We start from the raw sequence: 144,179 nt of genomic DNA, 5'->3' as shown, positions 1-144,179 counted from the left end.
TCAACAAGAAGCTGAGCGTTATCGGCTGAAAGACGGTCCCGTACGCGAGCTTTTCGATCGAAGTGTGTTTTACTGTGTGCGTTGTGAATACACGAGGAAGAGCAAACGAGCTACCTTGGGCAGCCGACTCTTTCCTCTTCATCGACCGGCTGGAAATCACCACAACCACCTGTGGACAGTGTGTGTCGTAGCGATTTGCAGAAGATCGAGCGGTACCGTCATGAAATACCTCTCGACGATCCCCAGTGCGGTGTTCGATCAGCGCTCGATGTTCACTTTAGGAGCTGCCGATGCGAGGAGCTCCTCTCAGCTGGCGCCGCGCCATCTCGGGGAAGAGCGTTCAGTTGTGATCGACCCAGGGGACTAGGTCGTCGCCGCTGTTGCAGGCCTCCACCGCTGTCGCTATGGCATTGTGGCAAACGTCATAGGGTTCGACGAAGCTTTAACAGGGGCTGAATGGCGGCAAACACACAACTTGAAGTGACTGTACAAGCGTGGGCACCAAACGCGAATGAGCGGCGCACGTGGGATGAGCGCGAGTCATCCCGCGTGTGCTGTCGTTCGAGTTAGCTCTTTCAGGAGCTTCATAATTGCAAATGATTACCCATGTAGTACAGTGTGAGCGGACGTCCTACAAGTAGCTCTAGCTCAATCTAAAACTATTCTCTCAACACAGTTAAAGATTTCTTGTGAGTTTTGTCTTCGTGCATGAGTTTGCGACGGAGTTATCTCGAAGCGCATTATAAGCTCCTTTTGCAGGGGAGGTTTAAGCTGGAGCCTTTGCTCAGGAACCGCGATAATATTTTATGATTAAACTCTAGGTGTTTTTTAGATATGGTTTACCTCGCCGTTGATGCTCTTCGCCCCAGTACTGCGGTTGCCAAGCTGAGTGTCTATCAGAACGAAATGCAAAAAAAAGGTGGAAACCTCTCGTGCACGGCCGTAAGTATAGGAGCATTCCACGAAGACATAATGAATCCGTCTATTCGCTCTATTTAACAATGAAGGTTTTCTTCTATGAGCCATGGTTTGGTGTCGCGAGGGTTATTTGATACACAGCTCTGTGTGGTGTTTCCTGTGTAAGCGTTCGAAAATCCATATAGAGTATCGTGAGATGATGTCTTGATCTGAGGAATCCAAGAGTGGGGGTTAGCGCAAGTCGTAAATATACGCTCGGTATGTTCTGCTCCAATGACGTCCTGAGGGAGATCCGTTGTCTTCCCGTCGTACCGTATAGTGGTTTCGCCTCCTGCGCGCACGCATTGGCGTATATGTGGCAAGTGCATGTGGTCACTGTGCGTGTGCTGCCGGCTTCTGGTAAGTCGGTATACGTCTATGCAAGTATGTTCCCGCTATGCTAAATGCTTCTCTTGAAGTATTAGGAAGAAATTAGAGCTCAACACAGGCGCATACTCTTTGTAGCAAGTCTTCCCAACCTAGAATATGACTAGGTAAGGTTGGCTGACCAGTGTAATGATTTTGGTGAATTTGGAAACTTTCTAACAGACACAAGTTACAAAGCAACGCGTGCGTTCAGTTTCGATGAGACGCCGTAATACAGCCCGGCAGCTGTGGGAACATGCAAAGAATCATCTTCAACTCGCCTAATCCGGTTCACATGGCTTATAAACATAAAACACATGGCTTATATGAACATAAAAGAGCCGATCAAGCTGCTATCATTGGTTCACATGTGGACTTGCAGGATGACAGAGGCCTGGGGTGAGGCTAAATAGTTTTTCGTCGTTTCCATCGCGAGCCGTTCATGTCCCGATCGAACCTCAGAGCAGTTTCGTGCTGTTTAGTGGCCTGTGCTCTTCTTCTGAAATTGCGGTGGCTATTGTGTATATCTCTCTAGCAATCAAGAAGTAATGGGTCGCTGTGGTTATTACACCTTTTGTGCTGTAACTATCGGGCAATTTCACAGCTGGTTTAAAATATTGGCGACCTGCATGCATGCGGCGCCTATGATGTTACTTAACTGGCCGACTAAGGAGGTTTGCAAAGAAAGCGTTTGCGAGAGGGCTGTGCATGCCTTTTGTTTTCTGGGAAAGAAACTGTAGTAAAGCTGAGTGCTGCAGCTTAACACCTTTTTGTTTCTCTATTTACTTTTCCTCCTAATATTGTACTGAGCAGAGTTACCGATGGAAAGGAGGTTAGGGATTCCCAACAAGCTGCTGTGAGCCGATTCGGCACAGCTTCTTGGCAAAGGGTACAATCACCATAGACAGAAAGCAATAAAATTTATACTTCTGCTCTCACAAACAAAAATACACCAGTTATACCTTGTTGCCACTACTCGCCCCTTCCGCTTTTTTTCTTTCATTGAACGACGTCTGCCTTCACATGATTTTACCACGATAGGCTGTTAGCGAATTGCTCTGTGACACTAGCCTGGCAGGCTGTGATTAAATTCGGCAAGCTGCCTGCACAAAAATGGTAACTTTTTTTTTTTCAGGCGTGATTGTTAAGTGAATAGTGCCGACATGACTTCACTTAAAATGAGCCGGGCACAGAAGGCCGCGTATCGAAGATCGCCTCGATACTATGATCGAAGCGAGCTAAGACGCCAGCTCATCTTTAGGGAACAATACCACGAGGCCTCAGAAGCGGAAATGTGCAAGCGCTATCGCTTATATGTCGAAGTTATTTGCAAAGAATCAGTCTAAGGGTGTCCAAGTGTGTGTGTGTTTTTTTTTCTTTTCGTATGAACGAGGGCTTAAAATAGAGCAGCATTGGCTGAGGAAGGATAGGAGCCCAACATAGAACAACAGGTACGCGAGGTAAACAGTGTCATGCTGGGTTGCTTGCTTTCGAACGCGGTATATGCCCAGCGCCATAATGCTCGAGACAATACTCCTGTTTGTGTTTTTGTCGCACTGGTTGACAGTGTTCCTGGAGCATGCCTATTGTAATGATATCGATGTAGCCGTATTCTGGCCAGATGTTGTCAAGAGGCGCAGTTGCAGCCAGAAAGATATGAATTAGTGACGCTTTGACGCTATGCGTTTAGCACGGAGCTGAGAGAAAATAGGGAAGCTATCAAAATAGAACTGCTCAAAATCGCCATACTAAGACTTATTCTTGGCCACGCAGTGGCGTACTACGTTCAAATCATCCATTTGTATTGATAAAGGATATGATTGGGTGCCGCATCAGCGTTGTGTTGCTTGTGTCGGTCAACGAAGCCTATACGTAACATATACCACAGGATATTACTTGTCGACCGTCGAATGCATTCCCGCCTCATTCAGAATTTTGCAATTTCGCCTAACTGCGTTGAGCATCACGAGTTGCAACGCAAAGCAGCGGTGTGTTGGGGCACTGCGTAGGGCAAAACAGACCTTTGCTAGCAAGCGTGGCGTAGCTATTGCATGAAATATCATGCACGGCAAGGCCTCAAGTTGACTGCACGGTACGCCTTGCCGCCTATGAAACGTCACCGTGCTTGCTTCATATTATGCTAAGTGACGAGAACTTCCCGATGAATAGTCTACGTTAAGACAACGCGACGGATCGAGCAGCTGCAGGGAACGGTTTCTAGACAACGAGTTAAGAATGAAAACGCCTCTTCTATGCGCACTAACGGATCCGACAGATGCTGCCGGCCTAATTCCCCCGTGTTATGCTTCGCGGTATTTTATGAACGAGAAATCGCGCTCCGTGGCGGAAACTTAGGCTCAGTTGTACGCACATCTGCGGGAGAGCGTGAATTTCTCTTCAGCAGCTGCTGACGAAAAATTTGAAGGTGCGCGACGTAGTTCGCTATTCAAGAAGGACTTGCGCTGGTACTGTGGGTATTTTTGTCGACAAGTTTTAAAGGAAGAACTTTATAGGAGCTCGATATAAGGAGCTCGATAGCAGCTCGAAAGGGCACGGACACAGGAAGAAACTTTCCCCCGCACCGTGGGATGATGTCCTGCTCCGACGTTAGGCGTGAATCGAGTGTCTCACCAGCTGGCCTCGAGTTGACTATTTGTCGCGCCTCCACGAGGGGATGATGATGCTGTCGCAATTTCAAGAGCGGTAATAAGTTAGTGACGATGCGAAGATAAACTCCCTCGCACTGAGTGTTCCTTTCTAAGAAGCGCCCTCAAGGAGTGAACACTGGGGTATTTGCAATATTTTCCTGATCTAAATTGCGGTTGCCGGCCATAAAAGGCTAGCGTTATTTCATTTACTGGTACTCTGGCAACACTTTCGAGGGATTCGAACAAATTTCGATGAAGATTTCACAGGCACACTTCTGTCTGAGGTAACAGCGGTGCAGGAATACTGTCTTCCTAGATCCCTCTTTCACATTTTGTTGACTACGTATAGTCTCGTATAGTCACTCTAAACAGCGACACAATTAGCCAAACCTGAAGGAAACGGAGCTGGCGCTGCATACAGGCGCCGACCCACCTGTGCTACGCCGACTTCCTTTTGCCGCAGATTTTTCCATTGTGATGGCTGCATGTCGACGGAATGCGAAAACACATTCGTGTCGTAGCGCCGTGGAAAGGCATCCGCTTTTCTCCCCCGCTGATTCATCTGCGCTGCTCGGCATCATTGTTTTCGTCCTCCCCGAAATAGAAGATCCAAGCGCTGGCGTGCTTTTCTGACTGCGACGCGGTAGGCTTGACTGCCTCACAAAAGATTTGAAGAATGCTAAGCGCGTGCCAAACACGGACACTTGCGCGCGTGATAACGGTGAGCGCTCGAGCGGACGCATCTTAAATTCGATCCCTGCACGTACGCCGTAGCGCTTGCGACATGGCCAGCGTGGGCCGCGAAAGTGACGGCAGTAAATAAAGCGTTCGGTGCAATCTTTGAGACGTCGCGTTCTGGGTAAGCGCGGCGGCGTCGTGAGCAGCTTTCGCAAAACCGGCACGCACCGTATCGTTTGTTTGAGGGCTTCACCACATCGCTGTTCGCTTGTTCAGTCGCGCGGCCAGATATTTCTCCTTGTATATAGCGGGACCTGGGAGACGAAGAAAGGTCATTAAATATCAGGTCCAGTGTTAACATCTCAGGTTAATATAAATCTGATATGTTCAGTTATTGCTTTTTAGCATTCTAGCATATGTGGAGAAACTGCATGGTGCGGTAGAATGAGCCATTTCGCCGACGAAATCGAGCGGAGGAGGGGAGGGGAGGGATGCTCGGCTTTAGCCTCCGTGTGTGTGAGCCTGGGTGTACTGCATGATGCTACATTCGTATTTACGAAAGTAAGGCTATCTCCCAATTATCATTGGCTGCGTGCGATGCTCTTGTACGTCAGTTGTCGAAGACAAGCCGGTAAGGGACCCGTAATTGCGTAACCAGTGTGTATACGGATTTGACAAACACTTATTGTTCTGTGTTTAAGTCACTTCCAGTGTGAGCAATTTTGGATGTTTGTTTGTTTGTTTGTTTGTTTGTTTGTTTGTTTTAACACCCAGTGGGAACATCGAAGGTCGAGGCATCACCTGCACCGGTGTCTTACAGCACACAGCGTGGGATGCCTGATCAAATATGCGTCGTTTGCTTCAGTGCTTTTCCAATCGCTGCGCAACACGCTTCGTCTGCATCTGTCTTTCCGATGCCTTTTCAAACGCCGCACCACTGATGCCGGAAGCGCTTTGGGGCTCACTATAATCGCCAGCACCCACGCTTGTTTACAAACGTCAAACTGGTGAATTCAAGGCGCCTCATGCGCGTTGCGTTATAAGAAACATTTCAAGCGTGCGTGCTGCAAACAGATGAGACGAGATGAAAGAAGAATTAACGCGTCAATGGTTCACTTGAATGAGAAGCTGCACTGACATTCGTTCTTTTTTTTTTTTTTTTTTGTAAACTCCTTGATCGTTATTTTAGCATTCTCGCATTACACAAACTTGTGCGAGGAAAGTGAGAACGACTTTATTTGAAGATCAGCCCGTTTCAGCGCCCAGACCTCTTGAACCGGATCGTGAAGTTTTGTTCGTTGCTTCATTTTTTTCAAGACGGAAAGAACCGGCAACCACAGCTTCAGAGTGTAATTGCTGTATTTGATTTAATGACGCGCTTAATATAGCAAGTCAACAAATATGGTTTAAGAGTTTAACCGCGTCATTCCGGGCAGGCGTATTCTCAGGCTCTATCGTTGCCAATGTTTCGTCTTTCTTGTCGGTGTCCACGCACTCTAGCCGCATTATTGGAAACGTTCATGACACGAGCAGTTCGGAAGTTATTAAGGTTGAAGTCTCCTATTTCAGTTCGGAAGAGGTTGATGGCATTAACGTAAGAAAGAAAGGGAATAACGGTCATCAAAATCACCGCTGATAGGCCACCCGCACCGCGCAGTGCCACACGGGCGAGGAGGGACTTTCTCTTCAACTGCATGAGGGAGGTAGGTGAGGGGGGGTGGAGCGGTTTCTCAGGCTCGGGCGGGAAACCGAGGCCCGGGAAGGACCCAGAAGGTTGGAATAAAAAGAACAGCAGCAGCGAATCCATATATCGGTCCCCGGCCCAGAGCGCGCGCGGCAGGCGTTCCATCTTTCGCGATATATATACGCGCGATGCGGATGAAGCCCCCCTCCCCCCTTTTCTCTCTCTCTGCTCACCCCACCCTCACTGCACAGCAGCGTGCGCGCCCAGCAAATATATTGCGCGGGACCCACAGACCTAGCGGGGACTGGATGAACGCGCGTGGTGTGTGCGTCTGAAATGCACTTAGCGCGCGCGTAAAGTTTATGGGTCTCCCTCGACTCGGGACCTCTCCCTCCTCCCCCCCTCCTTCCCAGACACACACACCGGCGGGGATAATGGGGCGCCCTTCGCGTGCTTCCAGAACCACCGGCGGGAGAAAAGGGGTCGGCGTTTTATGGCATCCGCGAAGCCCCGCGATGAATGGCGAATGCGCGCACTCGCCTTTCTTTTACAGAAAGTCCGCTTCTCGTCGTTATGACGGATGTACACCGGGCGCTGATCCGATCCAGCGGTGCCCTTGGTCCGCGTACCGGTGAACAGCCGGCCGTTAATTTATCGCAGCGGCTCCGCTGTGGGAACACCTCTGCGGTAAGAGCAGAAAGTGATGTTCCAGTGAAAACAGTGGCGCATTCGTGAGCGTTGCGGTGGCATCCGTAGACATGTTACCGGAGGGATGGGAATGTTAGGAAGCTTTCAGCTCTTAATTCCTTGGGCTACTCCTTGAATTCAGGGGCGCGCTTCGCAGGGATAACTGTATGGGTGTCAATCTCCGCGATCGTCGTCATCCGCTCAAGTTGGTGTAAGGCAGGTGAGCCTCACGACCGCTGTGCGTAACACTCGCCGTCCATACACCCACACTCCTCCTGCCCAGAGTTACTGACGGGCATTTATTGCTAGGGTCCGCACCAGGTCAATATTTCTTTTTTTTTTTTTTTTAGGTTACCGCTTTTTTCAAGTGTTCGGTCAGGGTGAGTGCGGGTGATGCTTTTAGCATGCTCTAATTATAGGTAACGTCACTACATTTACAGCTCGATCTGGCGGCGAAAAAAAAAAAAAAAAGGAAGGTTGCTACACACGGATGAATACGGTAGCAATAAGCTAAAAAAAAAAAAAGCAGCGATTGCCAGAAACGAAACCTGTGGCGAACGTTGTGAACAAGCCACCCAACGCAATCATTTGCACAGGCACTCTTTATGTGCTGCGCACTAACGATGGATGTTACTGCCAGATTTATTTGGCGCTGAGCTTTTAACGAGGAATTGTTTTTCTTGGACGTTAATGATACCTGTATGACGCTCTAACCTGGTTTAGTTTCAATTTTTTTTTTTTTCATTATCACCCGAGGGCCGATCGATGGTAAAATGGTGTATAAGGTTTTCCTGGACTTGGTGCTCGGCCTATGTGGGATGAATTAGTAGCAAAGTCGCTGTATGGCGCCAACCCATGTAGACCCTTCTCCTCCCTGTTCTATCCTGCCTGGACGGAAAATTTTTCGCCGAGAACACACATTGACCTGAGCGAGAAGTGATCAACGCTAGCTGGTGTGTGAAATGATTAACACAATGATGACGCCACGCCGTGCACAACCATAGAAGAACCGCAGTAGCATATTAATGCCTCGGGGTAAGTCGCGGTGCCCCATGGTGGCGAGCTAGGGCCTCCGGTTCGAATTCGGTTGCCCAAATCGCCTTTCCCTGGAGGGTGTGTAGATAGTGGTTGGACATTAAGGTTTTCATTTTTTTTTTTGTTTAGTATTTGGCGGACTTTTCTAAGACTGCATTTTATGTTTTCCTTCATTTCCGATTAATATTGCTTTGTGCAAATGAATTACCGCATTATTTTTTCGGTGGCATAATGCGCAATTACTGTGCGATAAAATGTAACATACACTTAGTGTGGTCTTTTTTTATCACACAGAGAATTCGATGAACAAGTGAGTAATTAACACATAGGTGGTGGTGTTTAGCGGGCGCAGCTTGTAGAATAAAAAGCTATCGCAGTTATGCAGAAAGCAACGGAAGTGAAATGAATGAAACCCTGCGACCAAAGCTTAAGTGAAAGTTGACTGTCTAAAGGTCGGCTGTCATGCTATCTATCCAGTTGCTCCGCAGGTGTATCGAGAAGACGGAGCATCACAGCTTCACCGTGTTGATTGCAGCGATGCAACTGCCACTTAACTACTACGGTAACATGCAAGATTTCGTGTCAGAGTTGGTACATGCGTTGGAAAAACCTGCTTAACGAAGTTACTTCCCTTGACGAGTGATAACAACGAACCGTTCTACGATGATAGACGAGGTTGGAGACGAGGTTGAGCTTCCCAGTTTGCAGAGGCGTGCGAAGCAATACAACGCTGCCACGCCCGTATACCTTCGTCTTGTGTAATTAAATTTTCTCCTTCGACTCTAATGAGGAGGCTTGTGTACTTTGTTTAGTTTTTTCGTTCCACTGAGACGGGTGGGGAGAGAAGGGGAAGGAGGGCTGAGAGCTTAATTTTTATTTAATTCATAGCTAACTGCGGTGGACATGTCATGGTCACCAGACATGACAGTAATTGAATTACAGTATTGAAATTACTGTAATTTAATTACCTTTTTTGGTAATTTGTAATGTAATTAATTACGTTTTTCGTTTGGTAATTTAGTAATGTAATTAATTACTTTGGGTAGTAATTTCGCAGCAAAAGTAATTAATTCCTTTCGAAATTACTTTTACTGAAGTGCGTCTGGTCTGTTCCGGTTTTTGCTCTGGTCTTGTTTTTGTAATGACAAGTGCTATACGAAAGAGGGAAGGAATAGCTCTCTGGGACGGAATTTGGCGGAAAGACGAAAGAATGTGCGTGCTTCGCGTCTGGAGAACAAGTTGTCTTTTTTACTAGGTTTACTTAGTTTTTGCAGGGATGAAAACTAGAAAGTAATTTTGAAATAATTGAATTACTCAGTAAAAGTAATTGTAATGTAATTTCATTCCTTTTTGGGAGAAGTAATGAGTAGCGTAACTTAATTACTTTTCTGCAATTTTCACCAAAGTAATTAGTAATGTAATTTAATTTCTTTTCAAAAGTAATTTTGCCATGTATGATGGTCACTGACCTTTTTCAGTTACATGCGAATTTAGGAAATTACGTTCGGCGCAATTTTATCGTTCTTTTTTTTCTTTTTCGGCTTAAAGAGACCGTACCTCCGAGCCGGTAGCTTTGTGCACATGTGTAACATATAAACCGTATGAGCTCGGTAAAGAAGCGTTATAAAAATGCACAGTGCACACAGCCTCCAATAGCCTCGTAGCAACGGCGTAGCGACAAAGAAGGCTTCCGCATCGCGTCCAACAGTGTCCTTCCGACGGCTGCCGCTGGTAGCCATGGGTCTAGAAGCAAATGCTTAATGCATCCTGCTTCACCGGACGTCTTCGAGGTGTTACGGGTCAACACGCCGCCTTTGCAAGTTACGCCTAGATAGAAGAAAAGCAAGAGAGAGCGCGTGTGCGGCTACTTGGCTTCCGCCACTGTCTTACGCTTCAGCCAATTTCGCTCCTGTGGTCCCTACGGGACGACATGCGTATTGGTATGCAACATCTGCACACTGCCGCTAATTGAATGCCAGCTTTTTGCATTGGTAATTGCTCCCGACCCCAAAGGGTCGACGGCTAAAGGTCCACCAACTGCGTACAGTGACGCGGGCCGAATATGCGTGCCAACCGCTTGCATACATTTCTAGGTTAGATCCCGCACGAGGTGCTGCCAAACCGCTCGCGCTCCGTTTAGCTGACGGACCGTTATTACCCACGACCGGGGGAGGGGAGCGGGGGGGGGGGGGGGGGGGGGTTGTGTCTCCCAGCATCGCCGCCGAGTGGAATGGGCGCTCGCTCTGCACTCCATGCATGCAGTTACCGCGTGGGTTTTCTTTCGCTGGACGATGCTTGCCGTCTTCACGTCACGTGCGTGTGTTGAAAACATTTGGCCATTTTCCGCCACCGCGAACTGTCCTGACGGCTTCCGCTGTAAGCGTGCTTTCACGCAGTGCTCTGTGGAGGACTCGTTCTCAAAACTCTCCGAAATGTGGGCACCCCGTTGAGGGGACCACTTCCGCACTCGCTCGCCGGGCCAGAAGCAAAGAGTCTTTTCGGCTCGGCGCTGAATAAGTTTCCGGGGCTGATTCCGGCCTCCCGCGACGAGTGTTTTCTTAAAAGACGCCCCAGCAAGGAGAGACGCTCCAGCGAGTAAAGTGAAAGGCCGCTGCCCGCATGCGAGATGAGGGGAAAAAAGTAAAAGCGAGACGGGGGCGTTAAACGGGCGCCGGTGGAAGGAGCGACGCGCTTAGCGTTTTCCTCGGCGTAAAACGCGGTCGTCACGGTGCGGCCGCCTCCGCGGGACGCGATCCGAGCGGCGTCCTCTATCAGGCGCCTGTCAGCCGGAGCTCCGAATCGCGCGCGAAAATGGGGCGCGCTGGGAGGGCCAGCCTGTGTCGCGCGACTCGGTGGCAGGGACGCGGTGACTCCTGCGGAGACCTGCCTATTTGCATGCAGATCGAGCGAGACACATGAATAGACATGTGTCTTCCCACTGGCGGAGGTGCGATGCAATTACGCGAGCGCCACGGCCGCAGCCAGGGCGCGGTATGCAGGCCCGGCGGGACGCCTGATCGATGGCGTCGAGAAAGGCGCGAGAGGGGAGGGCACCGCTTGACCCTCGCTCCTCCCCCGACGCGATCAATCACGAAAAATTGCTGCTGGTAAGTGGAGAGTCCCAGTTTTTAATGTCAAGGTCTTATTTATTTGGACCCCTCCGACGCCTCCGCTGTTTCTGGTACCCCTTTATAGGGCCCCGTTGGGTCCTAGAGCGCCGCTGCTAAAGAACGCTGTCCGCTGCCGCACCGTCCGCCCGACAAAGACGGGAAAAAAGAAAGTCCGCGCAGTCCGTTGACGAAGGTTGGTATATGCCGGTGGCCGACCACCCGCCCTTTGTCATCCCTGCTTTCATTAACGACTGACGACGCCTATTCCATATCCGTCCGCAGTGTGCGCGGTGATGATTTCATCAGGGCGAAAGCCTTTAATGCCTCATTGTTGTCAGCAGGAGCTGTCAAGCAGAGGCTGTCGGCAGAGGCTGTCACACTTTCGAGGCAGATAGTTAAAATTAAATTAATAAACCTCGTCTCCACCGGGAATCGAACCTCCATACCTTGGATCCCCAGTAGAGCGCTTTACCAACTGCGCCACGCCCCGGATCGTGAAACGTTCGTCATAATTCCCTTTGTCTGCCGTGAGGATAGCGGGATTCCACGAGTGACAGATATTGCGCCTTTAATTTTCTGCACGCGAATTATAGAACGCCGGTGAACTTTGATGGATTCAATGGAATGCTGGTTGTGTTTTACAAGGGGCACGCCATGTACAGTCACGACTGGTCGTGACGTCACCAGGCGATTTATGTATAGAGGAAGTTGACCCCACCAGGCATTCGATCCAGGCGTCTGTGCGGCGCTTTTCATTTGGCGTTTCCTCTAACGCCGCACCAAACAGCAAACAGAAGCAGACCCAGATGTCAAGGAGGCGTAGTACAGCAGGTACAGCAGCGTTTGAAATTAATTTACAGGATAGAAAAGGCGAAGTATCTGTCACAATTCTCCGCGGACACATCACGCCGTACACGCTTTTTACATGTAGTACATGTACACGCTTTCTGCGCTTCGAGGCAGAAAGGGATATTTCTTTACCAATTCATCGGAAGCGTCTTTTGTTTCCCTACTCTTTTTGTAGTAACGCTGCTAAAGATGCTCGAGTTTTGAGCATAATGTCTGTTCGCGTTACGAACAGGATGCAAAATGGCGTCAATTTGCATTGATTGCGACTGCGAGCTAGTTCCGATTTCTTACTGCGTTGCCTGCCGCTTTATTATTGTTATTTTGTTTTTTATTCCTGAACGTGCACCTGCTTGATCAGCGGCCAGACATTATAAATTGCTCCAGAAAACGCGTAGAGAGTTGGATGCCAGGGGAGTGTTTTTCCATCACCTTGACTCCGATGAGAACAAATGCGTCTAACGCTGACCGACGCCCACTGCGCGGTACGGTGGTGGCCTGTAACTTGTCTGCGCGCACGTCCTTTCCTTCGTCGCGTACACATAGGGCCTGGTCGGGCGCGGCCTCAGCGCGAGTGTGTAGCCTTGTCTGCAGTGCAAAGCAGGAGCGGACGCAGTCGCGTGCGAGGAAGGCCACTCGTTTTTCTTCCCGCCATTTGTGCACAAGATCCTATCGCTCATCATCGTCGAGAAGCCGCAACCGAAGGAAACGTTGAAGCAATATCACTATAGTTTGATTTTGTTCTAGACAGATTTCTGGCAGTTTCCTAGAGCCGGAAAGGAAAATGAATTTCCGATGATTACGGTGTTAGGTAGCGCAAATTTGAGCGCAGCTAAAAAGGTACTAGAACCATAGTGGATCGGAACACGAAGTGTCGTACGGCGGCGTCACCTCTGCTCTGCCGTAGCGTTAGCGGCTGCGGCCGCCGCCGCGCAGAGTGCAACTGAGACATGCTCTCACCCTGCCCCCCCCCCCCCCCCCCTCATTGCATTTCCTGATTGCACTCCTTGCCCTCCTCCTCCGCTTTCCTTCTCATGTTTCCGCTGAACTCTCCTTTTTTGCTTTTCTCACGCGCTCCCTACGCCATTGCAATACTTCCATCCTCTGCTGTGCTCCGGGTTAGCTCTCCTTGATTCTCTGCTGTGTGTCTCGTTCGCTGTGCCAGCTATGCCATCGTCGAGGTCCACAACGATCAACCCAAGAATGGGCGCCTAAGAGCCGCGCTCTGAAATAACCAGTCATGTCCGCGATTGCTGGACAATCGACAACTGCAGGAGTACGTGCGCCCTTCCCTCCTTCAAACCTCCAAGAGCTAAGCATCGCGGAGTTGGATTGACTGACTTCTACTGCGTCTTTCCTTCTCGCGACCTCCGTGACGTAGACTCGGAGTGTATCCGGTGAGTGGAAAACAGTACCTTACAAATCTAAAGCCTCAGCTCCCAGACCGACCTCAACGTCGCTGCTACTGTTATATTTCTTTCGAACCCCACCGACGCTGGCACTTAACACAGCACGTCCGTGCGAGATATTGGCCATAGCGATTGCAGCAGCGAGTCTGGCCTACAATGAAGTGACATCGCTCACTCTTCAGACTCGTTTCCGCCAGAACTTGTTCATTGTGAAGACATCCATTCCTTTCGACTGAACAGTCGGTAAACTTGCGATGATCAACTCTAAAATGCTCCGAGGAACTTGTCATACAGCTGAACCCTACATCTCTGCCCCCCAGATTTCCTGCCGGGTGGTAATACATGGCGTAGAACTGGGATTATCACAGGGCCAGCTGATGAATAACTTGAAATCATTTTATGCAACCGTACTAACAACCCACAGAACACACTCGGCTCCAGCTTGGATTAGATGAGCTTCTGGTCATGTCGGGATTACACTTCACACCGGGCACCTGTAATTACCCATCGTCCGGACTGGATGTCCTTGATTATCGGAAACATATCAAGATATACTGCGACAATCACCATACCCCATATGATAACGTATGTGAACGTATGATATTAGATACTCCAGACGCCAACTCCTGCCGGCAGATACATGCCTTCGCAAACGTCTAAAGACTACATAGCTACTAACGTTACACGTCGACACGTGCCCCCCCATTTTTCATTATTTTATGGCGATGTGGGGCCAAATCACATAATCTATACAGGCGCAGAACTTGTGTTTTGAGTGATGGGAGGTGCTGCTGACCAGCGATAACCCGGAGTACCAACAGGACTGCATCCGACTGGTCCGCACTGCAGCTTAAGCCAGTGGAGCCCCGGAATGAGGACCCCGCCCATAAGTTGAAATAACTCCTTTTTGTGTAATAAAGTTCTTCCTTCCTGCTCTTCTAATCTGACTTGGGCAGAGTAAATTTCTGAGCTCGGATAGGAAACTGTGGACGCAACGGACGCCGGGGTCCATAAATATGAACGATTACGGCACTTCTGCATTGAAGTAAAATAAAGTAAGCCGTTAGGACACTGCTCAAAAGTTCTTGCCCTGAACACCAACTCCCTTGTTCTGAACCCGGACTGGGTATTTTCGTCTGCCCACCTGCAGGGCATTGGACTTGCTCAACAAATTCAATACTTTGCCGCATTTTTCATTGTTTTACTTTCAGGCCATTTAAATGAATACCCAATGTTCTCCTTTTGTTACATTTACTTTACTATTTTCTGCACCCTTAATTTATCTGTCCATTTTTGCTCTCCCGAAACACCTCCCCAAGAAAGAGTAGCATACCATCATAGTTTGAACGCCGAATAAATTCTATCTTTCATTAAAGAACTTCTCCCTCTCTCTCTTTCTTCGTCCAGACGGGAACGAAATTATTAAAGAAAATATGACCATTAGAACTATCAAAAGGAGGAATCAATGTCGTTCGTCACACGTACGACGAGCATATGTCGTACCGTATTCAGAAATGTGGCGCAACAAACACAAACACAAGAGAAGATACACAACACACGCGCACACTACCAACTGTAATAAGAATCTGAAAACACTTCCTGTTCACCACTCCCCTTCTTCTACACTCAGGTACATCTCATCTTCCTCTTCTCATCTTTGCCAAGGGGATATGGCACTTTCTTCCTCGCAGACCATAAACATCGTCCAAACATGGCAGTCACCAATCTCATCTTCCTCTTCTTCTCATCTTCGCTGTGTTAGATGTGCGTCAGTCGAGAAACTATACCAGATGCCCAACTGAATGCATCCAAGGTCTTAAAAAAGATTGTGATCCCTAGCCTATAGTGAGCCCAACTGAAAGGACTGTTGAGAGTCATGTGGCCTGGTTGAGACTGAGAGTATCTTTTTTTATTCTCCACGCTATATTATTTAAATCAGAATTCTTTATTTCTGTCCAGTAAAGAGGCAGGCAGTGGACGCGCAGGAAAAGCTGTCAAAAATAGCTTGACAAAGCCGCAACGCAACGCCTTTTCGCTTGGCAGCGGCTTGACAATAATACTTCTTAAGCAAATAAATTTGAACCCTCTAATAAAAAATATGCAGCAGTATATAATTATTAGAACAATTAACGGACCTTTCATTATTGGCTTGAAGAGCAAAGTGTCATGTAAGAGTTGTAGATAGTTTTGAAAAACATGCTGACTGAAAAGTTTTGCACAAAGCTAGCGTTATGCAAAATAGAACTCGCGCAATAAATAAAAAAAAAAAAAAAAAAAAAAAGCTTCCACATGAAATCAATGCCTCTTTAGCGTCCCGAGATCAAAGAACAAAATCCTATTTTCTCTGGAGCGCTCTCCCGGATGAAGGCTTGTGCGCGCACTGGACGGGAGACGGGAGCGAGCAGCCGGTCACGTACGCGAGAGCTTTCTTTCTTTCTTTCTTTCTTTCTTTCTTTCTTTCTTTCTTTCTTTCTTTCTTTCTTTCTTTCTTTCTTTCTTTCTTTCTTTCTTTCTTTCTTTCTTTCTTTCTTTCTTTCTTTCTTTCTTTCTTTCTTTCTTTTTTTTTTTTTTTTTTTTTTGAGGCCTAATAAATAACGCTACGTAAACCGTACGTCGATGGAAATACCTTAGCTAGTTGTTTCCGCGAGATTACCTAGAACTTTTGTATTGAGAGAGGCTTGCTACTGAAGGCAATAGTTCAAAAGATAGGGAATTAAATTTCCTAATGAATTCACCACGGTAAGCGAAAAATATTGAATATTAGGTTAAGCGGCCCTCAACAGTTCTCAGTGGAGCTCAATGGGCTAGGATAGGACACTCAATATTCTTCAAAAGCTTGGTTGACCTTAGCTATTCTGTGTGTGCAGTCTTTCAGCCATGTGATATGCACTGGAACATAGAATATTTAGGTTGCACTGCGTTGGACAGCTGAAATATTAACTATGAATATGTTTTTCTTTGTAGTTTTTGTAGCATGTCGAGCTGAATAAACTACTAAAACAATAACTGCGCTACTTGAGAATTCAGGAGCTTCATTTGCGCTTCAGAATCTTCACTCCCTAGAAGAAACTTCGTGTCACGAATACATTATTCTTTATACTGGTTAACGCCTATCAACACCAACCTTTTTGTGCAAATTTTATGTGTATAAATTGTTGACATCATTGACCCCGAATCTCACGCGACCATGCATTCAGACTGAGGGCTGACTGCATGGTCATTCAAATTCATTTTTTTATACTCGCACGATTTCGATGTGAAATAAATTACGCGATACTTCTATAAACGCCAAGGAATGAATTATCAGGGCTTCCGTCGGTTGGGCGAAAAGCGCCATGCGGATACATTCCCATTGCAAAGCCACGCAAAAGCAAGATGTCGAACCAGATTTTTTTTCAGGTTCGGGTTCGGTTTCGGCTGCGGAGAAAAATTTCGTTCCGGTTCGAAGCGATTCGACCCTGCCCGAACCGGTACAAAGGAGTTTAGAAAAAAAAAATACAGAAAAAAAACTTCAGATGTATTTTTTACTCCCCTCTTTAAATACTGAGTTTTCTTTCTTTTTTTTATTTATTTATTTATTGAACCTTACAGGCCCCGAAGGGCATTGTGTAAGGGGGGTTACAATATCAAGGTTAATGGCTGTAAACAAGGAGCAGACACTAGGTATTACATAATTTCAAACATAAAAGAATTCCCAACGTAATTATACATGGTCGCTACAGAATAGAGTACATACAGATGCATATAAAAATATGAGAGAAAACATTTAGAAAGAAAGGCAACATGATAATAGTATAACATAGGTCAATTGAACTAGCAATACAAACTTAACACTTTCTCACGGAATGAAGCAGGACTATTTATCGATGCAATTGAATCAGGAAGATCATTCCAGAGTGAAATGGCGCGAGGAAGTGCAGATGAGTTGAAAGCTTTCGTACGGCCAAAGATGCGAGAAAAACTAAGATGATTGTGCAAGCGTCTAGACGTGCGCAGTGGATTGCTTAGTGGCAGCGGCGAAGGCCTATCCGTATACACATACTTGTGTAACAAGCACAGAAGCGAAACTTGGCGGCGATTTTCTAGAGGCGGGAGAACATGTTCTTTTTTCATTTCAGACACACTAGATTGGCGGATATAGTTGTTGGAAATAAATCTGGCAGCTCTGTTTTGTATCGATTCTAATTTTATGTTCAGATAGTTCTGGTGTGGTGACCATATCGAAGACGCAAATTCAAGCTGGGAGCGTACATAGGTTATGTAAGCTAATTTTCGGACATGAGCGGGCGCTTTTTTAAGGTTACGGCGGAGATAACCAAGAGAGCGAGATGCTTTAGCACAGATGGAAGTGATATGTTCGTTCCAGGATAGGTTCGGTGTTAAAAGAATGCCCAGGTACTTGTACGACGATGTCTCAGACAGAGGCACATTATTTAAGAAGTAACAGAACTTGGATTGAGAACGTTTACGGCTGAAAGTCATTATTTTACATTTGGAGGGGTTAAGCGTCATGAGCCAGCTTTCACACCACCTAGCAATATTATTAAGATCCTGCTGAAGAAGGTGATGGTCATTAGTCGATTTTATTTCTCGGTAAATTATACAATCATCAGCAAACATACGGACAGTGGACGATGTATTAGTTGGGAGATCATTAATATAAATAAGGAAGAACAAAGGACCGAGAACGCTGCCTTGAGGAACACCCGAAGTAACAGAAGAAGATGACGAGGAGTAATTATTAACGAAGGTAAACTGTTCGCGAAGAAAAAGAAAGTTTCGAAGCCATGATAAAGTGAGGGAATCAAGACGAAGTGCTGACAATTTGGAGATTAGACGACAATGGGCTACTCGGTCAAATGCCTTCGAAAAATCAAGAAATATGCAGTCTGTTTGTTCATTTTTATCCATATTAAAATTAAGATCAGTTGTTAGCTCGAGCAGCTGAGTGTCACACGAATAACCTTTTCTAAAGCCGTGCTGATTAGGAAAGAAAAAGTTATTAGACTCAAGATGACGGCGGACGTTAGAAGAAACAATGTGCTCGAGTAGTTTACAGCATATGCATGTGAGCGAAATGGGCCTGTAACTGTCAGGAGAACTTCTATCACCGCTTTTAAAAACTGGAATTATTTTTGCCATTTTCCACTCAGCAGGGAGTTGACCTGTCTGTAATGATTGCTGGAATATACGGCACAATATTTCGCTGCAAATGGGCTTTAAATTCTTCAGTACCTTCGAGTTGATATTGTCAACGCCAGACGAAGTAGAAAGGTTCAGATTGTCGATTAGAAGAGATATGCCTTCAACTGTTATAGTAATGGGTTCCATATACGGCCAGTCGAATTCGGGGACAAATGGTAAGCTGGAATGATCTTCCTTCGTGAAGACAGATGAAAAGAATTTGTTGAACTCAGACGGGCATTCTTCATCAGAAACAGGCACGTGAGCGTCCCTACGTAAAGAAATGCGATTGCCATCCCTCTGTGGCGCAATCACCTGCCAGAACTTTTTAGGCGTGGATTTTAGCAAAGCGGGGAGATCGCAAGAAAAGTATTTAACTTTCGAGTCACGTATGGCAGCACAGTATGATTTGACACACTCCTTGTAATTCTTCCAATCGGACTGATTACAGGTAGACGAAGCTTTCATGTATAATCGTTTCTTTTTATTTCTAAGCCTTCTGAGGGATTTGTTAAACCAAGGATTAGACTTATCGTTGTTCACACGCACTAACGGGACGTATAAGTCGACCAACTCGCAGATCTTTTCCCTGAAAAGAACCCAGTTTTCGTGTACCGTTCTAGAAGGAAAGTGTGGCAGGAATGTGTGGCGAAAAAAGATGTCAAAATCCGCGTTCATTAGCGAAAAATTGGCTTTATTGTAGTCTCGTATATTTTTACTTTCGCGACCAGAGTACCTATGATTGATTCTGATTGGTAACTGCATTAACTTGTGATCACTAAAGTCATCAAAAAATGCAATATCGCCTATGGTATCAGGAACGCTGCTTAGAATTAGGTCAAGAGTATTCGGGCCACGTGTCGGATGGCTAACAATTTGGGATAGGTTAAAGTCCAAAGTCAAATTTAGAAAGTCTCGAGATGTGGTGTTAGCGGTAGTTAAATTAGGCCAATCAATATCTGGAAAGTTAAAGTCACCAAAAAGGTATATGTGGTCGCATGGATATTGCAAGCTAGCTGCATCAATACTTTGGCGTAGATTGTCAACAAAGCAGTGACTTTGGTCCGGTGGTCGGTAACAGGCACCAATAAGTACCTTAGTCGAAGACGAGACGAAGGCTGTCCAGACAATTTCGAGTGGTGAAACTGTGTCGACTACAAATGATCTGAGTGTTTTTTTAATGGCTATCAAAACGCCTCCGCATTTCCTTTCTGAGCGGTCATGACGATAAATACAGTATGCATTTATGTCTGGTAGAACTTCACTGCTGTTTATATCGGGGTGCAGCCAGGTTTCTGTTAATATAAGAATATCAGTATTGTTATCATCAATGAAAGAACATATCTGATCGCGCTTGGGAAGCAAGCTGCGAATATTAGCGAAAGTTACTGATAAACACGGTACCGACTGACTTTTTGCGGCGAATGTAAGTGTATGAGGACCTGATTTCCGAGCTAGCTAGCTGCAAGAGATGACGGAATCTGTTTCACTGTCGTAAATGTAGGTCTTGTCGCCCATGCGCATTTTGTCTACAGACAACCTGAACTTCTTATCCTTTGCTTTGGCATGCTGTATCAATTTTTTTCGTGCCACCCGGGTGGCAGCAGAAAAATCCTCGCCGATAGAAAATCCTGAGTTCTTTAATTTGCGAGCAGCAGCTAAGATTGTTTGCTTGTCCTTAAAAAAAGCGAATTTCGCGATTATTGGTCGTTGCTTGTCGGAAGCAAACTTGCCTATACGGTGGGTGCGCTCAAATTGCGATCCAGTAATTGTGATATCCAGGTGCTCTGAGCAAAAGTCGATTAATTTTTGTTCGGAGGCTGGCCAGTCTTCTTTAGCATCGTCGCTGATGCCGAAGAACAGCAAGTTCGAACGCCTAGATCGATCCTCGGCGTTATCGCATCTAGAATGAATGGAATGCAGCTCTTTCGTGATATCAGACATCACATTATTAGAAGAAACACTGGTTGAAACACTGCTGGGAGAAGCAATAGCGGTTTCAAGGGCAGATACCCTATCCATTAGAAGTTTGATTTCATTGTCAGTGGCTATTTGTTTTTCTTTAACGCCCCTCAGTTCGCCTAGTATCTCCGCCTGCCCTGCTTCAAGTCTTTTCACTGCATCAAGAACAGATGTAAGAGTGTTGTCGTCAGGGCCCGGGTTCTCTTCAATATCGCCACACAGAAGCAGTAAGAATTCAAGCAAACAAGCGCGAAATTGTGTCAGCAACAATAAGTATCTTCTAGTCATATCATACAGTTCTATTGGGTACGACACCGCTACGAAACAGTAGTTACTGCTTTTAGTACAGGTGCAATGATTCAAGTAACTAACCTGGAAAAGTAGGAAGGGTGAGTGCCCCATTCTGGCAGCGGTGTCGTACCCAAACGAGGCCGGTGCAGGTGGGCGTTTATATGCCGCGCCGAGTAATCCGATAGTGGCTGCTGACGTTGAATGCCGGTGTTGCCAGATGAAGGTTTCGTTGAAGGCCAGGCTTGACCATGTGATGCATGGCTTGGACGAGCACAAGGTGTGCTCCTCGAGGAAAGTGGGTCTAGTAAGTCGTTCTTCAGCAAGCCAGGCGAACGCGCTACACAGTAGCGCGACCTGGAAAAGTAGGAAGGGTGAGTGCCCCATTCTGGCAGCGGTGCCCCATTCTGGCAGCGGTGGCAGCGGTTCCAGTATATAATAAAAGCTGAATATTCATATAGTAGTCCGTCTATTGTTTTGTGACGGGTTCCACTTGGTTGTACAGACCTCAGCAAAATATTTATTATGAGTGACTGATGATTAGACCAGAATGGGGGAAAATAATAATTATTTTCATTGGCACATAGCTAACTAAAGCTGTCACGCACCGAAAGGTAAAAGAAAATAATGTTTCCTGCTGCGCTTTTCAAGCACACAAAATTTCACATGAATTTTAGTTGAGCAAAACCTCAACTAATGTATAACAATGTTTCTTCCGGCTCCCACTAAAGAACTTTGAAATCAGATCAAGGTGGAACTCAGCACACACCCCAAGACTAGCGATGTATATACCATATATGTGTGACTATATATCGTACAGCACGCGAACCCCTTGTATTTCGCGTTTTTATGGAGGTGAAACGCAAAGGCACCTGTGTATAGAAGAAGGGCAGACACCATCCCGCCTCTAACTGTCGCCGGCTGTCCACATGATTGTCAATGCAAACATGGCGTCCAGTCTCTTCCGCGCGCCGTCCCAAACCACTTGTTCCTCCTCGTTTCGTTTGCAGATGCGTGCGGATCGGTAACACCGTGTGTTGCGGCCAGAGAGGCGCCGACAAAAGTCCCTTTCTCCACGTATTGGGGTTGGAGTCATTATCGTATATGCCGAAGAACCGGATTAATTCCAGAACCACTTTGAGGCTTGACTGATATGTTCAGACACATAATTTACACCAAGCATGACATGACATTATGGCTGTTCGAAAATATTTTATTTTGTGCTCTGTAAATGTTGCCAACTTTTTTTTGCCATTATAGAAATACCGAAGGAAGATGACATTGTCGAGGGTTGATGAATTCATCCGGGTTCGATGACAAGGCAATATATACTTTAGTCGAGAAAATGCTCTATCGACGCTGATTGTGTAGATGGCGCAACAAATTGCGGCCCAAGGCGACATTCCCACCATCAGCGTCGGCTTATACTGAAGTCTCGGTCAACCAAATTAAATCTGTTGGCTTCGCATCGCCTACGGCTGCTATGCACGTGCCATGTGACTCACTGCGACGCCGTCAAACGGTACGAAAATAAAAAGATTTGCGTGAGATTTTTTTGACAGATGTCATTTCGTTTTTGAGTTGTACATGCTTATTTATTTAACTCAACTTACGAATTATCTGCTATTATTTCACTGCCCAGGAAGGCTCCCGAATGGGGAAGCTTTCTCCATGAGCGGTGCAATTGCGTAGTGCAGCGGCCATCGGAGTTCGGGATGAAACGACAGTCCGACACCAGAGAGTGGTAGTAATCATGTGGCATTATATTTTCTGTTTTTTTTTTTTTTTGTTTTTTTTTTTGCCATCTTTTTGCAAGGGATGATTTTTCAATATGATTGTCATATGGCTAAGAAGCATGTTCAATTAGGCAAGTTGGTAGACGTTCATAATTGTAAAACAGCGCCAACAACGGTAGACAAGAGCGAGAAAGACACGGGACGAGCGCTCGTCCCGTGTCTTTCTTGTTCTTGTCTACCGTTGTTCGCGCTGTTTTACAATTATGGTTGTCATGTTTCCGGTGTGCAGTGGCTCTTTGGAAATAAGCGAGAAGAGCGCTTTAGAAGCAGCGATAAAAGATAAAATAATGATGCTAAGTTGCCTGCAAAAGTGAGTCAACCGTACCATGAACCGATTCGGAATGGTTCCTTCGATTTGTTTCGGTTAGAGTTCGGTACCGGTTCGACACCCTGCTTGAAAGGTCTCGCCTTTGTGCCAGCCTTATCGCGCAGGCCTGTACGTGTCTTAGTAACACCTTCCTTTTTTTCACGCGAAGGAACAAGAAAGGGTAACGTAAAACAACTGCTGTAAAAATAAAATAAAATTAAAGGAAGACTAGACGGTTCAGTCCACTTGTTCTTTGCGTTGCTTTGTCTTCTCTCTCTCTCTCCCTGACCAAAATTTTCGGCCGCTAGGTGCCTCCACGTTACCGAGCGGCATAATTTCAGACAGTCTGCTCTTCGTCCCTGAACAGTTATTCGCCCGAGGCTAAGCTGAAGTCCCTTTGGGCTCAGCCACATTGCGTGAGTTCGTGTGCGCATTTCTCACTTGGGCGGAGATGCAAACAAAGGTAAAAACGAAAAAAAAATAAATAAAACGGACAGGTGAGGCGCGCGAGTCCGCGCGCTGGGTCTCTCACGGGCTTGCGGTTACCGAGCGCTTCGCTCCGTTCTTCCCACGTGCTAAGATGCGCGAGGTCAGTCAGGCGCTGCGTACCCGAAATGCGAGCCTTCTTATCGAAGTCCGCTCGCGAAGGGAGAGGAGAGGAAGGACGCTCCGAACGTCGACACCCGAGGGAAGCGTGATCGATGGAGGAAGTTGCGCCAGCCGTCCGCCGGCGACCGTGTGGGAGCTGGACACGGCTTTGTTTCCTGCGGTGTGTCGGGAGAGGAGATCGCGAATAAGTAAATAGGTGCTGCATTCCCCGCTCTCGACGTCATGCATAGTTTGCAGCTGGGATAGGAAAAGTGATACGCTCGCCTCGTTCGCTGTGGGCAGCAGCGCTGGCCGTTGGGAATAATGTTCATCCTCCAACCATTGGTGATGTCCTTAATTATTCGCTCACTAATTCCCCGCACCATGGTAAAGCTCATGTTCGGGCTCAGAAAATGTTCGGGCGCTCCTCTCACGAGCCCACTCGCTCCAGAGAAGGATCTGTGATAGACTGAGGTCGTCAGTGTTGTCACTGGCCAGCCCATAATAATAATAATCCTTTATTTGCGCCATATGACATGCCTCGGGAGACAGGCAGTAAAAGTTGCCACACAGGACAGCTTGATAGGCCCCCCATATACTTCACAGTAAGGCATGACACATCACTTAAAAAGAAACTGCAGAAAACAAAAAACTGCATACAAATAGGTGCATAAAAGAAACGCAAGTTTTTACACAAGAATGCACAACTAATTTCATTTTGGTCATTTATACGAACATAAGCTGCCTTAAAAAAAAAAAAAAGCAAAGGTTCACTCAAATAGGTTAAAAAACCGCAAACAGGAATGCAATGGTGATGAGTTAGATGTTCATTTTTTTTGAACAACATCCAAAGAAATAAGTAAATATAGAACGAGAAGCACGACAAGGAAAACACACAAACGGCAGTGAGAATTCTTACTCTGTATTAAAATAATGGCGAAGTTCTTTAAATGTATAACCGTCTCAAACTGAACATCTAATCTGTTTATCAATCTGAGAACTTATTTTGCAAAGTTTGCAGACCATATGTTGTACTAAATGTTCCCGCTTTCAAAGGTCTGTGTCGCGTGTCTGGAGTGTAGCAGTATTTTCTTGTAAGTTGGCTAGATTCATCTTTTCATTCTTAAGAACTTACAGAGAACATAATCAAAATACTTGCTAACAGGGAATATGTTGTTTTTCGGGAACAAGTGATATGTATGTGAATTGAGAGGCAGATTTTCCATTACTCTCAAACATCTTTTCTGTAATTTGTGAAGTTTCTGCAAATTTCCATACGTTGTTGTAGCCCAAACTAATGGCGCATTCGGTTGGGGGGACGAGAGCACAGGCGCCGAACAATGCAGAGCAGTACAGGAGCACGCCGAGCGAGGGTGTAACTGTCCTTCCACGGGAACGCTCTCTGCGTGTCGAGAACAACGCGCCACGACCACGTGACCGCACTTCTCTCCCCAGCATTCTCCGCCTCCGCTGTGATGGTGGAGAGGCCAACGCTCCATGAAGGACCGCTTGTTTTGTATGCCTTTGTTCTCACAGCAAGGCGATTTGCCTCCTTTGGCCCTTTCGACGCCAGCAGCGACTCTCTCAAACATGGATACAGCCCCTGAGCAATGCTCTCCGCTCCTGACGGAAATTCGCTTGATTTCGATGAGCTCGCCGAGTGCCGACGCTTTGCAGCCGCCATTTTGAGCGTCGCCAAGTCAAGAAAAAAAAAAGAAACTATGGCACTCATATGACACTTTATGCCATGTGACTTCCTCTATACTCGGTCGCTTTAGACGAGGGAGCAGCCGGGAGTGCACTCGGGTGCTCTCAGCGGAGGAAAAGACCTCCTCTTCTACCATTGGAAGCCAGTGATTCTACTCCTGCTCTTCCACTGCAGGGCGCCCGCTTGTCTGAGAGCACTTTCGAAGTGCTCTCGAGTGCACCTGCTTTCCCACTCGAATTCGCCATAAATGACAATAATTAAGTCAAGAAAAAAAGACAAGGCGTTGTAGATTAACATGAGAACTTTTGGTGGCAGTACGTTACAATTGTGATGTAGTAATCCTATTACCTGAGCCAGCTTGATTACTAAACTGTCTACGTGGGCATCCCATGACATATTATCCGGGAAAATAACCCCTAACATCTTAATAGTGGAAGCAATTTCTAGAGGAATAGTGTTTAAATAGATAGTCTTTTATATAGCTATGCGCTTGTTTTTAATTCGAAAGAAGACGGTTTTTGTTTTATTTGCATTAATTTGTAGGCTATTCTTACTCGTCCACTCAACCAATTTCACTAACAATAAATTTGCAGCATCGACAAGTTCATCGCCAGTGTTACCTGTTAGTAGTATGCTGGTATCACCTGCGTGCATGATAAATATAGCGGTTGTATCAATTTTTACGATATCATTTATATACATGTTAAATAAAAAAGGTCCTAATATACTTCCCTGTGGGACACCAGACAAGATGCGCAATGAGTTAGAGAGGTGGTGGTTTATTACGACGATTTGCCTGCGGTGTTCCAAATAGGAGCGTATGAGAGAAGCCGCTTTTCCACGAAAGCCATAGCGTTGAAGTTTCTTAATTATAATATGATGATTGATGGAATCAAACACTTTAGAGAGATCAATGAATATTCCTAATACAAGCTTACCTCTTTCAATCTGATTTAAGATGTATTCTTTTTGTTCTGGTAAAGCGAGCTGTGTTCCTAAACCTGAACGAAAGCCATATTGAGAATCAGATAACAAGCTATGTTTCTTCTCAAAATTCGTTAATCGCTTTTAAATTACTTTCTCCAAAGGTTTTGAAAATAATTGTAGTATCGATATGGGTCGATAATTTCCTAAATCATTTCGATCTCCTTTTTTTAAATATTGCTGGGACTCGTGCTATCTGCGTCCTTTGGAGAAAGATTCCTGTGCTTAAGCAGAGATTAAAGATATACGTAATACAAGGAGACAAAAGATCTGCCACATATTTAGTGGGTTTTTCTTGAAAGCCATGAATATCATTAGTACTACTGTTATTTAAGCTAAGAATTATGCTAACTATCTCTTCCTCATCTACTGGACGTAAAAATGTAGACCTGGAATTGTATAATATGCCTTAAAAATCGCTGTCTGGTTACTTCCTATGTTGACGAAATATTAATAAAATGCGCCAGCTAGTGCTTTATCCTGAACCTTTATGGCATTTATTTTTAAGCAGCGTATTTGTTCCTCATGGGCATGGTAGTTCAACAATAAATTCAGTCTCTTCCACAACTGAGCCGTGCGCGGAACTGATGAGTTAAAGGAACGCATATAGTAATCTCGCCTTGCCTTTTTTAAATCTTTGTCTGAACGATTTCTAAACGCTTTAGAGGGCTGAAATAGCACTGTGTCTTTGGTCCTTATAAATTCGTTGAATAAGATATTTTTACTACGTGTTCTGTTAGAAAGCTCTATAGTTATCCATGATTTACGTGTTTTCTTTTTTTTTTTTTTTTTGCTTATAAAACTTGAACGCAAAACTAGCTTCGTAACTTGATTTTAACATCTTGCAAAAAGCATCGTGTGCCAAATTTGCGTTTTCAGACCATATACAGGTGCCCAAGAAGTGTCCACGATTTTCTCTCGAAAAATAAAGAGTGCGTTCTGTTATAAGTTGAATTGTTTGGTTTGAAGGTGCATTATTTTATTGTGCATGTCCCGTGAAGCACAAGTAGATCGGAAAATGATCATCCAAACTCGATGCGAAGGCACCAGCTTTAACGGCCTCGTACATCTATTAGGGATGTTGAATTTTCAACGACCTTTGTAGGTGCACTGATAGTATTCCAACGTGCATTCATCTTTAATATAGGATCTAACCGAAGTTATACTGAGTCTTTTTTCATCATATTAATGTTGATATCTCCTCCATGAACTAAGTTCAATTTGCTGTCGTTTACAAAGGCAAGAAAAGTGTCTAGGAAATCCAAGAATACATTTGGCGGACGATAGCAAACAGAAAAAAACAAATGTTATTTAGTTTCAATGACAGAGTTTCATAGTCGCGTGTTACTAATGAGAACTGATTCAGTATTTCACATGGAAACTGATTTTTAACCAAGATACCTATCCCACCACTACGACCAGTCGATCGATGGAGGTAAAACGTGGTGTACAGCGGTAGCCGAAAGATATTCACGTCATCCACACACCAAGTTTCTGCAAGCATAATGACATCAGGTGATTGCTCTGTCTGTTAAAAAAATAGTTCAATATCCTGTTGTTTGTGAGTTAATGACCGGATATTTAGGTGAAAGAATTTGAAACTCTTTGAAAACGCGGTACCGAAGTTGCCGCAAAAAGAAAGTGGTAGTACGTAGGACTGGTTAGATGTGTGTGCCATAGTGACATCGTGTTCATCTATATTTTCTACTGAAGTTTGTCACGGTCAGTAGCGCAGGAAATGACCACTGCGTTCGCACCATCAGCCTCCCGGACCAGCACCTTGTCTTTCGAGTGCCAAACATATTTGCAGTTTTTTGCCTTTGCCCAGAGTTTAGCTTCGCTCAACAATACACGTGTCCTTTTAGTCAGATTTTCCGACATGAAGAAACTATCATTTCTTTCGGACAGCACTTTCCGATGTTGCCACCATTGGTCTCGAACTGATTGCTTGGCGAAGCGACAGATTATCTTATCTGGTTTTGAAGGGAGGCGATGAGCCACTATGTCACTTTCCAAAAGCTGCGGCAGTTTGATTACGGTAGCCGCTTATTTATCTCAACAAGTAGCTTTTCATTCTGTGCTTTTTTGATTCCATGAGATTCGAGGTAAAGTTTTCTGTTACTCCAATCAATATTATCCATTTCATTTTTCAGTGAGGTTATTTCATCATCCTGCCTCTTAATCTTGTCTATCTTGCACTTTAGTTTCTTGACCTCACGTGCATTCCTTTCCAAGCGTGACAATAGCGCATAATATTGATTGACCACTCATATAGCGGATAGGATCTTCAACGCTATCCACTGTTTCTTTCAGTGGCAAAAGGTACTCCAGCTTTTCATTTATGGCTTTCAAAAGTTCTCGAACATCTTGTCCATCTGAAGTACTGGTAGAGTTATCAAGTTGCGTAGTTAGATTTTTGGAACGCCTGCAAGTTTCGCAACGCCACGCACTGCGGTACTGTTCCCCTTTCGACTTAATAGTACTTAAAACCCCTGCACGCTTCCTCGTGTGATACACGGATCTACAGTCACTGCATTCTATAATGGAATCAACTTCCTCAACTTCTGCACCACATACTTCTCAGTGTTTATCAAGAGGCATATAGACATTGGCAAAGGAAATTCACTTTAATAGCAGCAGAGAAAACAGCAGAGAAAAGTATTGACAGATCAGCAACTAACCTGCAATATCAGATAACACTTCTTAAAATGCTGCAAGCGTGACAGGCGATGCCAGCTGTCCTTCCTTTATAGCGCTGTCCGGTGGGGGCACGTGTCCGCTGCCGCTGGTGACGAGGTAGCGACGCTATCTTCCGCAGCACGTAGCACACGAGAACGTCGGTGTTCGGTATAGGGAAGCGTCAGATTGGGTCACAGCTTCATATCTGCAATAGCAGTGAGTGAGTGAGTGAAAAACGTTGATTTCTGATATGGCGATCACATATTGAGGGACGTGGAGTGGTACCCTCAGTCCAGGGTCCCAATAGCCCTTGCAGCTGCTTCAGCCCGGCGAACGAGCAGACGCTGGTCCTCCAGGTCGGGTGCGCGAAGGGCATTCTCCCAGTCCGCCTCACTTGGCTTGAGTATACGAGGGGCCGCTTGAATATCTTGGCAGGCCCAAACAGTGGGGTAGAGGGTTGCTAGAGACCCACAGAGTGGGCACTCAGGACGATAGAGAGTTGGATGGATACGGTGTAGACGAGTGAGGCAGGGGAAAGTCTGAGTTTAGAGCATTCGGAGAGAGACCGCCTCGGTCCGCGAGAGGCGGCGGTGAGGTCGCAGGAAGGCGCAGCATGTCGCGTGGTAGTATTCAAGGATCTCCCGGTACACAGGGAGTACAGGGTTAAACGCTGCCGGAGAAGGGCCCGGCGAACTCGGCGGCGAATCAGCTCGGTAGGCAAGAGCGCGAGCCCAGGCATGTGCCTGTTGATTACCGTCGAGAACGTCGTGTCCAGGGGTCCAGACTAGCGTAGTCGGTGGGGCGGGAGTCGGTGCATGTTGAAGAACGGTAGCGGCGGTGTGGTCTACGACTAAGTTGCGGTATCCACGACAGGCGGAGGCCGAGTCGGTAAAGACTGTCCGGGGTGTGGGTGGGTCTGGGGTAGTGAGAGCCAGAGCGATGGCCAACTCTTCTGCTGACTGAGCGCTGTTAGTACGTAGCGAGACCGCAGTGAGGAGGCGACCCGTGTGGTCCACCACGACCGCTGTGAAGGCAGCTAGCGAGGCATATTTGGCTGCATCCACGTAGATGGCGGACTTGGACGAGCCGTAGCGGCGGCGGAGATAGTCTGCCCGGGCGGTGCGACGAGCAGTGTGGAGAGTGGGTTGCATATGGCGTGGGGAAAACACTTCTTAAAATGGTGTTCTGACCGTGCCGCTGCTGCTGCCATTGTGAACTTTTTTTTTTTTTTTTTTTTAAGGGACGAATAATTTAGGAATTGACTAATGTCTCATGAGAAGCGTGGCTAAAAATTACAGGGTCTCAGAGGTGAACAGCGAAAGCGTAGTACTATTAGTAATAGTAGTAGTAATTTTATTCATTACTACTCATTACTAAGCATTTTAGTCATTTCTAATCAATTGCAGTCGTTGCAAGTCGCGCTGTTAGACATATTAGTCATTACAAATAATTAGTAGTCATATTAGCCATTTCTACTCATTATTAAGCATTTTTAGTAATTTCTAACCGATTGTAGTCGTTACAAGTCGTCGTTAGACATATTGCGTTCGTCGTGCACGAAAGAAATTGGCTGAGTCGTGGTCAACCTTTAGCTAGTACGACATGCTTTTGCGCACCCCCATATCCCTTCTTTCTGCTAATATTAGACGCATCACGCCGAAGAGACTCTCGCATATCACCTTACCTGTATCGTATCAGTTTCATTTAATACCCCTTTACATTTTTTACATATTCTATTATGCCTGAGGCAATAAACAAGGTTATTAAAAAAGAAATATCAGTTCGTGACATGCAAGTTCTCTATGTGTACCCTTCACTGCCACATGCTTTTTCCTTGCCCTCTGTGTACACTTACTCCTTTCCACCTTCGGGTATAAATAACAACGTTGAATAAACCAGCACGTTCACTGTTTTCCTGACAACCTGGCTTTCCATTCTTGTCGCTGCACTCAGGGACGATACATTATACCGAGGCTATATACCGAATGCAACAGTCCTCTTAACTGAAACCTGACTAAACCCATTAATAGCAGAAAGCGAGCGGTCATCTTGTGTCACAAACCCCCGCCTTTACGGTCAACAGAGGCGAGGGATCCCCTTTGCGGTTACCTGTCGTCCCTCTATGAGGTTTGTGAACACAGTTAAATGTTAGGCCGGTCAACTCGTGAAGTACGTGTGTCAGTGCGTGAATGAGGAGTAAGACCAAGAAAGTCACTTTTTGTTTGCAAACCATGGGGTATTTATAGCTAGTAGTCCAAATTACACTGCTTAATTATAGAACAAAAAGAAAAAAAGAAAATGCCACGGCACGATAGTGATAAAAGACAACTCGGTAAAGATGGGAAAACACAATGAACAAAACACTGCGATTATGAAGACTATAAAGATAACAAAGCAAGTATTCCAGATATAATAAGTAGGGGCAAGAGTTACACAGAAAACACAGCATAAAAATACTGAGTCAGATCAAGGTTTATACAAAAACGAAAACAATATTCAATTAACTGACAGTCTGTGGCAAAAAGAGTTCTCACGGCTTTCTTGTTGTTAGATGAAGCGTCGAAGTCGCAGAGTTGATCAGTAGCAGCAGCTGTATGTACAAGAGGAGAAACAATGAGTTGATCGCGGGCTCGGTGAAAAACAAGACGCTTTCCCAAAGCGAGCGGCCGCGAGAGAGGCCCGAAAGACTGCCACGTCACCTGCTGCAATCTACGATCCCGCACCTTCCTCTCCCCTGCCTAGTTAGCCCTTGTTCATGCGGAACTGTTTACGCCGGAATGCACCCTCTGTGGTGCCCCAAAAACAGATTTTTCTCACATTCTTTATTCTTGCTCTGAACATCATCCACCAGCTGAATGAAAACTCACAGACCTCGAGTGATGAGAGGCTGCGGTGTCCAGTTCTGACCCGGCTGCCCAACGGCAGCTGGTGGGCCGGGCTTTGGAAGTCGCCAGGAAGCATCACTTTCCGGCCACGACACGCATCTAAGAGCAATCCCATCACTAGGATGTTACAGCTAAGGCGCATCTTAATAAAGCTTGTCACCACCACCACCTGCTGGAAGACTGAATCTTCCCAGAGCGCACTGCTGCGGTCTGCCTTTTTATACTTTCGGCTGTTAGCGCTGCAGCCCATCGTCAAGGATGCACGCTTGCCGGTCGCTGCCCTGGAGATTAATGTCGAAACCTGCTCGGAGGATCGGGGAGATCTCGTAAGTTCCGCTCTATATGTGAGGCAGCTTGTGACATCTTGTCTGCCTAACTTAGACATTTTTCGTCGCGACCGTATTGATAAGCGTGGTGGCGGGGTACTCATAGCTGCGCGTCAGCAGTTGCAGTGCTTTGCCGTTAAGATCGATCATCGTTAGAAATCTTGCTCGTATCATGCAACGCATCTTGCCCACCAATTATTGCCGGAGTTCGCTATCGCCTGCCAGACGCTGAAGCTTCTTTCGTCATGCACTTTCACAAAGTTCTTCACCATATTACTGCCTCCCATCCTCACGTTCCGACTGTACTACTGGGTGAATTTACCCTTCCCGAAATAAAATGGTGTGGTTTATCACAAACAATTTGCTTAAACACAACACCGAAAGTGACTTCGTAAATTGATGTCTAACGCAAGGGCTATCGCAACTTATATCTGAACAAGCTAGACAGACAACTCATTCGTCCAACATCCTTAATTTTCACCTTACGTCACAGCCTAATCGTCTTACATCGTTAACCCACCCGCCATAGATAAATGATCGCGCATCGAGTAAGACAAGGAAGATGACAGAGGAAAGTACAACGCTATAAATGCAGAACTAGCTATTTCCTGCGACTCGTTCATACCTGGAATTCCCATCGCGATGTTGAATATAACTGGCTTCTGTTTAAGAACAAAGTGCATAGTCTAATACAAACTTACATTCTAATCATCACTGTTGCTGAGCGATCCCAATCACCATCACAATCCCAATCACTGTAGCACTGAACGACTTAATCACAAGAAAAAGCGATAATTCCGGTCTGCTAAGCGCGTAAATACACCGAGCGCATGGAAAAAATATCGCTCCACAGAAAAGAATTTTGAATCCCTTGGCAAGAAAAATTACGGTCTTTTTTCGCATCGACTTTACCTAATATGTTGCGCACTACCCCAGGCTGTTTTAGAAGACTAGCTATTAGCACACAATCCCCCAGAAACTTATCATTACCTAACGACCAAGACATTCCCATCTCTGAAAAAGAAATTCCGAACGTCCTTAACAAGTATATACATCAAAACCCAGAACTGAACTACGCTTTTTTCCCTTCTGCAACCATTCACCCATGCCTGAAATAAATTTTTACGCTAATGGCTTTGCCGTACTAAATAATTCCCTGAAGCTAACTTCATCAGCCTACATCGATTACATTAATTCCAAAATGTTGAAGAGTACCAAACATACAACTAGTGTCATCTTATTGCACATTTTTCAGCAGTGACTCTCACCTGGTGTGGTTTCACAAGACTGGAAAGAGGTTGGAAGGTCATTCCAGTTCCAAAGGACGGTAATCCGTTTTTCCCCAACAACTACCGCTCCATATCACTCGCAAGTGTCTGTTCGAAATTGATGGACCACATAATTGTAAAATTCTATTGTAATCTCGCATTGTAAAATTTCGTACATATGCTAATTTTTTTCCATCCTAATTAGCAAGGGTTCCGCAGGGGGCTTCTCTTGAGCCACTCAGCTAGCCCTCTTTATAAACGATATAAGCTCTAACTTTGACACGAACACCTCAGTCTACGCCTTTGTCTGGTATTCGAAAAAGTATTCGATAAAGTACCCCATAAATGTCTATTTCTAAATCTTTCATCCCTGTCCCTCAACGATCTACCTTTCAATTGGATATGGAACTTTTAAACCAATCGTCATTAGTTTGTGTTCACTAATAATGGCTCCTAATCTTTGTCCCCCGTTGTTTCAGGAGCACCGATAGGTATTGTTCTAGGCCATCTTATATTCTTAATCCATATAAATGACCTTCCTAATAATATTTCCTCAAATAACCGTTTATTTTCAGATTACTGTGTGATCTATCGCCCTATTAACAATTCATAACAGATGTTAATGCGCTTCAGTTTGATCTTGACAATAACATTCAAGCCTGGTGTGACAAATAACTCATGCCCTTCTTAACTTTCATCGAAGATAGATCCCCAGGATCCGGAAATGCACTCTTCTCGGTTTCTACCTCAGCTTCGTTACTACCTAAAAATACATTGTAATTAACTTATCCGCCAACCTTTCATGAACCGATCACGTAACTACACTAACAAATGAAGTTTACCGCGTCCTCGTCTACTTACGCCGCAACCTTCGATTAGCCCCTCTCTCTGTAAAATTATTAACATACTGCACCTTCGTTCGACCTAAGCTCAAATACGCGTGCGCTATTTGGGACCCCTACCAAGATGACCCCATTACCTTACTGGAATCATAACCGCGCGGCGCGTTTTATATTTTCTGACTACTCATACATGTCCAGTGCTACCAAACTCAAAGGCAAAGCTAACCTCCCCAACCTTATTCACCGTCGCAAAGTCGCCCGCATCTCCCTCTTCCCTAAATTCGATCATGAATCCCCTCGTAAATCTGGCATTCTACCAGCATGCCGCATGCCGCCACTCCTCTCGCCTCAGCCATGACAAGACGGTATACTCACCTTCAGCTCGATCATCAGCTCATCTTTCCTCGTTTTTGTACGGACGGCCAGGGACTGGAATCGCCTTCCCGTGTCTGATGTTAAGCATTGCAATCACGTCCACTTCAAACAATTCATCGAAGAACTCTATTGTATTAACTAAAGCCCATCCCTCATGTAAAATGCTTTCACAGGAGCATATGAGTTATTTAAAATAAATAAAATAAACAAATAAATTGGTCACCAGAACACATTAGTAGTCATTACAAGTCATTAGTAGATCATTTTCTTCATTACTACTCGTTACTAAGCATTTTTAGTCATTGCCAATAGCGTTCTGTTGAACGCATCAAAGTTCGTCGGCGTTCTATAATTGGTTTACAGAAAAGGAAAGGCGTAGTACCTGTCACTCGCGGAATCTCGCCGACAAATCTCGCGTACAAATGTTGCCGACGCGAGATTTTCACCACGAGCCTAAGAGGCTTTCGCCTTAATAAGTTTGGTTAGAGGCGGGGTAAATGACTCACTCTCCTAAGTATTTTTCCACAGGAAATGCGATCACCACGTCAGAAGAAAGCTTGTACGCATTGGAAACCGGCGGGTACATGGCGGCATCATGGTTGGAACCTCGTACCTCCCACATCCGAGGCGAACGCTTGCGACTAGTTCATAACAGCGCCAAGGATGACGAAATGCTCTTTCCCTATTCATTCGTTTGCGCTCCTACTGCGCTGTCTGTCTGCCGCTTTTATGCTTCCTCATCCTTCACAATACAAACATATGCATTGCTACGGTACAGAGCAAAACTCAAGAACAAGGCAGAAGGAAAAACAAGTACAATGCGCATTGAAGCAAAAACAAGTTGGCGGTATGCAGGCACCACAGCACTCATAGAATTACCTAGCAAAGTTCTTCAAATTAGGAATAAAACGAGGCGCTACAGCAGGTTGCATGATTGGGGTAGGGATTGACAATGAACAGGAGAAAAACAGAAGAAAATGATTAATGCAGTCCTAGAGAATTTAAATTTAGAACTCCGGTTAAGAAAAAAGAATTAGACTGTCTTCAAATATCGTGTCCACGTTTACTTAGAATGTCTAGTTGAGCAAAGATATTTTGCATTAGTCATTGTTTCTATTTCAAAACAAGCATACTGCATACGTATGGGTACCAACGATGTCACGTTAATATTGTGTGTTTTGTAAATTCCTGCAATGAATGATTGAGGAGATCGTGACTGGCGATAGGGCCTCTGGGTTTACGAGCCGTCAACTCGAGCGTCTGCAATGCTGGACGCGTTTAGCATGACGCAATGCTGCAGATTGTGTACAAACACCGGGAGCCGTGAGAGTGTTACGTAAGCCCATTCCCATCCCCTGTACAAGTTGCTTTGTGTATCAGCCACGATATCAACGAACAGCATCGCTTGTAGCTCTACAAATGTCCTTGAGCTCCGTCTGGTGGCATGTTTCTCTCAGTGTTACGTTGCAGCTTGCTGATCTTCCATGCACCGTTTCACGTTTCATGTGCGCGGCCAAACCGTGCCGCCATTGGAAATGGGACTTCTCCTTCTATTCTTTCTTACGTCGCTTCCTTTCGGGGCCATCTGGCTCTAGAGGGGGAGCATGGAGTGCTGTCGACCGGCAATCGCCCTGACGGATTTAATTAAGAAGCGCACAATAAAGAAGTTAACAACTTCGTTGGGTATGTTTTCAGCGGATGTCATGCAACGTTCGAATACACCCTGACGCACAATGTTCATACCGTGTATGCGAAACGACATTTGCGGCGCCATTCTATAATGACATCGACATGTTATTTGCAGCTAATCACTTGCATCTCCGAACACCGAGCAGGCAAGTTTTATTCCCGCCACTGCTCGCTCCCTTCTTTTAGGTGACTGTCAAATAAGGCACTGGAAGAGAGGGAGCGGGCGGTCGCTGTTGGGCAACAAAACAAAAATAGTTTTCTCTCCCTTTCAGCTTTCCGCCAATTCCCGGCTGCAGGCGACACAATGCCGCCCCATCGACGCGCAGGCAGGCGAACGCGCCAGGAATGAAGAGCGCGCGCCAGCTCGAAGACAATCACACGAGCGGCGGATCCAGAAATGGTGGAGAGGAAATAAGCGACCGACGCAGAAAACTGGGCAAGCAAAAAAAAAACATATTGAAAGGGCGCCCAAACTAGACGACTTGACAGCGGCGCGCACCGAGGGAGCGGGGCTGGGCGAGGCAAGCGGTCCTGATTAGTTCTTTAATATCCGCGTGGGCCACTCCACCTGACAGAGCCTGTCCCGGGTGCGCCTTTGCCGCGCACCCTGGGAGTGCGCGCCGCATGGTCCAAAAGGGCCCGTTAACTGTGCGGCGTCGCGCCGCCAGAAACGCTCGGCCGTCGCTCGGTCTTGACGCTGCCACGCCTGGTTCCGCCGTTTTGTCGCCGGCGTTCCCTGCCTTCGCTCAGTGCAGTCGAGGGCCGTAGGAAGCGGCGCGTCGCTCAGTGTGAGAGCCCCGCTTCGCCGTCACCGGTGTCAGCACGCTTCCGCCATGAGGGAAGACGCGACTCTGCGAATGGCTCCGGAAAGGACGCGGCGTTAAGCGGCGTGACCTCTGGCTCCCTTCGCGATTGCCGCTGCTGTTTGTGTCGTTGCGAGAGGCCTTGGATCGGATTGCACACCGTCGGTGGCTCAACGGGTGCCGATAATGGTCGCCCGGCCCTGATGCCCGTGCATTTGCGTGCGCGCTTACTGTGGCAGCTTAGAGCCGTAATGAATCCTCACCGAAGCTCCTTGGTGAGGGACGAACACGCGTCTGGAGTCCGCCTGGCAGCAATCAAGGGAACCACCGGAGCTGCACTAAATGCTTCCTTCGATCTCATTATCTGGTGGAAGTAAACCGCTCTGGCGGTGGCCAGGGCCAGATTCGTTTAAATTTGCGCCACGCAGCCCAGTGTGCTGCAGTGTCTGTGAAAATGGCTCTGGTCACGTTTGTCCGCAAATACAGAGCAGCTTAACTGCACAGACCTTTGCCTGCAGTTTTTCAAAGATCATCAAGCAATTGTAATTTTCGGACCAAGTCTTATTGACAAGACAATAATGAAGTTTTGGCTCAATCGGAGTCACGAGTAAAATGTGCTCCCTCACTCATGAACCTATAACCTTCTTTTTTCTCTCCTTGAGACAATCCATGCCCACGTGCCGTGATCTGGGAGAGGTGAGCTTGGAGGAACGTTGTGCGACGTCGCGGTGCTCACGGGCACGCTCGATGAATGGGGAATCTTGTACTCCCGTTCAATTCTGCAGGCGGATAATACTATCGGCATATATCTGCTGCAGCGACGGCGGGCGGCGAAAGAAACGCGACACGAAATGCACGGGGTGTCCTCCCACGGCTAAGTAGCCAGAAATTCTTTCCGAAACAGATGTGTCGTTTCAGTGAAGAGATGAACATCACCTACTATTTGTCTTTCGCCGTGAACCATGCGGTGCTTTAGGATGAAGCTACGACAGCATTGAAGGCTCTGCGCTATTGTGCCGATACTTGGGAAGCCCGGTCTGGGTGGCATTCGGTATCAACGAGTGTCAAGTTACACGAGCGTCTGTAAATCGGCAGAAGATAAAATATTCACGAAAGTCGGCCTCAAGTGAGGAAAAAATCATTTTCCAGTTATTGCAATCCACATATTTGAATGGAATGCGACGTTGTTGTATTTGTCTCCCGCTCAGTGTATATGTGAGCGTATTTTAGAGAAACTGAGGTTCAATTAAATCACCTTGGGTGTTTTGTTTGATGTCTGTGATAATCTCAAGAATGAATAAGGTGCATCCACGATAAATATACCTTTTAAAGTCGTAAAACTAATTTACTCGTTATTTTTGAAAAATCGCGCCAATGCAGTTAAATTAGGTAACCATTACTGCTCAGGACATTCAATGACATTATAGTGCTTTGCAAAGAGTAACGAAGTCACTTTTAAACAACTTCTTCTCTTTCATAGCGAATTTTACAAGTTTTATAGATTTATTAATCTATAGCAGCGCTGGAGTAAGTGAGCTTCAAAGCTAACGCCTAATATTATGCTCCGCTCTAAGAACGTGTCCTTGAACATGCTTATAATAGCTTCTCTGCTGATACAAGTAAAGGAAATGAGAGGGTTGAGCAGGAATTTTTTTTTTCTTGAAAAAGCATTGGGTATCACTAATAGATCATCAAACCCCCGACTTCGCTCTAAACTGTTCCATATATGCGCCATGTGCTCGCGTCCAGTTGATTTTGAATTCGTTGTCTGCGCGTCAGCTGTGCCTTCCCATTGCCGTATCTAGAGTCGGCGACAGCTGGTGCGGCGGCCTGGCGCGTAGGTGAAGCCTCGAAGAAGAAGCGAGAAATGCTTTCTTATTGTTTGCGCGGTGCTGCGACCACCTCAGCAGCTTCTTTCTGGTCAGGAATGTTCGCACCACGAGAGCGCTCCGTGGCGATGGCCCTTGCCTAACGTAACTATGGGAGCCCCACTGCACGCGATCCTGAATAGTCTTGAATTCCGAATCGCGCCCACTACACCTTCGGTTACCAGACGCAGAACTCCTGCCTACCTTCGTATTACCCCGAGCAACGATCGGACAACAGGGCGCAACGCTGGTTTGCCGCGCGTCTTTGGTGCTTTCGAGGTTGCCTACCCGGCGCACGAGAGAGCAAATATTTTTGTCGGTGCAGATCTCCTTTCGACGTTAATGATAAAAAAAAAAAATATTCCATTGGCGTTGCATTACTAAATTTATTGAAGAATTCATCGAATTACTAAATCCTACCGAACAAAACCGTAATTCATTACATTAAAATTACTAGAAGAATAATTAAATTACTATAATCGAATGGCTGTCGTTGTCACGGTGAAGCATTTCGCTCAGCTAGGATTCCATCACGAAAATGCAGGAGTGCTAGACGGCAGAAAAAAAAATACTGATGCATTTTCGCTTGAATAGAGAAATCCTGCAACCCTACACGCTTGCCATACTGAGATTCCCCCTTGTATATAAAGCGCCCTCCAAACGTCTGACCAAAAACTGGCGTAAATTTCTAACGCCTATCCAAATCCACAATTCTGTAGCTTCTATTCAGATATATTATGATCTATTCTACTGCGATCTAAATCATGTATGCTCACAGTATCTATGCGCGAGCCACTTTATTCGCGACTCTGATCACTGGGAAGCTCTAATCCGCGACCCTGGGACATAGATCAAGCTCATCAAGCTGGCTGAAAGCGTTGCCACTGCCCAAAGGATAGCGGGGAGCGGGTCGCTGCTCTGCATCCGCTGGTAACACACTTTCAGCACCCCAGTGGATGTCCTTCTAAATGTTGCCGAGAGATCGAACACACGGCCACCATGGAGTAGTTTTCCCGCAGTGTGCGATCTCACATTAAAACGCTTTCATAAATGCCAAACTCCGTGTGAGCAGATATTGCAACAATTCTCAACACTCTATGAGAAATACAAAAAATTCACGCCTTTCACCCACCTTTTTTTGATATTGCCATGGTTGCACTCGCTGTTCTCTTCCATTCCCGATATTAGCCGCATTTTACAAAGATGGTTCCCAGAGTGCAATATGTTGCAAGTGCATTGATACCGCATAATGACAGCCTTGCAATCACCAAGAGCGCTTTGTCCAAATAATTCTGTGTCGCCTCCTCATTGGACACATACGTTTTGCGCACAACTTCCTACTTCTCAAACAAGAAAAATCTACATGTGAAGCTGTGATGCGCTTCTGCGTAGATTTTGCAAGCATATCAGTTTTAATGTCTGCCAGCCTTAATTCTTGTTCGTGTGCGTTTTCTCATATCAAACGTCGCTTGAGTGAGCCGACAGTGTGCTAACCCACACCATCTACCACGAAGACTAGAAAACACTGGGAGAGAGAAGGGCAATTAGGGAAAGCAATGTGTATGATACGCTTCTGAAATTTTAGAAAATGTAGAAACGTAGCAGAACTGTCGTGAATGTGTCGGACGAAGACTACACACAAACATATTACTAGTTTTATTTTCATTTTCGAGCTCTATCCGGCGTAGCGAGAGGATGGTTTGGTTGGTTTGGTCTAGGGCTTGACGTCAAAAAGTGACTCATGCTATGAGAGACACTGTAGTGGAGGACTCCGGAAATTTTGTCCACCTGGGGTTCTTTTAACGCGCACTGACATCGCGCAGCACACGGCCGCCATTCCGTTTTTCCTCCATCGAAACGCGGCCGCCGGTGGTCGGGTTCGAACCCGGGTACTGCGGTACAGTATTCGGGCGTCGTAACCACTGCGCCACTGCTGCCGGGTCGCGAGAGGAGGCAGAGTAGATCAAAATTGTGATACTGCAAAAATACCTGCAGAAACTCTTTGAAGTCAACAGTATGCGCCCTTGAATAATCCACAGTAACCTGAATGTGTAATAGGCGGATAGAGGCAGGTCGTATTGATTCTTACGTATAAGTGAACAGGTTCGGTTTGGTTGCGCGGCTTTTTTTGCTCGGTATTTTGCACAATGCGTCCCTCTTAGAAAAAAGTTAAAATTCCCAATTCCGCCTGTCTCAAGGCTGCGGTGGCAAACCGGACGCCGAAGAGGTGTTTCGAAAGTCCATCGAGAGAGCAAGTGAATGTGCTAAATTTCATCAGATGGAGCAGGCGGCGAGGGTCCTTACCACGTGCTTCACGAAGGTGTAAGAGAATAAATAGTTCATGCGCTTTTGCGCACTCTTTGCCTGGTTGGAGGAATGACGGCCAATTTGTGTAACACCGGACAGCAAAAAAACAAAAAACAATTATATATATATATATATATATATATATATATATATATATATATATCATAAATAAGAACGTTTACGTTAGGAAACAAAGCTATTTATCTCATTAGGCGTAGGACGTCTTCTGCATACTATATCTTCATATCAGCTTGTTGGGGCTTTAGCCCGCTTTCGCATTTTGTACAAAGAGAATAAAACTTCCGAGTTTATTATTATTTGGCCTCCGGCCTCTCAACATTTTAACGCTCGTGAAATTTTGCTGCAATTTTCTGCAAATATATACCAAAAAGAGCAGTAGATTTTTTGCCGGAACGTTTCTGCATCGTTCTCAGTCGTCCGAAGCGGGAACTGCTCTTAGGCCTATGAGATGGTTTTCTTTAAAGTGATGTCCAAGCATGAGCCTAAGAGCTGAATTCGAGGCATTTTCGAGCGACTAAAGAAAAAAAAAAGAAAAAACAAAGCATCACAGTGAATGCTCAAGATCTGTCAAACGTAAGCATATTATCCAGGGATTGCCTATCGACATAATATTTTTATTTATGATATACTACTTCACACGCATTTAATTATCAGTATGGTGAAAATAACAACAATGGGGTATTTTTAGTGTGCAAGGATACATTCAAGAAATATCATATACAGCTTTCAGTACATACATTGTTAAACAGTAGATATTTACACTTTAGTGTAGCTTATTTACTTTCTGCGGTACACATCTGCAGCCTTGGAATGCAAATAATAAATGTAGAAACATCTAGGTATATATGAACTAATATTGAAGGATGGAGACGTTGATGTTCTTGCCATTCACGTAGATCAAGCCGCACTTTCGTTTCTTCCCCTTCCCTCCAACCGGAACTGATGGCGACCTCGAAGTTCCAGGAGTCATTTATTCACATCACACGAGGGGACACAATTAGACCAAAACAACACATATTGTAGGGGTGCGTTTTTTTCAGTCGACCCAGATGGATCCAGGTGGATCAAGATGCTCAGGATGAACTCGCAGCGCAGCATCAGGCGTAGCGAATCACGAAGACAGCGACCAAATTCTTCGTCCTCGGGTGCGCCAGCACGCGATGCATGCCAGTGGATATTGATTGATTGATTGATTAAAACTTTAATTTTCACCGATTTAGGAGGCCTCCTACTCCCCGCTCCTGGCATGCAGGCCTGAGGAACGGGGGCTGGAACCTCCGCGACTAAGGACTGGAGAATATACATTGGTTATTCGGGGCCTCAGCCGCCAGGCGGACGGCTTTTTGCTGGTCAGCGGGGACGTCGCTTCGCAACAGGGTTACCCAGGCTTCTCTACTTTTAATGTTGTCCCTAGCGCCCGGAGACTTAGGACATTCCCAAAGTATATGGTCGATGGTCCCCCTCGCTTCGCAGGCTTTACATTTATCATTTTTTCTCTCATCTATCTGGGTGTGAAACAACCAGACAGGGCTCGGGAAATTTCCGGCTTGTAATCGCCGCCAGGCTATGGCCTCTTTATTATTTAAGCTAGGATCCGGTGGCGGCATTAGACGTCTTCCTAATCTATAATTTTCGATTATTTCTTTATAGGTTTGCAAACGTTTGTCCATCGCCTAGCAGTCGGGCGGCTCCGCGTTTGCCCGGAAGTAGAGATCTCGGGCTAAATCATGGGCCGCCTCGTTGCCGGGGACGGACATGTGTGCTGGTACCCAAATTAGGGTGATTTTGCGATCAATTTTAGCTGCAGCTGTTAGAATTAGGGCGGCTTCTTGCGAGACCCTGCCTTTTCCGATATTCCAGAGAGCAGTTTTACTGTCGCTAAAGATCAATCCAGCCTTCGTTCCGACGCAAGCGAGCGCTATTGCGACCTCTTCAGACGTGTTTATGTTTCTGCTTCGGATGGTGGCGGAGACGACTGGTGCGCCGCTACCATCGACTACCGCGGCGACTGCCGCCCCTGATCGGCCGCTTGCAGCGTCTACGTAGGCAACTTCTTATACTCTGAATTATTTTGATCTTTTAACCAGTGCTTCTGCTCTCTTCTCCCGTCTCTCCTTGTGGTATTCTAGGTGCATGGTGCGGGGGAGAGGACGGACGTCGTCGTCCCGTGCTCGACCTACTCAACATAAGAGATTACGTAGGTCGAGCACGGGACGACAAGGTTGCCCTACCGCCACAATGTCGCGAGAACCTCATTGTCAGTGGATGCAACGACGAAGATTACCACACTACACTTTCCCTTCGGGTAGAGAAGGAACCATCCTGGCGACTTATGGAGTCGAAAGGACAGACGGATCGTAGCCTTAATTCGGTTCACATGAACTGTTTCGCGTCCACGGCGACGCAAGTCCTCAGAGGGCGTAACAGGCTCAACTACGTCTTGACAGGAGATGTCTTTTGAAGGACTCGGTATGGACCGTGATACCGAGCAAGAAGCTTCTTTGAAAGGCCGGTGGTTGTGGTAGGAACCCAGACCAGGGAATTGAGTGCATATGAAGGCGCCTCGCCAGTGTCACGATAGTGTTTTTGTCGCCACTGGTTTTCCTTTATAAGCGAGCGAGCGAGCTGACGGCATTCTTCTGCGTACTGGGCGGCGTCCGAGAGTGGCGTCGATTCAGAAACATCAGGGCGGTAGGGAAAAAGCGCGTCCATTGTGCAGGTTGGCTCGCGTCCGTATAGAAGGAAGAAGGGAGAGAATCCAGTGGTTGTCTGTATCGCAGTGTTGTACGCGTAGGTTACGAAGAGAAGAACCTGGTCCCAGTTGGAATGAGCATCGTTGACGTACATGGCCAGCATGTCACTCAGAGTACGGTTGAAGCGTTCTGTCAGGCCATTCGTCTGAGGGTGGTAAGAAGTAGCGGTGCGATGAATGATGCGACATTCTTTCAGTGGGGCCTCAAGAGCGTCGGACAAGAAAACGCGTCCGCGGTCGCTGAGTAGTTCTTTGGGAGTCCCGTGGCGAAGAATCAGGTTCTTGAGAAGAAATAAAGCGACGTCTCGTGCGGAGGCAGAGGGTAACGGTGATGTTTCAGTGTAGCGAGTAAGATTGTCTACTGCCACGATAATCCACCGGTTTCCAGCGGGAGTAGTAGGAAGATGGCCATGCTAATGCGGTCAAACGGACGAGCAGGACAGGATAACGGCTGCAACGAAACAGGGGTCTTCTAAGGTTTTCGGCGTTGACAAGATTCGCAGGCGAGCACAAAATGTCGTACAAAGCGGTACATTCCACGCCAATAAAATTGCAGACGTAGGCGCGTGTAGGTTTTCAATACGCCACTGTGGGCACACTGTGGGTCAGCATGGAAAGCAGCGTAAATGTCGGCGCGGAGATGACGTGGGATGACTAGAGCCATTTCCGTCCGTCAAGCAAATAATTGCGGCGATAGAGCAGGCCGTCACTAATGGAGAAGTGGTGGGCTTGGCGGACGAATGCTCTGCATGAATGACTGGGAGCAGGACTCCAAAAGTGCACTGATCCACGAGTCATTCCGCTGTTCGGTGGCCATGTCGACATTGACAAGGGTCGACAAATCGCAAGCACAGACGTGGTCAGACGAGGAACCGCTAAGCAATGGCGAGCGGGAAAGAGCGTCCGCGTCCGTATGCTTCAGACCTGATCGATAAATGACATGAATGTCATACTCCTGGAGACGGAGAGCCCAGCGATCAAGGCGGCCGGATGGGTCTTTCAGAAAGACCAGCCAGCTCCAAGCGTCGTGATCGGTCACGGCATATAATGGTCGGCCATACACATAGGAACGATATTTTCCGATGGCCCAAATAATGGCCAAACATTCTCTTTTTGTTACACAATAATTAGGATTCGCTTACGTCAGTGTTCGGCTGGCGTATGCCACCACATACTCGCTGAAACCAGGCTTACGTTGGGTGATGACAGCACCGAGCCCAATACCGCTGGCGTCAGTGTGAATCTCCGTAGGCACAGTCAGATCAAAGTGGCGGAGAATAGGAGGCGAAACCAAAAGGCGCCGTAAAGTGTCGAAGGCTTTATCGCAGGCTGGAGTCCAGGCGGAAAGGTCGGAGCTGCCGGCAAGGAGCTGGGTAAGAGGAGCAATGATAGAGGCGAAGTTCAAGATGAAACGTCGAAAATAGGAGCAGAGGCCGATAAAGCTCCTAAGCTGCTTCAGGGATGTTGGCTTCGGAAACTCTCCAACTGCACGAAGTTTGGTGGGGTAAGGAAGAATGCTGTCCTTAGAAACTACGTGGCCTAAAATTGTGAGTTTTCGGGTGGCAAATTGGCACTTCTTCTAATTCAACTGATGCTCAGCGTCGGCGAGACACGCAAGGACATGTTTCAGGCGGAGAAGGGGAGAAAAAAGTCGGTAGAAAAAACTACGATGTCATCCAGGTAACAAAGACAGGTCTGCCACTTGAGTCCACGAAGAACAGTGTCCATCAGGCGCTCGAAAGTAGCCGGGGCATTGCAGAGGCCGCAGGGCATAACGTTGAACTCGTGTAAGTCATCCGGTGTTATAAAGGCAGTTTTCGAGCGGTCAGCGTCAGCCATCGGCACCTGCCAGTAGCCAGAGCGTAAATCTAAAAAGGAGAAATACTCGGCTCCCTGTAAACACTCCAAGGCATCGTCGATTCGGGGTAGAGGATAGACGTCTTTGCGCGTGATCTTGTTTAGCCTACGGTAATTGACGCAAAACCGAATGGAACCATCTTTCTTAGTGACCAAAACAACCGGAGAAACCCATGGACTGTTAGATGGCTATATGACGCCTCGGCGAAGCGTATCGTCGACGTTATCAGCAATGACTTGGCGCTCAGAGGCCGACACGTGATAAGGACGCTGGTGCAAAGGTGCGTTTGAACCGGTGTCGCGTGCGTAACGACAGACGTACGACCCACAGCAGTGTGAGGAAGGTCGAAGGAAGACGTGAAGCTCTGTAGGAGGGCAGAGAGTTGATCGCGTTGCTCGAGTGGAAGATCTGCGTCAATAGCCTGTTGAAATACATCGTGTGGTGTCGAAGCGGTTGCTATATCGCAAGAGCTGAGAACATTAACCTCGAACTAGTTAGGCGTGGCAGGAAGAGTATTTACAAGAGCGGGGTCAAGTTCTTCAATACGGCCGAGACACTCGCCGCGTAGCAGGACGGACGGGCAAGAAAATGGATTCGAGACGTACATTGCACACTAATGCCATCTTCGAACTTGAGAACAGCAAATGGAAGCAGGAGGCAGGGATGGCGTGAAGCGGCGTCGGAAGGTGTGAAGACAAAGTAGTAACGATTTCACAGGAGAGTGGAACGAGGGCAGTAGAAAATCGAGGAATGTCTGTGCCATTGGCAAGGAGTTTTGCTGATCGGATTGGCACGTCACACAAGATGATATCACAAAAAGAGAAAAAGGCAACTTCCGCGCGGGCGCAGTCAATACCGGCACGATGAGTGGAAAGGAAATCATAGCCCAGGATGATGCCGTGTGAGCAGTGAGACAGTACAGTAAACTCGATGGTGTATAAAACTTCTTCGATGAGAACACGGGCCGTGCACGCCGCTGTGGGATGAATGCGCTGTGATGAGGCGGTGCGAAGCGAAAAGTCGGAAAGCGCACTGGTCACCTTGCTAAGACGACGGCAAAGAGCTGATGACGGATACTGCAGCGCCCGTGCCGACAAGAGCGAGTATTGCGACGCCGTAGACAAAAACTTGTACTACGTCGGCGGGAGAACACAAACGACTTGAAGAGTTCGAACCAAGCGCAGTTCTTGCCCCAGGAACTGCGACTGTTAGTTCCCTTAACAGCGCTGGTAGAACGTCGGAAAAGCGGGGACGGTGAACGGCGACGAGGGGAAGATGATCGACGGATGGTATACGTTTGATTGTCGCAAGATGCAAAGTCAGAACCGGCCGGAGTTCTCGGCGAGGGCTGCTCGGTATCGTAAGAGTAGTTCCAGAGGTCAGGGCGAGAAAATGGGAGGCGTTGGCGGTAAAGGCGTGCAACATGGCCCGGCAGCCCACAAGAGTAGCAGATAGGCCGGTTCTCCGTGGTAGCCAATTGGGTTTGTAAGGCGTCGACGTACCCTTGGAACAGGGACCTAGAATGCAGGCTCAGCCAAAGGCGGAGGATGGATGGAATGGGCGGCCTGGTAGGAAACAGATGTGGATGTCATTAGCGGCTTGGCCGCAACTTGGGTGTACGTCAATGGGGCTGTTACTTGCGGCAGCACGGGGCTGGGCGCAAGGCCAACGCTCCCGATGGGGCCTCGGGACACATCTAACAACTGTCCCAGGCGTGACCGTGATCTAACAACTGGTAAGCAGCGCTGGGATGTCCCAGGCGTGACCCGGTCAACAAGCAGCTCAACGGCAAGCCGGGAGCAGTGCAACGAGCCCTGTGTGATAACTGCATGGTTGCCTGCAGCGGAACGACTGCGCTGGATTCTTGACTGCGAAGTTTGGTGAGTGCGGGACTTTCTTCTACTGAGTTTTTGCAGGCGTTTGTTAGTGTAGAAAACAGCTGGTAATTTAACTGTGTTTTCGTTGCTGCTGGGTTAATTTTCAGCAAGACAATAGTGGCGGTAGAGAAAGCAGCACTCGGAACTATGGATTTGAGGTCGTTGCTCAAACCGAAATTGATGGAGCTTGCGAAGGAGTTAGGTCTGAATCTCTCAGAGACTCAGAAAACCATAAGTGCTAAGGCTCTTCTTGCGTTGGAAGCTGAAAATGAGCTTTCGGAATGCCTTGAGATCATTGAGGAACGGGAACGTAAAAAAAAGTAAAAGAGGAACTACAACGTAGGGAACGCCAAGAGAAGGAGGAACACGAACGTAACCTTGAACAACGCCAAGAGCGCGAGGAGCGTGAAAGGCGCCAAGAGCACGTAACGAAACTGATTCAGCTGAAGATTTGAGCACATCGAATGAGCGTGGAAAGGTATACAGCTTTGCCATTCAGTGTAACGATTCGACACCGCAAGACGGTCTGCAACCGATACTCATCGCCGAGGATATGGCAGAGTATTTGGCAGGCTTCGAGAGTGTCTGCAGAAGTAAGCGCTTCGAGCGAGATAGTTGGGCACAGATATCGATAGCTCTTCTCCCCGCTGAAGCGTCTGAAGAAATCAAGCGCTTGCTAGGCGAACGCTTGAAAAACTACAATGAACTCTGAGTCATTAAAGGTAAAACATAAGTTGTCGCCTCAATATTTTCGGAAGAGGTATGAGCGCGAAAAAAAAATTACCACGTCGTACCTCGATTTGGCATATCAGTTGGAAGCTGCTGTAAGCGAATGGCTAGACAATGCGGAAGTTTCGGAGCAAATCGAACTTGCACCGGAGAATGAAACACAGCTTGATGAAGCGGCCGAGACGCGACCGCAGCAGCGAGCCGACCGAGCCTCGTATAGAAAAGCATTGGATTACCTTGGTCGAGCCAGTGGCAGCTGAGACGGCGCCGGCTCCGTCGGCGAGAAATCTGCACTGATGCCGTCAAGCAAGGTGAACTGCACGCTAACCCAAACAGCAGTAGGTGATCCAATTCCATCAAATGAGAGTGGGAAACTGGCAGTAACTGTACCGCCTCTCGAGTCAAGAGCAGAAGCTTGTGTAGAGTGTGGCGGAGATGGAAACGAGCTAGGAGAGCTAGGAGATAACAAAATTTCGGTTTCCGAAATCATCTTCATCGTAGAGCAGGGCACGCAGAAAAACGAACTGTCGTTCGTGGAAGCTGCGCAGCCCATGAGTGTTGATCATCGAATGCAGAATCATGACGAGGACCCTGTAGAGAGCCACACTTGTGGAGTTGACAGCGAACCACTAGAGGTGAGTCCGGAACCTTCGTGCCCTGTCGTGCTTACTTGTATTGGCGAAAGCAACAGCCCTCGTGCGAACGCTGACGTGGCGTATATATGGCCTTAGCGCGACCCAAAGCGCCCCAGCTGTCGAAGGAACTCGATCGTACGTCTGAGCGATGCGGCACACCGGCGGACCAGGGTAACCTGAGTGGCGAGCCGCCAGAGGAAATCCCTTGCTTGGGGGCTGGTGTGAGCGGCGGTTGTTCGGACTTGACTGCTGCTGGCCGCGTTGCAGACGCGGAGCCGCACTTTGACCAATTTGACGACGCCGGTGCCATACTCGCTCCGGTTACCGCTAGCTGGGCAGAGCTGGCGCCAAAAAAAAACAAAAGCAGAAAGCGGGCATTCAAGTGCTGCCGCCGAAAAAAGCGGAAATGCTGCCATCGTAAGGTGAGAAAGTTGAAACTATCGCGAAAGGAAAAACTACTATCCCAACGGCAGAAATGCGCCCGTGCTGAGAAAAAGTACGACTGGTGCGCAAAACGTAAGGAGAGTGACAGATCGTTCAGCAAAGCGAGTGATTCGTGCTAGTGTGTTTCTTCGCATAGAAACAGGAGGTTAAGGTTTTCCCGAGAAACGGAGAGCCGAAGCTTCAGTGAAAAGGGGAGTCTCAACGGTAATGCCGATGGCTTAAGTCTGAGCCCCTAACTTGGGAATATAAGCCTGAACGTTGTCCGCTTGTTGGTGTTTTTCTTCCTGACACAGGATTTTGAACATATTGTATTATCTTTGTCCAGTGTTTGAAATTAATGTAATTTTGAAGTGCAATTTTTGAATTTGTGGACGCGTTCCAAGTGCTGCTGAGCTACCTCTTAAGATAGATGGATGTATAGGAGAGAATGAGCCTGGCATAATTTGGTGTAGTTTGTGTCGTGCTTGTTGGCTGACCGGTTGAGTTTTCAGCGTAGTTCTGACGCTTGTGGGTACAACGAAAAACTCCCCGGAAGCCATTTTTCAGAGTACTTTGAGAACCACTGCAGAACGTGCGAAGCAAGCCTTCTGGCTGACTGGGCTCAAGAGGAGGAGTGTCGGACGACCTCGAGTAGCGGCATCATCGCAACAATCCCCCTGGACAGCGGATGCAGTCCCCTGCCCTTTGGGATGTCCCTCCCCCGGTGGGGCAGTCTGTTGCGATTCGCCACCGCCTTCGGCTGTCATGTGCGACAGCCGAAGCGGCCGCAGCGTATAATGCAGTGCACCCAAGAGCATGGTCAAAGCAGCGAGCGTGTCAGCGAGCATTTCGGCCATCTCAGTGCCGTGCAATCGGCCGCCCAACGCTTCCTCCCGCGCGGACATGCTCCGACGTGTTCAATCTACACGTGTCGTCTTGTGTGTGCGTGTGTGTGTGTGCAAACGCTGACCAAGTCCAGCGCTCGAGGGAGAGAGCGTCGCCCTCGCCCGTTAACAGGAGGTTGAGGAAGTTCCTTCGCGCCGCCGTGACTGAGTGACCAAGTCAGCAAAGTTTGCTCTGACATGAATTCTCCCTTTCCATCTGAACTGCCGAGCGTATAAAAAGCAGCGTATGTTTCCGCTGCGAAGGAGACTACGCAGAGACGACGACGCCGAGACACCTGCTTTGTGAGGGTGTCAGTGTTATCTCCGAGACTGCTTCTCTGCCCGTTCCTACGTGATGCTGTATTAAACGTTGATTTTGTTATTCAACATCTCGTCTTTGTCGGGACTGCTGTTGCCAAGGTATCTGTTGCCTTCCGCCGATCCACCGAGCCGCAAGGCCAATGCTACCGATAAGACCTCAAGCCACATCTAACAATTGATGGCAGCGGTGGGGTGTCCCAGGCAGACTGTGGTCTAACACGCCGTATGGTATAGGAGCCAAAAACGGAGCCATAACAGGAACAAGGCGGCCGCTATCTTGTAATTGAGAGACCAAAGATAGCTGGCGGGCGACCTGTTCTCGAACGAAGGCTTTGATTTCTTGAATCAAAGGGCTGTCCTCTGACGGATTAGAACAGCCCAGGGCTAGTGTAGAGATGGTGTCGTCGCTAACGCCGGACCGCTGGGTAGAAGCGCGCTGCTTACGGAGCTCGTCGTAGCTCTGGCAAAGTTCGATCACGTCACTGACGGTGTCAGGATTTTTCGCCCAGAGCATCTGACACGCGCCCTCAGAAATGCCTTTCAGGATGTTTCTGATCTTATCCGCTTCCGACATTAGTGGGCTGACACGTTTGCACAGGTCAACGATGTGTTCTATATAACTGGTGAATATCTCTTCGCCATTCTGAGCGCGTTCACGCAAGCGTTGTTCTGCTCGGAGCTTGCGAACTGCAGGACGGCCGAACACGTCCGCTAAAGTCTTCTGAAATGCAGAACAGCATGGCAGGTCTGCCTCATGGTTGAGAAACCAGAGGTTCGCCACGTCAGTCAGATGCGTTGCTTAGCTCGATAGTGTCGTCCTATCAGTTGTAACTACTGACGCGCTCATACGCCGACAACCAATCGTCGACGTCTTGGTCGGCCGTGCCACTGAAGAGGCATGGATCACGCGTAGAACGCCAGAACACAGGACCGTGGTTGGGATGGGCGGCGATGTCGAGGTGGTCTCGTCCGGCATGGTGGAAGCAGAGGGCAATATGCGGCTTCTTAGTTCCAGGGTGGATGGAACGTACCCAGCAGCACCTGCATCAATTTTAGGGGTTTGTTTATTCAGTAGACCCAGATGAATCCAGCTGCTCAGGATGAACTCGCAGCGGAGCGTCAGGCGTAGCAAATCGCAAAGAAAGCGACCAAAGCAAGGCGCCCGTGTGCTGTGCGATGTCAGTGCACGTTAAAAAACCCCAGGTGGTCGAAATTTCTGGAGCCCTCCACTACGGCGTCTCTCATAGCCTAAGTCGATTTGGGACGTTAAACCCCACAAACCAAACCAACTTCTTCGTTCTGGGATGCGCCAGCACGCGATACATGCCAGTTACTATAACGACAAAGATTACCACACTCCAATATGCGCAGTGCTCTGCCTGCCGCAAGCAGCAGTTTGTCGTACGAAGTTCGCCCGAGTGAAATTGCCGTCCGTAAAGATGCCGTTAAGCGGTCGCTTAAAGCGTAACCTTTCCAAAGCACTCTGAGAAATATTTCTCCAATCACAGTTATACTACCTTCTTTGATCCGGTTTTGTTTTACATCAATATTGAACAAATAAACGGTTCATCAGCGCCTATTGACGTCCTTTACGCACTCCCCTTTTCGTCGTCTGTGACAGGGGACTTGGCTTTGGTGACGCGGAGCTGCCGAACTGTCACAGTTTGCACTACAGAAGCTATTGCGTTCAGGTGTCCGTTCTGAAATAAGGATGCGACCTTTACAAGAGCCCCGTGCACCGTTGTCTAACCTAATTTCAAATCTGCACTCTAGTTCGTAGTGTTTGGTTAAAAAAACTGAAGCGACTGATAAAGGGGAAAGGGGGGGGGGGGGGAGGGGGCTTATGCGGTCTCCACAATAATGCGCAATAATCTGTTTAACTGCCAAAAGAAAACTTAGCTACCAGCATAAGGGTAAAAATCTATCCTCTGCAAGGCGACTCGCTAACCTAACTCATGCCACGTGAGAAACGGACGAAATTTTGTCCTTTTCTCGAGTGACAAGAAAAAAGGATGACTAACTTATTAACAAAACCGGGAAATGTGGTAACAGCACTCCTTCCAATAAAGCCAGCGAGGAGCATCTTGTAAGCTCGAGCTGAAAGGTCATTACGCTAGAACTGCTCAAAGCTAGCAGCGGGCCACGCGTCATTCGCTGTTACGAGGGGGGTAACCGAACTCCAGCAAGCGTCACTGCGCACGGGTGCACGTGAGCTCCAATTCGGAAGAAGCGCTCGGCAGAGTCAACCGCGACAACTCTGAAAAGCGTCGACCCCACAAGCCGACCTCACTGAAAGACGACCTTGCTGAACCTGAAAATCAAGTATGAGGTTGAGGTCCGATTTGCTGACATCACTCACAAAACTTCTAGCTGTCATCGATTTCACCTCAACCTCACTTCACTCCGTGATGTTGAGATCATTTTTAGCTTGAGATACGTTTTGCTTATGATCCGCGCAGCATCACCTGTTTCCTTACAGTTTAATTGTGCCGCTCTTCGAAAAATACGCAACGACTCATCCCAGTCTACAGTTTCTTGATGATTGAATTTTTCTGAGTGACAGCAGTCACTGGTTGAACTGCGATCGTCGACGCATGCTTCTTTTGCATTGGAGTCCTAGAGAGCAGCTGCCGTGCCTCTTAACGGAAGAGATGAGTGAAGGCGCAGCTTCGTCTAATTTGAGTCAGACCATCGTCATAGCCTCACGTGCGCCGAGTGTCAGAGACGGTTGTGCGCGATGAGCAATCCTCCTGGAGGAGCGTTGCAATGTAAATAACTCGAAAGCCGAGTTGCAGATACAAAGCGGGCGAAGCAGGTGCAAAGGCCTTTGCTTAACATCATGTGTCAACTAGCTCGCCCAAAACCTCCGCTTGAGAAGCTGTACACTGGCGTAATAGTCTCAGAGGTGTCCTATTCTCTATACTGCTGATTCCCTTCAAGTTAGGCTTCCTTGACGGTATCTAAGATAATGAGTGAGAACGTTAGTGAGAATTATGCAGTCGGCCGATGCGTAGTGAATTCTTGTTTTTAAATTTTGTCCTGCACCGAGCAGTTAAGTCTGTATGCGAAAAATATAAATAAAAAATAAATACTGGTGGGATTCGTCCATAAGGATAAACAGCCGAAAGCTATAAACGCACTGATGGCAAGTTTGACGGCACATTGATTCTCAATGCGTAAGCCTACAACATTCGGAACAGTTGCTTTCATAAACAACTTTCGGTCGAAAAATTCAATTGCCTAGAATTTCTCGGTATGGGTCTGATGAAACAAGTTAGCTTGGGCTTCCAGATTTTTGTCGGTTCCCTAGAAAACCGAAGACGAGTCCAGTCTTTTCCACTGGTGCTGTCTTCTTCTTCCACCTCTGCTCGAAGGTGCTACATGTTTGCTGCCGCTATCCGCGCACTGCGCGAACCACGCGTTCTCCCCGCTCGCAGACATCTCCTGTGTACGGCTGGAGGAGGAGACAGATACATCGCTATCGGCGTCGGGTCAAGTGCTCCTCGCGCGCTCATTTCCACGAGAGCCCGCGGACGGATCGATTGTTTCTAATTGTCCAGCGCCGTTTATCGCCGCCTGGGAACACGCTGATAAGCGGCTCTCGTCCGTGCACGACGCGCACGCCCTGACGTGCGTGGCACGCGTGCACAGCTGCATATCGGCGGCTCGCGAGCCTGCCCCCGCGTTCCAGTAGCGCGAGAAGACGTGCGACTCGAAAGATAACCTGCGACTCGGATATGGTAAGCGTGTGTTCCGGTTCCAGTGAAATAGGTAGCGAGGTTTTGGCCCCCGCTCTCTGCTTCGGACCCCAAGAAGACCCGCAGCTCGACGACAATGAAGACCAGCCAACATCAGCTGGATCGCGCAGCCTGGTCGTGCATCGGCGACCACGCCTCAGCCTAGGCTACTGCAGGTAATGGGGCTCTCCGAGTGCCAACGATTTTTTTTTTTTTTTAAAGCCTTCCTTCTCCCAGAGGACAAATCCTCACGCATGCATAAACCGGTGCCTCCTTCACGCACTGTAGTTTTGTACGCCTGGCCAAGTTAAAGTCATCGGAAGGCGTTGTGGAAAGAAGCGGTGTTATTATGGCGTCCTCGGTACAACAACTCTCCAAGTGTTGCTGTACTGAGGACGGCGCTATCGTGTCAAGATAGGATCCCGAGTGCACGATTCCAAATGCGGCAACCGTGCCAACAATTGCGAGCGTTCTCGTACGGGACGAAAGGAGGTGCAACACGCAATAACGCAATCTCCAATAACATGCGGAGCAACGTAAACAACCTTCTCCGCAGCGCTGCAGATTTCCTCAAAACTATTTCTATCTGAAATTCACACGGAAACACGAATTCAAGGTCATGGGGGCGATAAACCTGAATGTAAATGCCGGTCGGCTTTTAAATGTCTTGTTCGGTTCATAGGGAGAATAAATTATATTTGAAGGCTTAGTGATCGTGTCGCTCATACCTTTAAGTAATTAAGAGTTTAGTTTTTACGCGAGAGAAAACCTGCATTGTAGTTGTGCAGCAAAAAAAAAAAAAAAAAGAAAAAAAAAGAAAGTAAAGAGTGCAACCTAAAAACCCGTACGGGTGTGTGAAGTGTGTGCAGTACATACCACCACCAGGCTATTTAAATGCGCGTACAGTCTTGTTCGCCGGCGAGTGCTAAACAAGCTACCGGTTTATGTGATCCCTTTTTGTTGCGGATATTCTTCTCGTATTCTATACAATGCTAGTTATATTCGTGCCTTCTTACGGCGAATTAACGAGTTGTCTGTCATTGCAATAAAGGTAGAGCCGACGCTTTTAAATAGGAAAAAAAAAGGGGGGAAAAAAAAGTGGATCCCAGTACATTTACGAGTCTTTACGATTATCTTTCCTTTTTTTTCCCCCTTTTTATTTCATATCTGCGATTATCGCATCCAGCTTATTGCGGTAATCGCATGCCCTGATGGCTAGCAGTGTCAGCATATCTGCATTTCTTATCTGTAAAAAAAAAAAAAAAAAAAAAAAAAGCGAACTCAATTGCACTGCACGTGCAGGCTTTCATTGATATCATTGCATTTCTCTATTTCTTTTGCCCGGCAGCGTGTTCGTTTTATTAGCGTTATGGGACGCGGGAAGCCTACACATGAAAAAAAGAAAAAAAGATTCAGTGGCCGGTCTTTCCAGAAGTAGGCAACTTGGTCAAGGACTGATCAGTAAAAGTTCCTTTTGAACCTTTCCGTTGAGTGCACTGGGCGAAACGACATGCCTTAGTAAATTCTAGCGTGAGCGGAATACACGCGCTGCAGATAAAATAATTTGCTAGTAAAGCATTACTACTGATTTTTTTTTTTTTTTCTATAACGTTTGCATGTGAGTTAAGAGGCATAAAGAGACCAGGGTGGTATAGCCCTATTGGCGTGAACTTCGGACGTCTTTCACTGATGACCCAGTTGCACGCAGGAAACAAGGGAATAACGTGTCAGCCCCTTGACTGGCTATTCAACAAGTTTATTTTCACCGACGCATTGCCGTACTCAGCCGTCGGAGCACTACGGGCACGCCACGCACGTTTCGCCGTCACCGCGGCATAGCTGGTCGCGATTAGGAGGAATGGCCGAAGCGTCTTTCAGGCAGCGCAGCCTCGCCATGATTGATGAAGCGGTGGGGCGACCATCGTTGGTCGGTGGCAGCTTCGCCAGAGTTCACTCGCCGAGCCTAATGAAACGCCCGGAATAGAACGCACCATCCTGTTGGAGGAGCACAACGCGACCGCGTCCCATTATCGGCTCGGATGGCACGGTGGTTCTGTGAGTTGTCGATGCAGAGCAAAAAAAGAAAAAAAAAAAAGAAAAAATAAATAAATAAATAAATAAATAAATAAATAAATAAATAAAAAGGGAAGAGGGGGGGACTCATATAAACCCTGGCTTTAGTGCTGTAACAGCCGCGTGCTTCGCGCGCTCCCGTGGACAGTGCTTTCCCTCCTCCCAATGCCCCGCTTCGGCGCTCTGGCGGTCGAGCGCAGCCGCCGCGGAGTCGTTAGCGCGCGCAAACGATGGAGGGGTAGCGGGAAACCGGCACTGATTTGACAAATTTGAATAGCAAATTAGGGCGGCGCCGTCTGTGAACGGAGCATTTCTGCCGGCGTCGCCACAGGCCATCCTCAGATCCATGATAGCCGCGACTCTACATTCGCGCTCATTTCTTGTTCACATCGGCGAAATGATATCTCATCGTGGCCCGCGACTGCTGAGCTGATCATTGCTTCATATTGCAAGCATCGCTCACTAGATCGTTTCTCTTTGTATTTTGCCGGGATTTTCACTCGGCTGGGGAGGAACAATCGGAGAGGGGATTATCCTGGCGTGATGTTGGACAATACAGGCGCGAAACGACACGGACATCCTGTTCTCCCTTTTTGTTAATTTATTGAGAAAGAATAGGTGCAGTACCAATTTCGGAGGTTTGCTTTTATTTATAAGGTTTGACGTCCCAAACCGACTCGAGCTGTGGTTTACGCCGTAGTTAAAGGTTGTGGCGAATTTTGACCCCATAGGGTTCTCTGACGCGCGCTGACATCGCTCAGTACAAGGGCGAATTGTGTTTCGCCTCCGTCGGAACGCGGCCGCCGCGGCCAGGATCGAACCCGGGTCCACTGGCACAATAGCAGAGCCCTAACCACTCAGCCATTATGAGGGAGGTATGGTATTTATTGCGCATATATTGTTTCACGGATGTCATTATGAAACCGGAAACAATAGTGGCTGTCTCCTCCAGTGAAATGAAGCGAAACCGAGAAGTCCACTTCGAAGCCAGAGATCGTATCCCGCTGCATATCATACAATTAGTATATACATGTTCCGGAAGATATGGTGTGCTACGTTAATTAGTGCGGCCGTGCTGGTTGGGACGGGTGCGCTGGTTTATTTCTCATATGTGCTCAAGACGCGTACGCCATGTCGGGCGGCTCACAGAAATGTCACAGTGACAGCTTCCTTGCGGCTGCTTTCGATGCCTCCATGATGCCTCCTTGATCATCGGGCACTCTCACGACGAGACGACAGCGAGTGACAGCTTCTCATTGCACACGGCGTTTCGCATCAGTGCCCTTCGTTGCAGTATTGGTACATACTAAGAGGAAATGAGCAACTAGTAAATATTCACTGCTAGTTTAGGCAGCGCTGCAACAAAAACTATAGGGCATACTTAAGCTCCGCCAAAGGGCGTGAAGCGATATCGTTTCCCACACGCGATATTTTTTTTTTCATTTTTTATTTTTACTTAGCATCAGCAAACATTGTCTTTTCATTCTCAACAGCTTGACACTCCGAATGGATTTTGTTTTGTTTTTTTCAATTATTTCAATTAATTAATTTATCAAAATACTCTACATTTTTCTAATTACCATCGTCAAGCATTGGCTTTTCATTCTTAACATTTTGACGTATTTGAGCCCTCCTTTTCCAATTATTTATTTTTTCAATTATTTCAAATAATTAACTACACACTCTAAATTTTCTTAATTACCATCATCAAACATTAACTTATCATTCTGAGCGGTATAGCACCTTTGAAGCCTCCCTTACCAATTTTTAATCCTTCCAAATTCAGTTATTAATTGATTGATCAATCACACTCTAAATTAAAATCATCAAGCATTGGCTTTTCATTTTCAAAGTTTTTACACCTCTGAATACCCCTTTTTCTTTTTTTTATTAATTTCAATTAATCGAGTGATTAATTACGCACACTAATTTTTCTCAATTAGCATCATCTAGCATTGGCTTTTCATTTTGAGCATTTTTACACATTTGAACCCCCTTTTTCATTATTTTCATTTCTTCAATTAGTTCATCAATAACTACAATTATTGCAACAACTCGTCATTACATATACCACGGTGATGGCAGCGGTGACATAGATATGTCATTACTTAGTGTGCGGTAGAAGGAGGGGGTAGAAATGTTATAGAGGATAACGGTCAACTATCTGAGGAGATGAAAGATCTGATTAAGAAACGCCAAAGTATGAAAGCGTCCAACCAAACAGACAGCATATAACAGTAGCAAAGATATTAAAGCTACTCAATAAGCGCAAGGTGGCCGACATAAGGGAGCATGACATGGGGAAATTTTAGCATGTTTTAAAGAACGGTCGCAACCTGAAAGCGATAAAGAGGAAATTAGACATGCAAAAATCAGATCTATGCACTCAGGGACAAGACGGGCAATGTCATTACTAACTTGGACAAAATAATAAAGGTAGCCGAGGGGTTCCGGACCTCTAAGGTAGCCAAAGTAGTCAGGACAAAAATGAGTTTGGCTGTAGTGAGGAGCATGCAGATGTTCTGCCTTTAACGAGGGACGAGGATCAGAATGTCTTAGAAGCTATGAAATGGGGGAAAGCAGTTGGGGAAGATCAGGTAACTACAGATTTTTGAAAGACGGAAGGGATATCATGCTAGAAAAAGTGGCCCCTGTATACGCAATGCCCGGTGACATCGAAGGTACCTCAATCATGGAAGAACGCTAACATTATCTTAATTCACAAGAAAGGGGACGCTGAGGACTTGTAAAATTACAGACCAATCAGCTTACTACCCGTTCCGTACAAGATATTTACTAAGGTAATCGCTAATAGAGTGAGGACAACCTTAGACTGCAATCAAGCAAAGGATCAAGCAGGGTTTCGAAAAGGTTACTCTACTATCGATCATATCCATACCATCAACCAGGTGATAGAAAAATGCTCGGAATATAACCAACCCTTATACATAGCATTCATTGATTACGAAAAAGCATTTGACTCAGTAGGAACCTCGGCGGTCATACAGACATTGCGAAATCAGGGTACTGAAATCAGTACTGAAATATATCTACAGTGGCTGCACAGCAACCATATCTCTGCATAAAGAACTGACAAAATTCCAATTAAGAAAGGTGTTAGGCAAGGAGACACGATCTCCCCAGTGCTATTTACAGCTAGGGTGTATTCAAAGACATAGAATGAGAGCGGTTAGGCGTCAGGGTCGATGGAATCTGCGATACGCTGATGACGTTGCTTTGTTAAGTAACTCAGGGGACCAATTGCAACTAATTATTAACGATCTAAACAGGAGAAGTAGAAAGGCAGGCCTAATGATTAATATGCAGAAGACTAAGGTAATGTTGAACAGCCTGGGAAAGAAACAGCAGCTTAATGTAGGTAGGGAAGCGCTGGATGTGGTAGGCGAATATATCTACTTAGGACAGGTATAGTAACTTCAAGTCAGGGCCACGAAAGGGAAATAACTAGGAGAATAATATTGGGCTGGAGCGCATTTGGCAAGTACTCGCAGGTTAGGACTAGCAGCTTGCCAGTATCCCTCAAGAGGAAAATATATAACAGTTGCATCTTAGTGGTACTTATGAGTCCGAACCTTGGAGGCTAACGAAAAGGGCTGTGCCTAAGTTGAGGATATGCAGAGAGCTATGGAACGGAAATGGTAGGTGCAACGTTAAGAGATAGCAAGCGTGCAGAGTGGGTCAGAGAAATAACTCAAGTTACTGCTCATTCTAGTCGAAATTAGGAAGAATTGTGCAGGACGTGTAAAGCGAAATAACCGGAAGGAAGACAACACGAACGCTACTAGCAACTAATGTTTTATTGCAAACGGAGCAATAATAAGAACAATTGTAAACACCTACGCACACACATAAAAAATACACGCGAAGGTACCTACAACTGCTATGACCCTAAGGCTCTGTTAGGAATATAGGTAAGCGATCTCTTCAGCTAGAGCGAGCTAACCGAAGGTGCGATAATGCAGTCGGCACACCTTATGCTGACTGCGAACGCTTCGATAATTCCACGCATATGATGATCGCGATGGTTCTTGAGAATTTCACACTCTTGGAAGTGACCTGCGCTCGCCCTCTTAGCTACCTCGGCAATGAAGGGTGGGGTTGCTTTAGGAGCGGATGCCCTCAACGACTCGGCGTGCTCCCTCAGGCGTCCACTAAATAACTGACCGTGCGTTTGACTATCACCCTGCTGGCAATCTAGGCATTGAAGCGATTGATAACACCGACCGGTTTGGCCAACGTACAAACGATCACCAGAAAGTGGAATATCATACACTACACCCTCCTGGCATTGTAGGAAGCATGTCTAAGCAAAAAGAAGCGACATGACCACGCAACTAATAATTCATCTTAAAGCAGCGCGAAACACAAGACGAAGAGGGACAGGAAACGACACGAGCGCTTAATCGCCCGTTCCTCTTCGTCATGTGTTTCGCGCTCGTGGACTGGTAATTGAAGATCAAAAGATAAATGCTTCGGGAGAGAGATGTGTAAGCACTCCTGTTCCTTGTGTGATAAAGAACTCTCGTTTCTGAGACAACCATACTGTTAGTACAAGTAATAGCTTGTCTTTGGCGTATAAATATGCTGCATGTGTGAAATAAAATTTGTTTGAAGTTAGCGGGACTCGTGTTGTTTGTTTCTTCATGTGTCCTGTCCTACTCTGCGCTACGAACTAGCTATGATATATAGAGGCGCGCCGTGCGCCTCGGTCGGGGGAAGCGCCATGGACTCGGAGGAAGAGCAACCGAGCATCCGTGCTCGTGCGATTGTCGGTTGGCTGCATCTGACGATACGGAGGACATTGCGTTGCGAGCTGAAAGTTTACGGAGGAGAAGAGAAGGGGCTAACGCCAAAAGAGCGACGGAAACGCTGGAACGTCTTGCGAAGCGCCGCCCATAGCCAAATAAAAAGTTTCTGCTGAATAAAGAGCTTTACCATGTGTAACCATGCCTCAGCTATCGCTTCACACTAGGTTTAACCAAAGCTGAACCACAGCCATTTTTTTTTTTTTTACGAATGTCTCTCCAAAGAAAAAGTAAACCGTAATCCTGAAATCTCTGTTTTAGCAAAAGCACCACGAGACACATACTTCGTTTCACAGGTGGTTTGCGGCACAAGGAAAGGTAAGGGCGGTCCGGGACAAATCAACGTGGCGCGCATTACATGAATGTGCTCACATGAGGACAGAAACACATTCATGTATGCGCGCCGCCCTGAATGGCCCATATCGCCCTTACCGTAGCGGTTCGAACACTTTGTGAAACGGAGTCTATCCGAGCACATGCATGAGTCCCAATATTCACTCGCACTCGTTTTTGACAGGTAATAAAATTCTTTTCCAGCAAGCATTTTTAGACCTCATGATATTTATTAAAGGATTGCACTGCCACAGTTTTCATCTTTAGTTCCCTCGAGATGCTACCTGACAAGGAGAAGTTACGAAATTGCGTTGTTATAGTCTCCGAGCTGCGTTGACACCTTGCCATGTTCACTAATTTTGTAAACGAATTGCAGAATTAAAATCTGTATTTTTCCCTTTTTGTTTTTGCGTGGTTGCTTTTTTAATCTTTTCTACATTCTCCGCAACGTCGCTCTGTCTTTGCCGGAATAACACTACTAGCTATAAACAAATAAAAGTCGAGGAGAGGGAAGCCTGCGTGGTACTCTGAGATGTATGAAAGTAGAAACAGAGTTGCGGAGGGTAAATTAGATTAGGAGAAGGCAGGAAAGATTGCGGTAGCCTGGAAACCAAAAGCTCGCTCAACGCGCGGTTGTCCGTCGCGCTCAAGAGGCTTTTGCAAGGGGGCTTCCGCAAAAATACGCGAGGAAAGTGTGAAGACCCCAGCGTTGCTCGATATGGCCAGATTTTTTTTATAACACTTGCTGGATTTAAATAATCAGTTAAAGGGACAGTCTACTGAACTTTTCAGCAATATATATACATTTTTGTTGCTTCATTGGACACCTACCCAGCGTGGAGTGTGAAACACAGCATAACCAGTTAAAGCTTAATTTTTAAATATAACAGTCTCGTTTTCTCTCTGGTAGTCCGTGTCGGCAAATACTGACGTTATGGACACGACTTGTAGCTAGTATAGTAACTCCATGCAGCTCTACTGACACAGCAACTGCCACGTCGCTCAAGTTACGTGCAGAGGGTGTATTTAACCAAGATGCACAGATTTTGTTAAAATTTTATTTAAGAGTGCCAAGTCGGCTTCAAATAAGATTAAATTATAAATAAACTTAATAAACCTGGTGACATCTACTGCAGATGCCAACAATCGTTTTTTTTTTCTTTTTTTCTACAGCGGCGCTGCTGATAGCAGTGCCGAGCAGCGCCGCTACAAGTATATAGTGGCGTCCTTCGTTGTATGGTTTTCTGTTCCGAAGGCATTTTAAAAGTGAATCAAGCAAGAATAAGGAATAAAAATAGCTGTAATTTATTGAAAAAGAAAGCAGCAGGCTGGCTCAAGTTGATATGAACACAAATACCTGTCTGCATGACGGTGTGGCACAGTCATAAATGTAATGTATTCACTTCAGACGATCCAAACAAATGAAGCGTTAGTGGCAACGAAAGGATACAGTATGGCGCCACCATCTGTAAAAACCCGACTTTTGTTGTTGTTGTTGTTGTTGTTGTTGTTGTTGTTGTTGTTGTTGTTGTTGTTGTTGTTGTCGAAATTACTTATGGCACATACCCACAGAGGGGGATCGGCCAAGAATTGGGTAGCAAAGAATTTTTTTTTTTAAGTACACTTGCATAAGAAAAAAAAATTGATTTGAGGGGTAGAGGAAAGGAAATAAAACGGGAAATAAGTGAAATACAAAATGAAAAGTGGTAACACTCACGGGTGATTGACACTGTAATTGTAGAACAAGTGATGTTTAAATCCAGATAAATCTAAAATATTGTCACGCTTCTTCCTCCTCTTCTGCCACACCATCACAACGGCCCATATGTGGTTGTCAAATGCATTAGTGATTTAACTTATGCAATAGCCCGCTTGACAGCATCGGGTCGCCGGTCTGCCAAAACCGAACTATGTCATGTTGCCCGCTTGAAGCCGTGTCAGCCTCGCACGACTCACGAACACGCCCAGAGGGCTTCGTCTGAGTAGGGGGGAAATGTCACGCTACTGACGACGATGAAGGGTTGTGATGGTGTGGCAGAAGAGGAGGAAGAAGCGTTGGTTTCTGGGCGCTAGTAGGCTTCATCTTGTTCCGCTACATCAGCACTGTAAATAAACACCCCTTCTTATTACATTGTAACAATATAAATTCCTGGTTAAACCACTAGTTCTTTCCTCCATACTGCCACCAAGTGTAAGATATGCCACTAAGGGGTAGGTAATGATAGTGATGAGAAAGAGGGAGGGTCTCTCTCTCTCTCTCTAGACACAAAGAGAGGATCTCTCTCTAGAGAGAGACAGTGAGGCTCTTTTCCTCTACCTCTCATCCTCTTCCTCTTTCCATCTCCTCTCTCCCTCTGCCCCTACCCCACTCTCCCTCCTCTCGACTCCACCTCCCTCTCCCTATGAGAAAGAGAATAGAGAGACTCTCTTCTATAGAGAGAAATACTCTCTGGCTCTCTGCTCTCTCCCTCTCTAGAAAGAGAGTAGTAAGAAAGGGAAATAATCTGTCTTTCCCTCTCCCTCTCTCTGAGCCTCCCTGACTCTCTCTTTCCCGCTCTCGCTCTCTTTCGCTCGAGGAATCAGGGGCGTTCCAAGGATCACACAGGGCGGCCAAATTAATTTCGCCTTGCGCTGCACTCGTCTCCGGCCGTAGACTGTAAATGTATTGACCGCTTGCAGCTGAATTTCAATTCAGGATCACAATTTTGGTGGAAAAATGCGTCGAAAAGTAGCGATCCAAAAATATTAAAATTTGTAATATTGACCAGTGTGTTAGATGTGGAAGACGAAAGAACATATGCAGTAGGTATATAGAACGTTCCAGTGTAGTCCCGTTCTTGATGCGATCGTTCAGCCGCTGCAATACTTATCTGCGCGTTTGCGCTATTGCATCCTGTACTGATAGTAACAACTGTTACAATTTTTTTACACTCGCCTCCGGCAGTAGACTGTCTCTCTAAAATATATTGACCACTTGCAGCTGAATTTTAATTCAGAAACACAATATTTGGATAAAAATGTGACGAAAAGTGGCGACCCAAGAATATTAAAATTTTTAATATTGACCAGTGTGTTAGATGTAGAAGAAAGAACATATGCAGTAGGCATATAGGATGTTGAAGTGTAGGCCGGTTCTTGGTGCGCTCTTTCAGCCGCTGCAGTACTTCTCTGCACTTTTGCGCTTTTGTATTTTGTACTTCTAAGTAACAGCATGTTACAATATTTAAACATGTAACGATGAGCTGAGATTAAATATCGATATTCTGCTCGAGCACTCATGTTGGAGAATTTTGAATGCACCTATAAGAGGGTTTATTCGAACCGATAGCAGTGTTTATTCTATAGGTGGTATGCACTGGCCCACAGCCGCCACGGCGCTGCGGGGCTACGACACCGCTCGCCATTTTGGCGGTGCACGTACCCAGCATCAGCGCATTGCTGGTGCGGGTCTCGTGGTTGTTGCGCTTTGTAACTCGTGGTGCGCACTGCCGGCCACGGTCACACAGGTGGCGTTTGGACAGCAAAACGTTTGGATTACTGCGCGTTGCAGCTAGTTGGGAAAAACGATTCATGATGGTGTTCTGCACAGACGACCTAGTGCATTCTGCTGGTGCGAGTATCGGGTCTCGTGGTCGCAGTGCTTTTTATGCGGATCGTGTGGCAGCAAAAAGTGTGCTGCCTTGTCAATAGCACTGCGCCTGACCTGCGGAAGTGATGAAACAGGAGCGAGTACTCGAAAGGTCTGTCCAGCGTTGAACGCGGCGACAGATACGTGGCAAAGGTCAGGAAATGGGGTGCCGACGACCCTTGTTGCACTGACCAACAACGAGTTGACCGACGATGTGGAAATCAACCACGTGTGGATGCAGGTCACATATACTACTATTTTGTCCGCAGCACTAGCTTTTTCACCAGAGAGAAGTTAAGATGAAAAAAAAAAAAAAACATAATTCTTTGCACTAGCACAATCACATTGCGAGTGGTCTGATTAAGCAGCGAAAGGTTAAATTGCTGCACGATGGTAACGTCGTTGTGATCGGACAGGTTTTTTCCAACCACGTATTTCGAGCCACTCCTGAGGATGCGTTAAATTTCGCCACGCTTCTGCTTTATGTGTTTTTTCAGGTGCACCATTCGCAGTAATTTCGCGAAAGACCGCTGCTTCCATCGAGCCAGTCCTGAGCATGCGTTAAATTTCGCCATTTTCTGCTCTATGTGTTTTCAGGTGCGCCATTCGCAATAATTTCGTGAAAGATCGATGCTTCCATCCATTGCTCCTTATTAAGGCTGATGGCCAAGTTGTCCACGGCCACTGTACGCCGAAGGCTGTTTTATGGGAGGCACGCTCTATCATTGGAGCGGTCTTTTTTTTTTTTTTTTTCACTTAGAGACGGTGGTAAACCGACCCCGCAAACGGTCCGGGGTCGGTAATCACAGACCTTACGCGTGCCCGTTCTCGACATCGTGTGTATACCTAAAAAAGAAATCAACCCTGTGTCGTCGGATTCCACAAATCAGCGGTTCGATTGCTTCCTTCTCCCTCCCTCTTCATCCCATATATCCGTGTAAAATTTTGATTCGCACCTGTCATTTGCAGCCTCCCCAAAAAGCGCCGTCGTCTTGTAGTCAAACTCGGCGCCCAGTCGGGTGCCCCTCGCCCATGTAGTATCCAGATCGTCAATTAAAGTTCGAAGCACCATGCATAGGACCAAATGCATTCGTCAGAGCTTCAAAATGGAAGGCCTTCGATTTTGCCTCTCTCCTGACACTTCGCTCAACTGTTATGAAATGCGCACCACACACGCGGTAGTGGGTCACCGAGTCGTTCGGGTCCTCTCTACGAATTCGTTTCAGCCATGCAGCTCACCGCTTTACCGAAAACGCTATAGTCTTCGAGCACCCTCACTGCCTTGGCTTTTATATCGAGAACCCCACATGGCGGCAAATTTTCATCGTTGCATCCGTTTCGTGACCGGTTCGTGCAGCCGTAAACTGCTCAGAACACCATCATGAACCATTGTTTCCTAACTGGCTGCAACGCGCATCAGTTTAAACATTTTGTCGTCCAAACGCCACCGCGGGGCCGTGGCCAGCAGCACACACCGAGTCGCAAACGATGTGCTGCAACCATGAGGCCCGCACCAGCACGAGACACAACATTCTCATCAGCAATGCACTAGGTCGTCTGCTACGTGCACCGCTCAAATGGCGGGCGACGTCGGTGCACCGCGACGCCGCGGCGCGGCTGTGCGCCAGTGCATACCACTTAGAATGTCATTTCATCTCTGATATATACAGGGTGTTTGCCGTAACTTGAAACGATTATTTAAAATAAGCGGAGCACTGCAGCGGAGCACCAACGACATATTGTTGAGTGACATGTATTAGCCCTGACTGTTTTTTTATGTTCCATGATTTAGTTAACTAAGATGAATTATGCAAAATATTTAATATTCAGTTCAGGGCCAAGCCATCTCCATTAATTTCGAAAGGGGGTTCAGAAACAATCGACACTTTGTTTTCTAGTAACTTATACAGTGTGGACAAAAAATTTCCGAGAGCACTCTTGAGCGTATACACTGCAGAAATGCGAAAGCCTGGGCGTTACTGCTGCATAGGGAGCATCACGTTTGCTCTTATTATCAATATCAACTCATTATCATCGCTACTATCATCCTTGTCATTATCACTAATTCCAGCGTCATTGTTATCGCTGCTATCATCCTCACTGTAGACAAGCAGAAGTAGGACATGCTTTTCAGGATCCCAAGCGTAGTTGGTTAAAGCGCTCGGTTGGGGATCCGAGGGATCGAGGTTCGATTCCCGGTGGAGACAGGATTTTTATTTTTCTGATGAGGTCATCATGAGATAGTTTGATTGGCATCTACAGTGTGACTGGACGGACGCCGACAGTATGTGCCATTAAAAGTTTTCGCTTTAAAATTTTGGTGACGGCAGACCGCCGTTCTAAAGCGGCGGCCGATATACTAGGTGGCGCAGTGCGTGCATCGAGATTAGAGTCACTGAATCGAGATTGCGCTGGGCGATGATAGTTGCATGCGCCTCCTATAAGCCTGCTCTTGCCCTCCTGATCAGCCATCCGATAGCGATAGCAGCGCGCGATCACGAGGGGCCTTTATATCGCATCTTTTGAAGCGAAAGCGTCACTACGGCAGGTAAATCGAGCCGTCGGGTATGCACGGTTTTCACCTTTAGGAAGATGTCGAGGTCAAACTTCTGTGTTAAGACCTGGTGGTCGCCATGTAATTGGGGCATAGGCACGTAGGCCACCAAATGGCCCGTGACCACTGCCAAGGTCAAAGTCACGAGACTTAGAGGTCAAACTTTTGTGTTAAGCCTAGTGGTCGCCATGTGACTATGGTGCATAGTCACGAAGGCCACCAAGTGGCCCATAACCTAGGTCAAGGTCACGGGATTTAAAGGTCAAACTTCTGCTGGTCGCCATGTGACTTTTGGGCATAGTCACGTAGCCCACAAAATGGTCCATGACCTCTGCCAAGGTCAAGGTCAGAAGATTTAGAAGTCAAACTTCTGTGTTAAGCCTGGTGGTGGCCATATGACTTTGGGGCATAGTCACGTGACCACTGACGACGTCAAGGTCATGATACTTAGAGGTCAAACTCCTGTGTTAAGCCTGGCGGTCGTCATGTGACTGGGCATAGTCACGTAGGCCACAATAGCCTGTGACCACTGTCAAGGTCACGTGAGGTGACGTCAGTGTGACGTGGAAGTAGAGGGGCGATACGTATATAATTAGGAGCCCCCTGGGTTACAACACTGCGCGAGATGGAGGAGGACGAACACACTGCTACGATAGCGCGTCGGAATGCGAAGGCATGTCGGAGTGAGGCCCTGAAAAGGCGGCATGCCAAGAGATCGATGAAGAAAGGGCTTTACGTTAAGAAAAACGCACAACGTGTTTAATCCAAGCTTGACAATGAGCGTAGCCATGTAGTACATGGAGTTTTCGCTTCCCTCCAGTGTTAACCAAAGTTTAACCACCAGCAAATTTTTATAAAATAGGTGGAGCATGGTCTGTTTCCCTTTTCGTTTGCTAATCATTTCCAACTTCTTGCTTGCGATACAGGCCTCGTTTTTAGAAAGTGCCCGTTAAGATGGGGACTTAGTCTCGACAAAGAAACTTGGTCCGCATACTTTAATTTCGAGCGTTAGCGCGCAACGATCGGAAGCAACAATTCCCATTTGGCGTGCCGAAAACAGAGAAGGAATCCTTAAGCAACGTATTTATTGACACGAAACATATATCTGGTAAAGGAAAACAAACACGTTCTGGGCACCACTAGCAAAAGAACAACTTCTTGTCCAGTGGCTGTACGCCCAGCAGGACGGCCGCGTGGCTTCAGCAGCGCGAGCATAGAAAAAGCGACTACTCAAGCCCAACCGCGAAATAGGCACATTTATATCGACAATAAACTTGTTTATTCATCCTCCTCCCGCAAAACGAGGGACCAGGAAGTGACGCGATACATATAGGACGCGCATGCGCATTCGCCCAGCACAACGTCGACGCGCGCACTGGACCGCTTAGTGCCTGGGAGGCAGCTTTGAAATGGCACTGCGGAATATCGGAAAATTTTGTCCATGACTATCTCCTACATGGTCATTTTTTTTTTCTTCTAGCATTTAAAGACAGCCTGTGAAGTAATTAAAACTATGCTACGGTATGTAGCGCTGCAAGAGCGTTTCGGACAAGGAGGATATAAAAAAACTGCTGGAGTGGAAGTTTAATGGACTAGGGTGAAGCCTGCGGCGGCCATCTTGTGGTGGGCAAGAATTGACCTGCCAAACGATTGGAAGCGCTATTCGCGGGCGTCGCCAGTGTGTTTCAAGTGCTTAAAGCATTTTTAAGTTCTAATGCAATGTTGTGGGCTACCAGCTGAACAAGCCTTAATTAATTGCAAGTCTTAATTAAACATGGTGAATTAATTAACTGCTAATGAACTTTAGACTTTACACATCATCGAGTCATATGTCGTTAGATAGCGTATGTCGAGTATAAGTGCACTGGCTCGACCTAATAACTAATTAATTATGCTAATTAGATAATTGCCTATAACTATTAAAATACATGCACTGACTACAAGTCATATACCGTTGAATAGCTTATGCCGAGTACAAGTGCTCTAGACTAACTGCACGTCTTAATTAATTACCGCTAATTAGTCAATTGTGAATAAACCTGATTTGAATGTTATCCTTTCAAGTCATATATCGTGGTGTAGCTTATATGGAGTACAGTTGTACTAAACTAATATTATTGCAATTAGCATTAATTAATTAGCGCAGTTAGCGGTAAATAAAACGTGCAGCTAGTCTAGTGCTGTTGGACTTGGCATAAGCTATCCAACGATATACGACTTGTAGTTATAGCATGCATTTTAATATCTATTCACTATTATGCAATTAGCAGTAATTAACTAACGCAATTAGCGGTAAATAATTAAAACGTGCAGCTAATCCAGTGCTGTAGGACTTGGCATAAGCTATCCAACGATGTACGACTTGTAGCTATAGCATGCATTTTAATATCTATTCACAATTATGCAATTAGCAGTAATTAACTAGAGCAATTATCGGTAAATAATTAAAACGTGCAGCTAGTCTGGTGCTGTTGGACTTGGCATAAGCTATCCAACGATATATGACTTGTGGCTATAGCATCTATTTTAATATTTATTCACAATTTTGCAATTAGCTGTAATTAATTAGCGCAAAACGCTAGTAATATGCTCAGGAATCATTCATGACGCCATACACCAACATTAATCCAAGCAGCATTGCCATGCAGTAAAGAAATATCCGTAAACGGGCCGCGCGCTTGACTGCGGCTGCGGCGGCTGCTGCCTGTATGTTTTGCCCCTCCCAAGATGGCGGTGCGTTGGCGACACTTTTTGGACGTCACCTCCACTCCAGAAGTTTTTATATATCCTCTTTGGGCTTTGGGTTAGGATCACGAAGCGTGCACGATTGCGTCCGAAAAGAGCGGCTGACGCCACTGTCAGCGCAGCCTCGAAAGTGCGCCAGTATATTTTGTCGCAGCATGGGAAGTGCGACTGGGTGGGCGATAGTTTATGACAAAGTCTCCTATATTATCCATGCCTGGTTATGGGCACCGATACCGAAGGTTTTGCGCTAACGCTTGCCGCTATCGCCTAGAGCTACCGCGCGAGCGCCAGTACGGATACGCAGATCAACCTGAGAGCGGCAGATGGCGACACATTCCCGTCAAATGCCGGCTGACTCTGTGCGAAGGGGCTGCTAGCGCGTGCGCCGGTTACGGCGCGCGGTAGCGGTAAGGGTAGCGGCGGTAGCGCTAACCTAAACGTCTTCTCCCGCGCTGCGGCGAGATAGTAGCCGCCGGTAGTGTCAGCACTGGTCAGCACGTTGTTTAGGGGGGGCTATACTTTCTTTCAATTCTTCCTGCGTTCCTATGGAGAAACAGCATGAGCGCGGAAATTTTGCAGCCTCTGCCAGCAATAAAACGCTTCAATATTGGAATATGCTTCTTTTATTTAATTACTTAATTATAAGCAAGCAGGAATTTTCATGCCGCTAATTGCAGTGGATATTAAGTGATCTCAGTTAATTTCCTAACACAGAGGCATGCGTCGTCTGCTTCAAAAGCAACGGAGACGGCACCGCAGAGAACACACGAGGTAGGTTGCCTCGTCTGACAAAGAGCTGTTTAGCACCTTCCTGTCACCAACAACAATCCCTGGTTGCATACTCAGCAACTCAACTGACAGGGGTATGGTGATGTGGAGGAGCGACTTGCACATTCCTTTCGACTGCAACTGCACATCAGTACCTTGATCCACTGTCTTGAATATTTTGCGCATTTGGCTACGGCAAGCAGATCATAATTATGCGCTCACCGCGAAGAAGTGCTTTTTACTCTGCTGCAGCAGCGGCTACGCGCCATGCAAAGACGGTATTGTTCTCCAGCACACCTGATGAAGGAATTAGCGCAGGACTATAAAGGGACGTGCCTCCAGCCTAAAAAGATTCGATCAATACTCGCGAACATAATATATGTATTGAAATTAGGTGCTTGTACCAAGCGCAACCCTAGAAAAAGTCGCTCCAGTACTAGTACTGCTCCTTGTGGCCGCACCGTGCGTAGTAATAAGCGCCTCACGGCGCTCTCGGATCGCCTCGCCCACCGCGCCTTAGGCAGCTCGAGTGGGTAGGTGGGCAGCCTAGCATCGAGGCTCCCTAGGGCAGCCTAGGGAGCCTCAATGCAAACGCCCTTTTTTCAGGCTGGTGCCAGCTCCAAAAAGAGCGGCGCGAGTGGCCGCCAGATTTGGTGAGCCAGCCACACTGTGCGGGCAGCGGGCGGGTAGCGGCCGCTAAATTTAGCGGGCCGCAATTCCGCGCGTGCGCATTGTCAGCCTCACTATTACCTTATCCGGTTATGGTCCCCTATGCTAAATCTTCTTTCCTCACCCCCAGGGTGACAGTGCTCCCCCTTTTATTCTCGCGTTAAGAATGCCCGAAAACCTGGGCCGGCTTGCACGATAAAGTCCGAGCTAAGTCCAGACTTAAGTGGTGTCTTTAGAAAGACCAAGCTTATTTAAGACGGCTCGTGTTCCGAACGTCGAACGCTTCGGGTTCATGTTCACTAGAGTGGCTTCCCAGAACGGCCTCAGCAACCACTTAGGGCATTTTCCTCGTAACACAATCTTAAGCCGCAAAAAGCAATGGCACGGATTTTACACAACGCAAAATTGACGGAATGTGTACATCTTACAGCAGGGACAGTGCCAGCGCATCCCTGTATTTCCCTAATTTCTCTACTTAGACACCTGGCGTTCTTGTGTCTTAACCAAGACAGCACTAGAGTCGTAACCATACAAGCGACTTATTCAAGTCAGGACTGAAGCCCAGTCTTGACTCCAGTCTTAAGCGGCCATGCTAGTGGCCTATTCTTTAGACTCCAGTTAAGTCTGGACTTAGCTAAGATAGTCTTAAGATTGTTTTGTGCAAGCGGGCCCTGTTCTCTCCAAATGGCCTGTGCGACGGGAACTGCATCCGAAGCTGCATGGACTGTGTTAGATGCATGCGCTGCATTTAACTATTATCCCTGAGTCAGGTTCTGTCGCTATTGTGCATAATTCCTACCTCGCAGGGAAGCTGACATGCGAGACATCAGAGTCAACCACTTCGCGTCGGGCGACAGAACTAGGTGTCCGCCGCGATGAATGAATTAGTGATAGGCTTCAATGAGGCGCACGCATCAAATTGTACTAATCGCAAGTGTATATCGCCACGAAGAACAAAACGCAGCTCATGAAGCCAGGGTCTTGTAGATGCAAGCGCCTCAGTGCAGGAATCGGCTTCATCGCGACGAACATCTAGTTTATGGCGCGCGTCGCGATGCGGCGCTCGCCGCCCGGTCATGGAGACAGCAATCTTGAACAGCTACACGGAGCATGACCGGGCGGGGAAAATATAGGAGGCTGTGTGTATTTTTTTGTTCACTTATTTCGCTCTAGTATTTTTTTCGTCCACTAAAGTTAATTAATTAGTGAAAACTAATTAGCTATTTTGTAGTTATTGGGCGAGAGAGAAAACGTGTAAATGCAAAAGTTGTAGATCTTGAAAAACGGATAGCTACGTTGTTTCCATCACGCTACGGCTTACGCCGCCCTACTTATAGGCCTTCAAAAAAATGCTGTCACGTGACCAGCTGTTATTTTAAATAATTCGCCAAGTGCATACAGCCAGCTTCATCGTAGAGAGTCCGGCCCAGAAAAGCCGATTTTTTAAATCTCGGGTGCGACTCGAGGCTTTAAAATGACAGAACATATGAATTTAGGCCTGAATTGTTTTTCGGCGCAGTTGAAAGATTTATGCCTAAACTTCTCGATTTCATAATGGTTTTGGTAGAAACGCTGTAGAAAATTTTTACTGAGAATTTTTCGATCAGTGCATGCGTTCGTTTTTATGTAGTCCGATGCTGGAAACCGTGAGCAGCGACCGCGATGACGACTGGTGGTCGACAAAAAATACGTACCGAAAATAAATATAAATTTCACTTACAAGGAAGTAATTCGGCATTTGTTTGCTTAGAGTAACGTCCTTTTCAGTTTCACACTTAAGGCTGTTACGGCACAATCACGTACGCCTCGTCGATGAAAGTCTGACTGGGTACTATCATCGCTTCATTCGCGGAATTCCAAACACTGTGGTGCCATCTAGTGGCAAAACCTGAAAGCATGCCTCTCTCGGTGCGAAAGGAGGGGTGGTTTTTATTTAAGGAAGCAGTGGAGAGAACGCAAAATATAATGAATTATGACAAGTACTCCTAGAAGAAAAAAGCAGTGTGTACTTGCGAAATTCAGCGATATTTTGCTCACATGTAGTCACGTGGGGTACTACACCGAAAGTAATAGGTTTTCTCCGCTAGATAGCACCTCAGTTGTTTTTATGTAATCTTCAATGGGGAAATTAAAATTGCAAAGCCTCTTTTCTTTGATATTGTAGTGTTCGATATGTACTATATGAGGCAATGTCTTTTCATCTCCACCATAGTATCATGACATATTTTGGACACTCGTCTGTCCCTTTAAAGTGACGCCACAGTCACGAGGAAGTTTTTGCACCAGGTGTCGTTTTCAGCTGGTAAAAATATCACTTTTCGTAAACGCTAGTTTGATAGAAGCAACGTAGCTACCTGTTTTTCGAGAAGATCTGCAACTTTTGCATTGACACTTTTTCTCTCAGCCAATAATTACAAAAAATAGCTAATTAGTGTTCACTAATTGACTGATTTTAGCGAAGAAAAAAATACAAGAGGTTAGCATCGGCGACTCTGAACAGCTCTGAATTGGTTTCACTCTGCTAGAGCTAACCATATATTTAAAAATCTTGGTCCAAGTTAGCTGGGACACCCTATTTATGGTACTTGCGGCTACATCGGAGCGCCCATATGTTGCTTTCGAGTTGATCAGTGTGCATTTTTCAGTGTTTTCACAGGCTTTGGCAGGCAAAATTACCAAAGTCCTTGAAATGACCCATCACTTTTTGTGCCTATTGCGTGCCTTCGTGGCGGACCATACAGAGGTATATTCATCGCTATGCCACCGCCCTTCGCTCCTCCTGTGTAGGGGTGCTGCGCGCCGCTGCAGAGTCGTGTCCTGTTTGCAGTAACGGAAACGCCCCATACAGTAGTACTATTAGACTTCGGTACTGTAGCTGCTACTTCTCTGTCCTCAGGGCTTTTGTTTGTCGCGTTGCGCGCGTGCCATTCGTTTCGTGAGATACGCTGAGATACGATCCGGTGCATTCTCTACCCTTATATGGCCATCTTCTACTGTCCGCGTACAGGTATGCGTGCTCAAGACAACGGTGGCAACTCTAGCCAGTAAGATCGATGTCTTGCCTGATTCAAGGCAGCTTCCTTCAGAGTGTCAGCTGTCTCGCGCCACGCGGTGCGCTCTTCGTGTTTCAGAAAACAATCGGGATTCAAGAGACACCAGGATGTGTATCCGAAACTCTCTTGGAATGCGAAGCATCTACCTAGTAGATATGATCAAATGCTGCTGCCTGTACAGATGTTATTTGGCCTGAAGGCGTTTTCGCTACTTTAAAATATGAAACTTGAAAAATGTCATTGAGGCAATAATGATAAGTTTAAAAGCGGTGATGCTCCGTAGAGGTCCATTAGCATTGGGGATTGAGGGATACTTCCTAGCTGGCGTATAAAGAACCACGAAATTCACGAAATTAAATTTGAAAGCCTCACTCTCTCGCTTTCCTTTACACAAAAATGCTGTTTAATCCGCACTGCACTTAGATAAACCCTCCTGCACGAATCCATGCGTGTTCTAAATTCTGATCCCATGCATGTGCAAGGAACTGCACAAAGGCTGTCACTAAAGAAACGTTTGGTGCGTTTTCGTTACGCCACCTGCAAGTACTCACCATAGAGCCCTTGCCCGTTAGCGGATTCTCGGTGAAAGCATTATTCTTTCACTATACATTGCTCCATGAGTTCCATGGTAGGTTAACCCTTTGCCAAAAGTTTAGATCACAGAGGGTCTACTTTTGAGCTATACTATGTGGCTCGTAATGCATTTCCAGGTTTCCAAACTTGCTGAAGGCAAGAGTTTTCGTCCTACCCTCTTCAATGGCTAGGACATGCTCGATTGTTAAAGAAGTCATAATATACGGCATAAAAGCAAACCCTCTGGGCTCAACTTTTGATAAAGGCTGTATGTCTCGAGGATGTGTAGGCTATATGTCTTACTGACGGAGCGCGAATGAAATTTAGGATGCTTCTTCATTTCTTTCGGGACAACTGTTTATTAGCAATTAAGCTGATGGTTAAGGTCGGTTAAGTCCATCTTTCTTCTTCCGTCTTCCTCGTCCGGGTTGCTGGTCATGGAGGAAGGAAAGAACTTAGTAGAGGCCCTGACGCCATTTTTTTTTGAAGCCGGAGCGGCCGCGCCGCGACCGGATGCCGCGACGTCTCTCTTCGTTTACCCTCCGCATTCTCTTTCTCCGCGACGCTCACGTACCTAGGGCCCTTAGCAACGCTGTTGCTAGTGGCCCGAGTTTTCATAGCAACGGCGTCGCCATTGCTAATGGCCCGACTTGGCTAACCCTAAATTTTGACGTCACTTCCGCCACACTTTCTCCAATGCATTGGGAATGGCAAGGGCCGCTCCCATGGAGGAAGGAAAGCTTAGGAGAGGCCCTGACGTCATTGTTTTTGAAGCCGGCGCGGCCGCGCCGCGACCGGACGCTGCAACGTCTCCCCTCCTCCTTTACCCTCTCTCCGCGACGCTCACGTACCTAGGGCCCTTAGCAACGCTGTTGCTAGTGGCCCGAGTTTTCATAGCAACAGCGTCGCCGTTGCTAATGGCCCGACTTGGCTAATTCTAAATTTTGACGTCACTTCCGCCACACTTTCTCCAATGCATGGGGAATGGCAAGGGCCTCTCCTAAGTTGTTTCCTTCCTCCATGGCCTCTCCTAAGTTGTTTCCTTCCTCCATGTTGCTGGTCGACCTTCCTCTCCATGTTGCCAGCAGACTCCTTTTCTCTCGCTGCGATCCCTCGCTGTGCATCGCGCGGTGACGGCCGCTAGCAAATGCAAGCAATGAGGATGCTATGGTGCTGTCACAGGCATGATATTTTAATACGACAGCGTCTATTGCCCATACTTCGTATGACCAAATAGCGTGACCAGCACGTATGACCAGAAAACGTCCTTCCACCTGTCAACTACTCAAATATCGATAATAATGAAATCAATTAATGATAATTAATCACGATAATTAAGTTTTGATTATTTATAGTGATAGTTAGTCATAGTCATAGTTGCCTATAGTCAGTAAAGCCATGGTAGGTCAGTCATGATTAGTAATAATAAGTCTATGACCATGATTATGACTGACCAGCTATTACTATGACCAACCAGAGCTATGATTATAACTATGACTAAGATTATGACTATGACTGCCAATGACTGACAAATCATGACAATAACTATGAGCATCAATGACTGCATCACCATGACTATGGTTAACATGGTTACCAACTATAACTATACTGGCTATGAATAAGCATAACTATAACTACGACTAACCATGGCTATGACTATTAATAACCTTGACTATGAGTGTGACGAACCATGACTGTCATATTCATGGTTACAACGTCTGGCGTCATAACTCAATGTAGATTGCATCACTGCATGTCCAGACATGTCTGAACATGCCTGGAGTTGTCATTGTAACAGCGGTGGCGCCACTTCATGCCTAGGAGAGAAATGCTATTGCATTGCCGCACGTAAGGAGGCTGAAGTGCCCCCCCCCCACGAATTTTTCATCCATGCGGCGAGCCAAGCTGGCACAAAAGTGATTGTACATGAAAATAGCAGCCACTTCCATAACTGGCGAGCTCAGACAAGGACATGCGCGAGGGAGGCTACGAGCGCAACCGTCGACACATAACAAGGAAAATACCTTGCGCGTTTCGAAATGAGGAAAAGCAACGTTTTCAGGGATTCCTTCTTGGCCACCTCGAAAGGGCACCGTGCATTTATAGCATTATAAATTTTATCTCGCTCATTGCGCCTCTTTTGAAGCGAAAGCTTCACTACGCCATGTAAAGCCAAGGTCGCAATGCGAGGCAGAAGTCGCTACTGCGCATGCGCCGTAACCATAGTAACTAGCTGCACCGTTCTACGGGTGTTCCGTAACGTGCCTCGTTCTGCAGCCTCACACTGCGGCTAATGCGCAAATCGTTCATGGGCAACCCAGTAAGGCAAGTGACTCGTGAGGTACGCGGCGCTCGACAAAGAGAGTAGCGGTGGGTAGCGGCATAGTTCAACGATTAGAATTTTCTTCTGCTTTCGGTTGGTGCCAAGTTCAAGTTCATACACTGTCAATAACTAGACAGTAGGTGTAACACTTCTTATTTATGTGTAACTTGTTGCAGCGCGCTGAGAATTCTTGTCCGCTGGCAATCCCAAAATTAAACTTGCTTTTTCTTTTCCGCAGCGACCTTGTAGCCTTTCGGAAATCTTCATTTACAGATAGTTTAGAATCGTTAAGGTTTTGCTTAGAGTATGCTATGGCGTCGCGAAACTTAGATACCGAGAACTTCACGATAAAATGTCTCCACTTGCAAGTCGAAAATGTCCCTAGCTTGTGGGCACAGGCTATGCTAGTCATCACGTAACTCAAGTGTAGGTTCAGAAATTAGTTGAGAATGGCGCACATGTTTTGTTTTGTTTTGTTTTGTTTTGTTTTTTTTTTTTTTTTTTTTCAGATTGAGTCCATGTTTCAGAGGGATTGTCATTAGGAAACCCGTGAAATAATAAGTTTCCTGGCATCTTTTTTTTTTCTGCAATGATTTAACAAGTCCAAGCACCACGGTGTATTGCTTGCCTATTTAATCCTTCGTAGACCTGGCATTCAGTTCAATGTCGCCTTACAGTAACAACAGGCAAACAACGTGAATACATTCAGAGCAGAAGGAAAGCAGAGACGCGAATTAGGAAGCTTGCGTCGTCGCTGTAATTCCATGCCCACTGAAGGGCCACATGACCTGCTAGTCCCTAAAGTGGCGCACAGGTGGTGCATCCGTCGAAGAAGTTCATTTGGTGCCGATTTGAAAAGCTGAACCAGCATCAAAGAAAGGTGCCGATTCCAGATAGAGGGATATACATTGACCGCAGACAAAAACTGCCTGCCCCCACAGACGATTTGCGTTGTTGGTAGCTTGATCTGATGCATCATCAGTGTTAACCCAGTTAACCCAATTTTATGTTCAGCTCTGTTACTTTCCTCTGGTCACAGTAACATCCATAAGAAATTAGTCGTCAATTTAAGTATTTTTGACCTGTGCATGAATTTACGTGCCCCAGTTCACTCGGTCATTTCCTGTGGTGTCGACGAACAGACGGACAAAGGAAGTTCTACTTCATCCATTAAGTGTGTTAAAAAGTTACGCGGACTGCAGTGTAGAAATTACAAATGGCATTTTAATGCGACAGCATTAAGACTCCCTTTCGGCGGAGAACCAGATGACGCCAGCGGCGTGGCGTGTAGGTTAGTTTAGTTTTTGCGGTTCAACGTCCCAAAGTGACTTAGTTTACGAGAGACGCCGTAGTGAAGACCTCCGCAAATTTCGACCACCTGGGGTTCTCTAACGTGCACTCACAGCACACGGGTGCCTTGCTTTTCGCCTCCGTCGAAAAGAAGCCGCCGGGGCCGGGATTAGATATCGCATCCTTGTGTTTCGTTTATTTATTATTGCGAAAGCAATACTACTCTAGGTTCGAGCCTTCAGCGTAGCACGGCCGGTAGCCACGTCTTACCCACGTGACGCTGTGACATCACACACCACGTGACACACGGGCTGGCAGGAGCTGCCAACTTGGGTCTCTCGTTTCACATGGGACAGTTATGTCAGAGGAAGGAAAGAACTGGAAAAAACGGCATTCACATTACCTCTATAGGCCACTAAGGCACGTTCACACGGATTCGTTAAAGTGGGGCTTTATATATGTGGGCTTAGGAAGAAGAAAAAGAGAAGAAGAACGCTCGGTCACCCGCAGTTAATGCTACGAGGTATAGTCGATGCGATTTGTGCAGTTGGGTTGTGCATAAAGCAAGGTGAACACCAGATGCGCTTGCTAATTTGATGATAACTTAAATTTAAAGTTGCTATTCTTGACCTCTAGAAGCAATACTATACTGTTATAAACTGAATGCCCTCAACATCAAAGCTGAGCCCCACCTTTAAATTTTATTGGATGGCAGCATAATTCGACATACCGAATGCCAAAAATGAGCATTTTCACATTGAGTTGGCTTTTGCGCATTGCATAATTTTATAATGACACCGTTTCACCTGGAAATGTTCCCAAAACCATGCATGTTAACGTCTTCTACATCGCAAAATATAGGAACTGCGTCTGCATTTGACGTGTGCAGAACGCGACAGAAGCTATTTTCTGATGGTGCCATACTGGAATGACACCCCAATCAGCTATCAAATACGTATTTTTTAAAACTTTCGTTCATTTCGAACCGCACTGTCGATTAAGAAACTTTAAAAACGGGTCTCGCCGTTCATGTTCCCTGCACCCAGAGTGCGATTATGTCATCGCGCCTCAAATTAAAATAAAACGCTTATTTAATTATCGTCTTTTCATCAAGCCCCGTTCACATATATGATGTCAGTGCTTTGCTAGACCCACTTACACAGATATTGCCTGTATAAAATTCACACCTACCGACAGGCTTATTGTCCTCCTGAAGACTTGACTGCAACGTGGTATTTGCTTTCAATAAAGCTTTTAAAAGCGACGCCTTCGATAACGCTGAGCGGGATCCCGTCAACATCTAGGTGTTCCAGTAGACATTTTGCGAATTCTTTCTACTCGAAGTCAAGTAATAAAACCTTCATAATAGCAATTTCTTCTTCCTTCGGGAATGCCTCCAGGGAAGGCTGGTTTACCCGGATGGGAGTTTACCCGGATAAGCAGTCTGCAATGCGGTCAAAATGAAGCCAAGAATTTCGATCCCTGGGCAAATGACTAGTTAATATAGAGAGGTCACCGCGGAAAATAGTGCAGACAGTCCTAAAATGCTATTAACACATGGTATAAAAAATATACATTACTTCCAGGTGTCGAGTGAAATTGTATTTGCAGTTTCCTCTTCCCTGAAGATCCTTGTCGCAGATGGCGCACTTCAGTATGAGTTTCACTCTTCCAGGTAGCCTAGGTACCTAAAATGGCTTTTCAAATAGAAATTCATCAGCATAGTGCTTCCAATAAGTGCAAAGCACATTATGGAATAACATAGCGCTTCCGCCATGGTTACGCCATCCGCAAAGTTCAACTGGCACGAAGGTCCATCTGCTTCGCGTTCCGCGCGGCGTTCATTGACTCAAACCAGACAAGGCGTCGGCGTGGTGCGCGCTTGCGGCGACGGTGCCGACAAAGGCAGATATTCCCTTACGTCTGAGAAGCGGAATGAGGGTCACCCTGGGAGCACTAGGCTCTGCAGAGTCAGCGGATAGGTCATCTGAGCGGCGGTGGCAGTCACGCGGAAGAAACACACCGGCCGCTTGCCCTTGATGGGCTGGACGACGCGGGGTAGGCAAAAACATCCCTTGTTTCCGAGCTAAAGACTCCACTGGTGGGGCATGTGAGAGCCCTGTTTGCCACGGCGAGGTTTGCCGCATGGAACTAGAGAACCCGTTCGGTCTGGACGGCGCCGCTGCTAGCATCAAAACAAACCGCGACTGCCAGGCGCCAAGAAGCAGAGCTAGCTATGGAACATCATAAGTAGAAGGAAAAGGTCCGAGCTACAAGGTTTTGATTAGAGCCAATGCCGTGACCTTTGCTGCTACTTGAACGTGTTGAAGGGCGTAGTTCTTAAGATACTGAATAGAATGTTAGATACTAGAACAATACCAAAAGAACTGAGAATTGCACTCGCATATGGCTTGTATATGAAAAAGGAAATAAAAGTGACTGCACACACACCAGACCGATAGCTATCACATCTGCACGTGCAAACATTTCAGGTAAACATGTGCATCTGTCACGAAGTGGTATTGTAAAAAAAGTTCCCAAAATAACCCTACACATTGCGGCTACACTAAGGAAGGAAGCACAACTGTGCTTTTGGAATTCTCAGGAAATGTCAACTGCGCTATTGGAAATAATTCCCTTGTACTGCCACCGTTTTCAGACTTGTTAACGCTTCTGATACTTATGGCTAAGAGCTCATGTCGGAAAATTTGAAATAGTTAGATTGTAAACACGAGTTTCATTGGTGCTTTCGGGAGTGTTTTATGGATAGAGCACAGTGTGCTAGAATTGAGAACAAATGCAGCAAATGTAATCCTGCAAAATTCGGACTCCCGTAAGGATTCAGATGACGCTACAATAGCTTCAGACCTACACCTTAACTCTGGACATCTGAGGTTTCTACACAGGTAAATTGTTTCGGCAGACATATTCGAAATGACGCACTGGCTGGCATACAAATCAATATTTTTAATTGCAGCCAATTCAGTATTTTAAATAGAAAAAAAAGCATACCGTATATGCTTCAGGTACCCTTGCCAACAAAGTATCTTAACCGAGTGACTTATCTTATATAGTTCGTATATTAATCCTTGTAATTGTCCTCTGCCAGTCAGTATGTGCTGTCAACAGCCTTTTGACCTGAAACGGAATGAACTGAAACGGAATGAACTAAAATAAGAAAATTCCCGGGCGCGAGTGAGATTTAAACCGAGGCCGACGCAAAGAGAGGTGCGAAGAGATCAATTTCGCTGGCATCTGCCTTAGACTCCTATGTCATTGCTGCATTGCGAACAGCCCTGTTACTTTCATTAACAGCGAAAAGAACAAAGTCTGCTGAAAAGCTTCCAACTCGCTATATGCTTTCTATTCTGTTGAAACATTAAATCATAACCCTGATCCTTTAATTTATAATCAACAAAAACCGCAATTTCTGACTCCAAACGAAGCTGCCGTATGGATTGCTCTTTACATTTCGCGGTCATGTCATGATAATTCACCGCTCCCGCAGTGCTGCTCCGTTCTGCGCTGCGCTGTTTCGTTGTTTTCCGTGTCCTGTTTTCTCACTGTGCTGTTTTGTCCATCTGCTGTTTTGTTGCTGTGTAGTTTTAGCCGGTATGCTGTTCTGGCTCATGCTTGAGGCTTTTATGAAAGCAAAGTTTGAGGCTTTTATTATCTTAGGTGTTTTATGAACTGCGTCGGTATTTCCAGTCTTTATTTCCACTATTCATCGTGCGTGCGAGTGTTTTTCGAATACTGTACGTGACGTGCCTATGTCGTCGGTCGTTCGACCGGGCCGTCGTTTACACTGGTTTTCATTCATGAAACGAGCTTTGGTTTCGATTGGCTGCTTTTGCTACTTTTAAACAGTTCTACTTGATGTTTTCAAAAAACGTTTATTTACGCGCTAACGCTCACGAAATAGTGCTACGTGTCTGGCAAAAAGCCGCGTTAAATTATATGCGGCCTCTGCGCAGAGTAAGAAAGCAGCACGAGACGTTGTTGTCTGACGATGTACACGACATTCAACGTACATTAAATTCATACAGAAGAGTGGTGGCGGGCTGCTGATTTGTTTGAGAGTCTTGGCTACAATTGGCGAATTCCGCAGCGGCGGTCCGGCCGTCGGACCTTACGAGAAAAAAAAAAAAAAAGAAATTGCTGTCATACCACAGCCAACGCTCAAACATTCGCGTTACACACTCGTAACCTACCTGCTGTTTTTATTCTCCTCGTGAGACGCATTGGTTGCATTCAAGGCGCATCATTGAGAGTACGAGACGTGTCTGGAGAGTAACAATACAGTGCGCGCTAAGCGATACGTCAGAAAGCTAATGGATGGGTGGCAACACTCGCACAAACAATTAGCTTTCTGCTTCCTCATATCGGCTGTTCGCAGCGCTCCGTGGCCATGTAGCATACTATCCAGGCTATCGACACATACGAGGTGCGGCATCTGACATGCTTCTTGAGCGCAGTAAGCGAAATTGCGAACAACAAGCGAAATTCACGGATACTTCTGTGCTGCTTACGGTGAATTTGCGGATCGGCCGAGTGTGGCGAAGAGGTAATACGAAGTGTCACGAGGAAGAACGTATGTCGCTGACCAAAAAGAAAGGACGGAGCGAGAAGACGCCTGCTGTCACTGCATGCCTTACTCACAAAACTGAATATGAAAGATACTGCAATACGTGCATGACAACAAACATCACAAATTTATTCTCAGAGCGTCGAAAAATGGGATTTATAAAAGTGAATCTATGCAGACGCCCCCTGAAAAAGAAAAATTACAACTGAAGGGACATCTCATAAGTGGCGTACGCCTGCTTGCTTCAAGACAACGCCAGTGCCCCCATCACGGACGTCACCACCTTGTTTTTGGCAAATTTCAAGAGCGGGGTTTTGGATAACCGCCAATATAGCTTTGGCCTGAAACCCGGCTGATATTGACTTTTTTTTTTTTTTTGTTTCAGGAAGCATCTGGAGGAAAATGTGTCCGCCAATAAAAACGTGTTGACACAAGAAGTTATGACATGATTTACCCTAAGTGAAAGACTTATGTGATCATGGTGTACAAAAGCTGGTTTTTAGATTATACAATTGTTTGAATAATACCGGGAAATATGTTTAAAAATTAACAGTCGTAGTGTGATTCCTTCTTAGGTAACGTTTTGTCAAAAATTCTTCAGAACTGTGCTCGCCTTTGTATCTTGGCATTCAGGATGCGCCTATTACTCCATATCATAATTCGTGCTCTTTGACTTTTGACTTTGTCTTTTATTAGGCGCGGTGAAAAAGGCGCAAAAATGTGCTAATGTTCTGCTAGCTACTTACTACTTATAGGAATGTCTACTGCCGGCTTCAAAGTAGCACCGTTATTACAAAACACCGCTATCAGCTCTTTTCTGAAAACGAAGATTCTTCACGGAGCTTCGTAACAATTTTAGGCAAAGTCGTACAGGTTCTGGTCTGCTGTGAAGGACAGCTGACTGACCTTGATGTTCACTAGATTTCTGGAACTAAATGAAGCAAAGGAGTTTGTTGTCATGCGTGAGGGGCACTGTCATGGTGGGACATAAAAATTCCTCGGAGCTACAAACGCTGCTGTTTCGTGCCTCAGTTGAAATCCTCCGCCTTGTTTTTCTGGAAGACAGCCCATTACCGCCAGTCATCTGTTTCCTCATAACACCTGCAAGTGTGTAATTATGTCATCGCTAAATTTTGAAAATAGATTGACCGAAAATTCTTCTATTTACATTCGTTTAGTGTCACTAGTTGGGATATATTAAGAAACTCTTTGCTTCATGAGAATGGCTCCAATATACCTTCTACGCTTTTTCTGTAAAAGAGAAGTAGTACCTCATAGCGCGACAGCTGTTAGTGCGACACCTAGCTGCTATTGATCACGACGTCCAGGCACGATGTCACGGGACACTCACTGTCACGTGACATCACTGGCGACACTAAGCTGAGTGCATCAGTGTCGCTAAATAGCTAAATGAAAGGACGGCTGGGAGGGGATACCACCTAATTCTTGTCAAAATATCTCTGGTTGGCAGGACGGCGCGCTTCAGTACATGTTGCTCGATATCGCAGCCAGGCACCTCCCCGAAAGATGTCTAAGCTGAAAGTGAGAGACCGAGAGAGGCAGTAATGCCAACCTTTCGTGAAATTGCGTAGAGTCACGTGCACCCCGAGCCAATGAGGTCAGGTGGTCAACGTTCTTGTTGAGGTCGGCATCGTCGCATCGCGGCTAAAGAGCCGCTGTTTGTGGGTGTTCTTGGCACTTTTGAAGACCAATAGCTAAGGAAACACAATTCAGAGCAGTCTTTATTTGTCAAAGCATACAGTCTGGTATATAGAGCTGCAGAGAAGGAGCGGTGTTCACCGGAAGAAGATCCGACCTTACTCCGGCTGACTTAGAAAGACGGGATAGGAAGGAGGGAAGGGGTCATGGAATCTCGGACACTCTCGGTAATGCAAGAGTTTTGAGAGAGAAAAAAAAAAATGAACATCAAAAGCGCTCTGCTTTCTTCGTCCATGGCGATGTGAGATCAGGATCTGGTTTCCGGTCTTTGGCCGGTTGCGCCATCCCACCAATAGCGCGACCATCAGCGGACGCAGTCGCTGAATAAAGCGAAAAGTTATGAATGCGTCTTCCAGTTATTCTTACTTCTTCTTTTGGTTGTTTTAAGTAGTTCACAGTTTCACTTCCTCCGTTACTAAAAGAAGAAAAGAGAATGTTAGGAGGAAATGGGAGAGGCAGCCCAATGTAAGGAGTGAATGGCAGCTCCATCAGTAATGCATGGTTCGCCTACGCATCCCATATAGAGCGCAACACTCCTCGACCAGCTGAAAAGAACCCAAAAGGGTCTCGGCGTGGCCAAGATGGCGCATACTGGCAAGTACTATCGGCGCGCGCGGAGTGGAAAAGAAGCTTGATGCGGCGAAATAGGGAGCCTCCCAATGGATTAACACAACCGATGCATCCGGTCAGCGTCTCTCCTGGCAGTCGACCACGGCATTAGCGCTGTGTGCCTTCTGTTCTTTGGTGCCTTGAAAACGCGCAGAGGCTGATGGTCGCACTTGTCATCTATTTGGTGGCTATGCGCGAGGGGACGCCCTCTACTCTTCTGTCTTAATATTTATTCGTTGTGGACATACAGTGCAGCTTTTAAAGACCTAGTGCAGAAATGAAAATTTCCCTCACGGGTCTTTAAGAGCATTTGCACTGTGCCCCAGATTTACAGCACCGACGACTGCCCAAACAGCCACGTGTAGCTTTCCTCGCTATTCACGCTTGCAGCATCTTTTCCCTTTTTCTGTTATTTCCGAGTACTTGAGTCGGAAACCGTGTTTAATACAAAGGGGATTAGAGCTGTTTGGGAACATACGGCCTTTTCTTTGTACTTCCTACGTTTGCTTCACACGAAAACCAATGTCACACTATTCAGTTCAGTTTAGTCGTTCAGTCGTGTCCGACTCTTCGTGACCCTATGGACCATGTCACGCCACGTTTTCCGGTCTCATGTCATATCTATAAACGGAAAAGCCATTCCCTATGAAAAAAGCCATCGCTTCCTGGGAGTTGTCATCGACAGGAATCTCTCGTGGAGCCCACATCTGAATGACATGAAAAAGAGACTACTTGCCTCGTGGTGTTCGTCTCTCGTCTCTTGTGTCCTCGTCTTTTGCTGCGCTATAGTGTATTGTAATCATGTACCAACAAGCCCAAAAAACCACGCTACTGGACTACTTGCCATTGTCCATGTTCTCTCCTTCCTCGGGGGAAAGTCATGGGGCGCATCAGTGCACTCGATGCTACAACTTTATCGATTATTATTAATGGGGTACATGCGGTACAGCCTTCCGATATTCAACAACATCACAAAAACGAACATTCTGACTCACCAAAGTGTGCCAGCGCAAGCTCTCCGCATCTACCTCGGTTTGCCTAAGTGCACCTCAACGGCAGGCAACTGTTCTTCTAGCCGAGAAACATCCTGTCACTGCCTATGTTGCCGTCGAGACCCTGAGAACACACATTACACACCTCGCACAAGTTCCCAATCACCGCCTGGCAAATCTTCCAGCAACTAGACCATGTACTGCCTTTTCCAAAACCATTGAAGCTCACCACACTTATCTTCCCTCGCAGTTCACCCCTGCTTCAAGACCGTGCACACCCATTTGGAGCCTACATGAACCTCAGATTCACCTATCAATTCCTGCCATAAAGAAGAAAGCTGCGGTACCAATGCTTGCCTTGCAACAAATGACGCTGGATCATCTTCACTCTAAGCACAATCGCCGAATACATGTGTACACGGATGGCTCAGTTACGTCAGCCAGCTCCGCGGCGTCTGTGGTAGTACCGGCAAGGTCCGTCTTGATAAAGCTAAAGACTACACATCTCACCTCTTCGACTGGCTCGGAACTAGCTGCCCTACGGGCTACAGTCGAATGCATCAGCCAGGAGCACCCCAAGAATGGTCAGTTTTCACTGACTCCAAAGCAGCGCTTCAAGGCATGCAAGCGGCACTACGCCAAGGCTCAAATGAACAACTAATTGCAGAGATCCGCACGCTGCACCACTCTGCAATATCCAAAGGCCACGACATCATCTACCAGTGGTTGCCAGGACACTGTGGCATTGCAGGAAATAACCAGGCGGACGACGCTGCCTGTTCTGCCCACAACGACGGACTTCCAGTCCAAATTCTGTTAACAAGAGCCGACGCAGCGAGCGGGCTTCACTGTTTGGCTGTGGAGCTGACACATTCAGCGTGGAACACCGGAGAGTTCTCCAACCGTCTCCTCAAGGCATTGGACCCCGGACTACGCCTGCGTATTCCCCACCACACAACACGTCGTGAAACAACGTTACTGTGCCGCCTATGGCTCGGCGTCGCATTCGAAAACAAATACGCCTTCCTGATCGGGACGGCTGACAGCCCTGCTTATGAACGATGTGGCGTTGATAAAGCGATTGAGCACCTCCTTTGCGATTGCCCTGTTTTTGCAACTGAACGACATACGCTGCGTACTGCATTGGATCGTCTGGACACTCACCCCTTAACGGAAGGGAAGATCTTGGGACCATGGCCACAAACGTCATCTGCGCTCAAAGCCTACAAGGCACTCCTTCGCTTTTTAAGAGAGACTAGCCTGATTGACAGACTGTGACTTTCTCGCCTCCTATCCTCTTCTACCCTCCCCCTTTAATTCCCCCTTCCCCTTCCCCATGTGCAGGGTAGCAAACCGGAATTCATTCTTTCTGGTTAGCATTCCTGCCTTCCGCCCTCCTTTTCTCCTCCTCCTCCTCCTCCTCCTCCTCCTCCTAAATTTGCCGTGTGTGAGGCTAGTCAAAACGTGGACCTCGCTTAACGTTGTAGATGCACGTTCTAAATGTGTCAGGCACTGTTGAGCTTCTTTAAAACTCTAATGCACCTTTTGAGTTCAATGTTAGAACATATGCAACTGCTCATGTTTCCTATTATCTCCTATGCTGCGCCTGTTGCCCAGGAACGAAAGGAGAAGAAGTGGCTTGCGCAGAAAGTGACTGTCTGCGGAATGCGTGGCCAGCAAGCCAGGACCTTTAAAAAAAAAGAATCGTCTTCCGCTGGGAATCGAAATCCTACCATCCGATCACCAGCCGAACGCGCTAACCAACTATGGCGCGCTGGGAACGTGAGGAACGTATACCTTAATTCTCCTGGTTTAGAGTTCCTGCCTTCTCTATGTTAAATGACGATGCAGTTAGTGATAAGATAATGATGATAGTAGCGACGGTAATGACGCTCTATTAAGTGATAATAATAATGACGATATAGCAATGGCACTGACGACGCATTTCGTCGGTAATGATGATAGTAGGGCTAGTGATGATGACGATGATGATGGCAGGGATGAAAATGACGATGTAGTGGAAACAGTTCTGTAAAGTGGTTTTCGTCATTTCCACTCTTAAGAAGACTTAAGTGTAGTCTTGTAATTTTTGCTACAGTCAGAGAGAAAACCATTTGTAAGGCCCTAAGTCTATAGCATCACCGGCATTTAGTTACCTACAGTGTGCCACATAAAATAGCACGACAGCTGGTCTGTAGCTTCAGGAACGTTGTTTTATATAGCCAGGTAAGGAAATTTTGTAGCTATATAGCCCGAATGGTATAGAATTTTCAATGGCTGCACGTATTCTTATGGTACTTTGTAACCCATCGTAAAAGACCAAAGGCATATATAGCTGATTGTAAGATTTTGTAGTACCGTGCAGAGACCATTTTCGCATGGGTAAATAGGAAAGAACTTCCCCCTGCCTGGCGTGACACCGAATTATGAAGCGAGATGTTGAAATAAGTACCGAATTCTCGGAAGAAGATAAAACGAAAGTGCTAAACTAGGATTCATTCCTGGCATTCACTGGGTAACTTGGCAGTGTCGCCGGATGAGCTGCTAGCCAGACGGAGGCTGCATTTGGCCTCATAGCGGAAGCAAAATAGTGTTGTAACACCTGCAGCAGCGATTCAGAGCTATATATCAGAGCGAAACCTCTCGCAGGCGCGGTGGAACGCGACAATCTAGATTGCGCGGGTGAATCTGGCTCAGAAAGTGGGAAAGCGTTCAAGCTGCCGAAAAGGCGCGAACGGCTGAGTGGAGTGCATTAAAGCCAAGAACTTCCTTTAAACGCGATAGCGCTGCAGAGAGTGCGCCCTTCTGACCACTGACGACGCAGATATGCTAATCGAGCGCATTTTTTTACACACCCGTATTCTTGTTTTCTTTCCCTAGGCGGAAGCTAAACAGAGGTTCGCTAAAAACACAAACAAACATTCGACGGCCACATTTCTGCAAGGTCTGCAGCTTTGCTTTCGAGTAAGAAGGTCTTTATCGGGGATAGGATGCTCCAGTGAAGCTCCTTCCACGCTTCACAGAGACTATGCTTGAATGCAACTAAATAGACTTCGATAAAAGAAGGCTACAAGACAGCGTCGGGGGATGGCAAACACGTGAACAATTGCTGGCCAGAATAATATGGACGAGAGTTTAACGCGAGGTCAGCTTCCTTTTTTCTCAGTGCTCTTGACAAAGCCGGTCCACGTTCCCGATGAACCTATAACCCGCCATCGCACGCTCGCTTAATTCTATACACTGAAAAAGCGTGGCAGAGGACCAGGGGCAAGGTGAGTTCCGCATGTGCTATCAGTACGTACTTAAGCAATATAGCTCCGACTGCTTGCGATAGAAGCCTCACATTGTTTTGTGTCAACGAAATTATTGCGTTCGTAGAGCATAACGGCGTCATAACCGCTCTGGTGTCGAGCCACTGACGCTAAAAAGGTTATCTTTTTCAAGTGCTGCTATATACATTCGTTGTGAGATATATGTATGCGGTATATAGAAGCTCTAGATTGATGCTAAGTCTATGGACGCTATAGTTTTCGCGTAACGGTGGCTAATATGTCGGAAGCTGCTATAGGGTAGCTTACGTTGCCGTATGCACTGTGTACGTCGACTAATATCCAGTGTTGTGGGTGTTTAAGCGTCTTGCCGGTGTCTTGCCGGTGTTTCAAAAATATTTTAGCATCACCGATTAATTTTCGGTGGCCATTCAGCCTTCCTGGTCGGAATATTCCGGGCTGAGATACAGCGCATATTAAATTTATGTTGTTGTTGTTGTTGTTTTATAAAAGGGTCCAGAAGCATCGAGTTCTATTTTTCAGTGCACGCGCCCGTGAGCCCTGCCCGTGCTCAGCCCCTTTGAACTCGCTGGGCACAAGTCCTACGCGTCGACATTATCGCTTTTTCGCGGCTGATCGTTTTTCCTTTTCTCTTTCTCTAGATTAAAATGCACGCTCTTCACGAACCTGAATATATCTTGTGCGAAGGAAACGTTTCGTCGGTTAAATATCTGGGTGTACACATAAGGCAGTGATTTGGCATGGAATATTCAGATGACACACATTTGTAAGAAACTCGGAAATGTTGGAAGCTTGTTGTTTAATTTGAAAACTATGATGCCATTTTCTATGAGAAAATTATTCGCCCAGGCTCTGGGGTATAGTATCTTAAGGTGCGGCATGTGTTTTTATTTTATCTGCTCTTTCACGTGGAGAGGCCCAGTTAAAAGGATTTTGAAAAACATCGGTACAAACTTTCTCTACATACCATGGGGAAGATTGTCCAGCAGTGTTTTTATAGCAAAGGGTGTGAATTCTTTTCACAATCTTTTAAAAGAAACTGTAGCACTAAAACGTTTTTGCAGCAGTGCATACAGGCTTGTAAATTTAGTCTTCCAGACGCCGTGTCTCGTGAGAGCCAAATTTAGACACAGCAAGACACAGATCGGTCTTACGTACTGAGAAGCCTTGCGAATCAAGCCAGTGTCCTTACGTGAGACGCAGCTTCATCGCACTGCGCAAAGGGCCCCATGCCAGCGCACTCGCATGGGGAGCAAAATACGAAAACCGAAGCAAGGAGGCAGATGATGCACAACCAAGGAAAGCGACCAGGGTGCACTTCCGCGCAATAGAGGGAATGCTATAGGTGTCCTTACCTCGTCGACCCGTGCCATCACTTGAGTACACAGCGCCGTCTGTGTGCGCGCTTGATTGCAGGCTCATTCAATGGCAGCGCTGAAGGCATCAGACAGTCATCTTATCGGTAGAGCCGAGATAAGCGAGCCAGGCATAAATGGGGCACTCTCGAATAGCGAACACGTTAGAGAAACTGTCGGATTTGTGCAAAAACCCCGCCTAGCCGCAAGAGGAGCTCTGGCAAGCGGAAGAAACCAGTCAGCGATTAACGGTGAGTCCAGCGAATGAAATTCGTGAGCTGCTATAATCACTCACTTCATTTTGCTGTCCAGGTCTGTAATCGAACTCGAAGCACTGCTTGAATGACACTGGCATTATAGCTGTAGTATATTTTTAAAGAGAATGGCCGTTGGGATGAGATTGCAAGTGACGCCGAGTTCATACTTGGAGGCCATGTTCCGTTATATTTGTTTGCGTTCTTGCTAATATGTAGGGCACGGCGCATGTGCCACTAATTAAAAAAAAATCATGCTGCTGAACGATAGCTGAGTTGCTAAACAGTTACCTGCTCGTTCTAATTGCGCGTCAGAGAAACGTGCGTCATAACTTGCAAATGTACAGAATTGTAATACAAATGTTAATTTACATTTACAGTTACATTAGAATGTAATTGTAAATGTACAGAGGGTAGGAGAAGCATAGTCTCATCTCCGAGAGCATTAATAGCTTTATGGGCTTCTTAAGTGCCAGGATATATTGCTTTACGGATCTTGTAGAATAAGCTAGCCACATCTGTAGCTGTATTAGGTGAAAACTCACGTATAGGCTGTTCTTTCCTGCTTTACTGGCCAGCACGGCACAAGATTTTTGTGTGGCTGCCCTTTTAAATAAGGCGGTTGCCGGCATAAAACGGCTCCTCGCCTTTAGACTGACGGAAGTAAACCTGCAGACAAGCCTTATCGTCGAAAAGTTGCCAAGCGGCCTGAGGCATCAATGCATTAACGCTACTGGGGAAGCGGGTGATCCACTCAATCGAGTTTTAATTGCCAGCGTCTCTGCGGAATTCTTTCCACGCAGGAACTCCTGGCGAAGTTGGTTCTTTTGTCTGTGTCGCAAGTACCCTCACTTTCGTATACACTTGAAATCGTCTGTCATGTCCATTGTAGACTGGAGCATGAGGCGGCATGTACAGCGCAGCTGTCCGTATCGATTGTGTATAGAATTCGGCGTCAATGCGGAATGTCTGAGCGCCTTGCCTTGGTATCATCAATGTCTGAAAGTAACCAGCCAACGAGGTCTGTTTCACAGACTTCGCATAGAGAGCCCCTGAACAGCAAGCATACACTGCTAAATGCTGTGATATATACATGGAATGATTTTACGGCTACAAATCGGCGAACAACCTACGGCGGTGGCCTCCCTATGCCAGGCGTTAAAAAATACGTTCGCTGCCACCCATCTAGATTGTACTACTCAGCGGTGCTGACGAGAACACAGAAAGCTTGTTCTTCCGGTCTGGTTGCTTGCGCCCGCCGCCAGCATGGCTACCATAGCAGTCATTTCCGACGAGCTATGCTGTTATTTTGACCCGGAATGGGGAAATTCTGGAAAAGAAATGCTTCATCATGCATGGAATGTTTCTTTTTTTCCAAAGAACACGGCTAATCTCGGATCGAAACGGCTCTTTCCCGTCTGAAGTGAAAGGGGTCGAATGAAACTGCGCCGCTATATATTCGCGGCTGAGCGGGCATCCCAAACTACGCGACCCAGTGCATTCGAGCGCCCAAATTGTGACACTCATCCTACATCAGCACAATGGCGTCGAAATGAGATCTCGCTCAAAGGTATTTGCCATCGCATTTTCTTCCGGGTTGTGATAAAAGTAGCGGCTTTTTCGCTGCTTCACGAATCTCCGTCTGAGCGTCGAGCCGCCGCTCGAAACGCCAAGAGAACTTCGTATCTAACCGGGCTTGAATATTTAGTTTCTTGGCTACTTGTGACAAAGAAGGTACATCCAATGGATCCATCTTTTCACTGAAGTGCGCATAGCCAACCAATGACGGCGACGACCCCGTGCATGTACAGGTTCCGGCGAAGGTAAATTGAAGCTGAAACTCGACAAATTCAGTTTCTCTGAATCCGAAGCGTAATGGTTGGTATTTATTGGTATTTTGTGTAATCCGCGCAATCGCAATGAGGCTGTGTATATCTATTCAAGTATACATGAAATAAAGGCGATATAATTAAAATTATTCGCTAATATAGCCTTCGATTTACGTTCACCAGCCCCTGTACCTTATTCAGCAGCTACATACTCCGTTTCACACACATCGAAGCAGCGCTGTCAAAACTAGCGCTCTTGCTTGCGCGGACTATGTCCGTGGTCACAAATGGCGCATTGCTTTTGGTGAGCGGAAAACACTGAATACTTTAAAGGCAGCACTCAGCCAAGCGGAGTGGAGGCAGAGCTGGCCCACACGGGTCTCTCTGAGCAGCGCAGCCTGCTCACCAAGGCCCGGGAGACAGCCCAGGCCAATGGTATCCCGGACTGAGGAAACCACCCACGCTATTCCGTTAAACAGTTAAAGTTTACTCTCTCTCTCTCTCTCTCTCTCTCTCTCTCTCTCTCTCTCTCTCCAGGCCTTACACAGATATATTTTTCATCAGCTTGGCGAAAAAGCTCGCATTCCTGGTGAAACGATCGTAATCTGTGCATTTGTATCTTGCGGTTGCCGTTTTAGTTGGTCACAGTCGATCCCGTCGTCAACAGTCAATGTAAGCATGAAATGTATTGAAGGAAAGGTGTACCGCGCACAAGGGCGTCTCATTTCTTCTTATAGCTCCCGACTCGGAGCTATAAGCATGACATAGCACTATTCGCCGACGCGCTCGTTGCTGGCCACGTTCACTTCCAGCCCTTGCTTCAACCGCTTTCGGGCCTGACCTGCCCGCTTTTCCCAGGCTGATTTCGTGCTTCATGTCAGTGCGCGCCTATCGTGGATTTTGCGCGGACTATATGCAATCCGCTGATTTAAGGGTCGCGTTCTTTTGCTCAACGGCAATCTGCAGTTTATCGTGCGCGTTTCGGCCTACCTGACAACTGGATCATTGACCACCTCGCAGGCCCTCTTCGTGTTATTTCCCGTAGCCACTGTTCTCTAGCTCTGATTAATACCTACATGGGCGGACGCACTCGTTAGGCTAGTATGGATACTCACCTTCACAGGCATTCACCAGAGTCTGCGTTTCATCTCTTCCGGCACTTGGCTCGACTGTTACCGCGACTGACCCTCCAGCGTCTTTGGCTTTTGCATAGCGTTCCTTTACTCGGTCCTGATGTGCTCATCGCGCGTCCCAGTTAGATAGGCAACTTCCTTTGGTGCCCTTAAACGCAGCAATTCCGCCATTTCAGCCTCCACCAAAGATTCCTGATTGCTGGCTCCTTGACTATACGTCTCTCGCCGTCGCCATCTCTATTAATGGCTGCAGTCTTCCCACCTCCATTTGGTGTTCCGGGTCCACCTCTCTTTCTTTCTCTGTCTTCCCTGATTGAGTTTCCAACATTCGATAAGCTTATCATCATCTGCGCCGCGATATATTTCTAACTTTGATGTGATTTTCTATGAATGTTCCCCACACCTAGTCCTGAATTCTCGCAAAGCAGCACCAAGTCCGGTTTCCTCTATTCGTTCAAATCTATGGTCACCCTGAGAAAAGGCTGCCGTTTTGCCAAAGCTGCCCCTAATAACGGAAGTGTCCCGCCGCGTTGGCTCAATGGTTAGGGCTCTCGACTCCTGGACCCAAGGAATCCGCGGTGGCCGTTTTTAACGGAGGCGGGAAGCAAGGCGCCCGTGTTCTCTCGTAAACGAAACCAGAACCATTTATAAAGTAATGGTCTACCTTCGCTGGGATGCGCTGTATGCGCGTTTGTGACGTTCAACCTTGTAAACCAACCAGAATCATTTAGAAAGTACTGTACTATTTTCTCTGGGATGTACTGTACGCGCTCGTGTGCGTGCGTGTGTGCGAGCGTGTGTGCGAGCGTGTGTGTGTGTGTGTGTGTGTGTGTGTGTGTGTGTGTGTGTGTGTGTGTGTGTGTGTGTGTGTGTGTGTGTGTGTGTGTGTGTGTGTGTGTGTGTGTGTGTGTGTGTGTGTGTGTGTGTGTGTGTGTGTGTGTGTGTGTGTGTGTGTGTGTGTGTGTGTGTGTGTGTGTGTGTGTGTGTGTGTGTGTGTGTGTGTGTGTGTGTGTGTGTGTGTGTGTGTGTGTGTGTGTGTTTGTCCGTACTCGAGAACTGATAGCCGTGCCAACGTTGGAACATAAATTAGGTTGAAAGGCTGTTTTCTCTCGACGAAGGAAATTGCGTCCTAAGTAAGCTCTCGTAACAAATATACCACAACAAAAGAGAGATTCGAAATAAAATATACTTACATAGGCCACATTATATTTCTGTTTCAACAGATCATTGTTTTGAGATCTTGGAATAATGTGCCACAACTATATGTATGCCAGTTGCTTTCTCGTTCGTTTCGTCCGCGAATGAAATCGACTTTCACGCCATCTATAGTGATCTGTAAATGAAGATGTCTTTCTTTTTTTTTTTCCACTCTTTTACCCACTGCTGAGCACCCGAGGGTTGTGCGGGGTAATAAGAAAATAAAAAAAAAATTGCTCTTTTTGGCCAGAATCTTCCCTTTCGCCACTGAAGGTCGTCATAAAGGTGCGCTTTGAAAATCAGCTCATTTGGCCAACGTTCGCTTTTCGAAAAGGTCGTCTCTCTGGAGCAATTTTTCGCCTTGACGTGCTCCATTTCCTTGGTTATACGCATTTTTCGCAATTTTCTTCTGCCTTTGATCTTTGCTGCGACTTTCTCGCAAAAATTGTTTTGGCCGTCTAGCAAACTGAGGTATGCGCGGTGCGTATTAACGATATGCGATAATCAATGATTTTCGATCTGTCATTGTTCGCATTCGCACTGTGAGCTGTCATTTTTCTTCCTTGAGTGTTGTTTTTTAGCCTTGCGAATTTTTCGCTGTGCACTATACTTTCACTCTGTCGTTTTTTTCTTCTTCGTGGCCGCTTAAGCGAGATGCTTCTGCGCAGAAAAAAACTCAGTTGTCAGTCAGCGTTTACCTTGTTCTTCGCAACCTCTGTTTATTATTTTGAGATAACGAAACAACAGAACTTGCTACATACGCGTGGACTTCGATTTTTTGCCAAAAGCTTTTCTCGATCTTCAGTTCAAAAACCAAGGAATCAACTCTATGAAGATATTTAACAAAAACGATGATTACATTTAAAAAACAAATGACACAAGAGTGCTGTACAGGCGCCGCACCTCCTTAACCTATAGCATGCCTCCAATCATTCAAGGCGTTGGAGACTCATTGTTGAAAATAGTCGGCTTAGCACACCAAGATGTGTCCAAAATAACTATGACAGTTAATGGAAAACCAGGCAGGTTAGTAGAACGGCAAAAATTAACTAATTAGGAGGCCCGCGGCTGAGTAACGAACAAAGAGGACGACGAGGGTGAAAACCATGGCGCCGTCCACACCTTAGAGATACGTAGCCCTACTCGGGGGCATGGCGGTTGGTCGTGCTCGCACGCACAAGACCGCTGATGCTATTTCTTTTGGGCGCAAACTGTGCGTATGTATCGGAGCGGCTGCTGTGTCGTGCACGCAGGCGGTGCCACGGCAGCTGCCGACCAGGCAGGCGGCCGCCCAAGAGACGCGGCCCTGGGCGTCGCCAGCGGGATGAGCGGAGTCCGATGGTATCGCCCAGCACCCTGCTCATGGTTCTGGGCGCGGCGGCGGCGGCCGCGGTGGCCGCCACCGTGGACGGCGTGCTGGTGCTTGGTCGCGACGGACGCTGGAGTACCAATGAGCCGGTGTCTGTGGGCGAGAAGACGTCGCTGCTGCTTCTGGGCTCGGGCCTAGCCCGAGAGCCGGTGAGCTTCACTCCACGCGACGCAGAGCGTGGCAGCAACTGCGAGCAGGCAGGAGTGATGCCGCGATCCTCCATGGACGGCAACGGCTCCACCACGGTCGTGCTGCCGTGGCGGGGCCGCTGGTTCTTCTGCCTGCGAGACGGCGACAGCTGGGTTCATCAAGGCCGTGCTGTCAGCTTGAATGCGTAAGTAGGCGTAAACCATAAGTAGAGGGCCACCGTTGGTCCAAGCGCGGCTGCGCAGTGCAGGTGACCCGGACGTAGCCGTGGTGTCGGGCGTACGTGGTGGCGCAGAGTTGGTGTCCACCAGCAAAGACGGATACATGGTGCTGCCCGTGGACGAGGAAGTGTCGCTGCTGCTGCTCGGCACCCACTTTTCAGAGCGCACGCGTGTCACGCTCACCACCCAGAAGGCGACCCGTGGAGTTCTGTGCCGCGAGCATGTACTCATCGAAACCCGAAATCTGCAGCCCCTGCACGACGGCATGGGAGCACGGGTCACCGTCAGGCTGCCCCACGCGGGGTCGTACTACGTGTGCGTGTCGCTTGCCGGCCGGTGGATGCACCAGGGCACCGACCCGCTCGTCACGCTCGAGGGCGAGTCCATGCTAGTCCCCTTCTGGGTTAACCTGCTACTTGTTGGAACGCTGCTAGTCTGGTCGGGCCTCTTCAGCGGGTTGACACTCGGCCTGATGGCGCTTGACAATACCGAGCTAAAAGTCATCGAGTCGTGCGGCACGCCTGAAGAACGCGACTACGCGCGGAAAATTTTGCCACTGCGGCGCCGCGGTAACTATCTCCTCTGCTCGCTGGTGCTGGGTAACGTATGCGTCAACAGCAGCTTCACCATACTGCTGGACGAGATGCTGAGCTCGGGGCCCGTCGCAATTCTCCTGTCCACCCTGGGTATTGTGATGTTGGGAGAGATTATTCCGCAGGCCATTTGCTCCAGATACGGACTTGCCATAGGAGCGCGGACCATCGTGATAACCAAGCTGTTCATGATAATCACTTTTCCTCTCTCGTGGCCTATCTCTAAGCTTCTAGACAGTGTATTGGGAGAAGAAATCGGCAACGTTTTCGACCGTGAAAAACTCACCGAATACCTTCGTATCACAAAAGACTACGCTCAGCTCGAGAACGATGAGCTGAACATTATCTTCGGCGCCCTTGAGTTGACCAAGAAGACTGCTGCCGACATCATGACACGCATCGAGGACGTCTATATGTTGCCTTACGACGCGGTGCTCGACTTCGAGACCATGAGCGAAATCGTCAAACGCGGCTACACCCGCATCCCCGTTTACGACGGCAGTAAGCAGAACATCGTGTCGCTGCTGAACACCAAGGACTTGACGTTCGTGGACCCCAATGACGCCATTCCGCTGGCGACCGTGTGCACCTTCTACAAACATCCGCTCAGCTTCGTGTTTGAAGACGAGACTCTCGACTCCCTGCTGCGCGAATTCAAGAAGGGCCACTCTCACATGGCCTTTGTACGCCAAGTGGTGCTGTGCGAGGACCGTGATCCAGCCTACCTCGTTACGGGCCTTGTGACCTTAGAGGACGTCATAGAGGAGATCATTCAATCCGAGATCATCGACGAGACTGACGTCCTTAGTGAGTTACCTTTAAATATGTTTTTGATGAGTGCATGCATAATCCTAGACAGTCTCCACAGTATACGGCGGAGGTCCACAACCCCTGCTGAAGGCACAACGCACACTAATATGCGATTATATCTTCACAGAGTGATATTATCATTATTATTGTCACTTGAAATATCCTAGCCAAACTTGCTTGATAATAAATCTAGCTTAGTGACAGTTCAGCGTTAGCAATTATCTGCTCTGCGGACCTAGATTTTAGCGACGAAACCATTGTTGAGTATTGCCAATAAGGCTGACCTCCGCGCCCTATTTATTCGCAGTGGATAACCGGCGCAAGCAGCGACGCAAGGACGCCCAGCTGTTGCAGGATTTCAGCGACTTCCTCAAGATCGGTAGCGGCCAGCAGGGGAAAAACATCGTCTCGGCCCAGCTGGCCTTCGCCACCTACCAGTTCCTGAGCACGGCCGTGCGCGCCTTTACGTCGGAATTCGTGACACCTGCCGTGCTGCGCCGCCTCATGGCGCAGAACATCTTCTTCACGCTCAGGCCGTCCTCCGGCAAGAACATCTTCGACGCAGGCAAGCCTTGCGACTTCTTCACCGTCATCCTCGAAGGGCGCGTGCGCGTCACCGTGGGCAAGGAGAGCTTGGTGTTTGAGGCGGGGCCGTTCTCTTATTTCGGCCTGCCCGCACTAGAGAGGGGTACCTTCGTGCCTGACTACACTGTCGCGCCACTCTCGTACGTGGTTTTTATGAAGGTCGGCCACAGCGTGTACCTGGCCGCGCTGCGAGCGTCACGAATGGGCAAGCCGGAAGAACCAGCCGACGCAGCCCAACAAGAGACCATCGTGTATTCCGACGGCGCCAGGCAGATGTCCGTGGCCATGGCAGAGCCCAAAACAGCAGTGTGGTCGGAGCCGGCCAACGCGTGAGCCGAGCACCCTTTATTAGATATCTGCTTCAGCGCTGCTGCTGCTGCTGCTGCTGTTGCTGCTGCTGCTGCTGCTGCTGCTCAGGGGAGTCATCCTCGTTGGCGTAACTCATGTAGCGTATATCCGAAGAGCCACTGCGTAGAAGCAGCGACTGGTTCTCCTGACGACCAGGCGGGTTCTTCAGCACGAACATCACCGGGGAGTACACGAAGCACACTGTGGCCGTCATGTACAGCAGCCTGCGCAGAAGAAAACCGCTCACCGTCGGCTCGCCGGGCCGTGAGACAAAAAGTGATCTTACGCTCGGAATCCCAAGGTCTTCACGACGCTGCTGCTGATGATGGGCCCTGCGAAGGAAAGGGGTTTTAGAACTTCGAGGCATGCGAAACCTGACAGGACATGTGAAACCATCTGTTTCTGTTGTTATGGGTGAACACTAAGCCTTCTGTTTGGTGCGATAGTTCCATGTCAAGGTCCATGTCCCCGCTTTTTCCTGAATGCAAGCTTATGACGTAGAGGCACGTCTCCTTCGCTACAGCAACCACAGACTGGACTTCCCGGCATATAGTACAAAGCGAGTCTCGCAGACGCGGCCGTGTCCTGAAGAACAGCCATCTCGCTTTATACTTGTCCACAAAATTGTCCAACAATATTATCCGCCACCAATGGCTCACCCTGCGACGACGCCCCGAAAGTCGGTAAGATCTACTACTGAACGTGATTACGATATAAATTTTAGCGCGTCGATTTTAAGTTAGACAGCGACAAGTCATGCATTTTACTGCCAAGAAATATTCTAACACCGTCAAAGCTTAGCCATATGAAAAGCGTGCACTTAGCAGAAGTAAAAATTGTCGTCGGAGACGCACACTTTCGAAGACAAATAGCATGAGGGCAGGTTGCATTGAGACCACAGCCACCACCTTTTTCATTTTTCCTACAACTGACGTCGCCGTGTGGTAGAGAAAACGCGAACTGATGCTGATGGTAGACTATATAGCACAAAATATTGGCGTGTTGCAACGCCAAACGCATATAGCAATGCTCAGCATGGGCGCACTCTGGTACGAGCTGCTGTGCCTACGTGCTTCCATGTTGTAAGCAATAGATGAAATACCAGTGATTGCGTAAAGTTGAGTTTGCCTTATGCGCCGCTTCCAAACACGTCTTTCTCCCAATAAATTAGCTTGTCGGCAATGCGCAATATATCCTGTTTTTTTTTTTTTTTACATTTTTATGTTGGTTTGTGTACCTGCCATCTCTTTGCGGGTCCATTTGCCACTTTCCTTTATATTGTTATATTGTAGAAAATAAAGCGATCTCTCTTTATATCTTGCATGCTCTGATGTTACGACGATAACAGTGGGTGGAGAGCCGATTCGCATTTCTTCGTTATGAACCGGCAGTGTATATCGGCACTTCGCACCAAACATGAAGCGTCTATTAGCACAAGTCAAGCACAGATGCCGCAAGACGCCATGCCATGAAAAGAAAAATCGCAACATGTCACCCCATACAACGCGATATAAGCTTAACGTTGCTTGAAATCGCATACTTGACACTAACTGACGTAGTTCTCACTTTAAGGCTATTTTGCTTGCCGAACCGTTCGGTTGAATAAAGTATACACTATAGAGCTTATTCACGTGACTTCAAGCGCACAGCACGCCCAGGTATAGGCAACCAGTGCGCGCAACAAGATGGCGGTCGGATCTCGTCGCGGCCACACCCCCTCCCTAAAACGTGTCAGGGGGAGGGGGAATTCATGCTTTGGGCGGCTTTTTTTTTTTTTTTTTTTTTTGCTACCGCGACCACATCTCAATTTGAGCGCTTAGTTTCAAACTTCGTAGCAGTATGGGAGCTCGTGACGTATGGAGCTGACATGCAGGAGCCTCCCGCCAATTCTTATAGTCAATGGGGTTTATAACGCAGCTGTCCAAACGCAGTACAACTTTACACAGGTAAACGTGCGCTGGCTTCAAAGCCGCAGAAGAAGCGCGCTGCAGTTACACAAATAAGGCATGCGCGCACTTTGTTGCCAGCGCATGCTCGCTCTTCGCGGGATGCGTCAGTCTTAGCGCGCCTCACTGACGCAAGAAGCGACGAGAGGGCTAGCAGATTTGATTGCGTAAATGATCGAAGGGGCTCACAGTCACTGGAAGATGCTTCGCTTAGCCTCGGCTACGCACGCGGGGCTGCTCAGAAAACACTATTGGCTTCCTGCCCTTTTCTGCTCTATTATGGCGTCAAGCTGCCCGAACCAGCAAAGGTGGTGGCTAAGTTTTCATGTGGCATCCATGTTTCGGGATCGGAATGGCAGACTGCCAGAAAATTTGAGATACAAATTGTGGCTTGCTCATTCTGGTTGTGGTCACCATGTTCTCGAACCATGTTACCCGGGCTGCATGGTCTGCTTCTCGGCCGTGTACGGTAGTAAATTCATGCAACATCCGAAGCTTTAAATCTCTGCAAACTAAAGGCGAGCGCCTGTCCTCACTATTTTAAATAGTTGTGATCCTCTGGGAATTCATATTGGCTTTGTAATACAATTGTTTTTTGCGGCGTGTAGCCGGACGAGGACAAAGCACGAATGAACAAGTAGGACACAAAAGCGCTAGACACACTCAGCGCTTGTCTGTCATATTTGTCCCTCCGTGCTTTGTCCTCGTCCGGCTAGCGCTGCGAAAGACGATGAAAAACCAACTAGCCCGACAGCTCGTCCTTTTCAGGTTTATAATACAAGGGAGAAGCAAAACATGCAGCCTGGTTACTTTTGGCAAAGATGGTACCTTCGTAATATGACGCCATAATGGTTGTGAGGGCGCAGCATTGAACGCGTGACAGTATATTGCGCGTAGAGTTCTGCGATCAACGGAATGGAACTGGACTGCTCCACAATGAAAGGGGGCCATGTTTCTTCTATTTGTACGACTTGGTCGTTACTTTTCAGCCATGCGCCCCCAGCAGTTTCTGTAGAAATAAAATGCAGCAGAGAAAGCAGTTCCTGTGGAGCAGAGGCGATGCGTGTGCGCAGTAATAGCAAAACTTATAAACAGTGCTCGCGCATTCGACACTCTGCTGCTATCGGTTTCAATATTAATTAAAGTTCGTAGAATTTGTGCATATAAGTCCTCCGTTTCGACAGAAAGCACCCGTGCAGACTTTCCGGCTGGGAAAATTGTGCGCGGTATTTGCTTCATTTGGCTTTTCCTAGCGGCAGCTGTGTGTTCTGCATTCTGCGAAGTGATGTCGTTTTAGGTGCACTCTTAACACTACGGCTGCTTGCAGCGGCTGCTTCTACACTGCAACCGCCGCGCCTGGCCTTATATGAATGAGCAAGTGATCGTGAGTGGTGGTCGCACGCCATCCTCTGCATATATTACTCCCTACAAACTCCCCCTGGCATCAGCATTTCGCCCCAGCTCTTGCTGAAATTTGTATCTCCAGGAACGTCCGGGGAATTTTTTTCTTACGCCAAGTTGAATACAACCATTTTTTTACAATCGCCAAACCAACATTCTAAAATAGCTTTGTGTGGCTCCTTGCTTCCATATCAGTAGCACGCTCAGTCAGCGTCATCAACATACAACTTATTTCTATAACTGTTCTTCTACTCCTATTCTCTGACGTGATCGTCATAGAGTCTTAACCCGCCCCGGTGGCTCTAGCATTCGGCTTCTGATACCAAAGTCACAGGTTCTAGGGCGCGGCTGCCTCTAGGTGAAACACAAAATTCGCCTGTGTGCTGTGCGAAGTGACACATGTTAAGGTTCTCTAGGTGGTTTAAATTAACCCGAGGGCTTCTACAAAGGCATCTTTCAAAAGCTTTCGCTTCAAGGCATCAAACTGCACAATTTACATTTCTTTTACTACATAGTCTTCCACTCCTACGCCCCCAACTTGCCGGCAAACTGCCCATATTCATTTGCAAAATGAAATATATCTGCTTTTTTTAGCTGTCGATCAAGGCCAAGTGACCACATCCTCAGCAGGCGTGTCCGAATCACAAGGAATCAGGTGCAGCTTTTTGAATCACTGTTGGAGGGCGCTGCCATTCGAAACTTTTTTTTTTTTTTTTTTTTTAACATTTGTGGGGAAAAAGTAGGCCCCAGCATGGTTTTCTATGTGTAATGCTCGTGGCGGTGGGTCGACCGCCTCCACCACCCCTGCCCCTTAAATCTGTCCTTGCGATGAACTGCAGGTAGGGCTATGTTTGCGTCCATGCACACTTAGTCTCCGCGATGCATGTTTCTCCTTCTTAGATGAAACAGCACAATCTAGATTGTTTCCATGCATGGCGCCTGTTGTCCGCGCTGTGAAACTGGCACTTTAGTCAGCGCGGCATACCGTCCGTTTCGTCTAGCACTATACTTAAGACACAGAACTGATAGTACATCTTGTTATTCTACGCACTTGAGTTCATCGCGTTAAATTTCTCAATTCGGACACAGCTAGCACTGAGAAGCATTTTGTGCTCAATATCGACGCTGAAAGTATGGCGTTGAACACCAAACGTGCTGGTGCATACGACGATAGCGTGACATTGTATAGACCCTCACGCAAACACAATGGCGCACTTTTTAAACGCACTGGCATGGTGAGAAACTAGCAAAGCTGCTCAACAACGTTCTCTTCCGCATCGTGCACTCATCGGTGACTGCATTTGTTTCGCTGTCCTCGCTATCGTTGTATCCCGGCGAAAGCGAGTCCGAAGGTTGGCTGACATATAGTTCAATCATTCTGCCTTTGTCTTAACAAATCCAGCCTCTGCGGATGCCTCATTCGCCTGGCTCCTAACATATTTCGATATCCTTAAGCCGCTTCATGGCTTGAGTGTGCTTTGTTCACCGGTACGTAATTGGCGTATTTTCCACCAGGAAAGTTAATTTCCAGTGTATGCCGTTCTGGTGGTCAGTTGACATCAGTGACTGCAGCTTGACCAAAGCAGAACGTCTCGGTTGCAGCAACAAATGAAAAGCAAGAATAGAAAAATAAAAAGCTGGCATGTCTGAGCTCGGTCTGTATAAATACAGTCTGCTTTTTATCAATAACAAGGCGAAAATCTTCAGCAGAAGGACGCAAAAGCAGACAAGAAATGTGGTAATAAAGATGGCCGTCTATAAAGAGAGAATTTTGGCTATACCACACGACACGCATGCGTGCTACCACGGTGTCAATGTGAAAAAAAAAATAAGTAAAATCTATCAACGATCAACATTGTGTGCAGCAAGAGGCCACAACAATAACAGCCCACGTCTTTCCCTTTATTAATGTTTACTCTCTTGATTCTCTGATAAACTGAAGCTGCCAGATTAGCGCATGCAAACATTTACCACCTTCGGCACGCGACGTTGGTAATTGACAGTTTCGCTTCGGCGAAATGACACGCACACAGGTGCGCTGGTATAACGAACTTCGTCAAAGGATCCTGCACAGGCGGACAACTTAATCAGGAGGAGTGCTCTGCGTGCAGAGCTTCTGGGATCCCGATATCCACCACCCAGGTGGTAGTTGGCAGGTGGCATGGCCGAGCACTGATCGGTGGGCGAGTTGTCTGACGTCACGAAACCACATTCCCTCCTCGGGTAGCAGCAATGCAGCTTTGCCCGAACCATCGCTTTAGCCAGAACATGAAACTTTTTCGTGACTATTTTGCATGGTTTTGCGTCAGTGTCTTATGCGCATGCAGTCGATAAACCTCCTTAAACAAGTAACTGGTTAAGAGGGCGATGCCCATGAACAAGCGACGCTTCGCTAACCGATGGCTAGATGGAGTCTCCTTGTCGGAAGAGGCGTGTATAATGCAATAGAGCAACGCCACAAAACAAACTGCACTAACTCAACGCTACTGCCATAGCATATCCCCCAGCTGGGTATTTTGCGAATGTCCTCACTTTTCCTAGTACCACTCCTAATCACCAGCCAGCCAGCTAGCTGTGCCATGAGTGTCAATAATGCTGTTTCGATCTAAGAGCGCCATGACAGAAGTATTTTTTCTTTTCATGGGTTCAAAGACACATCTTCCAGGCATTCCACTCCAGGCCAGTCGAACATAAACCATTTGTATCGCCGGGGGAGGGAGGGGGGGGGGGGGGGTATTTACTGACGCACTGGGGATCTAACCTCCCATATGCAAGGCGTATGCTGATACCATTAGGTCACCGGTGCTGTAAGAATACGGGAGTCATAAGCCAAGCTTTCCATGGTCAAACAGTGACAGAGCTCCTCAAACGCTCCACGTTGTGATAGGCCAAACGTGAATACGCCTATAGCCTTTCCGTCAAGCTATCAAATCTACAAGGCGAGGCACGATATGGGGAATAAACGCCTTGCTCTCCAATGCCAGATTCAACCACAGGGGGCAAAAAGGGCTGAAGTGTATGTCGAAATAAATTCAAGAATTTCATCCATGAGGAAGTAACTCAATGAAACTCCGACGCTGCCGTAAGCGAGCTGTAACTGACTTACGGCCTAGAAGATCAGGTCTGAGCGATTATTTTTGCACTAGAATTTTCAAAATCAGATAAGCTGCTCGCTGCATAACTGCTGCACAGTTTGCTGCAATGTTAAAAACAGCGTGCTTTTCGTTATCACAAAAAGCTGTTTCGGAGTATTCGTTTAAAGGACGTGACTAAAGTACACGATGTTGGCTCCAAAAGCAACATTATGCCGCCAGAGACGCTTGCCGCCATCGTTTGTCAAGTGCGCAAATATTGCCGCCACTTGCACAGAGAAGAGTGAACAATAAGGCAAGCGTATAGTTTTCACAAGTAAGTTAGGCCACACGAAAGGGACGCCGGTCGCACAGACCGACCTTCACGGTAAATTGCTGTGCACTGGTTGCACGTGAATAAAATGAACAGAGACCAATTTCCGTTTTGCGAAACCGGAACGCCTGTGTTGTTCTGGGCCCATGTTCCGACAAGCTTAACAAATCATTCGTTCGCAACTGGACTAAGCCAACTGGCCCGAAACATTTATTCAAGCCCTTTTCGATTTCTTCGATTTTTCAACTTTGTTCTTACGAAGGAACTCAGAAGGAACTTCTTAGACAAAAGGCCGCCCGTTAACACTCCTTGGAAGAGTGCGAAGGTTCCGGTTTCTCCAGCAGGTGGTGTATCCCGGCGGCTAGTATGATGTGTGACCCATAACCCAATTACCTGCGGGAAGGAACTGCGCCTGGTCAAGGGCAGTTACGGTCACATCATATTCTTGCGAGGTAGTCAAAGGACATCACTTTCGCGCACAGTGAATGACAAATGTGAAACCGAAAATGTGATACCTCGCAAGACGGATGATTGAAGGCACACTTGAAGCAATCAGCGGGGGACTAAGGTGCTATCGTAAAGGAGGTATTCAAGTGACGTCACGGACGCCATGTTGGGGTGTAGAGTACAGCTTCAGCTGTACAAGTCGGGGCAGGCGATGTTATAAGGTGATTAAATATGCTTGTAGCATTTGGCCTTGCCACACGCACCACAAAATGGCCGCCACTGTGACGTCTGCGCATACTACCTATGCGTATCTAGAATGGCGACGTTTGTGGAGCACTCATTTGCAGGCGAAGAGCTTGGTCTACTCCTCCCGAGTTTAAGGCGCATGATCTCCTTATCTTGTTCTTGTTCGCATTCAAACCTGGTGGCAAGTAGTTCCGACTGCCACACCCTCTGCTTAATTTTTTTTGTTTCATTGTTAACTTACTAGTGCATTATGTTTGTGTATTGTATTTCTGTTATTGACGATTATCATTTTATTTTCATGCCATCGTCTGTGAGACATTGTATAACTTGTATCAACGTTACTGTCTGCTGCTCTGTTTATGTTTTTGTTTTTTTTTCCCCTTTACGCTTCAATGTTTAATTTCGTGTTTTGTATTTTTGCAAATATTCATATGCTTTTATCTGTATTGTAGTTTCTTGTAATTGTGGTTTATTTGTTTACTTTTTATTGCATGCCTGTATCCCCCCCATGGAATACCCTTGAACTGAGGGCCCTTAGGGGTATATTGTATAAATAAATAACTATATATACTCTCACGTCATCATTTCTCTCTCGTGCAATAAATGCCCTTAGTAAAGAGAAATTTGGTCGTGTAATCTCTAGATAAGCACGCACTACCTATATAGATTTCATTTGCGCTCGCAGATTTAAGATTTATATAATCTCCTCACAAAAACCGTATTTCCAAGCAAAATCATGCTGGAAATGAGTATTTGTAAACTATAACCCTAACGGCTAAAATGAGTATTTGTAAACTATAACCCTAACGGCTAAATCAACTAAAATGTTGTGCTCGCGTCGTTGAATTTGCAGGCGATAGAACAGTTTGTATTTTAATCCTCAAGAAAATAGGAGTCCCCCACAGTTAGTTCCAGGACATTTCTACCTGGGATGTAAAAATGCAGAAGCGTCAGGAACATCGAGTTCTACGCGTGAAAGACACGCGGTTTCTTTTGCTGCAAAGTACAACAATACGAAACACGCGTTCGGAGTTGCAGAGCTTAAACGTGTCGTCCAGCAGCGAAATTTCGTACCTTTGTAATTTCCGTGAAGTCGTGCAAGTTGTGCGCAGCTTTATCATTAGTGCAAGCACCGATATGGTCTCAGGCTTTCGTCCGCGCACCCTTCAAATGCTTTCATTTGGGTGTGATCACCTCACCACGTTTTATGGAAAATCGAAGCAATCCATAATTGCCGACGGTTGATAAAAAGCAAAGGTAAGTCAACGAAAATTAGCCATTTTTATTCCCTAAAGCTTCGTCGCCGAACACTTTTTTTCTGATAAGTCCAGATATTGCTTCGGATCGGGAATACAGCTCCAATGCGCAATACTGGAAGCTCCAAATGATAGAATATAAACAGAACTGAAAGCAAGCTGATTTCATCATTTTGTTTGGGCGTTTCTATCGAGCTTACAGAACACACTGGTTCATGAAATAATAAATTTTGTTCAATTTATTATTTTTGGTGGACGCTACTGGACGAACGCACGTTAAAGTCCTTGTCGGGCTTCTCTTCACTGAAGCGTGTCTGCTTGTGCTTCTTGGTAGCGAATGAACGAAGGCTTCGACGTATCGCAGAGAATGGAGGGGTGCCAATCTAAATCCATCCGGGCACCGATTCTCTGCGCGACTGTATATAGTATGTGTATATAAGCAGATCAATTAAGGGGAAATGAGGGTGCTCGTTATAATACATGAAGGAAAGAAGCCAACAGTCGGCGAGGCCAAGGAAAGCATTGAGGATGGTACTTTATATATTTTTTTAATGCTTACTTGGATATTCACAGAAATTAGTAATGTAATATGTTTAGGGGAAAGAAAATTAAACACAAAGTAGAAGAAAAAACAACGTGCCGACGGTGGGAACCGAACCCACGACCTCCGAATATCGCGTCCGGTGCTCTTCCACTGAGCTACATCGGCCGCTGTCCCCCCTGCTACTTGCTTGGGTATTTACGTTGTCTGTATACGAACCTTGAGAGTGTTCACCAGCGCCACCCTCAACCATAGCGGCGGACGTAGAACGTCCTGTGTTACCGCCAGCGTCACGTAGAACGTGATCAAGAGCGAGGGCGAAAGCTGTGCTAGAACCCTCTTACGCAACCTGTGGCTTTGCTTCATATATATATATATATATATATATATATATATATATATTGTTACGATGAAATAGCAAAGGGGTGTTTATTTACAGTGATATGGCAGTAGGATAAGGTGAAGCCTACTAGCCCCAGGCACCAACGCTTCTTCTTCTTCTTCTGCCTCACCATCACCATCCCTCATCGTCGTCATTAGCGTGACATTTCCCCCCTACTCAGACGAAGCCCTCTGGGCGTGTTCGTGAGTCGTGCGAGGCTGACACGGCTTCAAGCGGGCAACATGACACAGTTCGGTTTTGGCAGACCGGCGACCCGATGCTGTCAGGCGGGCTATCCCATAAGTTAAATCACTAAGGCGTTTGATAACCACATATGGGCCGTCATAATGGGCCAAGAGTTTTTGATGTAGGCCACGGCGCCGAATTGGACGCCATAGCCAGACTAAATCACCTACAGAGTACGTGACCCGCCGGTGACTGGAATCGTATCGCACTTTGGAACGTTCTTGTGAAGCACCAGACCGTAATCGGGCGATTCTCCGAGCTTCTTCGGCGAGACAGAGGGTCTCAGCCAGGCAGGGGTCTTCACGGCTTGTGAAGGGCAGGATAGTATCCAGAGAGTAGCGTGGTGGTCTGGCGTAAAGCAGAAAAAATGGACTGTATCCAGTCGTCTCATGCGTGGCGGTATTAAACGCATACGTGATGAAGGGCAGTATGGTGTCCCAGTTCTTATGCCCTGCGTCCACATACATGGCTAGCATGTTGATAAGCGTTCTGTTGACGCGCTCAGTCAAGCCATTTGTCTGGGGATGGTATGGCGTCGAGTGTCGGAAAGTTACGGCGCATAAACGCATGAGCTCTTCAACAACATCAGCAGTGAATTGTCGGCCCCGGTCAGTGATGACAATTCGTGGCGGCCCGTGTCGTAAGATGACTGAGTGCAGCAAGAAAAGCGACACCTGATGCGCCGTAGCAGATGGAAGAGCGGCGGTTTCACAGTAACGTGTGAGATAGTCCACGCAGATTACAATCCAGCGATTTCCATCCACGGACTTCGGAAACGGACCTACGAGGTCAATGCCTACTTGATCAAACGGTGCTGTCGGGGTCTTCACAGGGTGCAGCAAGCCAGACGGAGTTGCAGTTGGACGTTTGTGGCGTTGACATTGCTTGCAACTGGCAACGTATTGTTCAACCGTCGAGCGCATTCTGGGCCAGTAAAATCTTTCTTGAGCACGGTGGAGTGTTCTAACCGATCCCAAATGCCCAGAAGTTGGATTATCATGCATAACACGCAATACGTCCGTGCACAACGTCTTGGGAACTACGAGTAGGTATCGCTGGCCGACAGGCGAATAACTCTTTTTCCATAGGAGGCCATCATGCACACAAAAACGGCTTGTAGGTACGTTGGCTTGGGCAAAGAGAGGCTGCAGACTGGTATCATTTTGCTGTTCCGTTTTGAAAACATTCGTGTCGGGGAACGCTGGCTCGAGGGTCGATATATAATTGTCGAAATCGTCGCTTTCAGGTCCAGTCGTGGCCATTGGCATCCTAGAAAGACAATCTGCGTCTGCATGACGCCTCCCGCTTTTGTAAACCACGGCAAAGTCATATTCCTGTAACCGGAGGGCCCAGCGTGCGAGGCGACCACATGGGTCTCGAAGGTTCCGCAACCAACAGAGTGAATGATGGTCAGTTACGATAGTAAACGAACGTCCGTACAAATATGAACGGAAACGCTGCACAGCGAAAACTACAGCTAGGCATTCCTGTTCGGTGACTGTGTAGTTTCGCTCCGGCTTGCTCAGGGTACGACTTGCGTACGCGATAACATGCTCTCGTTCATTGTGCCGTTGGACAAGGACTGCACCAAGACCGATTCCACTAGCGTCCGTGTGTACTTCTGTCATTGCAGTAGGATCGAAGTGACGTAAGATGGGTTTCGATATTAAAAGAAACTTCAGTTGACGGAATGACGCGTCGCAGTCTGGTGTCCAGTTAAAAGTAGAGTTTTTGTGGAGAAGGCACGTCAATGGGTAAGCAACGTCAGCAAAGCGATGTATAAAGCGTCTAAAATACGAGCACAACCCTAGAAAACTGCGCAACTCCTTCACTGTCTGCGGGGGTTTAAAAGACTCAACAGCGGCAGTTTTCTGGGGATCCGGCATTACACCATCACCATTGACAAGGTGTCCTAGCACCAGCGCTTGGCGCTCTCCAAAGCGGCACTTTTTGGAGTTCAGAATTAGGGCGGCGTTGTGCAGGCAATTCAAGACACGTACTAGACGGTCATTGTGTTCTTGGAAGGATTTCCCAAATATCACGACATCGTCCAGATAGCAAAGACAAATGTCCCATTTTAAGCCGCGCAAAACTGTGTCCATAAAGCGTTCGAATGTAGCTGGCGCATTACACAGCCCGAATGGCATAACATTAAACTCATAAAGGCCATCTGGCGTTACGAAGGCTGTTTTTTTCTTATCTGCAGGGTCCATTGGAATTTGCCAGTAGCCAGATCTGAGATCAAGACAAGAAAAATAGGACGCACCAGAGAGGCAGTCGAGGGCATCGTCTATGCGAGGAAGAGGATAGACGTCCTTTTTCGTAACAGAATTTAAACGCCGATAATCGACGCAGAATCGCCACGAACCGTCTTTCTTGCGTACAAGAATAACAGGGGCAGCCCAGGGGCTAGATGACTCCTGTATCACCTTTTTCTGTAGCATGTCCTCCACTTGCTCATGAATGACTTTGCGCTCAGATGGGGACACGCGATATGGCTTTTGACGAATGGGACGAGCCGAACCAGTGTCGATGCTATGATGGGTCCGATGTGCAGGGCGAGAGGTTGGTCCATCTGTTTCAGAAAAGTCAAACATAGGCGAAAAAGGTAGAAGAATATCCACAAGAGTACGGCGTTGAGGTGAGCTGAGATCGGCGCTGATCATGCGGGAGATTGAAGTTTCATCAGCAGGCAAAGGTACGATGGCACTCGTAGCATCTGTGACCAAAGCAACGACGTGGGGCGCATCGGGTCCACAAGAGGCAAGCTTCAATCCCGTTGGTAAAACTGCGGGCTCGGACGATGGGTTGATGGTCCATAACGAGGCACTACCATGATGCACGGATATCATACAGTGAGGGATAATTACATTTTTCTTCAGGCATGCTGAGTGAACTGGGTGCACCATGGCCTGGAATGAAACCTTCTCAAGAAGTGGAACGGACACGGGGACGAACATGGCAGACAAGGGTGGAACTACTGTGTCTTCGGTAATACTAAAAACTGTTTCTTCATCACGGCCACTTTCAAAAAGTGTCGGCAGATGCGAGCCATCAAAATGAACCTCTTGACTTCGGCAGTCCACGGTAGCGCCACAAAACTTCAAGAAGTCCATTCCTAAAATGATGTCATGCGTAGAGTGGGGTAAGACTACGAATTCGGCTTGAAAAATTGCACCATCCACAGACACTTGCGCACTACACACACCCAGTGGCCGCAACGCCTCTCCACTCACACCACAAAACGTTGAAGCACGGTCATATTCAAACATCACTTTGCGTCCCAACAAGCGCCTAAACTGATTACTCATCACAGACACAGTCGCACCCGTATCCACCAAAGCTAATGTATACACACCATCAATAAACACACGAATTTTGTTTTTGAGCATTATAGTTGGAGGGATGTTGGCACACAGCACATTTCCAGCGGCCTCACCCCCATTGGTCGCGCTGGTTAGTTTTCCTGCTGATGATGCTGAGGCGACATGGGGCGCCGTCGTGGTGATGGAGAACGACGCGCACGGAAGGCGGGTGGTGGAGTAACACTTCTATCAGATGCAGGGGAGTGGTCGCGGATATTCTGGTTATGAATGTTGCGGTAATACCCACGCTGAGTATTTGATTGTTGAAAAACGGGATTGTATTGCCGATTGTTGGGTACTGTTGGAAGCGCCGGACGGTTATAGCGAGTTGGGAACCTACTGCGGCAGTATCTGGCGATGTGACCTTCGACGCCGCAGCGGTAGCATATCGGCGGAGAAGGTAGAAAATGCTGTTGCGAATAAGAGCAGGGAACAGCTGGGTGCGTCGTAGGTCTATCTGAATGCTCATACTGCTCAGGAATCCTGGTAGATCGAATGGAAGATCTATGGGCACTTGAGGCGACGTCATACCTTGGGGCGTCAGGCACCGACGCATTCCGGTTGGCGAAATTCATGGGAGGATAGTCAATGGAAGCTGCAACTTCAGGAGCTTGTGGGAAAGGCTGAACGGTAATCGCTTGTGGTGGTGAAGCCGGCCGTCTAGATACCCTCTGGACAGAGACCTCAGCAGATTCGTGCAGGGGAAGTGGGTTGAGCCGCAGGAGTTCTTCCCGCACGATTTGCCGGATCGTCGACGGAAGATCTAGTTGGGCGTGGTCATCAAGGCTGGCCACGGTAGGCACGTTGGCCAGCCGCCCAAATTTTGGCACAATACGACGCGTTCTCAGAGCTTGAAAAGCGCGGATGTGTTTAATGACATCGGAGACGGTTTCAAGGCTGTCTTTGGCGATTAAAAAGTTGTATACGTCAGCCGCGATACCCTTCAAAATGTGGCCGACTCTATCTTCTTCGGGCATGTTGGAATTGACACATCTGCACAATCGGAGGATCTCTTCTGTATAAGTGGTACAAGTTTCATCCGGCAACTGAGCTCTTTGGGCAAGGGTCTGCTCAGCCCGTTTTTTGCTCGGTACAGAGTCACCAAAACGCTGTTTGATCTCGGTGGCAAACCGTTCCCAAGTTGTCAAATTGTCCTCGTTATTCTCGAACCATGTCATCGCCGTGTGAGTTAGAAAGAAGACGACATTTGTGAGCATGGTGATAGGGTCCCACCGGTTGTACCGACTAACTCTTTCATAATGAAGTAGCCACTTCTCAACGTCCTCACCTTCCTCTCCTGCAAAAGGTCGTGGTTCCCGGTAAGGCTGGCAGGGAATAGAGCTGGAGGGGGCAGGCCTGTCACCAGCCTGGCTTGCAGCGTCGCGGCCGGCGCGGTTAGAATCGCTGTGGTCCATGATGTTTGGAAGCGGTGGCAGTCCAGCAAGGCGGCTGGACTGCCACCTGGGGCTAGTAGGATAAGGTGAAGCCTACTAGCCCCAGGCACCAACGCTTCTTCTTCTTCTTCTGCCTCACCATCACCATCCCTCATCGTCGTCATTAGCGTGACAATATATATATATATATATATATATATATATATATATATATATATATATATATATATATATATATATATATATATATATATATATATATATATATATATATTAAACAAACAGCGGAGAAATGAACCCTGGAAAGTCGTCGATTATACGAACATAACAACACGGTTCAGTCCGAGAGGAAGGGAAGGGTGACGCGAGTCGGTGCTCCGTGGTCCCCGCCTGCGCTGCACAACGAGCAGCAGTGAACGAGCCCCTTGTTACAGTTCGATTCCGATGCTCCCTCTCTGCCAGTGAGTACGAGTGACGCGTGCGGATTTCCACGGGGGATGTCACGTCCGCGCCCTCGTTCGGCGGCCTCTGCTGCCGACAGCGAAGAAGCGACTGCTTTTCTCGGCAGCTTTGTTTCCGGGCCCCCTGATCTACTCGGGCCAAGCAGGTCGTCACGTTTAACGACGCACGCCATTATGTGGCGTCTTGCCGAGAAGAAAGCGCCGTTCGGCGATGTCTGAATGGAGCGCAGGCCTGCGCGCACGCAGTTAATGTGCGTTAACGGTGCGGGATTATATGTAAAGAAGTGTTAGTATTTGCGTGAAATATCGCGCAGCACACGCTTTCTGGGTCTCATACTCTCCCAAGTGAGCGGCCTTCACCTCCGTCGACATCGTAAAAGCGTCGCGATTGTTATTTTTAATTCTCTTTATTTCGTGATTGTTGCTGCTTTTAGTCGCCGCTCTCGCGAATAAAGCAGGTTGTTTCTAAATCTGGCCACGAGACAAGGGCACAGACGTGGCCACTGCGAATGCATCTCGAAAAGGATGACACTGCGCACAATTTGTGAGCTGCCTACGCAAGAATTGTATATACAGAGCGTGGCAGTAAGGTTTGGAGGGGGTGTATGCGCGTGCAATGCACGCGTCATGTTCGAAATGAATGATCCATATAAAAGGAAGATGTGGAGACGAGATTGCGAGAAGGATATTGCTGCCGAACCCACGCAAAGACGCGTGCTTCGTGCGTATTCCGCCTCGGGCACTAGCAACTTCAAGTAAATAACACTTGGAGCAGACCGCTATGCCAGGCAGCCATAAATATCCGCTACATTCAGATTGTATGACTTAAAATATGCGCAAAATTGAAAAGATGTGCGTTAGGTGAGTTTCCCCCGACATGGGCGAACAGTAACTGGCGCCCAGACAGCCAAGCTCGGAATGAAAAGAGATATAGCCTGCCCAAAAAAGGGGAACGATGATTCGAGTGTTAATTGGGCGCGGGCTAGTGACGCTGTCTGTGTGCATTCCCATGGTGTAAGACGGTTCCTACCCAGTCATGTACTCAGCCATTGTTCTTACAGCCTGCCTTTAACGAGAGTACTGCTTGGCAAAATTTGGTTTCTTTTTTCCCCGAAGCAAGCCTTCATTTCTTCTTGATAATTCGAGTGAGTGAGTGAGTGAGTGAGTGAGTGAGTGAGTGAGTGAGTGAGTGAGTGAGTGAGTGAGTGAGTGAGTGAGTGAGTGAGTGAGTGAGTGAGTGAGTGAGTGAGTGAGTGAGTGAGTGAGTGAGTGAGTGAGTGAGTGAGTGAGTGAGTGAGTGAGTGAGTGAGTGAGTGAGTGAGTGAGTGAGTGAGTGAGTGAGTGAGCGAGCGAGCGAGCGAGCCTGTGAAACTCTGGTATAGTCTCTCTTCTTGGTTAATCTCAACCAGCAAGAATCCATGATGGGATTTAACACATGCTTGTTCACTGAATCAGGCTAAAGGTCTAGTAAATTGTCTGTAATTATGTTATAAAATTTGCCTGAAGCTATCGCTGCAGAATTCGGCATTTTATTTATTTTTTTTTTTTTTTTTTTTTTGCGGAATTCAGTGCGGATGAGCTTTATTTGCCTCGATTTTTTGCCTCAATCTTTAAATTGTGAGACACCCCCGAGATGAAAATTCCAGACTATAAAGATTCTCTTGCAGCAAACATGACACTGCCGGAGATCCAGTATTCTGTGCCATTCTCAATCTTTGGATATTACACAGGATGTTACGCCGCGTGTAATTTTTTCCCCTTACAGGTGATGTTTGTCTCAGTAAACGCGGTCGTCGACAGCTGTCTGCCCTGCATGCTTTTCATTGTATAGTTTCGCCACTCTTGAACTCTTGAGGCGGTAAAAAAAAAAAAAAAGAGAGAAAAACTGTCGCGCGGCAAATGGCAGGATCCCTGAGAGCCTGATGAAAATTTTCAGGACTTTCACACTTACGTCAACCCCTTTCCTCCCGAATTATACACAACTGCGTGGAAGCGCCATTTTACCAGCATTGCAAACGGCGACTAGAAGGGGGGTTCAAGCTGGTGGCAAGAAACGCAGTCTAGTCAGAAGTGTTAGCGACAAGGCCGACGAGTTGAGGCTTAGTGCTCAAGAACCCTAAAGTGGGCACCTCTTGACCGGGTTTCTTAGAAGCGAAAAGGCGATCACAGTCGCCTGCCTGGAAACCTTCCGTGCTAGCCCTCGTGCGTTAAGTGTTTCGAAAAGAATTTGCACAGACCTCCTCTCGCCGGTCCGAGTAGAGGAGTGCGTCTGTCGCAACTCGCTCAGGGTTCTTCGGCGGTTGAGCGCGCACGCGCGGTTCGTGATTTCCGCCAGGGAGACCACCGCCGTCACCGAGAATCACCCAGCCCTCGTTGTGTATTAACTCTATGACCGCAACGCGCTGTGAGCGCGAAGCCATGCCAGGTGAGCAGAACACTCCTCTCACCTCCTTGCATGTGTTTCCCCATTCGTGGTTTTTATTTTACACCCGTACGTGAGCGGGACGTTCGCTCGCTACGCCGGTTGTATTGAGTGCTGTTCTCTTGCCGTGTGCTCGAGCACAATAAGCCCTGTTCGAGTACGTAACTCAGTGTTTGTCGCCTCTGGCCCGAACCCGCCGCAGTGGCTACTTCTCGTACCGCGGGTTGGGTTCACAGCTCTGTCTGCTCGGGCTAGCACGCCAGGGCTAGAAGGCGACTTTAGTGTCGCCTTGCGACTTGCGAGAATAACCCCCATAATATTATTCAACCCCCCCCCCCCCCCCCCATTAATATACAAACCGAATCTAAATCCAAGCACATGCCAATCCGCGAATCACACAAGCACAACAAAGGGCAGAACTAGCTAGGGACCATAGCGGAACAGAAAGTCACTAATGTTTAGACAGCCACTATAGCAACTCACTGGCTGATAACAGTGCCGACACCTTGCACTAAGTCACAGGTGTGAAATCAGCAGTCGAGAACTTGTATTGTCGCGCGAAACATTGACTACAGTGTAGAATGACGCAACAGCTGCTTAAAAATATTCGGTCACTGTAGTACACCTGTTCTACTGCCGACTTTCAATGTTTTCATCTTTTCATTTTTTTTTTTCCAGCAAGCAAATTCATTGAGCAATACTTCCGTGATATAATAATGCTGTTTGCGTGAAGTCCCAGTTAAACGGACTACAGATCACGACATAAAGCTAACCTATAGTATATACATATTAGGTTTCAAGGATTTCAAGTATGCAGACTACATCAGAAACCTTCATTCCCAATTGACTGTCGTCTCTTATGAGATGCATCACAGGTCTTTCTTACGCCTCCTTTTGTTCCTATATATATATATATATATATATATATATATATATATATATTCCGTGAAATTAACAACCATAATAACGATCATATCTCGCAAAACATGCTGATTAATGAAAATAAGCTTCCCCAAATGCAAATGTAAAGCATTAGGATATCTCACGCGCTTCGACCCATCGCACTAGTTATCTTGACGACATGGCACTAGAATAGGTGACATCATACCGATACCTAGGTGTTCACATAACAAGCGGTATAACATGGTCTTTTCATCTTAGTTAACAATGCCAACCGCTTCTTTGGTCACCTTCGACGTAATTAACAAACAGGTTACATTACTAATTTCTGTGCTTATCCAAGTAAACATTAAAAAAAGACATAAAGTACCATCCCCAACGCTTTCCTTGGCCTCGCCGACTGTTGGCTTCTTTCTTTCTCTATAAATCGTTAGTTCATACTGTTAGAATATGCTGCGTCTATTTGGGATCCCAGCACGAATCAGAACCCTCCAATTTATCATCATCATCATCGTCGTCGTCAGCCTGACTATACCCACTGCAGGGCGAAGGCCTCTCCCATATTTCTCCACTTAACCCGGTTCTGTGCTAGTTGCATCCACTTGACCCCTGCGAACTTCTTATTCTCATCCGCCTACCTAACTTTCTGCCGCCCTCTGCTACGCTTTCCTTCCATTGGAATACAGTTTGTTACCCTCAGCGACCATCGGTTATCCTCTCTTCGCACTACATGTCCTGCCCATGTCCATTTCTTCTTCTTAATTTCCACTAGAATGTCGGTAAGTTGAGTTATTTCTCTGACCCACTGTGCACGCTTCCTATATCTTAATGTTACCCCTACCAATGTTACCCCTACCATGTTTCAGCCCCATAGGTGAGTACAGGCAAGATGCAACTGTTGTATACTTTCCTCTTGAGTGATACCGGTAAGCTGCTATCATAATCTGCGAGTGCTTGCCAAATGCGCTCCATCCCAATCTTATTCTTCTTGATATTTCCTTTTCATGGTCCGGATCTGCGGTTACTACCTATCCTAAGTAGACATATTCGCCTACTACTTCGAGTGCTTCGCTACATAACGTAAACTGCTGTTCCTTCCCGAGGCTGTTGAACATTACCTTAATCTTCTGCATATTGATTTTCAAGCCTACCTTTCTACTTTTCCTGTGTAGGTCACCAATCATTATTTGCAGTTCATCTCCTGAGTTACCTAGCAAGGCAATGTCATCAGCAAATCGCAGATTACTGAGGTATTCTCCATCTACCCTTATCCCTAACTCCTCCCATTCCAAGTCTCTGAATACTTCCTCTAATTAATTCAAAATAATAAATAAATGCGTTCAAAATCTTTTTCCCAACATTTCTTGGCATGGCCCCAAGGAAGGCTTGCAATTCAGCCCTGCGACGAAAGTATGTTGTGAGAAGTTGAACGCTTTAATTTATCTCTCCTCGAAGCGCATTTGTATTTGCGTTGTTTAATTATCTAATAAAACGCTCATCCTCGCTCGTGTAATGTTTTTTTCAAGGCTTGCTATGATGCGCGTGAATTCCGGCAATGCTTCCAAGCAGAAAAGCAGTGGACGTACGGCACTGCCGCTGCAAGCCGCCCAAGCGTCGTAAAACATTGTAACAAAAGCTTTTTGTTCGCTCCAATGCAGTACACGAACAAGGCGGCGAGACGGAAGCGACAATGGCTGCTTCCTGCATTGTGAAATAATGCAAGAAAACATGTGCTCTTGGCGCCCACGAAATAAACTATAGATATTTTTAATTCCCTTTTTCGTCGACATACAGCGCTTATCTAGATTTTTTTTATATGTTCAGACAGCGAGATCTAAAGTTGTTCACGAAATTGTGACCCAGTTTTATTGTCGAGTAGTTACAAAAGTGACAACGTGCGCTAAACGTTTACCCTTAAGTTGAAAGCGGGAAAGAAAATAACTTTTCATGCAAAATACCTAGCTTCACGCACACCTCGATAGGCCGAAGTTTCTGAACTACTACATATTGCCTAATATTATGGAGACCAGCAAGAAAAAAGAAGTCATGCCAGAAAACATTAGAAACATTATATCATCGGAAAGTATTCTTATTGTCGTTTTCAGGCTGTACCAAAAGAAAATAGTATATTACTACTCCGATAAATGATAACATGTCAAATACAATTCGCGGCTTTCTTCATAGTTCGTGTCATATGGTTTAAACTCGCTCCATCTAGAACAAGTTTTCGTATGTGGCTTAGTATAATATATTACTGCAACGGCCGATATTGCTAGCGTACTTTTTTATAAACGCGCCTTTATTTTTCCCTGCACCTATAAAGCGAAGAGTGATCCTTGCAGACTCAATATGTATGGAGTGCACTAAATTTATCTATAAATGCTTTTGCGCCAGAAAAAGAAATTTTTGAGGAAAATTGAACCCTGAGAAAAAGAATTGGCACTCTTATGCCACTTATATCAAGCAACAATTTTTTGAAAATAAAGAACCATAAAATAAGGCGTAAACAAGAGTTTCCCAAGAATACGTAGCATTGGTATCTTACAAAAAGGAGATTAATTATATTCATTACAAAAAGATGTGGGGACGACCAGTCTACATCTCCGAGCCATCTCATGAAAAGGCTCTTCCGACTTTAAAGAGAAAATCGGCGTGTAAAAGAGAAAAAAAAAATGTATAATATTGCTTTTCTTTTCACGATTCGTTTCCTCTGTTTTGTATACTGTTTAAAGTGTACTACGAGGAGGTTGTTTCTTTTTGACAAAGTGTATTATAAACACCACTCCTGATTAATGCTTTCCGTTAAAGCCAGCAGTCCTTTGCACAAAAACAAAAAAAAAAAAACGAATCTAGCAACACAGTTTCAGCGCAGCGCGATCTGCTGCCTTGATTGGCTGCTTCGGAAACCGAGCTGCGCCCGCGTAAGTACACACATGCACGGGCTCATCTGCATACACACGCATGGCTACCTGTGGAAGCGGTTCACATTGGTAGAGCGCATTAAGCTCGAGCTACAATTTTAAAATACGGGTGAAACCACATTACCTCGCAACTACTGGATTGGATGCGGCGGCACGAAAGGCGTTGCCAGCGCATCCTGTGGAACCACGCGATCGGAAGTTTCGATATCAGCGTCACGACCGTAAAGCTTCGAGTGCGCCGGGATTGGTCCTCCTATGCATGAGGGAAGCTACAATGCAAAATTGAAGTTGCATGTCAAATATCCACTTGAGAACGGGCACCGGCAGGTGGACAGGTCGAAGGGAGAGAGAAAACTATACCCTTGCACAAATCCACAACAGCGCTGGGAGTCTATGAAGGCAACACAAACGGGTAGGCCGCGAGAAAAATTGGCACGCTTGTGAGAGGGCCGCACGCGTGCATTCTCGTGCCACGCTCCCTAAAGAAGAGATGCTCAGTGAGTGTTCATAGCGCTTACCGTATGAACAGGCAGGTGCGTATGCTATAGACGGGCTTGATGTGTTACCTATGTTTTTGCCAGAAAAATTACCGTTATAGGCCGTAAAATAGTACATGCCCGCACGCATCAAAAAGCATAGGCCAGTGGGATATTAAAACTTTAGTTACATTTTAACGTGAGATATAATTAACGGGATGTAGGAGAAAGGACAACCGCATGTTGACGGAGAGGTCCCAACCAAAGACAGGCCTCCGCATGCGCTGTAACGCACTGCACCTACAGACACCAACTGACCCCCTCTTTTTTTTTTTTTTTTTCATCACGGGCCACAGAGGCCACGCTCCACCTCTATTTCAGTCAAAGCGGTGACAACTTGTCTTTTTTGACAAGGACATTATGATTTAGAATGGACTGCGGGAATACTTTTAAACCCCATAATTCTCGGCGAATCCAGCTGCTGCCGGAGAAACAACACAGTCACGAAAAGGCAGGTGATATAATTTTACTGGGAACAGTTACTGCATTGTCCCCAGTGTCCCTTTTAGCTGACCGTCCCACGTTAGACGTATGTGCGTACCACACGGCTCAACTGCTCTCCCCATATATATTATATGCAGGAAAACGAAGCGAACCCTAAAGCCGAAGCCCATTGAGATGTTCGCGGTAGGGTGCCGTTTCCTGACTTCAGCCGAACAAGGACGTGAAAGGGAATAGCGGCGCCGTTGTGAATGTTTGTGCAATACGCATTTCTTGCGTGTCGTCCACGCCACGGGATGACCAAAGTAAATCCGTACGTGCGGCAGACCTCTTTCACTTCTGTGTTATCATTCCGCGGGCTGACAACGAAGGCATGGTGCTCGCGCGCAAATGTACAGTCATTGACAAAAGTTTAGGGTCGACGGGGTTTTGCTTCTGACCTACACCTTACGGTTTGGCTTGGTTTGATTCGGTGGGTTTAACGTTCCAAAGCGACTCAGGCTATGAGAGACGCCGTAGTGGAGGACTCCGGAAATTTCGACCACCTGAGATTCTTTATCGTGCACTGACATCGTACAGCACATGGCCGCCTTGCTTTTCGCCTCCAACGGTAAGCGGCCGCCGAGGCCGGGATTCGATCCCGCGTCCTTGGGCACAGTAGTCGAGCGCCGTAACCACTGCACCATCCCGGCGGGGTGGTGCATCTTATGGCTCGTAAAGCATTCCCTATCTACCAAATCACATGAAGACAAGAGGACTGAAGGTAAGATTTCATCATTTCGGCGCAATTGACGCAGCTATCACCCCACTGCATGCTAGAGGAAAACCGTCGAATGCGAGGGATATGCCGGTTGCCACGTGATGGGCCCGAGTCCGACACAATTTCTAACTGTCGACAACCAGCTGCGTTACAGCATTTGTACGAAATCGTTGTCGTGCAGCCAACAACTGCATCATCGCGCGCACACATCCCCAGCCTTCCTGCGTAAAACCGCGTAGAATTTATTGTCGCCGAATGAAATGGTTTTGCATACTGAGCTAATGTTGGAGGCAAAAGCAGGCGGCCCTACCGCACTGGTTTCTGAAAACATGTATTATTTGGGACTCTTTTAAACTGCAGTGTAAGTCATCCTGACCGACTAAAAATTAAATAAATAAAAAGAAGAAGCGCCCGACGGTGACCGGCGTATATCCGAGAATGGTGCAACATGTAATGTCACAACACTGGTGGTACGCTGTGTTTCGGATTACCTTTTCATCCTTCTTCTTATAAAGTGGTCTCATTCTCAATGTCTTCTCCTTTGATGGACCGCCACTATATATTTGCTCGACAAAAATACGGTGGTAAAAATGTGTGCACAGGCAGTTTTGCGAACATACTTTCGAAAGCGGTTTGAGGTTTAAACGTCTTTTTAGAGGCCGCGGTAAGCACTTAGGACATTGGGGCATGCCAAGACTGAGGCCGTCAACAGTTTTGTTTTGCTTCTTTTTCTTTTTATTTGTTACCGCAAAAACGTCTTATGCTCGTAGCTCTCAGGGTCATAGTCCTCTACAGGCAATAAAGGTAAGAATACGGCTTCAAATGTGGCAACTTGCCAGTCAGACACCTTTGATGGTTTGAACCCGGTTGTTAAAGCCGTATGCATTGCTTCCTCGGGGTTTTCGTGTATAGCATTCCTAGACCCGCCGTAGCGCGCATCATACAGGGTAATCTCACTCTTGCTCACCACGAAAATCACTTAAAAAAAAAAATGGGGGGGGGGGGGGGGTGTTTGAAAAGATTGCGTGACGCTCTCTCAGCTTTTGTTCTGTACATGAGGTTTTGGTTCTGAATATTAGCCGCGACTGCGCGTTACACGCGCCCAAAGCAAAATTAACTTGACATACGCAATCATTTCTTCGCACTGCGAACATACACAAGAGACTCGTGGAGCTTGCTGACCACTTTCTGGCTAAATACGCTTCGTGGCTCTACGCGACTACAAAAATGTCAACTCGTTTCGCCATTTATCCCTGTAACGGAAATTCACCTCGTTTCTTACCGGGCGTCCATTGAAGAAGCATCGCGGAGACTCAACGGCGTTTTGTCGCCCAGCACAACTTCGCGGGTTTAACCTCTAGCCGATGCGGCCACAGGAGTAATGTGAAAACTTCTGCGCAAAGAGATTTCCCAATCTGGCGGAAAACTACGCGAAACTAGACCGTGCAAAAACGCGCGTGTAATCGCATTCGATGTTTTCCCCGGTAAATGATTATTGTCAACACTAGCCTTAAAGCCTGCTCAGCTCGACGCTAAAACATGTCGCTTTTTTCTTCCGTCACGCTAGAGAATGAGTTAGTAGAAGTCCCGAGGAACGGAATTGAGCCTAGCGTAAAAACCTTGGAGTGGAAGGTGCAACTATGCCTGTCTCGAGGCACGCGATTATCAAGTTTTGTTACATGTACGAGTGCTGTATGTATATATATATATATATATATATATATATATATATATATATATATATATATATATATATATATATATATATATATATATATATATATATATATATATATATATATATGCCACCGAAAGAAGTTGAGTGACATTCGACGGTGATGCCGAACTGGTCTCAGGGGCACTTCAGTGAACCCATGGGGAGAAGAGAATTCATGGAAACTACCTATTGGGTCAATACACACTGCTTGCGCGACTCGCACAACTGTTGGATGGCACCCAACATCAGCTTCTAACGTCTTCGAGCTGCTTACATGACTCTACGCACATGTGAGCAATATCGCAGTTGCGTGGTAGAGAACATGTAGCGCGACTTCGATTTGCCAATTTTGTGCAGCTACACTCTGAGCTCTCCAAGCGCTTCCAGTGACTCTGTTCAAGCGACACGAATGGGGCCCACCTACCGACAAAATGTGTCGCACTTGGCGTCTCCACGAATGCCTAGAATATAAAGCGTTTCACAAGCTGCCGCCCTACACGTCGACTGTTTCGGCCAGTGCCAGCGTGATATCCTGCCCGCTGCCAGCCTTTCGCGAAGCCGGCGTGGAATCCGGTTGTGCCCGCATAAAATCGTACAACAGGTCGACAGAATCATTCATCGTATCGCGTCATCAATCATCACTCACGCGCCTTAAAAGCACACAAAAAAAAGACAACGATAAAAAAAAAGCAGAATTTTGAGAACCTCACAAAATATTTTACGCTCTGTAGTATCTAAATAAATGATACATCCATTCTGATCACATGAAGCTACAACGCAATTCGCAAAGTAATGGAAATTGACAGAAGAGCTTCATTCTTCTAAGAATGACGGTCACCTCAACGGCCGTAGTCACATTTCTGCCATGCTACGGTACTAATTCTGTGACTTAAAGTAGAAGTCAGTGTTTGGGAAGGTTTAGAAATTTAATCACCTGTGCAAGGTATAGAAAGCATTTACTGTTTCTATTTGTTTCCAAGAATGGTCTTCATGCAACAGCACTGCATGAACCATGCTAGTTGCACAGAACCATTATCGCGTAAAGCATACTTGGCAATCCACCCGTCTTGCCTTAGTGACAAAACTGAATTTGCGAAGGGGAACGCACTCGGGATCACGAAAGACGTAATTCGTGATACTTTTCAGCGAAGTCGTAGTAACCAATAAAACAAAGCAGCAGACTTCAATTTTCGAGGTTACGTGGTACATCTAGTGTACGAAGCATGGACTAATAGCTTGCCGACAGTCAATCTCATGAATGGCATGCAAAATTCTTCCTATCGGAGAAAAAACGATTCGTTACTATTCATGTGCTTACTTTGTCGTAATATAGGAAGTAACACATTCTGTGAGGCCAACTAGCTGTTGCTTAAAAATGGGCGTTGAATGTAAATACTTAGGCTGTGAAGCATGTGACACATATACGATATTTAGTTCGAGGCGACATAGCAAGATTTCGAAGCCATTTAAATCGTTATACTTCCAGCCCAGCTAAATAAGGGACATACATGGACTTCAGCGCGAAAAAGAAAATATAGCAAAGCTCCTCGTTAAGCCCGGATGCTATTTCCACGTATCGTGAGCGAGAATATAAGTTCCGGACTACCGGTGACGCCTTAGTTTACATAACATCTAGGTAGTAATTTGTGTTTGATGGCATTCGGAAAAGGAGAGACGCACGGGCTGTATGATAGCGATGACTGCTGAGAGCGAACAAATACGCGCGATCGGCTAAACTCGCGTTGTGTGCTGCAAGCAAGATTTGTGAGAGCTGCATTACTAACTCCAAAATTCGTATCAGCCTTATTGCATCCAAAGACGAGCCTAAATATCCACTGGTGACCGACATATCAAGCAAGTGTACAAAAATAGGCTGCCAGCCATTTTGTTCTCCTGAAAGCTTCAGCATCGAGTTAAAGGATAAGTATAAGGAGAGAGCGCGCCCTCACATGAACGAAACGAGGCGACAGGCACCGCCTTTGTTCACTGTGCCATCAAGGGCTTGAGAAGGACAAGCCATTGATGGCAGCGGGACTTGGAGGGCGGTGCGTGGGCGCCCTCCAGCCACTGCATGGATGGAGCGCACCCGCTCCACTTCGCCCAACGGCGAGTCACTTACCGAGAACGAAGCCGATGCAAAAGGCAGTATCTCCAATGGCGTACACGCTGCCGTACACGGACGAATGGCGAATGTCCACGAGGTAGCCCAGCATGGGCATCATCGAGGAATCAACCATGCCGATGGCGAACCCAATGCCAGCGTTCGGTGCAATCAAGTGATTCACGTTCTTCGCCATAGGGATCTGCAAGCAACAGGAAGTTTTAGGAGAGCGCGGTAGCAAAGCTCGTGAGCGCCAACTTACGCAAACCAGGCAGACGGCGATTATGAAGAGCCCCATCATCGAAGATAACCAACGGCCCATCCTGTGGCCCATGGGACCGAAGAGGTTCGTGCCAATCAGGTAGGAGATACTGGCCGGTAGGAAGACGGCGCCCTGCTGCCAGCGAGGTGCCTGCATGGTGTCCATCAGCCAAAGCGGCAGCGAGGGCTCTAGCACGGCGATTCCCATGTTGGCGAATGTGATGGCTCCTGCCGCCGCCAGTATATACGGGTCCTGAGCGAGAGCCTTTAGCGAGGCTCCCTGCTCGATGTCAAGCCGCATCCGGGGCCTTAGCACCACCAACTGCAATACTGAGACAAGCGAACGTGGAAAAGGACAAAGAGGAAGGAAGCTTCACAACAATATAGCAATCACCAGCTCCTGAACGGGTAAAATCCCATGCCACTGGTTGGCAATCCAGGAGGGACACCCCGGTGATCTCAATCGATCGCCATTAGAGGCCATTCCTGCAGCATGGGATTGTGCCTGTTCGATGGCACAAGTTCTCATTACTTACGGCCGTCGAGCAACGCTATGGCAGCGAGCACGAGGAACGGAGCGCTCTTGCTGACGAACTCATACATGACTCCGCCGAACGGCGGTCCGATCATGACGCCCAGGGCAAGGCCACCCATGGCGATGGCCATGGCGTTGCCTCGCTCTCGGTCGTCCGGATACTTTTCTGCCAGCATGCCCATGCCAGCCACGCTGGTGCATGCCGAGCCCACGCCTTGGAGAGTGCGCGCGAAGAACAGCGTGCCGTAGTTGGTTCCGGCCGCGAAAACTGCGTAAAAACAGGGGTCAGTGCGGCACGTGGGGCGCCTCGTGTGACTCACCGAGCGTCGAGACGAACATGATGAGGAATCCTGCGAACATGGGCAACGAGTAGCCCACGCGGTTCGTCAGCGGTCCCACGACCGGATTGACGAGCGCCTGGACAACTGGCTTGGAGGCGAACATGACTCCAACCTCGACGTTCTCGTTGCTGAGCAGGTCGTGACGCGTCTTCATTTCTTGCGGGCTGAGCGTAGAGGCCGTGGTTCCAGGCTCTGGCGTAGTGGGCGTCGGCGGCACCAGGGTGCGGCCGGGCACTTCCCAGCCGTTGGTGTCCGGTGTTCCGCGCAGTAGGAGCGTGGGTCCGCCATCGGCGGCGCTGTCGTTCTTGTCCGCGGGCCGGTGCAGTTCGTACAGGAAGTTGGGGATGATGGGCACTGCAGGGAGGCGCATCGATCGGCGGGCTCGAATCGATAGGGCGTGCCCCCTCCTTCCCACCCATGTACACACACTCACCGACGGTGGTGAGCAGCATGTTGTCGAGCAGCAGGGCCACGGCCACGATGAGTAGCACGAGGCGCCTCGAGTCCCGCCAGCCGCGAACCACGTCCAGCAGGTGCATGCCGATCGATCAGGCCCACCGAGCTCGCAACAGGTGCGCCGCAACAGGTGCGCGCGCTCACGCCGGCCTGCCCCACGGGACGCTGTCGGCGACTGAGCCCCGAGGGGGCCCACGGCCCCGGGCCCTTCGTCGCCGAAGAGGGCGACATCTGCCGGCGCCGGCCCCCTCCAATCGAACGCCGGCTCCGGCCCCCCGCGGCCTCGGGCCCCGGGCTGCCGCCCTCCGGACTAGCAAGCGGCGGAAGACACTCGGCATGCACGGACACCCACTCACTGAACCAGCGGGGACAGGCTACGGCAAAGCACCGACGATGCACGAGGTCTCATTCGCTGATCAGCCACAGAGGTTGGGCCAATCGATTGGAGGTACTCCGGTCATGGAGCGCTTCCCGAAAGCATGCAACGCGGGTTCCGTCGCACGCCTGCGCAAATGACATCGAAAGTCAGCCTGAGCAGTTTTATCCAGAACGTTAGGAGGCGCCCCCGCCAAAAAGCATTGTTCGGAAATGGATGAGTTCTCAGGCGAAACTCTCGAAAAGAGAGTTTCGCCTGAGAAGAATGAAGGGCAGCGTAAGAGCACCGTTTGATAATATCATGCAATGATTATTTATTCTTTATTTACTTCTCGCAAAGCAAGAAGCCCATTCTATAAGACAAGTTCTTAAAAGTTGTCGGCCGTTACGGGCAGATCACATACTCCCCAGCGCAAAAGCTGCTCCACAGAAGTAGAGCTGCACACATTTGCATTCTATTCATTATGAAGCAGAATGTGGCCCCAGTGCACTACATGCGCGAAAAGCAGACGTGTCTTTAGTTTTGCAAATTCTTACACTGCGTGTGTGCTCTTAGATACACACGCACACCGCAGACTCTTCACCCTTCCCCTTCGTTCGTGATTGCCTTTCTAACAGCCTCCTTAGGTCGAAGCCAAGATGAATTCGTGGCCGAGTTTCTAATTATAGGCTGCTATAGGTATTTGTCCATTTATCTAATTAGTTCAAACACCTTAAAGGAAAAGGCGACCCCAACTCTCGGGTGAGCGAAGCGTCAATTTTTTCATTCGATAAACAAAAAAAAAAAGAAAAAAAAAACACGAAGCGTTACCTCAGGGTTAAAAGCTCCAAATATTTTGCGTGTTTTTCTATCTCTTTTTTTTTTTTATTTGGGCTCTGTGTACGCTTCTGCTTCCGTTCGACACAAGCATGCGAAATGACGCGGCTGGCTCGTTTTTAGCAACTGATGCGTGGTCTAACCGCGAAAGTGGTTCAATCGAGGGAGAAGAGCGTTGTAAAAACATGGCGCTGTCCAGAAATACCACTACGAAATTACAAAGCATGGGGCTGCGTTTTAAGCAATTTAAAGATGGGCATGTATAAATTTTCGAACTCATTGATGAAGCAACAAAGGTTACATACGCAGAGTAAAGAGTTAGTGAAGAGGATATCCGTGAAGATATTATGAAGCCCTATAGCTATCAGATCATTGTTTCTTTTTTAGACTTCGTGTAGAACAGGGAATTTTTTTTTTTGTTCACACAAGCCAGTTTACAGTCACAGTGCACTGTGCACGCAGTGGTCTCAGGTTTCACAGTTTTATACAAGCCCTGCTGTAAATACTATCAAGGAAAAAATATATATCATGCTGAGAGGCAGTTCGAAAGTGGAGTATCTAACGCGTAACGCCTACGGCACTAGAGTAGCCAGAATGTCATGGAGGCAGTAATTGGACCGGGCGTGACATACGCAATACGAAGCTCACCTTTTCGTCGGGTTCTGCAGCACAGAATAGAACTTCGTGACACAGATATGGAAGTGGTAAAACTGTTTCCCCTATTTGTGTACGTCTCTACAATTTAGTTCACCTTAAAATTGCGAAAGATGTCAGAATTTCATGTTTTGCTCTCGAAATGCCGTTCACCGTTTCGGTAACTTCCTATATTCCTTTCCAGCACAGCCGAGACGCACGTTTTACGCTGGCGCTTATTCCCTAACCCCTATGGAATAGTTGATAAAAATTCACTGCAATTAACAGTTTTACTGGGCATGTGTCGACGTACGCGACTTTCTCGGCGACACGGTTGCTATTGGTGTGCAATACAGGCGCACTGTTTGGCGCTTAAGCACCTTAGAGCGTGCTCGATTCTTTGAATTTGTACTTCCTTAACATCCTTCCTTCCTTAAGAGCATACTCAAACGAACTCACGTTGCCTAAAGGCAGTCAAGAAACAACTAGGCATAAGCGAAATTCATGCACCGAAATGCTGGAAGGGCATGTGATTGTCAATACGGGTAAGACATAGTTAACGTAGCCGAAGAGTTCTGTCCAGATCTATGCAATAGCGGATGTAACCCGGACGCTAATGAGAGAGTCAATAGCACAGATCAATTGGACATCCAGGAGTAACGAAAGAGGAAATAAAGAAAGCCTTAAAGGTACACTAGAGAGCGTTGTGGAATATTTTGTTTTCTCTTTTGTTTTGTTTTAGTTCGAAATCAATACCTCAAGCGGTGTGACCCGCTCAACAAATTCGGTGCGTTGCTTGCCCTTGAAGTGACCTTGTCAGATAGAATAGCAATAGAAAGAAAAACCCGTAAGAGCGTATTCGAGTATATGAAGCATTCTAGCGCAGCCACCGATCGCCCTTCGTGCTTTACTGCCGCTCTCTGGGAGCGCCACGATGTGCATTGCACGTCATCATCTTCATCAACTTCTAAGCAAACCAAACAAAACATGAGCCCACAAGGTTAAACACGATGTTTTTGGACGTCTACCGGCCACAGAGGACAGGAATTCCAAGTTTATAACAATGCTCGGTGCGTAGAGGTTGTGTTCTCGCGATAAAAAGACGAGCTTAAAATTTTCTTTATGCCACCTTTAAGCGCAATGCAAGGGACCAAAACTGCTTGTTAGGATCAGGTAACAGCTGACCTGTCGAAAGATGGTGCGCAGATTGTGTTATTAAAGTGGGCACACTGTATTTGAAATGACTCATGACCTCTAGGGTATCGGAATTTTGAAAGCACACTGACATGACCTTAAATCGAAAGAAAGGGGACGTCAAGCACTTGAAAACAATTCACAAAAAATTCAACACCCCTAAGCGTGGAATTTCGTGCAGTATCGCTATGGAATGCTTCGCAGGAGCGTGACGTTTTTCGTGTCGAGTCGTCGTGGAGCGCACCGATCATACGAGTCAAAGTCCTGGAAGAGTCCTCGTTTGCATGGAGGCCAACCCGGCCACAACCTCTTCAGACAAGTGTAGGCTGTGCTGTGACGCGCGTTTGTCCGAGTATCAACGGGACAGGAAAACCGGGAATTCTTAGAGAGAGAAAAGAGAGAGAGAGAGAATTAACTATATATAGTTCTTAATTTTGTTGCAGTAGGCGAGCGTTCACACCTGTCTTGATATTGAGGTATGCAGATTCTAAGTCCAGGATCCCGCACGCTGTTGCTGCCTGCTTGGCTCGGGTCACCAGCTGTCGCTGAGTGTCCTCTTCCTCACTGGCAAACATGCCTTCCCACTGCTCCGTGTGATATTCAATAATTAAAAATTAATTATTGATTTATTCGGAGCATACACTGTCTTAGCTTGGAGCAACCGGTGCCGCCGTTCAAGCCGGATCTTTTCTTTTGTAAATTTTGAAATGAGTAGACAAAGAAATGTTTTGAACATCCTTCACTTCATAATACACTGGTGACAGTTTTGCGCATCGCACATTGGTGGTGGTAGTGGTTTATCATTAAATAATCAAAAAGAAAGAAAAGAGCGTTGCCGGCCGCGGCAACTATCTAAAATCTGAAGCACCTCAGCGGCGGCCAGCGCGAAATAAAAGGGGATAGGGAGAGTATAGCGAGTGGAAGTAGAGAGGGGAGCGATGGGAAGAAAGGACAAGAGGAGCTCTGTACATTATTTACAAGCACATTTTCTTCCAGACACTGCATTTGAGGCTTCAGTAAACACCCATTGCCATTTGTGCTTGCTAGGCCGTATTCCGTTCAAGCAAAAAAGTGCATCCCGTGAGGACGTTTCTATTCGCCGAGCTATAATGACGCTGTTTTCGGTAGTATACCTTTACCATGCAATTAAAGAGCTCTAATGAGCGCGTTTGCAGTGGCATATACTGTGAAAAAGCCCGTCTGGGGGGCTGACTTAGCATGGCCGCTTTGACTTAGCTGACTGCAAGGATTCTTGACTGAGGGTGGCAGAAATTTCGCGCGATTTTTTGTTACGTTACGCCTGGTATAGTCCACACGAGTGCCATTAGCATCACCAGGGTATTTTGATATTACTTTCTGGAATTAACAAATAAGAACTCTGAAGTATGGTGAAACGATGCTTGGTGTCTAATAAAGCCGATTCTACGCAGCCTACACATAATCAGTATTCGCTCCCCTTATATTAGTGGCTGTAACCAGCAGGTTCTGCTTTATCTCGAGGTCAGGAAGAACATAAGGACAACATACAATAGGCACGCACGCATAGTGTACTAGAAATTGATGTATGTTTGGACACAGAAAAATTAATGAATCAGGTAAATTCCTACGTATAGTTCGCAGGACCTTTTATGTCATCATGTTAAAGCTTAGGTGGTCAAGGCCGCATTTATTCGCTGTCCTTAAGTCTAGTCTGTAGTCGAGTGCTGTCAATTGATATCTGACCTACGTCCCTATATCAGCACACGAGGCGCTCTTGCATGAGGAAGGGAGGAAAGAGTTCTCTGAAATTAAATTGGATATCCCGAATCGATAAACAAGTGAAAAGGGCACAGTGCAGCCATCTTGCCCGCGCGTCAGTCTGGTCGCGCGCAACAGGTGTATCAGTCAATAGGTGCTGAATTAGCAAAAATTGAGCCCGACGCAGAGGGCAGGGAAAACCTAAGCTCAGGACACCTACCAGGTACGACACTATTTCATGTGTCCCTCTCAAGCCAGCACGACACACATGCATGTAAGCGGTCGCTTGTCCCAGGCCATACAAGCGTTCCTCGGTAGACTGACTTGCAAGCCAAGGGATGTGACCCCGAATTTCGCCTAAAACGTTAAACACTTCAAAAATTGTGTTCAAGCAAAATCGATTACTTCATGAGGTTCGATCACTTGAGGCATACGGTAACCTTTCTTTTTTTTTTTTTTGTATTATATCACGTTTTAATCACAGCACATGACCACGCGCGGGAATTTCAAACGCTCACGTTTGATGTCACATCTAACGTGAGCGTTTGAAATTCCCGCGCGTGGTTATGTTCTGTGACATAATGACCCTGTCGACTATTAACGATTTTTCGCAGACAGCCATGCCGACGCCGGCTTTTCTTGGACACGTACAGGATCGTTAATGCTTTCTCGCGTTATAGCGACCGCTTTTATAGCATTAGTTTAGCCTTGTTGCTCTTCACTGTGCGTGGAACCACCCTCTACCTTTGTGACAGCATCATCCTTCCACGCTGTAGCCACCCTCTGCTTTCAGGAAAGGAAAGTTGCGGGTGCGTAGACCTCAGCTCTGACCTTAACTTCCGAAGCCACTGCATGATCCGTCGCCTCACACACTCTCTCCACCTCTTTACGGAAATAAAGTTTTCACCACCACCACCATCCCCACCTCTTCCATCTCGCACTTTCTCCTCTAAGTATAAGAATGTTTTCTCTGTCTTTCTCCACTTTGGCACCTGCCATGGTTGGCAGGTGCCACTTGGAATGTGTAATTGAGGTGGCAATTAAACTAATCCGCTAAGTAATGGAGGTCTTACGGCTGAAGCTGTAGACTGCAGGGTATAGAATGCGCTGCAGGATTCTTGTAGCGGCTTTCGCGGTAAAAAAAAAAAAAGATAAAAACAGTGGCCCTCTTTGCAATGTTTAATAGTCACTGGGAGGCGGCGCGGGCGCCCGTGTGCTTGTAGCACGCTGTGAAATGACTATAGTCACAGTGAACGAGTGAGTACCTTATCTATTCCAAAAGGGAATGGAGCAGTGGGAGAGGGAGAAAGGTCCTAAGATGGGTAAGCCTCAGCTACCCCCTCAGGACCACATACCGCTGCTCCTTGGAATGAATATTGAAAGATTTTGGTGCAGGATGACGAACACAGCCCCACGTAATTCGGCCAAGCTTCGCTCTGGCCGGCCTGATACAAGTTGAGGAGGGATAAATAGCTGCCTGGATGAGGTAGCGGAAATTATCAATATAACAACCATGAAAAGCCCGTCGGTTTTCACGGGGTTGCAGCGGATACGCCGATGACATCCGAGAGGAGCTCAGCTGGAGGCTTCTCGATGTAGGCTGGCTTGACATGGCCCAACGACACCACCTCTTCGTGACCATTCAGCAAGATACGCGTGGTCTTGGAGTCTTGTGGAGGACGAGATGCGGCCCGTCGTAAGGAGGTGGAAGAGGCGCCTTTACAACGTCTCGCTGGAGGAAAGCGTGGTTGGAAAACCTATGGTCTGGATGCACAAAAATGTACCGGTCAGAAGATCGAGGTGGGCATGGGCGCAGCTGCTTAATGCAGTGTTGAAGACGTTAGACGTATCGTAGAGGTGGTGATGATGGAGCTGAAGGAACGAGCAAGTCGCCGGAGGAGGAGGAGGAGGAGGAGGAGGAGGAGGAGGAGGAGGAGGAGGAGGAGGAGGAGGAGGAAACATTTATTGGCAATTAAATGATTTGGGAAGGGAGGTGCGTATGGTTGTGGAGCTGAGTGGCAGACCCTATTCCGGGACGCCATTGGCAGCCGCCGCTGCCCGAGCTCTCTGGACCAGGGCACGCTGGGCCTCCAGGTGCGAGCTAAACAGGGCCGCCTCCCAGCCCTCCCTAGTTGGCTGTTTTATAACTTTTATTTTTGTATGTTGCTGGCAGGCCCACACCATGTGGTATAGGTGAGCATACTGCCCGCAGAATATATATATATATATATATATATATATATATATATATATATATATATATATATATTCTGCGGGCAGTATGCTCACCTATACCACATGGTGTGGGCCTGCCAGCAACATACAAAAATAAAAGTTATAAAACAGCCAACTAGGGAGGGCTGGGAGGCGGCCCTGTTTAGCTCGCACCTGGAGGCCCAGCGTGCCCTGGTCCAGAGAGCTCGGGCAGCGGCGGCTGCCAATGGCGTCGTGGGAATTATGGCACCATATATATATATATATATATATATATATATATATATATATGGTGGGATTTACAAAACACCCGGTTTGGAGCCGTCTAAGGTGGCACTCCTCAGATCTGTCGAGACCTTTGGCGGGTCCCGGGAGTGCCCTCCTGCAGAGAAGTAAATAATTTCTAAAGTCGCTGGGAAGTCGCAAGGGTGCACCTTGGACGAGTTCTGCCGCTGAGCAGCCCAGTGTGGGGCGAAGAACGGCGCGTAGGCCCAGAGGTACTATAGAAAGGTGGTCGACGCAGTGCTCCCGGTCTATGGACGCAGTGAGAGCAGCCTTGATCTGACGATGAAACCGCTCGACCATGCCGTTGGTACAAGGGTGGCAAGCTGTGGTACGCAGTGCTTCGTGCCAAGCAAATTGGTGAGGGAAGTGAAGAAAGTGCAATCAAAACGCCGGCCACGATCCGTTGTAACGTTGCTGGGGCAGCTGAAGCGAGAAACCCACGTTGAAACAAAGGCTTTGGCAACCGTTTCCGCTCTGATGTCCGGAATGGGCACGGTTTCAGACCAATGGGTGAAGCGGTCAACCATTATGAGAATGTACCGGCACTTGTGAGAAGGAGATAGTGGTCCAACCAAATCTAGATGTACGGGATCGAAGCGACAGTCAGGTGGAAGGAAAGGGGGCATTGGTCAGGTCACTTTGGCGGTCTGGCAGGCAACACACGAGCGGGCTCACTGGCGAACATCTGTATTAATGCCAGACGTACCGCTTGGTCAGTAGGCGCTGCGTGGCTCGGATTCTGGGATGGCAGATGTGAAATGAGTGAAAAACCGCTCGACGAAAGGCAACCGGAATTAAGGGCGAGGTAGAGTCGCTGACGTGTCGTACCAAAGCAATCCGGGCAAAAACAGGTGAGGCACCAGCCGCAGGCGGAGGGAACGGGAGTGATCACGAAAGGCTTGAAGCTCAGGGTCGTCAAGCTGCGCCTGTGCAAGACGTTCCCAGTCTACCACAGATGAAGATTCGCCAACAGAGGTGGTGCGTGAAAGAGCGTCAGCTGCCTCGTTTTCGGTGTCTTTGATGTGGCAGATATTCGTTGTAAACTCCGATATTTAGGCCAGGTAACGAAGTTCTCGTTCTATGTACTTGGAAGAGTGCATACGGAATACATATGCCAATGCATATATCCTCCAGGTCAACGGAGATTTGATGGGAAGCCTTGACAAGCTCCACTTTGCTGAAGACTTTGCATCCTTCCAAGCGTGCGGTGAAATCTTGGACGTGTGGAAGGGGATAGCTGTCGTAGACCGTGTGAGCATTGAGCGCCCGGTAGTCTCCGCACGATCGCTTCTCCTGGTTCCTTCTTGGACACCAGATGTACTAGTGAGGCTGAAGTGCTGGACGAAGGTCGAATTATGGCCAGTTGGGAGCATGTGTTCAAATTCCCGTGTAGCAATCGCCAGACGCTTACCGGAGAGGCAAGGAGGCGCGACGCCTGCGGTGCAGGGTGGACCGCGCATAACAGTGTGGTGGGTGCACTGTGCCTCAGTGGTTGGGTAGATGTTGCAGGGCTTAGTAACCCCTGTAAAGCCTGCAAGGACATTAGCTCACGGGAGCTTCAGAATGAGCGTTCGGATGACAGTATGAACGACAGCCGACGTAACGCCATTTATAGACATATATAATATGGTGAGGCTTCCCAAACAAAAATATTTTGCTTCTGCCCGTGCCACTAGCCAGGCGCGTCTTGCTGTCGATGAAGCAATGGCGGTGCGTGCTGACGTCCAGGTCGAAATGGGTCAGAAAAATCGGTACCGAGGATTGGCTGATGAACGTCGGCTACAATGAAGACTCACCGGAACGTGCGCTGCAGGCCAATGTCGAGAGTGAGGTACCGCAGACCGTACGTGGTGATGGAGGAAGAGTTCGCCGCCCGGAGGAGGAGGAAAAACAATTATTCTATATTTCCTTATCTTCCTGAGTGGAGCCCTCAGTCCAGGGCTCCATGTGCCGTCTCAATCCTGCAGGCCCGCCAGAACAGCTGTCGCTGGTCTTGTGGGTTAGTGATAATGAAACGGTCTCAGAAAGGAGTAAATGCATGTCAGTCCATAAGTCCATTGGCCACTGCAATCCTCTCGGCCAGTTCGATTAGCCGGCGTTGTTCGTTCAGCTCCGTGCGGGACAGGACATCTTCCCAAGAGGAGAGGGTGGGGTGAGTTATAGGTGGAATGCCGCCGGGTGGTTTTGGGCAGGCCCAAATAGAATTATATAGTGTAGGCCGGTATTGTTGACAGGTGGGGCATTTTTCTGGGTAGCGGGTGGGGAAGAACAAATGTTTGTGGTCGCGAAGGCGCGACACGCAGCTTGAGAATCTGTGATTATGGTATATGTCGGACTGGTGTGACGCCCGGAGCGCAGGTCCAATCGACTTAGATGTCCGGTTATTCTTAGAGGTAGGTAGTACGCTAACCTCGGCACCCCTGTCAACGAGGAAGCGCAGGTCGGAAATTCGGTCCAAGACTAAAAAAAGGCGGCTGAGTTGCAAGGCGGGGTTACATGTCGCCGTCAGTGTAGCACGCACTGACTGGTCCAGTCATGTGTGCCTTTTCATTTATCGACGCAGACCGGCGCGGTGGCGCCCCTCAGTGAACAAAACGTCACATCCCTCCCATCCTAAGTTAATAAAAATCCCCAACAACTATAAGGTGATTAGGTGTAACAATGGCAGCACTTATCTCGCATCGCGTTTCCCGACCAGTTGCATGAGAAGTGTACCGACGGGAACAAAGCTGAAAAGTGTAGTGATACCAGGAAATAGTTGAGGTCTGAGAAATGCGCGAGGGTGCCACGCGGCGAAGGAAAACGGCGGCGAGGGCCTGGGAAGGAGCCGCTCTGACCTTGTGAGGACGTCCGAAAGGCATCGACGGAAGTGGCGAGCTGCTCATTTCGTGCCTCTAATCGGGACATGGCGAAGGAATAAGTTGTAGAAATGAGGGCGGCGACCGAAGGAGAAGTCGCGTCGTGAAGTCGATCAGCTAACTGTGCGAGGCGGTCGCCCTGAAGCAGCCAAGAGACGCGGGTGGACTGCAGCAAGCGCTTGCTGCAGGAAGAATGCACTCAACAGCGCATCACTGGAGTCGACCGTGCTTTCTCCCAGGAGCTGCCGCATGATAGTGAACAGCTGGTATGGGTGGCGGTCTAGCTCTTCGCCGGTGAGCAGGAGCTAAAGGCACTCGCTCTCAGATACTGGGGTGCGGTCCAGAATGCTCTGCTTGAGGCACTGGTATGGGGCATCATACGCTGGTGCAGAGATGACGTCCGCAACCTCAGCAGCCACCTCGGAAGGCAGGTTTGAAAGGAGGTGCTGGTACCGAGAAGCCTCTGAGGTGATGCAGTGAAGGTTAAAGATGGCTTCCACCTGGGCGAACCACACCTGAAAGTTCTTGCGCTATAACGATGACAGAGGAGCCTGGATGGCTGCAACGTCCCGTGGGCGTGAGGTAGCGTCAGGCGAAAGGTTGCCTGAAAGCGGTGGGTTGCCGGGGTCGGTCATTGCTAAGTCAGGAGTCACCACTGTCGATTTTCACGGGGTTGCAGCGGAGCGCCAGAAGAAGATGTGCAACGTAGCAGGCTTCCAGAACCGAACGGCGAGTGCCCGTGGCGCAAGCCGGGCACGCGCTGTTCGTCTTTATTTTCTTCTCCACATTCCGCCGACACGGAGTGTCACTTGGCATCACCACGTTAAGACGTCGGTGAGTGCTACAAGTCCATTTCCTAAATGAAGAAAGTTTATGAAATTTATATTAAAAGTAGAATCCCCTAAAACGTTCCCCTCCAGGAGTCAATCGTAAGCATGCCCCCTGCAGCTCTTCACCGGTCCATTAAGCTGTGCGCGTACGGTCCCATATCATCCGATCGATATGAAGATCAAAGGAATCGATCTCTGAGGTCTTATTTTAAAGCGCAAGCTTTACTAGCCTCATTACGCGAAAGTGTGGACTCGATGGTACTCCAAAACGACATCAGGTGTTCACAGAAGCAAGTGTGACAGATACCGCGCCTTGCCCTTCCTGTGAACCAGTTGTTAAGGCGAGGCTCATGGTGAAAATCTCGCGTCGGCGAGATTTGTCCGCGAGATGCGTCAGCCATATTCCGCGAGTGACGGATACTGCGCCTTTCCTTTCCTGTAAGGCAATGAAATAGAATACCACTTGAACGAACGTCATCTAAACGAAGTATTCAGTTTTAAGAACTTTTTTAAATCCCCCCACCGAAGCTCCATGGAACACTATGCAAACGCCCTTCACTATAACGAAATTCAGTTATGGCTCATTTCAGTTCTACGAACATTTTCCGCGGCGTCATCCTGTATCTTCCACGTCATACTGAGCACTTCAAAAAACGCAACCCGCACTTTTGCATATTTTTACGTTGAGAACCAGTCTTCATTATCGCGTGACGAAAAGTGGCCGTAATTTATCTTTAAAGTGAATTGGCTGTCTAAACTAACTTGCAACTAGCCGAATCCATAGCTGTCTGCACGCTTTATTGGCTGTACAGTCGTAGCCGCTCATAGCCAGATCTTCAGCCCTGCTAGGCTTTTTAGCTCCAAAAATTGCGTACGTGTGCATTTTGGTTAACCATGATCTGCTGAAGCAATGATCTGCTTGGAGAAAATGAAAGCCTTTTCTCCTCAGCAGGCCGTTGTGATGGGCAAGGTCACGGGAGGTTGCACACAGTGACTGAGTTCAAGACCACTGTAGTCCTTTCAAAGGTGCTGCAAAAGGTTACGCATTCTCCACTTGCAAACGAGCGCCGTGACAAATAAATGGGCTCAAATAGGATTTGAACAACCTATGTTCCTTGGAGGTAATGGAAACAATCTTCGACACATTTATTTCAGTTCAACGAACTTTCATTTTAACGAACTTCTTCTTAAGGTTCCTGGAAGTTCGTTCAAGTGAAGCTTCACTGTATAGAACGCCGGTGAACTTTGATGCGTTCACGATGGCTGTGTTCGACAAGGGGTGCGCGATGTACTGTGTGCAGCAGCAAGGCTCAGGCTTTCGCATTTCTCCACTGATGATTCTGCAGCGCTCTCGGAACTTTTTGTTCTTTTCGATGTTATAACACGTATCTATAAAAATTGTCGCTGTTATGGGGTGCAAAGCGTGCGGGCATATACGGCGGCCAGAGTTTGGGTGGCCGGGACAGAGAAATGGCTTCATGTAAGAGCAGCACAGCACACAAAAATAGCGCAGCGTCAGAACAGTACAAGAAATAATTAAAGTGCACTGCAGAATCGGCATTGGAGTAAGGCGAAAGCACGGAGGCTGCTGTTGGTTGCTTCTGGTTGCTTAATACACTTCTTGCTTATCCATTTTAGTCTTTGGTACTTTCAAATTGCGCGCCAATCCCTTCCTGTGCCTTTTTTTCGGTTCTTCTTCCGGTTGCGTGACGTCACATCCTTGACGTCACCCTAATTAACTGCCTTAATTAACTACTTTAGTCTTTTGTAGTTTCAAATTGCGCGCCAATCCCTTCCAACCATAGTGCCGACTGTGAAAATATAAAACTGGTTCTCGACTTTGATGTTGACTGTCTACAGTATCGCATCACATTATTGCCCTGTAAAATAGAATAAAAGTTATTTAATTATCGTTGTATAATCATCAAGTCGTAAAGCTCTATTCACATGCATGATGTCTGTTGCTTTGCTTTTAAACTTACCTGCACAAAACATGCAGATGTATAATTGTAGTATTAAAAATACAAGTTTGTACTCTGATAAAATAGCTATTAACAAGAGGTACAAAGAATATATGTTACTTTCATGTGCCGGGTGAAATTTTCTTTGTCGTTTCCTCTTAAAGATCCTGAAGATCCTTGTCGCCATTCAGTATGGATAAGTTTGAGTCTTTCAGGTGGCCTTGATACTTAAAATGGCTCTTTTAATCTAAATCCATACAGTAGCCCTTCATAGTCTTTCAAACGCATGTTTTGCTCTAATTGAAAGAAAAACATATTGCTTCCTCCACGAGTACGCAATCTCCAAGTTCAAGTAGCGCGAATGTTGCTCTGCTTCGCATTTCCTGCGTTCGTGGACTCAAACCGGAGAAGGCTCAAGAGGCGCCGGCGTGGTGGTTGGTCACTTCTGACGATGGTGCCGACAATGGCAGGTATTCCCTTACGTCTGCGATGCGGAATGGGGCGCCTCTAGCGCCCTGGGAACAACACTATGCTCTCCAGTGTCAGCGGATGGGCCACCTGAGCAGCGGCGGCGGCGATGGAATGGCAGACGGCGGCCGCATGCCTTTGGGCTGAAAGAAGCGGGGGTAGACGAAAACATATCCGTATTCCGAGCTGAAGAATTCGCCGGTAGGACCCGTCGGACCCCTCTTTCCCACGACGAACCCAGCCGCGATGGAACTAGAGAACCCGTTCGGCCTGGACGGTGCCGCTGCTAGCATCAAAATAAACCGCGACTATCAGGCGCCAAGACGCAGAGCTAGCTATGGAAAACCATAAGTAGAATGAAAATATTCAAGCTACAAGGTTTTGATCAGAATGATTAAACTTGGCATCAGCGTAAGTAGAGGACGAACACGCAGAAGAGATACGGATCAGAGCCAACCTCAACGTGTTAAAATGCGCAGTTCTTAAGATACTGAATGGAATGTTATATACTAGAACAATGCCAAAAGAACTGATAATTGCACTCGTATTTGTCCTGTATATATAAAAAAAAGGAAAGAAAAGTGACTGCACAAACTACAGACCGATAGCTATCATATGCACTTGCATACATTTTGGGCAAAAAGGTGCAGCTATCATGCGGCCGTTTTGCTTAAGGATTCCCTACTACGGCTATACTAAGGAAAGAAACACAAATATGTTTTTAGAATTCTCAGATTATGTTCGCGGCTGAAAATAACCACATTATATTGCCACTGTTTTCAGGCTGAACAAAAGCCTTCGGTATTAATGACAAAGAACTAATGTTGTAAAAGTTGAAATATGTTGGTTCTAAAGGACAGTTTTTCGGGGGCATCTTATAATTGAGTACAGTGCGTTATGATTGAGAACAAATACAGAGAATTTAAACTCGTGAAATTCGTAGCTTCTCAAGAAAGTGGACTGTGGACTGGCACCATAATTATTCAGTATTTATATCTGATCTGGAATTTTTGAAGCCAGCATCAATAATTTTCCAATAGCAGATGACACTGCGACATAGCTCTAGACTTATACTGCAGCTCTAGTTACCTCAGATTTCTACTGAGGACGTAACATTTGTTTCAGCAAAAGATATCCGAGGTTATAGCCTCACTGGCATACAGTTCAATATTATTTAGACAAGAAACAATCCTTAATGCCCCAGGAACCCTCACAAACAAATTACACTCATTGAGTCACTTCTCTCACATTGTCCTGTATCAGACAGTTTGTGCGTTCAACAGCCGCTTGACCTGAAATGAAATGAACTGAAATAATAAACTTCCGAAGCACAAGTTTGTAGGCCGAAGCGGACAGATCAGTTTCGCTAGTCAGTGCAATAGGCACTACACTATTGCTGCATCTCGAACAGCCTCCAACTCGCCAAGCTATGTATATACTATCCAGACGTTGAATCAATACCCTGTTCCTTTCATTAAGCAGGGAAAAGAGCAAAGTTTGCCTAGCAGACTCCCACTCGCCAAGCTTTCTATTATGTTGAGACATTAAACCGTTACCTGTTCCTATAATTAATCAAACAAAACAGCAATCTGTGACTCCAAACACCGCTGCTGCATATAGGTTGTCCATTACTCTCGGCGCTTGTGACTATGATAATTTATTACGCTGCGCTTCGTCTTGCTGTTTTTTTTTTTTTTTCCCATGAGCTGATTTGTCCATGCGCTGTTTTGTTGCTGTTCTGTTTGTTCCGATGTGCTGTTTTGACGCGTGCTGTTTAGTCGCCATGCTGTTTTTCCCCCGCTGTTTTGTCATCTAGCTACTTTTGTGTATTGTTTGAACGCATGCTGTTTGTCGCGTGCTGCTCTTTCGTGTGCCACAAGAAAACTGCGGATGCATTCACTGAGATCCCCCAAAGGGTGGCTGCAAACATCTGGTTTCC

General features: G+C 47.2%; 2 protein-coding genes across 2 annotated transcripts; one reads left to right on the top strand and one right to left on the bottom strand.

Moving 5' to 3' along the window:
* The first annotated feature begins 54,452 nt into the window (after window positions 1-54,452).
* Window positions 54,453-102,140, top strand: LOC146206347 (unextended protein-like). Its single transcript, XM_084591022.1, has 4 exons — window positions 54,453-54,692; window positions 97,568-98,017; window positions 98,076-99,451; window positions 99,762-102,140. The coding sequence occupies exons 1-4, from the start codon at window positions 54,517-54,519 to the stop codon at window positions 100,370-100,372; spliced, it is 2,613 nt and encodes an 870-aa protein (XP_084447148.1). The 5' UTR covers window positions 54,453-54,516; the 3' UTR covers window positions 100,373-102,140.
* Window positions 100,401-128,989, bottom strand: Vmat (Vesicular monoamine transporter). The gene is made up of 7 exons (XM_084608833.1): window positions 128,846-128,989; window positions 128,392-128,766; window positions 128,073-128,339; window positions 127,538-127,866; window positions 127,294-127,477; window positions 100,674-100,719; window positions 100,401-100,611 (listed from the first exon to the last, which is right to left on the bottom strand). Exons 1-7 carry the CDS (start codon window positions 128,949-128,951, stop codon window positions 100,401-100,403), a joined length of 1,518 nt encoding a protein of 505 aa, XP_084464959.1. The 5' UTR covers window positions 128,952-128,989.
* Window positions 128,990-144,179: the final 15,190 nt, after the last annotated feature.

The sequence above is a fragment of the Amblyomma maculatum genome, chromosome 1 (assembly GCF_055883805.1).
Source record: "Amblyomma maculatum isolate TAMU_Amacu chromosome 1, ASM5588380v1, whole genome shotgun sequence".
Lineage (NCBI taxonomy): Eukaryota > Metazoa > Arthropoda > Arachnida > Ixodida > Ixodidae > Amblyomma > Amblyomma maculatum.
This window is presented reverse-complemented; position numbering and strand designations above follow the sequence as displayed.

Bases quoted from the DNA above. Each gene is read 5' to 3' on its own strand.
- Vmat (XM_084608833.1), bottom strand. From the start codon at position 128,951: ATGCACCTGCTGGACGTGGTTCGCGGCTGGCGGGACTCGAGGCGCCTC. The intron at 128,340-128,391 runs GTGAGTCACACG...GTTTTTACGCAG, and splicing joins CATGTTCGTCTCGACGCTCG to TTTTCGCGGCCGGAACCAAC. The intron at 100,720-127,293 runs GTAAGTGACTCG...TTTCCTTCGCAG, and splicing joins TTGCATCGGCTTCGTTCTCG to GGCCCATCATCAGCAGCAGC.
- LOC146206347 (XM_084591022.1), top strand. From the start codon at position 54,517: ATGGTAAGCGTGTGTTCCGGTTCCAGTGAAATAGGTAGCGAGGTTTTG. The intron at 54,693-97,567 runs GTAATGGGGCTC...TCGTGCACGCAG, and splicing joins CTCAGCCTAGGCTACTGCAG to GCGGTGCCACGGCAGCTGCC. The intron at 98,018-98,075 runs GTAAGTAGGCGT...GCGGCTGCGCAG, and splicing joins CGTGCTGTCAGCTTGAATGC to TGCAGGTGACCCGGACGTAG.